This window comes from Acipenser ruthenus, chromosome 11, assembly GCF_902713425.1.
Source record: "Acipenser ruthenus chromosome 11, fAciRut3.2 maternal haplotype, whole genome shotgun sequence".
Lineage (NCBI taxonomy): Eukaryota > Metazoa > Chordata > Actinopteri > Acipenseriformes > Acipenseridae > Acipenser > Acipenser ruthenus.
Window position 1 is genome coordinate 31,744,842 of NC_081199.1, and position 121,896 is coordinate 31,866,737.

Sequence of the window (121,896 nt, forward strand, 5' to 3'; positions counted from 1 at the left end):
AACACCTACGCATAATTAAAAAGTGTAAAATGTGGTCTTCATATTACAAAATCATACAGTAGTACACATAGTACATAACACCATCATTTTTAAAACACATTTTACACTAAATGTTTCATCCACACTGAAATAGGGTTGCCAACTGTCCGGTTATGGACCGGACATCCGTTTTTAAGGGAATTTGTACCTTGTACGGTCAGAACCACTGTCCGGTTCTTGCGAATCTTGCTTACTCACTGTTCATTGCCATTTGTGTATTTCCATTCTCGTTGAGCCTGTCCACTGTGCAAACGTTTTTTTATTATTATTATTATCGGTCTGTTAAGTTTTAGGACCACATTGCAATGTATTCTGCGTTATTTTGCCATTCACTGCTTAGCGGGATCCGATTACTGAGCATCTATTTAAAAAATAATCACACACAGCACCCCCCCCCCCCCCCTACACTGAAACCATCCACACTGAGTATAACAACACTGACCAAGTAAGTTGGTTGAAACTCACATTTGCTATACTTCACAAAAATTGGTAGGTGGCACAATATAAGTTCTATGGAGTTTATTGCACTCCCTGTACAATCAATACTATTCAGTATTTAGCCTTAAATGCATTCCTTTGTCTGGTCCAGTACTGACCTCCTGTATATTACTGAGCACCAGAACACACTTTCAAAGACAATAAGACATCTGGAGTACACATGAAACAATGTGAAATTCTGTAAGATCAGGAACAGCATTATATGAAGCAATAACTCTGCAACAGACTGTAATTCAGCCAAAGACAATATTAGAGGGCACATGATGTACATCCCCCAAAACCCATTACATGTCAGATATATTGTTCTATTGTGCTGTGTATCAACAAAAAGGAAATGCACATGCGGAGGAAAACTATTTTACATTTTCTATTATAGGCCATCAGTCATTTATGTACTTTTACTTCAATGCAGAAATAAAAGCAGAGCATTTGAATGTCTATACTCAGAACACCAGCTTGCAGTTTTACTAAGATACCGAGATCCATTTTAAAAACAGCTGCTGAGCAACATTTACTGCCCCCACATGAGCACTGCTGGGGGGCTTGTCATCTCTGATTGACCAACTGAGTTTTTTCACCAGGGTGTCGAAATGGATTGAAGAATAATCAATTCATTGATTTCTTCTTTTTTTCTAATTTTACTAAATAAACTACAGATGGGTTACAATTGCAACAATCATTGTGCTTACAGCAGGACCCCAAGATCCAGCGCTTTCAGGTTATCGGGGTTATTTATTTTACATAGGACTTGTTTGATTCAATTGTTATGACTTGAATACCACCCCTCCCCAAGAACTGACCACTTCTTAATATAAATGTTTCATCCACACTGAAAAAAAATCTATTATCAAAAAATGTAGTTTAGGAACATCCAATTGAATAGCTAAGCTGCTTTAAAGAACAACGCCCATCTAATACTAACATGATTATTACTTTTTAGCTATATTTTGATAGCTAGACAGATAGATAGCTAGATAGATTTTTTTTTTTAATGGCCTGTGTTAATATCCTGTGTTCCCAGAAGTAATTGCAGGCCCCCCCCCCCTGATCAGCAGCTGCCCCTATTAACATAGAAAGGTTTCTGACTTCGCTAATTGTTTTCTCTTCCCTCATGAGCAGCTGCCACTTAACCTATCCTCCAAGGTCTGCAAGCCTTTTGTCTACAAGTTCATCCAGCACGCAGGGTCATGCTTATGAACCCGGAATGGCTGTGTTCTCGGATGCAACGTCACAACAGATAAGCTTGTGTGTTAAAGTCACCACCACACACCTTTATCTAAAGGTGTGTGTGTGTTGGGGGGGAGGGGAGGGGGTGCTCTAACAAAGTCTCTGAATAAAAATAACACTGAATGACCTCATTAAGAAGGATTTACTTTCCTTGGTATTCATCCTAGTAGAGCATACAAACAGGCAATGCAGCTCTGAATTCAGGCTAAACAGAACAGGTTTGAAAGCCTGATCCGTACAAAGCATGGAGACACATCATGCTCTACTATATAGTCATGAACTGTCTGACCCAAAAGGATTGATAGTCTATGAATCCTAGTCAACAATCTCCCTCCCGACCTGTGAGGGTACGGTATAACAGGAACAGTGTGCCCTGGACTGGATGGTTTGGCAGTTCATTCCAGGGACAGTTGGAAGTCGGCCATTTAGAAAGGGGGCGGAGTCACAATACCAGAAGTCATCGCCTTAATGCAGTAGGCGATGTGCCAGTCATGGATTGGAGGATACGTGATTGCACACGCTACCGAAGGAGGCGTGACTGAGGGTATATCAGGGGATGTGGCGAAACAATCTTTTCCTTTGTTATGGTTGAGAAAAGACTTGTAAAAGGACAGACCGAGTAAAAGTAACCGTGAGTGTTTTGTATTGTATCTGTCTATTAATTGTCACACTTTGTAATTCATAGAATACGTAATCTGGGACCTGTCACTATTCAGCCAGCATCAACCCCGGACTGCACTGCACTGCTGTTTCACTGTTACTGTATAATTCACCACCTGCACAAGGAGCACTCACTGTTGGGATTTGTGACTGTGTCTGTGTATAGTGTGTGTTATTATTATTTCGGGACTGAACCCTGTGGTTTAGACTGGGCTTTACACATTGCTGTGTATAGCCAGTCTTATTATTTAGGCATTATTATTTAACCATTGAACTGTTGTTGGGTTTTGTTATTGCTGAGCACTGCATCACCTCTACACCTGCGCACTGCAAACCACTTTGCCATAAGGATCCATCACTGCAGTACATTAATCTACAAAAGCAGTCTTCATGTAAAGACAACACCTGTAAAACTCAACTCTTCCCTTTTGGACAATATATCACTCTGCCTTTAATGCACTTTAACTTGCACTTATCTGCTCCCTATTTTACTGTATTTAATCCTGCACTTAACCCAATCTGTAGTATTTTGTATTTCACTTGCACTCGTATCTAACCCTGATGTAACTATCAACACTGTTATCTGCTCTTGAACTGCCCCGATATCAAATCGTACTGTGTTTTGTATTTGCTCTTACTAGGACTGAATTCATTGTATTTTGTATCTTGCTCTTAATTGTACTGTAATTCTTGATATGTATTTTTTTGTATACAACTGTAAGTTTCCCTGGGTAAGGGTGTCTGCTAAGAAATAAATAAATAAATAAATAAATAAATAAATACCATTTTGTACCATCTTACGGTGTACAGCTTTTACTATATATATATGAAATGTTTCTTGCTTGTTACTGTCATGTGACACGCTTGCTGTATATATCAGTGACCCTTAATTTACAACTTCTTAAAGGGGGAATGTTTCCTTAAGAAAACATTTCCTTAAGAAGACAAATAGCACTAATAGATCGAGATCCATATAAGGCATTCGTTTTTATGCAGCGTTTAATTGCATGATGGGTTAGAGGGCATTTTTCCCTGTAGCTGTCCACTGAACTTCTGGTAATTGGTCATTTTAAATCTGTGTTTACTTGTACAAAAAGCAATCTCTTGCAATACAATGTGATCATTTATTAAGTGGTAGTTTCGGATTGAAAGATCTGTATTCATTTTGAACTGACTTATGCTTGTAAATCCTTACTGAGTTTTCTTTAAAGCCAACATTTTGCTGATCGTCTTCATACATTTAAACAATTGTGTTGTTTACAAAAATTCATCATGTACAGTTGAGTGTAAAGTGAACCCATTGTACAATGCAAACCAAAATGGACCAAATTAAAATCTAAAAACAGCTCACCTGTAATAGACATGTGCTCTTTCTGGTTTAACAAACTTGTGTAATGCATTTAACTAATGCAACAGGTAAACAATGAATCTGCTTAAAACCCATTGCATTATCTGTAATGTTCAATTTTACATAGTGGTTACCTTTGGGTAAAAAGCATTACTAAAGCTTATTTTGAACTATTTGTTGACATTTTAATTCCATGTTGGAATGTTCAGTTACAGGTCACAAAATAAATTATTATTATTATTTATTTCTTAGCAGACGCCCTTATCCAGGGCGACTTACAATTGTTACAAGATATCACATTATACATTATTTCACAATATTTATTTATTTTTTTTACATACAACTACCCATTTATACAATTGGGTTTTTACTGGAGCAATCTAGGTAAAGCAAGGTGCTCAAGGGTACAACAGCAGTGTCCCCCACACTGTAAGATGCAGAATCTTACCTTGTGTAATAGGACTGTAACTTCTAGCTTCTTTCAATTGTGGTTTTGCAAGTCAATACAAATATTCTGTAGAGTCATTGAGAAGTGTAGGAATTTATAAACCTGCAATCAGAACTGTTTGCTCTTCTCTGCGTTCGTACTCCATAAGATATGAGGCCAATCACGATCAAAGTTAACCTTTACTAGTGTACCACAGAACTAGCTCTCAGGCAGATTTTATTTTAGTCTCCAGTGAGTGAAACAAACTGGATATCGTGCTAATACAAAAGTTTTTGTTTTGTTTTTTTGGTTTTTTTTTATAAATCCAAGGCGAACTCAAGTTTCCCTAAGGCAACAACAATAGTACAAATCATGAAACAGAAGCAAAAAATAAATAAATAAAACATTTTTTCACCCAAGCTATGTTGAAACACTATTATTGTATATACTTTAAAAAGAAGCCCAGAAAAAAAAAAAATTCTCCTCACCTGGCACCTCGTGAATTGAGTTGGTTGGTCATTCTCTAGCTTGACCCTCAACAGACATTACAAAACTATGACACAATCTGCAGGCTTTCTGAAGTCCTAGAACTTAACATTTGAAGCCCCTGCCATTGTCACTCACCTTTAATGAGCACTCACAAAATAAATGAGCACAAATCCCAATACTATTCAACACAAAAACAAATGGCACCATTATTACTCAAATAAACAACAAAAGCCACAGAGGTGCTCAGGTGGCAATCCACATATTTCATCAGCTGTATTTTACCTTGACTTGTAAATTCAAATTTGATTTACGTTTAAGTTTTTCAGGTACTTTTTCTTCGTTAAAATCGGGTATGCTGTTTTATTTTGCTATTTAAGATTATGCTTTCATGTTCCTTTCCAGAGATTTTGATTTATATAAAACTAAAACAAAACATTTTTAAAACTATTTTCAACTAAATGCCGAACTAAAAGATCCATACTAAATGAAAAGAAATCAAACTGACCTTCGTAATAGGTGCTTTTGTTGTGCCACAAGGTATTGCCATGCGTCTAAATATCCGTAACAGCATTTAAACAGACCACGAAATCCAAAGATGCATCCATCCCCTTCGCCTTTGGGGAAGTGAGTGGAGTGCAAGCCATTCCTTTTTTTAGACACCTTGTAGGAAATTTGTATTGGCAAGCTTTTCAGGAAATTGGAAGAGTGCGTACATGAAGAAAAGGAGCTCTAGACAAAGTGTCACCTCCCAGCATCACTCCCTTCCTGTCGGACATGAGGCGCTCTGGCAGCAGGAAAGGATGTGAGCTGAAGGAGCATTATCTTTAGCACTGCTGCTAATGATGGCTCCTCCTCCACTGGTGCTCTCTTTGGAGAACAGCTTCTCTTTAAAATATACACCACTATATTCCAAGGCATCTCATCTGTATGTAGGTTGCCTTCTGAATCAGAATTCAAATCTTGAACGAGCTACCCTTGCCCAGAATTAACAAAAACCTCATACACTGAATGATGTGAAAAAACAGGTCACAGCATAAAAATAGAAGAGCTCCAAAAGAATATTATTTTTGGACAGGGTTTTTATCAAGTGCAAGCGATTATATTTCATGTACATTACTGTGTAAAAACCTTCTACTCAAAATTGAATCCTGTTGTGTAGATAAAACAGGATGACAGATAAAAACAGTAAACCATCCATACTAATTCAATTCTTACATAGCTTCAAGTGCGTTCAAACACTGGTGCAAAAGCGTATTTTTTTATAACAAGAGGAGGACTGGGTGTAATTAAGCAAGCTAATCTGATATAATGTTATTACAGATAAATTATGTTTAACCCTGTTTTTAAAAAGTCACTAAGTTTATTTGTTGAATTATTGCAGCATGCATTTAATTAAGACACTTGAACTGATGTGTTTTAGTTTTGTTTGTAACATCAAGAGTTTCTTGAAATTTCCTCTTTGACAAAAACCCTGATGTTCCTATCACTCATTAGTTATCAAAAGATCACTAAAGGGGTAAACATCAAGGGATTTGTATGTTAAAACCAAAAAATTTAATATTTAAAATAAGTCTTTGTACATTTTGAGAATTCAATAGGAATAAATTGTTGCATTTATATTTACAAAATAAAAAATGCAGACAGTTCCATTAACTCCTAATGTCAGGAACATGCTATGTAGGAAAGGTTTGTTTGGACATAGGCATGCAGTAGACAACCTGTCAATATTAGACTACCCATAAACGCAACCCAAAACCTTGCTAATTCACTTATCTTTTGTTAACTATATAATGCCTGTTTATGTATGGAGAAAATAACAAATGTATTACATATGAAAACACTGGCTTCTGAGGCTGGATTTTAAACACAATATGCTACTGAGGGTGGAAAAGCATTGCATTAGATATTATTATTATTTACTTATTTATTTCTTAGCAGATGCCCTTATCCAGGGCGACTTACAATTGTTACAAGATATCATATTATTTTTACATACAGTTACCCATTTATACAGTTAGGTTTTTACTGAAGCAATCTAGGTAAAGTACAGCAGCAGTGTCCCCCACCTTGGATTGAACCCACAACCCTCTGGTCAAGAGTCCAGAGCCCTAACCACTACTCCACACTGCTGCCCAGGGGCATTACAGGGTAATGAATAGGTTGCTCTTTTCCAAATGGTTTTATTTATTTATTTATTTAGTCATTGTTATACAAAATTATTTTCAAATGCTGTATTTATCATGTATTAACCATACTTAGATCAAAAAAGCACTGTTCACTTTAAGTGAACGAGTGAATGTTTACTTTATGGAACAAACACTGCCCTCTAGTGGATGCACAAGGCACATGCAGTTAAAATATGAAGTTAGACCACCAGTTAAAGAGAAAATAATCAAGATTCAAGGCAAAAATAAGTAAAACCGCCATCTTGTTTGATGGAGCAATAACCAAACACTGAAACTACCCATGAACAGCCACATTTTCCCCAACCATGTCACAAACTATAGAGGCAGTACCTACTATCAAGACATCAAGCTGTTAATCGTCCTGAATAACCTTCTTTCTATCATGACATTACACAGCAGCAAGTTAGACACTCAGGATTTTGTAATTGTGCCTGCAGCCATCCAGTGTCGAGTCTGATCTCAGAAGCTAAGCTAAGCTGGGCCTGGCCTGTACTGAGTGTCCTCCAAGCTAACTCTAGCATTGCTTGACGTGCTGATAGTGACTCAGCAAGGGACACTCTGTAGCTGCCCCATGGCTTTAGGGGGCACTTGTAACCCTTTTGATAATCCCCCCCTCCCCAACACTGGCCAAACCAACCTCACGCATTTCCTATAATTTCAAAACCACTCATAGATGATATGGGAAAAATCTGAAGAAGATAAATCAAGATGACAAATGGTTTCAGCGAGTGACTTCATCAGCCTCACGCTTGCCCAAGATATTATTATTATTATTATTATTATTATTATTTTTTATTTCTTAGCAGACGCCCTTATCCAGGGCGACTTACAATCGTAAGCAAATACATTTCAAGTGTTACAATACAAGTAATACAATAAGAGCAAGAAATACAATAACTTTTGTTCAAGTGTGACAAACCACAATTCAATAATACAGCAGATAGTGATAGTTACATCAGGATATGATTAAATACAAAATACTACAGGTTAAACACTTGGCAGATTACAGTATTCTGAAGTACAGGATTAAATGCTGTAAAATAGGGGACAGATAAGAGCAAAATAAAGCACATTTAAATGAAGGGTGATAGTGTCCCAGGATACAAACATATATATCTATCTACTATTTTACTTACATAAGATATCTTACAAGTCATTTAGGTTTTCAAGTTCTCTACCGTTATCAGAAACCGTTATCAGAAACGTGTCTAATTGTATGAGGTACAGTACTTTGACTGGCTTTGGTTTTTACAGGCAAAGTGGAATTGTGCTTCCATTCCTAGTTTCTGTACTTCTAGAGTCATTATTACAGGTTGGTTGCAGGTGGTCTCAATCAGCAGATCTACTCTGCATGCCAGTGCATTCAAGCAAAGAATAAGCAATGTTTTTTGGGGTTTTTTTGTATGTTGGTTTTTAATAGGGATGCACCGAATCCTGGATTCGGTTTCGGATTCGGCCCAAATACCTACTTTTTGAGCAGGGTTCAGATTCGGCCGAATACTACCCTATATATCCGCCCAGACGCACATCCATTTTAATACATCCCTCCAATGTGTGCAGTTCTTTAAATAAAAGACATGACATTGAATGTAACTGTTGTATTTAAGAACAAGAACACGTTTGCTGAACTCTGTCGCAGCTCTCAACTCCCTATTGCTGGTGGCGCACGCACTAAACACGTCACTCAGATGCTGAATGAAAACATACCCCTGTATGCAACAGCACAGTCACATCACACTTTTCAAGGAGTAAAGTTAGGCAGTAAACATGTAATATATAGCAACGGCAAACTGTTGTAGACTTTTGTGGTTTCTTGTTTGTCTGTCAAACGTGTTCTAGAGATAACACTGAAATAAAAAAATTAAAAAACGGTACACAGAAATATATATTTTTTGTAACCTCACAACTGTCAGATGCGCAAGGCGTTGTTGAACAATATGCTTTAGTAAATGACATTGTACACTATTGTAATGTGCCAATAAAAATTGACCCATTTGGGAACGCTGTGTTTTATTAAAATAATTTTTAAACTATTTCATAGCCTATTTGATACGTGTTACACACTCGGTGGATTTAAATCCACGTGGGTTTTATTTCGCAGGGAGATTCAGGTCACTCATCACGGTAATTTTTTCCTCATAGCTCTGATAGGGTTGTCAACAGGATCCAGAATCTCGGGATTGCTTGAATTTTTTTATACAGTAAACAATATCTATCAAAATAGTGCAACACGATTATTATAGATAACTTTGCACTCACCTGCACTCTTTCATTTAACCTTCTGACAGCAGGTAAAGTTTATATTTGTTTTATATTTCTTGCTTATACAGTCCCACCCAGACAGAGACTCAGAAAGCCAATCAGCTGCTGTATAGGTCTGATTGATGGAAACGTTCCTCACAGGCAGGTGTGTGCTTTTGGTAACAATTAAGTAAAACAATTCAATTAATGTTCGCACAATTCACACTCACTTTACTCAATACATTGCAGTTTAGAGAAGTAAGTTAAAAAACCTGCCTTAAAGTGTCCCGAGATTCTGGAGCCTGTTGGCAACCCTACTCTCAGATCAGGTGACACAGGTTGAAACGTTATTAATGAAAATAGTGGGTTTACGGCAAAGATCCAGCTCTCCTTACTTGTAAAGGAGAAGTAAACAGTTCTGTATTTTGATGTTTCTGTTGTGGGGGGGAAGGGGCTAATGGTAAATTGTATACGTTTCAAACTGAAATCGTATTCAGGGATATATTTCCATTCAGTAATAAAAATGCTATTTACTAAACTCAAAACTATAGATTGTGCGTGTCCCTTGTTAGTAGCTGCCAGTTTCCTTCAGTTTTCTTGACAGTTTTTGTAGATTCGGTAATCGGCCAAATCTTTTGAGATGGATTCGGTATTCGGCCGAATCCCAAAAACTTGGATTTGGGGCGTCCCTAGTTTTTAATCTACATTTGAAATTCTACGGTTCTGAATGGGAAAGCAATATTCTGTCTCATTGGCACCCTCTGCTGGAAAAAAAAGTAATGTGTGGTAAAAAGGTACTTTTTATATAATCGAGATATATATCATTAACATACAGGTACTTGTAATTGCATTGTAGTTAATGAACTAGTCCTGGAGGGTCATTCCACTACAGGTTATTATATATACAGTTGTAGTCTGGGTATGTAAACTTTTGACTACAACTGTATATATAGTATATATAGTATATATATATATATATATATATATATATATATATATATATATATATATATATATATATATATATATATATATGCTTGGTCAGAGGTTTAACTACAATAAGAATATTACGGACATGCACCTGACAAGAATATCTCTATCTGCTATGTCAGCTATTGAACAGAAGGGGGGTGTAATTTACTTATCAAGCAGAATATTTTCATTTAACTTCAAATCATTGTAGCAATTCTACACATTGAAAAACATTGTATTTATCTTATATTTAATAAATACAGTTACAAGCCTACTTTTCAAATGCAAAAAAAACACTGTACATTTACTCACAATTTGAAAACAATCAGAAAAATGAAATTTTTTACAGTATCTAGGTAATGATATTTTAAGTAAGTAGTATTCAATATTACACACTGACAGCATGTATAATGCCAAACAGGACGATTTAAGGGTTCTGTTAGACCAGCTAATCAATCCGCAATGAAACACACATACTGTAGCACCAGCAAGGTAATCAGTACTCTACCAGACACTCATTAGCCTGGAGCTGACGCCAAGGTACTGTATTTGTAATAAATATTAAAACGCTTATTGCAGGGGCTTTGATATATTCAACTGTTTCTGCGGAAGTCAAGATAACAGGTTTATAGAAACAAATGAACCATTTATTTTTGTCATTTCAGGAACCTAAATGAAGGTATGTGACAGCTCAGCTCTATTTAAGAAACAGTACCTCAGTTATATAGACATCCCCTTTAAAAGGAGTGCTGTAAAATAAATGTGGTTATCTCTTATTGGCTTCATTAACATTACTACTGCTCCCTCTTATTGTGCTGAGAATCTTTTGGTCCTTTTTTTTTTTTTTTTTAGTTAATTTAGCGTATTCAATATTTCAATGACAATGCTGTTGATAAATTGCTGACTCCTGGTACATTTGATGTAGGTCACATGGTCTAAAAAACAAGCAAAAACTAAAAATGCGGAGACAATAATAATATTAAGAGGTGAGAAAATAGATTTTAAAACCTTGGATAGCAGCTTCCGAGTGGCGCATCCAGTAAAGGCACTCCGCGTGGAATGCAGCATGCGCGCTAAAGCCTGGAGGTCGTCCGTTCGGGTCCAGGCTATTCCACTGCCTGCCGTGGATGGGAGTTACCTGGGGGCGGCACACAACTGGCAGAGAGCCGCCCGGGGTAGGGAGAACTTAGTTCAGCCAGGGTGTCCTCGGCTCACTGCACAGCAGCGACCCCTGTAGACTGTCCGGACGCCTGCAGGCCTGCCTGCAAGCAGCCCAGAGCTGCGTGGTCTTCCGACGCTGGAGCTCTGAGGTAACTGCATGGCAGGCCTGCACAGTGAAAAGAAGCGGACGACTAACGACACACGTTTCGGTGAGCCGGGCTTAAAATTGGGCCTTTCAAATTTGGGAGAAAATGGGGTAAAAAACAATTGCCGATTCCAAATAAAAAATTAATAAAAATTGGTTAGCAGTCTTTCAAAACTGTATCTGACTAGAGGGACCGACACTGAGTAATGGTGAACACACAGTGCAGCAAGAACCATCTCTGTTATAGATCAGTTGAAACTTACCTCCCATAGTGTTTTGAACTCCTTCTGTTCAATGCGCAGAAGCTCACTGTACTCTCTAGTAACGATGGTGGCGTGACGGGGCGTGTTATCAAGGATTGATTCGCCAAAAGCCGTTCCGATCCCCAACGTACAAATAGTAACAGCATCCTTTAAGAAACATGTACGTCTTTATGCAAACTTCATAGGTACAAGAGCCACCCTTACAATCATAAAAACAAGAACAAATAACAGGCAAGATAATGGCATCAAATGGCTTTTGAAGTCGTTTAAGATTGTTGGAGAAAAAAAACACAACAAACAAGTCTTTAGAAAAAAATTTGTTATTTGCTCTTTGCTCTGCTGCAGGGCCATATTATAGTTTATTTTAAAAAAACTAGAACATTGTGTCGCTTTCTTTCCTTTTCTTAGTATGTCTTTAAGACCTTTGTGAGTGAGAGAGCTGTTATCCAATCATTTAATTGTGAATAATGGTCAATTAGAGTACGTAAAACAAAACTATTATTCAAGTTCTTTGATAAATATTTGTTACTGGAAAAGTAATCTCCAATACATTACTTAAATTAAGTTGCTCTAAATCAGTTGGACGAGTTCGCTGGCAACAACACAGGAAAGTAGTGCGTGTTTTGGTGGGAGGGAGTTCAGCACAAATCAGGAGTTAAAGAGAAAAGTACAGTACAGTAATTAAAAGTGTTCAGCTGCAGACATCGAAGCAAATGGATAGCCAAACAACCAAAATGGTCAATCATAAAAAAAGCTGTTTTTGCACATGACCTTGAGGTATTGATGCATTTGAGTTATAGCAGTGCCCGGTCACCTGGTGTCATTAGATGAACAGAAGTTCAAATCAGTCAACACTGGGCCCACCTAGCTCTGATCCTCAACAATCATTATTATTGGATGCTACAGAGGTGCTTCATAAGAGTTGGGAAGATTTCATTTAGGTCTGTTTGTTGTTCCCTCTGAGTTTTTGGACCATTAATCAAGCAAGTGATTGATTTTATGCTGTACTGAATGTGCACCTCTTGGAGGTTTAAAAAAAAAAAAAATCACATTATTGCTAATCTTTATGATTTAAAGACAGTTTCAATACATCACAAATGTAAGATGACTGCACTGCATATTTTTAAAGTATTGTGTATCCAGCTGCTGGAAATTGTATCCACAGAGGTCATGTCTCTGATTTAGAAAATCAATGTGGCTGTGGAAAGAGTATAGTAGATGATATTTGCACAGCATTTAATTGAGATTTTGCAACAAAGCCTCCTTCCCGGACAGCAGCCAAGTAAAAGGTTTCCATGGTAATTGCACATGCGAAAATAAACTGAACCTGGTTAATGTATTAACCCTTACGATTCCAGCAGTGACTGAAGTCAGTGAGTCACAGGGCAACACTCTGATAATTAGCTTCACACTGTGAACAGTTTTCATTAATTGTTCACACCTACAAACCTCATTACTTCTCACATTCAGCATGTCTGTTAATTCATATTTTCTTCTCAAAAGCTGTAGAAATACAAATGCCATTTAATGTGTATGTGTGTGTGTGTGAGTGTGTGTGTGTGTGCGCGCTTGAGGCTGGATGTAGAATAGTGTTACCACAACAGAATGGACAATCCATGGACTGCTATATTATTTGCTCCATCCCCTGCTAAAATGTCAGTTTTAAGCCTGTAAGAACTGTTTGTAGTAGGTTGTGTTCTTGTATTGTTCTGTTCACATTATTTTTAATAGAGTGTGGCACGCTGCCTAACTTGTTTTTTGAAGTCATTGAAAGACTGTGTAATTGAATTGTAGTTTCTTTTAAATTCAGCACTATTGAGTGTTTACTAGTTATGGATAACTACTGGTAAGGCTATTTTGTTTGTCAACTTCTGTTATATTTCAGGGCGTTTCAACATCAGACTGGTTATAAATGTTAATGTTATGATGAAACAGGTGAAGCTTGTTTTTTGTTATTTATTTGATACAGAGATTTATGAAAAATGTCCTTTTACCTGGTGATTAGCAGTTTCAGACACTTTAACATCAAGGGACCCTGACAGTACAGCATACCAACTGGTTCCAATGTCCCCCTGACGATATACTGCAAAAAAAGACCAGCAAATAACGTTTAGCAAGTTGACTGCATTCTTAAATTGAAAATAAAAACATGCATTACAGCGTGCTTTCGTGAGTTCCAGTTTCTTTAAAGTCAGTCATTCCAATCTACATTCAAATTCTGAAATAAAACTATATTTCAGGATTTTATTGCACAATGTCTTCGATCCATTTAAAAATAGACGGGAAATTCCCCCCCAAAAAAGACCTACATGTGATTCCTTTCTCCAAGTTTTCGTAAAATCCAAACAGACATATTTGTTGCAGTAAATTGGGATGAAACTTTTCAAAAGCCTTTACGTCCTTTAGGCGGGCAAATATGATATCAACATCTTCACCAGAGCGTGCAGATGGCCTGAAAGAAAGAAAGAAAGAAAGAAAGAAAGAAAGAAAGAAAGAAAGGACAGCTGAATTAGTCTGTTCATTGGATTACTTGTAAATGTCCACATTGTTTCATGTGTTGTGGCTATGTATCTATTAAGGTTAACCTTCCCATCAAACTTGTAATAAAGAGCGCTAGCATAGAAAAGTGTCTTTTTAGAAGAAGGACCCCCTGTCTATAATGACCATTACAAAGTTGCATAGATATTTCTTGCATACTGACTGGCTGCTACCATTCATATATGTTCCCATTTCATGCAAATCAGTAAAGTTACAGTTTTAATTTAATAATGAGACATTTTAGAAGCTCAATAACATTATAATTCGCCTTGTGCCTCACAACGCACGTGAGATGTGGGTTGTTTCAGTACAGTGCAAGTAATTTGGCTGCTTTACCATTTTAGAAAGATTAAACAGTACAGCATGTAACACTACATTTAGGTTGCCCTATGACCAGAGCCTAGCACTGCCCATTCCTTGCCAGCACACAGCTGTGGAGTTGCCAGAGGATATTGTCCTTCCCCATGAATATGTTACTGTTACAGAGTTCTATTTGACGGTTACAATTCCGGCTGACCAGAGTCCCATAACTGCATCTATACTCCAGTTGTCCAGCTGTACAGGGTTCACTGTTAACATACACCCTCTCAGCCATTAAGAGCACAGGATTGATCTCCATTATGATTGAATGGAGCATGGCAGTGGGCGGCAGTGTTATAAAACACAATGCGCAAGCAGGTCCTCCGAAACAACCCCAGTGCCTCATCTCAGATCAACACCCAAGCTTGCCCAAACCAGTAATGATTAACCAAGCAGATCACAGGTTCCTAATAACCACAAACAAGTGTGTATGGACCACTCCCTTATTGACTGGTCAGCCTCTGACAAGCTCGACCCTAATTGCAAACTGCATCTCTTGACCCTACAAAATACTGTATTCCATTATAGTGTGTGTTGAAGTCTTTTCCAAGATTCTTTTTTTTTTTTTTTTTAAATCACAGAAAGCTCTCCCCATCTATTTACTTATAAAATTCAATAAGCAACGAAATAAATCAATGAACTCGTAGCCTGACGCAGGAAAATACTTTTTTGATTTTTTTCAGGTCACTGTAGAAAATCAGATGCACTCCCATTTTCTTTTTGTTAGACAAGCGGACTGATAAAAAGCATCTTTATGCTGGGGTTATTCATACATAAAATGTAACATTGAAGAACAAATAAATCAACCTTGAACATTCCACTTCCAAACATAGTGCTTGTTTTTATTCTTGGTCTCCATACACATCTTGTCTAACTCAATAATGATGACATCCTGACCTATACAGTCATAGCTTTCACAATAATTCCTCTATGTTCCCCTCAACATTAAAGAGCAGGTGGTTTGCTTTTTGACATTTCTCTTACAGTGTTATGGTGTTGCAATTGTTCTGCTTGGTTCTGTTTTGCTCCCATATTGAGTTGTTCCCATTTTTCTCTAAGCCTTTACTTGACTTTGAGCTTACCTGGAGAATCCTAAGGGCTTGGACTTAACTGCCTTCCTCATTCCATTCAAACCATGTCACAATGCAACCTTTCAACTCTGCTAGCCCCCCACTCTGGGCGCGTTAAGTGAGCCGCTCAGAGTGAGAACGCTCCGAAAGCACACTGAGCAGATTTAAAAGACTTCACGCTCTGCTCCACGAGAGCGCTGAGCAACTTTTAAAAATGGCAAATAATAAAATGATTTGCTTGTTTGTGTTTCTGAGGTGATGGTAGATAAAATGGCCCGTGTGAAGTTACTGCACCCTGCTGTACCTCGCTGAGTTTGGCGCTCTGTTTGGACTGAACCTCATATCTGGCTGTGTTTAATACCGACAATACCAACTTTAATAATAAAAATTATAAATAATATTAATACTACAAACCTAATAATAATAGAGTCATAACTATAAAACAGCTCTACATTTAAAAAAAAATGAAATTAAATGATACAAATTCGAAAACAACACTTTTTACCATCTTATTTATCCAATTTAATACATAACTTCATAAGTCGAAACCAGTTCATCGTTCTTGACAAACGTATTTGTCAGTCCTGCCTGTGATCTCCATTTGTTTCCTGCAGATGGCCATTCCGTCCGCTCACTCTGATCACTGATGAAAAATGCTCAGGAGCGCTCTGAGCGGCTCAGCGGGAGCGGAACTGAGCGAGTCGTTAAGTTGATTCTTTTACTGAGCCGCTCTGAGCCGCTCACTTACTTAACGCACCCACTGTCTCTGGGTTTGGCAATTTGCTTCATCAGAATAATGAAGAACTGCCCAATCTGAACTGAACATCAACATAATGATTACTTCACATTGATCAACATTTAAACAGTACGTTTAAAAGACAATAGTAAAGAAACGAAAAAGGAAAAAATGTACACTTACATGCTGAATACAGTAATTAACATGTCCTTTGTCTTGGAAAAAAAAAATCCAGCATAGATTGCTTCATATTTTTCATCATTTTCTCAATGCAGTTGCCTGGTTACAGTTTGTGTTTATTGGGAGATTGTGTTCCTCATGCCATAGCAAAATTCAGCACTTAACGTCAGCTAGATAAGCCACAGTGTGTGTGGATATACCCTAACCCACTTTATGCCAGTCCTGTGTATAATAACAATGGATAACATTAAGCAGCAGTGCAATATAATACATTGGGTTTTTTTATGTTTCCTCCATTTGAAGTTTCCCTAAAACTGTTGCAGAGAAACCGTGAGACCAAAGCATTATAAATATTTTAGAGTAATGACTTTTAGCCCCAAGGCGGTTTGGTTCAATACATGATGAAAATACCACTTATTAACTATTAATGCACAATATCTTGATTAGAAAAGCGATGGCGATTAGAACATAAATGCAAGCGCCACGCTTTACTATTAACAACAAATCCCCCCCCAAAAATAAATAAATAAATAAATAAATAAATAAATAAATAAATAAATAAGGATCTGTTTTGCTTAATAAGCATTTTTGTTCATACTCTCCTTATGTAATTGGACTGTTGTTATTTCTGGCAACAAGAAAGACTCTTACCAGTGTAGCTATTACAAATAAGTTTGATAAAATACACACACATTAGCGACAATGGGTGCAATAGTTGAAGCATCTGTTTCCCAAACTGCAACCATATGTCACGAATGACGATCATACAAGACGACTATTACTTTGGTCTGTTTGAAGGCAGAACAGTGCTGAGGTTGTGGCCACTTAGAAACACCAGAATCTCCTTCCTAATAATGCGGTGGCCACACCCTAAAATGTGTAACAGTCCTATTGTGAACACAGGTGTTGTCATAGTAACGGGACTGGGCAGTAGCTTGATGGATGACTTTAAGATGCATACCCTTATTGCATAACTTCCACTGGTGAAGATTTTAATTCCTACTAAAGATATATTATATTATAGCATACTATCTGTAAATTGAAATTCACAATTAGGCCATGTAGACGTTATATTTGTAAATGTATTATACTTTACTTTATGGAATACTGTAAACCGTGAAGAGCCCATTATAATATTGCAGTGTGTAATGATACAGAAACCAGTCAGCTTTTTAGCATTTGTGGAACATTTATCAAATTGCCAGCTAATAACCTGAACAGGTTGCTAAGTGTATAAACACAATGGTAATTCCTAAGCAGCAGTTGTAAATGTGTATACTGTTCAATGATAACTGCAGCAACTCCTATTTCCTGTGAGTGAACAGGCCTCCAACTCGCAGACATGTTTAACTGCCCAGTATATTTTACCTATTTTGTTATTTAGATGCTTATTAACAATGTGTTAATAGTACACTGAGTGATTGCTTCTTTTTAGAGTGATTGCTGATGTTTAATGGGAACATGTCAACAAGTTTATACTCTTCAAGTGCTCTGTTTATTTACGAGAATGTATCTGGTAGTTCAATCATTTGTCAAATAAAACAAGTCCAGTTTAATACATGCATGGTCACCTTCTCCTTTAGAATAATTGGATACAAATAAAAACTGATTGTAAAATCACAGTAAAACCATATGGGAGTCTGTAATGGAGTGAAATGGAGTTTGGGGTTTTTTTGGGCTCATTTCCTTGTTTTTTCAGGACTGAGGCGATTTGTGTTCCAAATGCTCAAGAGAACTCTTATTTATTACATTTTTTTTTTTTTAAATATCAGTGGACTGGATGCTTACACTGTCTGCAGTGCATCTTGGAATATTGTTAAGATGGCAGTGACTGGGTTTTTTGCTGTTTTTTCTCAGCCTGTAATTCAATTATTTACAATCTTGTTTATTGCTATTGATGGGAATAACGCTGAGCACTGACTGAAAGAATAGCAGCTGGAGGGAGAGCATTCTCTTAGTCAAGTTCTGCCAGGATTTCGGTGTCCGACCACATTTCTAAAAGTGTCAAAAATAACCAGAAAAGTTCACTTTCTCCTCATCTAGCTACAAAGATCCATGTGTAACGTTTGTTTCCTGGGTGCAAACAAACTGAGTTCCCCTGTTGTTCACACTGAAGTGTAGCAAGTGAACCGAACTCAGTTAATTTGTAAAAAACAAACAAAACCATGTCTTCAGGTGGACTCAGTTCAGTTTGTTTTCTGTTCACACTACACTCCAAATGAACCAAACCATACTGATTTGCACAGGATTCGTGGCTATGGTACTTCAAATTCACGGTGTGTTTTGTTGCTGGTCTGTGAGCACTGGAGGCTGAAGTGCTCCTTATTTATCCAGATTAAAGACTGAATAGACAGTGGCAATGCAAGTCTCCTCAAATCTCCCGGAGATCATTTCTCAAGATTTTCCTGCAGGGGACCACCAATTCAATTCCTAGTCTTTTTGACTGTATCTTCAAAGATGTCCAATGCCAATGATAGTGAATTACATGTCCATTCTGTGATGTCAACTGCCACCCACCAAATTAATTTCTTGAGAAATCGAGTTCAAATCCATCTTGAAATGAATTTGGTGGTCTCCAGATTAATATCTAGTTCATTCAACCATTGACTTGGAGGTGGGAGTGCTAATTAATAAAGCTTAAACAATATGAGACTGTGTGCGCCTGGCTGGACATCAACTATCCAAGATGAGACTTTAGGGAAAATAATTTTACATCTGCAGCAATGCTTAATGGAGCATCAGTCAAGATCTATGTTGTTTGGATAATATAATGGGATAATTGCTAAGCATATGACATGGTTTATTTAGATTTCCAGAAAGCTTTTGACAAAGTCCTGCATAAAAGATTAATTCTCAACCTGAATGCAGTAGGGATTCAAGGAAACATGTGGTTAACATGTAGAAAACAGAAAGCACTGATTAGAGGAGAAACCTCAAAATGGAGCGAGGTAACCAGTGGAGTACCACAGGGATCAGTATTAGGTCCTCTGCTCTCCCTAATCTACATTAATGACTTAGATTCTGGTATAGTAAGCAAACTTGTTAAATTTGCAGATGACACCATTTAATACAGAAAAGTGTAAGGTACTGCATGCAGGAAATAAAAATGTCCATTATAAATACCAAATGGGAGATACTGAAATTGAAGAAGGAATCTATGAAAATGATCTAGGAGTTTATGTTGACTCAGAAATGTCTTCATCTAGACTATGTGGGGAAGCTATAAAAAAAGGCCAACAAGATGCTCTGATATATTGTGAAAAGTGTTGAATTTAAATCAAGGGAAGTAATGTTAAAACTTTACAATGCATTAGTAAGACCTCGTCTAGAATATTGTGTTCAGTTCTGGTCAGCTCGCTACAAAAGGAATATTGCTGCTCTATTCCGGGTTTAAAAGGCATGTCATAGACTAAAAGAATGTGATCTATTCAGTCATGAACAAAGAAGACTACGCGGCGATCTGATTCAAGCATTCAGAATTCTAAAAGGTATTGACAATGTGGACCCAGGGGATTTTTTCGACCTGAAAAAAGAAACAAGGACCAGGGGTCACAAATGCAGATTAGATAAAGGGGCATTCAGAACAGAAATTAGGAGGCACTTTTTTACACAGAGAATTGTGGGAGTCTGGAACCAACTCCCCAGTAATGTTGTTGAAGCTGACACCCTGGGATCCTTCAAGAAGCTGCTTGATGAGATTCTGGATCAATAAACTACAAACAACCAAATGAGCATGATGGGCTGAATGGCCTCCTCTCGTCTGTAACCTTTCTTATGTTCTTATTTATGACTCAGGCAAAAGATTTAATAAAAATACATCAAAACTGCAGAGGACAAAAATGATACGGACTCAAACTCGGCTGTTAGAATTACCACAGTTTGCCATTTATATCAGAAAAACTATAAAAAGAAAAAGGAGAAATATGGGGTCTAGCTAGGTTGTTATAATTACTTTGTTTTCCCCTTTTATATTAAATACATGGTGCTGCTTTGTCCCTACAGGTGAACAGCCAAACATGAGTAAGACCTAATTTGTACTGTTCAGCCTTGTTTCATAATACACCGAGTGGTTGAAGGATACCAAAATAAAAACACACAAAAGACTGGGTTATATAAGCATACTTTGGATTTCTTATAAATGAAATGAACTCTATGCCTTTACTTCATATAATTGAGCAATTTCTACAAAAGACAGTGCTGTTATTTACTGATGTATCCAAACAAACAAAGCTAATGAAAACCCTTAGAAAGTTAATGACATTTCCTGACAATGTACAAGTATAGTAGGAATAGCATTTAAATTCCCCAAATATTAAAGCTTAAACTTGTTCAGTCAATATTCAATAGTTAAAAAATGAAACACCACGTTCTATACTATGGAACAGATGGGGCAAGAGCAATTGAGGTTTGATCATTGAAAATAATGCCTTATTTAACTCAGTCTGAGGATTAAACAATGTGGATATTTGTGCTTTTATAAAAATTGCTGTCAAATCAGTTCTAATGTCTGACTCTTGGTGATCAACACAATCCACATTTCGCAGTCAACACTGCCAATTTAATTGAAGTTTAATCTTAGTAGTGCATTCTTTTTGAAACCTAATAAAAGGTCAGAACTCCAAGGCCTCGCCGGGACTCAACACAGACACGGGTTTACTCTGTGATCTCCTGTGCACATCCATGCACATCAGCTTGAGCTCTCTGCAGGGCACAGTCTAGAGTTTCATAAGCCATACAAAACCAAACCATGAAATCAATGCTTCAGATATAATACATCTCATTTCTGTTTCTATTGCCTTCATCTGCATCAAGATGACTACAATAACAATAGCAACGCTCTTGAATTAGTATAAAAACCCAAATTGCATGACAAAAAAACAAAATATTGTCTTGTTTTTCGCTGTATAACATCAATACCAGGGTGCACTATATTATATATGAATAATACGGACAGGCATCTTGATATATGCCCACATTCTGATGGTCTAAATAACTTGTGCTAAAGAATGTCCTTACCTAGTTTGATCACAATTTGACAGAGGTTCTCTAGAGAAGTAAAATTTGACAGAGATAGGTATGTATGGCCAGGCTTACTGGTGCCTCCACCCCACTGCTGGGATAATATAGTCTTAACTTTAGGCATTTTGTGGCTAAAAATAAATACTGTATATATTAAAAAAAAAAAAAAAAAAAAAGAAAACTGCAAATCTATGTGGTAATATTTCTGATACAATTTGTGCATTATTTGTTTGAAATGTAAAATATTTCTTCTTTTTTCCATTTTAAGTTTTTGTTAAGGTAATTAAAAGTTTTTACTTTTAAAAAATCAGATGCTTAGACACGATTTCATAAATAGTAGTTATATCAAATAGAATGATTGTAATATGTTTATTTACTTGTTTTTAAAGTAAATGAATACCCAACACTTCTTTTTTAAAGGGACTACAAGTAAGCAGGAGAGTAAAAGCCATTACTAAATGAATGACCTATCTTGGCACATACATAACTATATAGCTGTCAAAAATGGTACCCTCTGCATTCTTAATTCATCATTAGGCCCTTTGAAAACTAGTGAATATCAATTGACCACCAGATGGATATAAATGAAACTACAATAGCCCATATTTAAAGAAACGATTTTCTAAAGCCGGTAACGGGTGTTATATATCCTATTAGGGTTTCACTTTTAGAAGAAATGAATAATAAAAGGTTTATTTTCCTAAATAATACTACTGTATAAAGGCGGGACACAGGCAAGCAATCCGGTTTATACAGCACCTGTGTATGCCGCAAAAACAACAGATCCTTGGCATTTTTAGGCTATGGTAATAATTTGGCATTTTAATTACACGTTTACTTGTTTACGTAGGCTATTTCACGCCTGTTTTCGTTATTAATCTAATAGACAGAATGTAATGTATTAAAATGATATCCTTCATAACTAAAGACAACATCATAAGAACTCACAATAGTAGGCTACATGTCGGTTCGCCGCTTTAGAACGATCAGTCTAAATAAAATAAAAGGACAATATTGTTCAGTTTGAGAAATAACAGCACCGATTCCAATGTTTTATTAATATGGTTTAAAGGTAATAAAGGCTATATAATTTCACATTATTTTCACAGATGTATGTATTATTATTATTATTATTATTATTATTATTATTATTATTATTGCCACAATTATTAGGCTGCACTACAAAGGCATAACGCATTAAAAGGCATTGAAAAAACACAGTGGCACAGAGCTTTTGTAAGCGTGTCCAGATTCTGATTTTTTGCTTTTATTGTACTTGTCGACAAAAGTCAATAAAATACAATCAAAAAAAGGTTTTCGATAGGCAGCTCAACTCACCTCTTATCAAGACAAACAATCCATTCTGCAGATGCAGAAGAATGGGTTGAAGTGTGCGCCGCTACCATCTTTGGCGAGATCATGCACCCGCCGTAGCTGTAAGACGATTCACAACACCCTCACTCATAATGCGCTGTTCCTCCATCCCCTCCTGTATATAAAAACATCGTTCAAACGCAATTAGTCAGCTCATCCCTAGCCTCAGAACCTAGCACCCCGCATCAATGCCGTACACAAAGAGCAGCTCTGCAAATAATATGCTTTTTGACCACTCCAAAAACCGAAAGAGGTCTGTTATAAATTATTTTTGTATTTGTACCCAAATGCAGATTTGAAAACAGGATATTGAATGTTTACTTTGGACAGGTGTCGTGGTGCCTTTAAATCGTCATCCATTTATATGCGGACTTTGCTTTCAGGTAAACTGAAACAGGAAGGCTGCACCGAAGTGATTTCTTCCACAGCTTCTCGTGCGTGTTTGTTTTTTTTTTTTGTTTTTTTTTTTTTTGTTGTTGTTTTTTTTTTTCTCCTTAATTGTTCACAGGGCCTTTCGTCAATCTGACTTCAGTGAAATGGATGCGTTACAACTCGTTTCCTTGGAAACTGCTCATTGTCCCTGGCGTTTAAATGTTAGCACTTAAAAATAAAGTAATGCAAACCCAGGAAGATGTAGGATGAGGCAGTTACCTTAATGAGCTCATTAAGAACACGTTGTTGTTCCAGTCCATTGAATGTATTGATCATTGCAAACATTTTTTCTTCTTTTTAATTATATTTTATTGGAATCTACACTTGTGGTCTATATCCTATACAACTATACATATTTTAATAATAAAACAAAACATACTACAACTAAGACCATGCTACTACTATAGTATATACTTTAGTGTTACATTAATGTTCACAACATTAAAATAGGCAGTTACAGTGATTGTACTAATAGTTGTGTACTACATGTGAAAAGTGCTGTATAAAAGTAAGCTCTTTTGCTTTCTCTAGGTCCGAAGGTCTCATAGCAAGATTGTCAGGTGATCCATCATTGATGGCTCGGTTCTTTTATTGTTTTGTAGGGACAGTGGCGTTTTAATTAAGACTCACTAAACAATGAACATATAGCTGTGTTATTTATTTATTTTTGACTGAGTTTCAGCTAAAAGTCAGTGTTGGTTGGAGGCAAAGAAAACCAATATATACTGTGTCACATTTCCTGATTTTCAACTGACAGACATGGCGCTCAGAAAATGTCGAAAGATATTGATGTGTAAGCAGCCAGTCTGTGAATCACAATTAACTGTGAAAGTGCATATTTTCATAGTAGGGTTTGCAAGAGAAACAATTTTCTGATAGAATATTCCAGAGATGAGGATATAGTGCAGGTGCCCGTATAAATACTTATACTTGTATTGTCAAATACATCTTGAGAACAGCTTAAACAATTTAAAGGATCCAGGAGTCAGGATAAACCCCACAGTATGAGAAATTACAATTACCCCCCTTTCCCAATTATTGAAAAAATATATATATTTGGACCAAGGGCTTGTTGGAAGGGCTGACATGGGGTTGGTAGTGGGTTGCAAACTGACAAGTTTGGGAATGGAATTATATTTATAGGCTACAAGGTGAACTGGAGGAGAGATGCAATGTGTGTTGGGCTGACATACATATTCCTTTTTAACCACTGGGGTGTGCAACTTCTGCCCCTCTGTGGAAAGTCTCTACACAAAGGGGGATGCCATGTGGTAACGTTTTTAAATGTTTGAAAAAAATGACATTATGGGGTAGATGTAAAGCACAGTGCACTTGCTGCCCAGAGGTACAGAGAGCAGTAGGCGCTGTGTGACATTTGTGGAGCACGGAAATACAAACCAAAAGAAAATAGGGGAGCAAAGTCCTCTTGGCGTACGGAAAAGAAAAGAACATTTTTCTGAGGAGCTGAGAGTCCTCACAGCTGAGATCACTCAGCATGAAACGGAGTTGCTTGGAAAAGCCTCAGCCAACATCAGTTATGCTAGTATCCTTAGGAAATGATATGTATTGGCCTGCCCTTTTCAGCATGACATCCAGAAATTTACCTTGCTCTCTGGAAATGGTGGACTGGGCTATCCCTCCAGACATTCCAACTGTGGTCTGAAAGGAACCAGAGGCCAAGTAGTGCAGAGAATACAGCATTTTTCACATGTGTAGGGATAGCAGTCCCTAAATTGACACTGGGGTCTAGCTCATCCTTCAATTCAGCTGTTAGGTCTAGGATGACCTGTGGAGTGAGACGATAATGCTTTAGCACCGCATCCTCCAGCATCCCAAACAAAGTGATCATTGATATGCGCGGTGTTCCTGCCTCTCCTAAACAACAGCAGGAAGTGTCTCACAGCAGCCATCCTGAAGCCAATGACAGGTCTCTGCAGTGTGTGCTTTTATAAAGCTCTTAATTACTGGCTTCTACAATGGTTTGCACCTTGTAAGAAGAGGTGTAAAGTTTTTGGAGGGTCAGCAAGATCCTTACATCACAGTATGATATTTGCGCCCGCCCAATTCCATGCTCTCTCCTTCATTTGAATGCATTTCAACGCCAGGTGAACACCATTCTTTACATACACCACATTATGGGGGTTGTACACTTGCAAATCACTTTGCACGTATCCTTACATCTATCCTTATGTGTTATATCTAGTGAATAGTGATATAAGCAGATACAAATAAAAGTATCCCTTACATTATAAATACCTAGCCCAAATAATGGCCAATTAACACCAGTTGAAATGCTTTATTTTGGTAATGTGAATAGGGTACAAGTAAACCTAATGCACATTAAAGGTTAGAACAATATTTAGTAAAGCACTATAGCCTTATCCTCTACACAATAAAGCAGGCATGTGGGAATAGTAATATGAAGACAACATGGATGATACAATAAGAATCCCACCAAGTTCAATGAGGGCAGCAGCTGGTAGCCAGTTAGACCAGAAGGCTATTGCAAGTATAGTAGGAAGAGAAGGTAACGAGGTAATATAGTCAGCATTCCCTGGGGTAAACGTTGAAGGAGAGAAAAGGATTGTCACTGATGCTGTACATGACGGAATCTGCCAGAGCAATCCTGGTGTTGTTACCTCTCTTGAGAAGAAGTGTGTGAGACCTGGTATTTATTTGTAATTGTTTACAGTGATAACCCCAGCGAAGTTCCGCAGCAGTCTGAGGGCTGAGTCATTGTTGGCAAAAGGAGATGAATCCGTGCGTCCCCCTGAGGCACACAAGATGAGCTCAGTATCTGAGCAGGGATTCAAAAGGAAGAAACAAACCACTACCACTTGCCCCAATTGCGTTTACTTAAAATGCATGAGCACAGACATTATAGGGAGTGAGCCGGTCTGTGAGCTAGGATGTTCCAAGGACAGATGGTGCCTTGAGCAAATCATAAAACTAATTCTAAAACCTACTGCAACCACCATAAATATTTTCACGTGTGTAACATGCTTGTGGAGTTTATTTCGAGTTAAAAAAAAAAACAAAAAAAAAAACACTTGCTGCTGCATTTCAAACAAGCTGACATACATTAAAAGAGGATGTACTGTATATGTATGGTGACCACAGGCTGTCAGGCAGGCACTGATTGGACTTGGTGATTCTGCAGTGTTGAAATAGTTCTGGAGAGATGCTTGACCATCCCTCATGGATGCATCTAAAATAAATCTGCCAACTGAGTGCTTCTCATCAGCTTTTATCAACTAGCAAATTAAATGAGTTATGTGAGAGACTGCCCAGTTACACAAAAGTGTGTGCAACAGATGGCAGGTGTTCAACTCTGTAGATATCCTTATCTAATACTTGTTACTCTGTGTGATTTTATTGTTCAATTAAAAAAATAAAAATGGGAGAAGTGTGGGAGAAGGTCTTGTTTTGAGTGGATTGTAGTGCGAGTTGACCTGAAAAGTAGTTTATGCTTCTGGATTTTAGTTGAATCCCCACATTACACGGACGATGGTCTCACAAAAATAAACAGATGATTCACAATATATATATATTTTTATTCCATTCCAAATGGCAATGCCATAAACATCAAAATAATGGCAGGTGAGTAGAATAAATAAAAGGTTGCTATAAATTCACTCTGCCACTGACATTGGTTTAGTGGCCCTGTGGAAATACTGGTCTTCTGTTGCTTTTTTTTGTTATACAGTACCAAGAAATAACACCCAACTTCAGGTGAAACAAGCAGTCAATGCCATTACTGATAGGTGTTGACTGACTTCCCCTTGTGACCCTTGGGGTACATTGAGAATCTGAAGCCTCCATCTCTTAGGTTTTAATGCACAGAAATAAACTTTTCAAAAGAAGTAGTGTGAAGTAGCCAATGGACTGTAATACATACCCAGTATACTGCATTTAAAGTACTCTCTCGTGTCTTTTTGAGTGGTTCTGGGTACTGTTGCTCCAAAATTGAGTTCTCATATTTCTCTTTATCTGATTTTTGAGCTTACCTGAGAATCCTAACTGCCAACACAGGGAAGTGATCTGTGCTATATCAAAAAAAAAAAAAAAAAGAAATTCTTCGGCAACCATGTGCACATTTTAATGTACATTGTTTTCCGATGTTTATTACTGTTTGTTAAAATTCAAAAAATGTGTTTTCTTTGGGTCTTAATTTATCAGAATTTCAGTGGCTAGTGCAAGCTAACAGAAATGATTGCAACTTAAAAGGATATACAAAGTAAGGGTATAAAACAAAAAGACAGTATAGTACATTAAAAGACTGGCCAGTCTCCACTGAGTATTTTGTCACCTGCACATGGTCACATACATTTGCAGTGCTTTGATGCAAACGTCTGTGGAGTTCTCTACTAGAGTGGTTTCTTAAAGTATGTAAACGTATGCCAGAATATACCCCAAAAACAATGGCAGATATATTCTTTATTCTTCAACATGTGCCAGATGGCTGTAACAGCTGTGCCACACAGTAAGCCTCATTAAAATGTCTGCTCACTGTACCGGAAGAACAGAAAAGTTACCATGTGCAGAAAATTAGAATACGAAACAAGATCGCAGTAGCGGGGAATTTACTGCGGCAGGGTCAGCTATGGTTTGCACAATGGATGAAGTATAAACAGCTTGCAAAATGATTTGTAGTCCGGTGTATTCTTAATGCACAGTACGCTTTAGAAACGAACTCTGGCAGCTTTTGTAACATAAACATTTCTTCTGTAAAGTGATTGACTGAACTAAAAAAACAACTGAAACAGTCAGGATATTCATGTAAATAGACTTATCAATCTTTCTACAGTTATTTTACTCTTTGACTAATGACTACCTAAGGACAGTGTACCAAGGTATTGACTTCTTGGAATACAGCAGCTGACGAGACAAAATGTGCATGTTATTTCAATTACCAACCTGTCTTCAAAACAAAATTACACACATAATTCAGTACTGTTGTGAAAGTTGTTATAATCTCACTTCACCGCTTCCCATGTGGCAGTGGTAATGACTGATTGTGATACAGTAGCTCTTAAATTTAATCAAAGCTACCACTGCACCGTGCCACCCAACGCTCCTCTCATCACCACCCTTAGGAGGAGAGGTACATGCTCAGGATCTAGGATGATGATTCTCATTTTTTAGATTTCAAGCGATTTCACATTTAAATATTTCACTTCAATACATGTCATTTGAGCATTTATAAAACGACTTTGTCAGAAGGAAAGCAGACAGCCCATATAGTTTACACAGACATGTTTATCAAGGAAATACACACATGTATCTCACTATAATACGTTTAAACTGGTTTTAGTGAGAAAGACTTTTGTCATAGAATGTTATTAGTTTATTTTAGTATTACTACAGACCCTGTGTGAATCAATAATTGCTATTAATGCATTCTACTTTTTTTCAGAAGATGGCAGTATTGCCCAGTTATACAGGTAAAATGATTCGGCCACTTTGAAACCTGTATAAAAATACAGTGAAAACTGAATTAAGTGTTCACTTAATGGAATGGACATGGGTAGCTTCTCAAAACACGAGGCAGCTTAGAAAAAGTAAACCAAAAAAAAAAAAAAGAAATCAGTTCTGGGGTTTACTGGCAGGTGACTGCTACATTGTTGATAAACAATGCAAGTTACCTGTCTAATTGATCTGATAATGAAACTGGTAAGACAGTGGGAAACCAGAGACTCATTTGTCATGTGACTTTAAGGAATGGAAAACATCCAAGAACTGATGAATGTGCATGCAGCCAAAAGCAACTGGTGACTAACAACAGTGTCGGTCAATACGCACAATAACTTAAACACTGCATACAGGTGGTGAGCAAGCTGCATCAACCCAAGCAAAGCACAAGGAGTTACACAGGATGGATTTAAGCATAACCTTATTAGGGACATTCCTTTCCTAACTGTGAACACACTGTGTCGTGCTACAGTTTCAGCAAATCCAGGGTACACTTACCCCTCCCCCAAAACAAAGTGTACTTTAGCAAGCATTTGGTCTTTGTGGAGGTTGTGTTCATTGTGTTTAAAGTCCTGATGGTTATTGTCCTCTCTTCCTTTCTTTCATAAGAAGCTGTTTGAGAAGGCACACTGAGCATATCCATTTCTTACACACCAACATTACAGCTGACCTTTTCAACATACAGACCATGATGATGACATGGCATTGTTTTCTAAAGCACATGAAGCCCTAACAGTATGTGAGTACATTTACAACCATGCTGGCAGCACTAGCACCTTTCAGGCTCAGGAAATTTGCTTACTGGAAATACATTTCCAATAATAATAATAATAAAATAATAATAATAATCTTCTGTATTGCACTAAACATTGCCTCAAAAACAATATCCATGGCAACCAACTGTTGTACTTCATTGTCAAAACAACCAGTAAGCATTCAAACTTGTAAAGACATTGTAAAGGCACTTATTTCAGAAAGAAACTAGAATATTTATTTTTACAGTGGAAGGAAAATGAAAAGGACCTGACTGACCTTGGCAACTTAATTACTGCCACACTTCCCACATAACACATCACTTCCTTCTGCCACTCATGGATGGTTTTTATTGAATCTTGAGGTAACCTGCTGGATCTAGCCAGGGATACAGATACCGAGATCAAGATTGTGAGATGGAATCCCGTCAGGGCATGTTGGATGACGTGACTCTACATTCCATTTAGTTTTGTTATTGCTGGTTGATACTTGCACCACTACACAAGTCAACCCTTCTCATTACACTGGTTCATTTTCTAAAAGCCTATTAGTTCATTTCACTAGGCCCGCCCATTTACTAAGTTTTTGTCAATGTAATTTGAAAAAACCTTTATGTACGAATAGATCAAAAAGCAAATAACTTGCCTATTTTCACTATTATACTGCTTCAGTGTTAAATTGTATTACTGTTCATTGCTAGCTTTCAGATAACTTCACACCTGACTTATTTGATTGCCCATTGTCTATCCTTCTTTGTCTTTTGAGGCTGTGACCTTTCAACTTTGTTGTCCCCACCATGTATTACAAGGCCATGTTCAGACTGCAACTGTCATAGAAAAGACCAAAGACTAGAATACGATGTTTTCAGTTGGAAATACATCTTGTGACGCATATCATTTTCAAAACACTGTTAGTTACCGAGTCTTAGATGTGGTCTTCTTGTGGAATCACATGGTTTTGAAACATTTTGCTCACTTTATTCAATTGCCCTAAGCAGTTGGGGTTCCAAATAACATAGTCCTTTAAAGCACTCATTAGTTCCGATGCTGTATGCTTGATTTGCATTGATTTGGTATACACATTTAATTATTTCAGTTTTGGTATTTAGATCCATTGCTGTTTAAATTCATTCAAAAGACCCCCTTATTTATTGTGGGCTTACATTTTACTATTGGTTCTTTAGACCCAACATACTGTAGCCTAGAACATTGTTTAATCTTAAAGTCCATTTAGTCTTCAAAGCTCCAAAGGGCATTTACTGTATATAGTTACAATAACTATAAATAGCCTACAATCAATGCAATTCCATTAAAAAATGCAGGTAATGTTTATTGACTGCATTGTTGTTGATGCAGAGTCAAAGGACATGCTCAAGCAAATAAAAAAGGGAGATATAACTAAGTAATTCTTCTTGATTACTTCCAACTGTATTGAAAACAGATTTCATGATAATACAAAAAACAGTGAAAGGATTGTTTTAAAAAAAAATTAGAGCAATGCCAAAAGCAATAAACCAGAGACACGCCTTTGGCCATAATCTGTGAATGTGCCACATGGCTGAATTCATTTTTCTGATCAAAGACATTTCACAAGCACATGGCAAACTGAGAACAAAAAAAAAGAAAATGGGGCAATGCAATTATTCTGTTCGAAGTGGCAATGGTAGCTGAAAGGCTTTTTTTTATTTCGGATGAACAAACACAACCAGGTAACCCATGGTACCATATCCACATGCTACATCAGGGCTGTGAGTAAGACTCGCATTGCAAAGCAGTTCCATTCCAGGTTTTACAATTAGCTTAATAAGACACACACAGGCCTGTACACCTGGTGAAGGGTACATATATTGGTTAAATCATGTACCCCCCGTTAAATGCAACCAACATCCTTCTTCTATTGTTAAAAGTGCATGAAAGAAAATCTGTTTGATGTCTCCACCATCACCACAAACCCCTGTAACATTGACCCTGCAAATACTTTTGTTTATATAGCAGAGGTCCTACTAGCCACGTTGTTTAAATGCAGGGATGCAAAATACAGTGTTAACCAGATTAAAATACAACCTATTTGTCTTCAAGCCACACAGCTTCCAGAATATAAGAACATAAGAAAGTTTACAAATGAGAGGAGGCCATTCGGCCCATCTTGTTCGTTTGGTTGTTAGTAGCTCACTGATTCCAGAATCTCATCAAGCAGCTTCTTGAAGGATCCCAGGGTGTCCGCTTCAACAACATAAAAGAACAAATCCCTTTTCTTTTTTTATTGTGTAAATGTATTTTTGGAATTAGAAAGGCCCATTTGAATGCACACTCAGACCTTTTCCCAAGCATTTCCATTGTGTATTCTGTTGTGTGCTAGTGCACAGCAACTGAAGCATGATTTTATGTTGTACCTTTGTGCGTGAATCAGCAATGTGAGGTTAAACTTGGGGCTGACCTGCCTGCTAATTTTCAATAGGCTTTTGCTGCAGGCTCTGTCCATTCCCTGTCAAGCGAGAGACTAGCGTGCCAGAATAGCTAACTTTGGCATCCTGGAGATTAATTTTTAACCATGCAGGATTAACACCACCAAGCATGTAGACGAGTAGACAGCTGGCCCCAGAATTCTTACTTTACTCCTGTATCTACTGTCTGTATCAGCCACCAAAATAAACAACCCATTGCATTTTAACTGGCATATATGCCTTTTTGAATTACAACTGACTTTCATTTGCAGTTGTGAGTAAAGGGAACAGAGTACCCTGGACTGGATGGCCCGACAGTTCATTCCCAGGGTTAGGCGGAAGTCGGCCATCTAGAAAGGGGACTGAGCTATGGTACACTAAATCATCGACCCAGAAGGTTAACGGTGTGGCATCCACGGACTGGAGGAGCGGGTGCGCTCGTTAACCAAGGGGTCATGGTTGACGGTATATAAAGGGGACATAGTGATGTGATCTATTCCTTGAGTGTTTTGTTTGTTTTGTCTGTCTTGTCTTTAATAGAACTGTTTGTTTGTTATTAGATTAGACAGCTAACACGATCCGGAGCTGTCGCTTAAGGCCAGCACTAATACCAGACAACACTGCACATTGTATAACGGATAACTTGTACTTCACCACGAGCACTCACTTTGGACTTGTTACCGTGTTTGTGTTGTGTGTGTATGTACTGGATTATTGTTATTATTTACAGGACTGCAACCCATAATTATCCACTGTGCAATACTCATCGCTGTGTATTGCCAGCCCTCCTTTTGTTTACTGTTTGGTCATCAGACCGTTTGGATTTACAAAATAAAACAGAAACCATTTTACCCGTACTTTGTTGTCTGTCTTTCATTGTTGGATTACTGCACCTGCACTGCACCTGCTCTACACCTGCGCACTAATTACACTATGTAACACAATTTTTGTTCCTGGGTAGTAAGTGTTATTTCCTAATTGCTTATGCCTCAAAAGTATAGAAAATGGCTATTATTCCCCACAAACTTTGCTTTTCTGACCAGGAGTGATATTTTGAAATTTACCTATTTCCAATGAGAAAACGGGCGAATTTGTGTCTTTTCATTCACATAAAGTCAGAAAAAAACAACATATGAATCCAAATTAACATGTATTTATACTAAAGTAATACAAAAATGACTACAAAAGATTTAGAAGTGAGTAGTTTTTCGAGATTTACGATTATACTGTAAATCACTTTCACGAATCAGCCCCCAAATGTAGTCTCCCATCATGTTCTCGTTATACTGTCCTTCATTGACAGCTCATCCAGGAGCCTCAAAGCCGTGCTGCTCCATAATGGTAACAAGTACCCGTCTCTTCCCCTGGCTCACTCGGTGCACCTCAAAGAGGATTACAACAGCATCAAGACCTTGCTGGACGCCTTGAAGTATGATGAGTACGGCTGGGACCCCCGGAAGGTGCTGATGCCACCACTGCACATCAAATTGGGCCTTCTGAAACAATTTGTCAGAGCTCTACATAAGGAGTCGGCAGCCTTCAAGTACCTTCAAGACTTCTTCCCTAAGCTGTCTGAGGCAAAGGTCAAAGCCGGTGTCTTCGTCGGACCACAGATAAAGAAGATCCTGGAGTGCAATGAATTCCCCAAGAAGCTCACTAGTAAGGAGAAAGCGGCTTAGAACAGCTTTGTCGCAGTGGTTCAGGGCTTCCTGGGCAATCACAAGGCCGAAAACTATGTGGAGCTGGTTGAGACTCTGGTGAAGAACTACGGCACAATGGGCTGTAGGATGTCCCTCAAAATCCATATCCTTGATGCTCATCTTGATAAATTCAAGGAGAACATGGGAGCGTACTCGGAGGAGCAAGGCAAGCGCTTCCACCAGGATATACTGGACTTTGAACGCCGCTACCAAGGACAGTATAACGAGAACATGATGGGAGACTACATTTGGGGGCTGATTCGTGAAAGTGATTTACAGTATAATCGTAAATCTCAAAAAACTACTCACTTCTAAATCTTTTGTAGTCATTTTTGTATTACTTTAGTATAAATAATAATAATTATTTATCCAAATAATTAATTTGGATTCATATGTTGTTTTTTTCTGACTTTATGTGAACGAAAAGACACAAATTCGCCCGTTTTCTCATTGGAAATAGGTAAATTTCAAAATATCACTGTCCTGGTCACAAAAGCAAAGTTTGTGGGGAATAATAGCCATTTTCTATACTTCTGAGGCATAAGCAATTAGGAAATAACACTTACTACCCAGGAACCAAAAAAAAAAAAAAATTTGTTACACGGTGTTACCACTTTGCCACAGGGTCTCTCCTGGTGTTTGAGTAATGTATATGACAACAGCACAGTGATTTGGTCTCAGCAATTGTCGTAAAACTCTTCTTAAATCAGTTTGATTTACAGAGCTTGGGAAGCGTCTCACAAACGACAGTACTGTGCACCCACTTCCTTTTGAGACAAACAATTGTTAATCTTTTACAGTGAAAAAATGTTATCCTTCATTAAACTATGCGAATACTGATCTTATCTGCATGTTTGTGAAATATTGCATTCCTTGGCTGTAGCCAAACAACTAGGTCTGGTTACTTTGTACTGTGTATGATGTATTTCAATTATCCTTTGTACCAATGAAACTGAAGAGTACAGCAATTCATATAATGAATATATTACTATTTGCGTTTTCTTCCCTGATAAACACCACCTATACAACAAGTTGCACTGGCAAAGAAAGACAATCAGAACAGACAGAGACCCATTTCTTATCTTTCACCCAGCACATGTCCTTCTTAGAACTTGGTGTCACTACCGAATGCTGAGAAGTGCAGGGATACCGAAAGTATTTTCCTAATACTAACTTTATGTTGAGTTTGCTCAGCTGTGTGCAAATAATAATCATAACTGTGTTCAAGCCCCATCGTGCAGTACTGTAACAAGTGTATAGCTTTATTTATTTGATTGTTTTTATGGACTTTGCACTGGCATGCAGAGTGGAAAAGCAATTTGTGTATAGAACAGATGTCAAGAGATACCTTCCAAACCAAAAACAACCAAGCACTACAATCACATCCGTTTCCAGGTTTGCTCTCTATCTTCTAACTGTAGGGGTGGCAGCTTGTTTATGACCAAATAGTCAGATGACGACACAGGGAATTTCAAAACAAATGTTCACACCGAACCAGAAAATCAAGTTGCAGAATCATCGTCTACATCTGATCAGCAAACAGCCAGGTGTCTGCCAGAGTAGTTCCCTTTCAATTTGAAGACGACCACCAAAACATTATGTATGGGATATGCCTGCCTATTGGTAGGTATTCACTGAGCTCTCTATACCAGAGCTGCCGATAGGCCCCTTCCTGGATGACATCCTCGGTCCCGCCTACCAAGGGGTTAAAACTGTCATTCCATGGAAGCCATTCCTCTTTTTGCCTCTCAAGACAGTATGGTAAGACCTGAGTGTTTTGTGAAAAAGAGCTTTTCTGAGTCGACAGCAGTTCCCCTGCATTCGTGCTGAAAGCTGACTTGCCGCTTTCCTGGAATCAGTGGCTCCAAAATTGAAGCCTCTTTTTCTTTCCTACTTCTTTCAGCAGCCTGCTCGTTTGCGTTGCAAGCTGCCTTTCCTTACTGTCTGTCGTGTGTGAGCGACTGCCTGTGCGGTATTTCGCTGTGTTTTTGCTGTGTTTTGCTTTTCAGCTCACCTGCCGCAGCTTCGGTCCTATCTCCCTGGTGTATGCTGCACGCTGACCAGATGTGTGACTACACACGGTTAGGGTAGGCACCACTGCATAGCTGTCCCCTGGTGCTTCGGTACCTCAGTGCACGCTCAGCCCCTGGTACTTCGGTGCCTCAGTGCGTACGGTGCTCATTGCACACGGTGCCCGGTGCTCACAGTGCTCAGTGCACTCGGTGCACATGGTAGCTCGGTGCCTCGGTCGCACAGCGCCTTAGTGCATGTGGTGCTCAGTGCACGTGCATATGGTGCTGCACGGTATTCAGTGCACATAGTCCACACGGTACTCGGCACTCGGTGCACGTGGTGCTAGGTGCACGCGGTACTCGGTACACGTGGTGCAAACAGTGCCTTGGCCCTTGGAATTGAGGTGGTCTGCGACATCTGTGCAGCTTTTCAGCCCTGGTGCACCAGAAGCAGCTAGAAAGAGCCACAGAGACGAGTCCCACATCCTCTATGGCCGAACCGTCAGCGGCCCTTGGAGCCCCCGCATCTTTATGGGTAACTGCATTAAGCTTTCTACAGTCAACGCAAAATCTCCAAGACCCATCCTTCTTTCGTACTAGAACTATAGGTACTACCCAGCTCTCCCGAATCACCCCCGTATCTAACATACCTTGCAACTGGGTCTTCATTTCTTTGTACATGGTGGGTGGAAGGGGGCAATAACGCTCACAAACAGGTGTTGCATTTCCGGTGGGGATTTTGTGCTGGAAAGTCCGTTCGACCAAAGTCTTCCTCGTGGGAAGAAAAAACTCCATGCCACTTCTCTAGCAAGGCCTGAAATTGCTCTTGTTGTTGCAAAGACAATCCCTCACCTTGCAGTGGAATCGGCAGCGAATCCAACCCTTCTACTGGGAGCTATTGTCGAACCTCACGCACGTCCACCTCTACAACACCCGAGTCTACATTAGTCAGGCTCAACTACCTTTATTCCCGCACGTCAACTGGATCAACAGCATACATAGCAGCTATCTTCTGGTAGTGTCCTATTACAAGGGGAAAAGGATTTACATTTTTTATGTGAACAAGCACTCTTCCTTTATCTACAAAGGCCATGGAATCTACCACACCCACAGACTCTGGTTCTTGGAGTGGCTCCATCAATCCACAATATGGCCAACCCTTTATTTCAGCCCGAGTCCTCCCCCACACAACAACCTCACTTCCTGCTGCAATGCGCACAGCCTATCTGCTCGCTGGCCTCACGAAGCCCACAAACCCATCTTCCTTCTCAAATATGGCAACTCTCTGGCACACTGCCAATGCTTCCTTCCAGACTTTACTCGCTGCAGAGCCAGACTGGACTCCAAAAAAGTCAGATTTGTCAGACTGTTGGAACAATTCCTGTCAACAGGCAGAAACAACATTAATTCCCAGAAGTACAGGCCAGGAACCCAGACAATCACCTTTAACAATCATGACACCACACTCCCCACTTCAAAATCCATGACTGCATACCCCACATAAGGAAGGTTAAGTCTATTTGCTGCTCTTAAGATTAACCAAGACATGTCTTCCCCCTGAGCCTTTACCCGCCCCTTAAAGCAACGCTCAAACAAACTCACAGACGTGAACGTAACCCGAAAATCAGTATCTAACAAATAATAGGCAAACCAGCTATTTTTACTTCTATAGTACGGCATGTGTCTACTGTGGCTCTCTCAAGCTGCTCCCCTTGGCCCTTACTACATATATAAATTATTTATTAATTATTATTAATTATTATTTCTGGGGTGTAATTCCCCGGTGGCGTAGTCAGACTATATTTAATCTCCAATTCTATAACTGCTTGTTACAAACACAGTAGACTTTCATCTCACTGTTTTAACGTTTCGGAGGCTGTGTGGTCCAGTGGTTAAAGAAAGGGGCTTGTAACCAGGAGGTCCCCGGTTCAAATCCCACCTCAGCCACTGACTCATTGTGTGACCCTGAGCAAGTCACTTAACCTCCTTGTGCTCCGTCTTTCAGGTGAGACGTAATTGTAAGTGACTCTGCAGCTGAAGCATAGTTCACACACCCTAGTGACTGTAAGTCGCCTTGGATAAAGGCGTCTGCTAAATAAACAAATAATAACCAGTGATCACATGACTGTGCTATAAGAGTATGTAATACACAGCTTTGACATCATCAGCCACTGACTCACTGCTTAGATCAGGGATGGGCAATTCCAGCCCTGGCGGGTCGATGTCCCTCTTGGTGTTTGTTCCAACTGACCAATTAAGCTTCTAATAAGCACTTAATTGGTGCAATTAAGTAATTTAGCATACAGCTGGAACAAAAACCAGGAGGGACACTGGCCCTCCAGGACTGGAACAGGCTTAGATGCATGTAGTTCTTGGTTTTAATTATTTATTATTCCAGAATCTGCTACAGTACCCAGTTACCTTTACCTCTCAAATGCAGGGAAAAACATCATCACATGAAACAACAAAAAAAGGTGAAAAGGGAAATAAATTTCCATATGAAAAACAGGAACCATCTCCCAGTGCATTTTTGCATATACAGTACACCAGAGTTTTCTACTTTCAATATATCAATTGTTATTAATTTAATGTTTAATGGAAAAGCTGGATGGTATGTTTGTTACCCCTCTCATCATCGTCACGGTAACCTTTCAGGCACAGCCCAACCATGTCCCTCTTTGAAGGAGGGGCCTGCAGTACCCTCCTATTTTTTGACTTTGTCTTTCCTAGATGGCAAACTTACATCATTCAACATGCAACATCCAGAACTTTAAAAAGTCCTTACAGTGCCACGTCAATGTGCTTTTGATAAAGCCATTAGCTAAAATGTTTGTCTGCTTGACTCTTCTTCTAAGTTTTATCTCCAACTTTAAAAACAGCAAACCCTCGAAGTGAAGCACCTGCCTTACTGTGTGCGCTCATCCATGTTCTGAAAATTAGAATAAAACATTAAGATTATTAGGATTTATTACTATGGTAAAACAGTAAATGTTCTTAAAGACAAAGCAAAGTAATGCCATTTGTTATTAATGCAGAATTTACATATTACTAATCTGTACAGCTGTCATACAAACCATCTAACAGTCTATACAAACCACATATTTTGCCTTGGGATAGCTGGGCTTAGCGACATATGCTCAATAGTGACTTATGTTAGTGCCGACTCATTAATAGATTGTCTTTTTTATATATAAATGTATAATAACAAAATCAACTGAAAAGTTATTTGGATACACTGCCACCACTAAGCAAACATCAACAATTCAAAGTCAAGGTTAACCTGCTACTTACACTTCAATAAAGGAAACGAATTATACACAAAACCATGGCAGGTCAGCTCAGTGTGGTTTTACTAAATTGACCAACATCTATAAATAGTGTTCACATTCCCTGATGAATAATTCACTGTGTTAATTTACATGCTTTAAATCCAGAATGTTTTTTGAAAAACGACTTTCATTTCCAAATGTGTTTTGGTTAGCAAACTGTTACTGTTGGCCAATTTGTCAACTACAGCGGGATGCTCCTCTTGGGGGGGGGGGGGGGGTCACATGCATCATATACATGGGAGGAGTCATACGCAAAAAGCACTCATTATCATATGATAGACATGTCCCCCCCAACTCAACACGACACGACCACCACGACAGTAAAAATAGACATAACGAAGCGTTCCTACCTTTGCATAAGTTAGTGATCAGCAGATGTGTCAGCCGGACGAAAAGCACAGCGTGTGGATTTCACTAACTCTACTGTGCAGAATACATTAATTTTATTCTATGGTTAAATGTCAGGACTTTCTTCCTATGCATCGGGACGTGGGACATTTGCTAGGAAATCGGGAATGTCCCGACCATATAGGGACTGTTGGCATGTATGTTGTGGCACGTATGTCTCAAAAGGATCTTGTCTTCACACTGACCATTCATGAACCTTGTAACAAACCCAATTGTACACTGCTGTTACCCCTTTAAGAGTGTTATTGCTTTAAAAGGTATCAGAGACCCCAAAGGCTTATGGGAGCTCCAAAGTAATGAAATTGCACCTACGAGCCCTGACTACAAAGTTATCATGATGTTTGCACTTTCAGCTCGTACAAATAAATCAATTAATTTGAAACTGCATGAATACTGTTTTACCAATTGATAAACCTTGTTTGTTAATCAAATTTAATGTAATTTACAAAAAATGTCACATCTAATTCTTGACCAAACTTCTATCTGCCAAATATGATTCCTCTAGTTTTGTGGTGATTACAAGATACAGTCATGAAAAGAAAACTGTTAAGCTGTTACCACGGAAACTTTGAGTGTGACAATGCCAGTATTGAACTCTCCTATTAAAAAAAAAAAAAAAAAAAAAAAAAAAACTGGCCCAAATTACATGGCTGCCTGCAGAGTCCTATTGCTGTTGCTAGGAGATTCTAGGGGACAATGTTAATACACACACACACACACACACACACACACACACTGTGTGCAAGTGAACACCATTACATACACTGACAAGCAGACAGGAAATGGTCAATTACATCTGGAATAAATTTGTCAGCAATGAAGATGAACAAGAATGCTTCAAACAATAGATTCCCTTGAAAACTTGAAAGTGGATGTTTGGGCCTATCAGGTCTCTTTTCTTTTGTTTGAATCTTGGCAGAAGTCCTTAACTAGGTTACAGATAAGGCATGGTAATCTGCAAACACAGACATACAAAACGTACTTGTCTTTGCATTACCACGCTTTGTTATGGTTTTACCGTGGTATACTGATGTTTAAGGTGCTATTTCTAGGGCTTCTATAGGGGGAAAAAAACTAACAAAAACACATTTTCTTCATTGTAATAGGGGTGTGGGTTATCCATTGACAGACTCAGAGAGACACAGAGGTGACATTGAGAGAGACACGGAGGTGATGTTGACACGCCACTCAGGATTTATTCACAAACAAAATAACCATGTGACAATACCAGCGATGGCACAGCTCAGGCAGACATACAGCAAGTGTAACAGAAAACACAAAAAAGACAAAACAAAACACAGTGGGTAAAAACAGCCAAAAAGCATCTCAGCGCTGCTCCCAGTGCAGGAATCTTCTCCCTGACATACACTCAAATACACTGGGCGGGATTTAAAATCCTCTAAACTCATTTTGGTTGTACAGGTTGCACTGACGCCCCCGGTTCCACACACAGTGGTCGTCAGCTTGGCTCACTGCCCTGGTTAGACAGAGCCGATCCATAGACTTAACTCCAGCTTGCTGATAACCAAGGGCTGGTTTTCCAGCTCCTCTTTTATAGCAGATGGACAGGGTTAATTGATAATCAATAAGTCAATTAACACCTGACAACATTACACACCTGCCTTATCACTACAGGATTATAACCCCAGTCCTGCCACATTTAACACAAACTTAAATTCAAACAAACTTTATTTACAAAATTAAACAAACAAAAATACTCTATGTACATGTGCAGGGCCTCAGCCCTGCCATATACACAATAACTAAATACACTGAAATCTAGAGATACCAGACACATTTTCCTGTCAAGGTGAGATATTCCAAAGAGGTAAAGGGAAGTTACTACAAAAGCTTTTCTTGTTTAGATACACTTGATAATATAAGAAGAGAATTACTAAAAATGTTCACTTTTTTTTAATGTTTTCATTGTCCATAGTTCACTCATCGTTCCAAAGGCCTACTATTTATTTACAAGGAAACACATCTTTAAATTATTTCCACATTACTATTAAGCTAGTAACTATCATTTTGTAATCTTTCTTCCATCTTTAAAATCTAACTATCACCACTAGCATGCTTTATAAAGCATAATTAATAGGTTGTTTCCTGTTTTCATTGATAGAAAGAATAAAACATTCCATGCAGGTCTGCTCAGATTCATCAGGTACATACAGTGTAGTGAAGGCCTCTAGTGTGGCTACAAGGCCAATTTGAGGTTAGCAAAGTTTACATTATTGTGTGTTGTAGTGTTGCCTTGGAGTTTCAAAATGAAACCCACAACATTGTAATTTAGATAGCTAAATATTCGATGAACCCAGCAATCAGGAACTTTTCTTTTAGAAATGTAGGAAGGAGAAGGTGCTGCTGCAGCCAACAGGAAATGTTGAACTGCCTGTAAATACATATTTCTTGGGTTACTAACTTTTGAAAGACGTTTTGCACCAAAAGTACGCATTCTCAGTATTTTGCAGTGTAATTTGGGTTTCCAGAAAGCAATATAGGCTGTGATTAAAAAAAATTGAGAGAAAGAGAGAGAATTAAAAAACAGAAACTACATAAACACACCCTGGCCATTCATACACAAAGTGGCATTTTAAAAACTAGTTGTATTTCTGAATAGGCATTCGCAGCGAAGTTAAAATGCCCAGTCAGTTAATAAAAACAAGTATTTTGAGAGGAACAGATTTCCTCAATTGCTAATGCTCCTGTGCTACAAATTAAATACAAGTTTGGTTTTATTACTGGTGCACTGCTAAAACCATACAGAATAATGTACAGCACTTTTTATGGGCTGCTTGTACAGATCCCCAGAACTGCTGTATATTAAAATATATCTCTAGATTTTAGCAAGAATATCTTTAGAAAAATCTTTAAGAAGTCTACAAGCCAGGAAGATTGCAGGTGTGTCACAAACCCAGTTTTGAAGTCTCAACACATCAACATCATCAGCAATCTGGGATGCTGTTTGATCTTTTCTGTCCCAACCCTTTTTAGTGTGCATTCTGAAGACTCATATTTAGGCGGGGAAAAAATCAGCATCCCCCCCCACCCCCCCCCCCCCACCCCCACCCCCACCCCCACCCCCACCCCCAAGAACGGTAGATTATCTGGGGAATAATTCAGAACTAAAGGTGAAATAGCAAGAAACTATCTGGTAAGTGAGACAACATTTTACAATTATTAAAAACGATAAAGGTTTATAATAATAAATAGATAGATAAATAAATAAATACATAAAATATGATAATAATGGGCAATTTTTGTGATGAAATGATACACTAAATGGAAAGTTGTTCAGTTTTCTAGTTACAGACTCAGTGCCCCATACAAATTTAAGGCTGCAGTGCCTCCCAATCATGACCTATTTTACTCTCAAATAGGATTCATCCACCGGGGACAGTGACTGTGCAGCACAGTGTTTCTACAGTTTAGCTCTAGGTGCCCTCTGCTTCACCAGAAACCAGACACTGCTGGCTTACCAGATAGTTTACATCTAAGGTAGCTTTAGCAGTAACATAAGCATCATGCTGACTTGGTCACAGTGAACTAAACAGCCATGTGTTTTCTAGTCCACAGAAAGTGCTCAGTCTTAAAGGATAATTTTAATTGTGCTTGAGAAGTGCTTTCAAGAACGCAGTCTTTCACCATAAGACATATGCATTGTACACATATACACACCCTTTTCAGATTACTGCTATTATTTCACGCACTACACATAACAGAGAACAGAGAACAGAGCACAGGATTATGCAGGTAAAAGAAGAAATGTTTTTAGCTTTATGCTTTACAAACTGATCTTTGTTATCTCTCAAAATATTCAAATAGCAATATTTTTATAAATTCAGATCTTTATGAACACATGGAGAAAATGTAAGATCTGCAGCGGCTCCTTGCAAAATGTTAGCAGTATAACAAAAACAACATGTGGGAGGGGGAGAGCGGAGAGCCACGTTTTTCATTAATTAACATTTGTATTTTGCTTCCTTGAGCTGCAGTAGAGCTTGTAGAGAATACGTACTGCTGCTGCAGGTGTCTGTTTAGTTTGCAGAACACCAGAACAGCTCTGGCAACAAGGTCTTCAAGGAGGAAAGGTTGTGTGCATGTATCTGAAACTACTTTTAGGGAATGTAAACCAACAGGAAACCAGGAATCAAGTTTTTATTAGAAAACAAGTATGGGATATTACAGCTAAGCTCAAAGTTTAATATACAAGGTGTTGTATTCCTCCATCAGCAAAAAACTACTGACGACTGCCAGGAGATCTCCTATTTTTTACCTGACGTGAATGAGTGTATACCACAACCCTTTTTTCTCTGGTCTCATTCAGCTCCATTCTCTTGTAACTCGTTGATTGGGTGGTATTTTTAAAATCTAGGTCCTTAAGCCACCTGGGAAACACCAGAAATCCAGTACAGGGAAATGGTAGCAGATCTCTAGGGCAGTGAACAACTGAGATACTGTTTCACAAGTCTATAATGAGAAATATAAATTACTGTACCACTGGAAATAAAATATGATTCCAGCTGCTTATTACTATTCTTGCTTTCTTAAGATGAAACACTTTAGTTATAAATTCAATCCCTAAGCAAGATACCCTTTGTCTGGTAAGTGCTGGTATTTCATAATCTAATGTACTGGCTAGAAAAAAAAGTTATTTAAATTAGGATCATTTTTAATGCATCATTTCTACCAAATTCCTGTGTAACATTGTTAGTTTAAAGAGTTTTAGAAAAATAGATTACCAAATATTACTGCAGCACGTTTTATTGCATAATGTATATGTGACTGTTTTGCATTAAGAATAATCTGCATTAAACTTGGGATGTTTAAATTTAGCAGAATAAGCAGTATTGCTCTTATTTTAATGGGAGAGGATCTGTTATTTGTTTATTTTTTATATGCAGGCTACAGAATGTCATAAATTTCCTACTGCAGCAATTGAATCCTAACACTTAAAAAGGCTGGGCTTAAATAGCAACCTGTTCAATCATACCGGAGTTACCTGCTCCAACACCAACTTCCCTTCTGCATTCATTGTACTGTTTCATTCTTTTCTGATATTGATTCGCAACACAATATAGTCTTAAAAAGTGGAATCATTAAATTATTTCAATATACAGCTCTTCTCCGGTCTTTAAATCAGACAGATCAGCAGTGAAAAGAGAACAACTTGCTAGAAAGAATAATTGATTCACATTATAGCAAAGCGCATCGATGAATGGCATGTAATGACAGCCACAAAATTGCAGACATGCACTCAATGCATTGCATGGAAAAGCATCTTGCTCCTTCTCAGACTGAACTTGCGCTATCAGTTAAATGTCAAAAGATGTGTTTCAGACATCCTTTTTGAGAATAATACATTATTATTTTCAATAGCTTCTTTTTCAAAACGGTTATTACCTTCATTCACAAGCTATTAGCTGAGCTGACAAAGAGTTCCTATCCAATTCTGATTGTCACTTGAAATAGTTTAATGATCTCCAAACACAAAGTACATCCAAGCCCAGTTGTCAGGTACTGAAGACTACAGTTTCGATTCAGACCACTTTTGGTTGAGCAGTGCAGCAACTTGGCTATATTTACACTGTAGTTGGGAAGGTTGGAGTAGAACAAAGACTTATAAATCAAAAGGAAAATAATAAAGAATCCCTGATCAATTTGGAAAGCGCCGCAGCGGTCATACTTAAGTGTACCAAAAAATAATGATGGCCATAACCAGCATAGCTACATCCCAAAAGTGTGAGAACATTTAAAAACAACTCATTTTTTGATTGCTTGGGTAATTACCTGTGTTTCCACATGCATGACTTGTCCTTACTTATAAAAGAATGCAAGGTACAGTAGAAAGCTACCTAATATAAAACAGTCATGAAAATTCCTAGGTCATATTTTGTCATACCTATTGAGAACTCTAGTCTACAAACCAAGGATTGTTTAATTATACAGAAGAGCTTTCAAGAAGTCATATTTTGCCACAAGACAAATACACTGTACACATATACACACCCTTTTCAGATTACCTTTATCATTTCCCATAGTGCACATAACAGAAGTACTATGCAGGCAAAAGTAGAAAAATAGTTCAGCTTTATGCTTTACAAACTGCAATACAAACTTTGCTATCTCACCTTCAAATAATGGTATCACCTCCTCTTGTGGACCCAGTGCTGTGAATAATAACTTTTCATACATGTTTTACTACACAGCTCTTTGTTTCACAGTTCCTGTTGTTGTGTTTGCGGTTTCCACCTCTATTTTAATGATCTGACGCCCTTTTGATAAATTGTAATTATCACCAGCATGTGATGCATATAGTGGTATATAGCAGAGGCATTCGGATGTATGTCACACTTTTGTATAGATCAAGAGAACAGCTAAGTGCCACGTCACTTGCATTTTTACATTCATCTAGAGAACCACTTACTGTATCTAAATGTGATGAAACTTGATAAGGACTTTCTTTTTCCCCCATGTTCGTATTATTGTCAGAATATAGGGGTAAATGAAGACTGTCTGTCTGTCAAACCAACTGTCCGTACAACTACATTTTTACATGTACTGAATCTAGCAATTGTGCAGTTGTCATGAAACTTGCTGAAGACCTTCTTTAGTGTATGAATATCTGGTGGTGTATGGAGTCTATTCTTTAGCACAGGTTATTGATAGTTTGAGAATATGAGGTAAATGGAGGCTGCCTGTATGTCCATCTCACTGTCTGTTTGTATGTCACAATTACATTTACCTAGTGAACCATTTAGCCAATTGGGTTGGAACTTGCCAAGATCCTGCTTTAGCAAGTTATTGAGGCTCTGTCTGTGTTTCTGTTAGTATGTCACATAAAGTTCTTACATTTAAAGCCCTTATTCAATAGTGATAAATGTGGTCTGGACATAATTAAACACAAGCTGTTAAGAATAGTTTGTACTTTCTATGTGCTGTTAGTGGCCAAAGGTGTCATGTATGTTTTAGTTTAGTTTCACTTACAAAATGTCCAAACAATAAGATGGAAAGCAACCTACCCTGTTCACAAAAATCTACTTTTCAGAATCTCAATGAAACATAAATGCAGATATAGGGAAGGCTGGAAGCTGTGTGAAACCTCCACTGTGTTCTTTATTGTCACCTTGGTACTGTAGTTACCACCCAAGTCACGAAAGAGTAGGAACTGTGCAGCCGTGACATTCATGCAGAACTGGTCGCCAGCTTTGGCCTTTACAAATGCTCGAGATGTTCCATTTTCAAAAGTACATTTTTTTAATCTGAGCCCAAGACATTTTTGGTCTGGAAATACACATAGGAATCACTGAAAAAATATTTAACCATAATTATTATTATTATTATTATTTATTTCTTAGCAGACGCCCTTATCCAGGGCGACTTACAATTGTTACAAGATATCACATTATACATTATTTCACATTATACAGATATCACATTATTTTTACATACAATTACCCATTTATACAGTTGTTTTTTTTTTACTGGAGCAATCTAGGTAAAGTACCTTGCTCAAGGGTACAACAGCAGTGTCCCCCACTGGGGATTGAACCCACAACCCTCCGGTCAAAAATCCAGAGCCCTAACCACTACTCCACACTGCTGCCCCTTAATGATTTGCTAATGTAGCAGTACATAAAAAACAGATCTAATCTGCAGATAAAAGGAGTTTCAGGCCTGTGTCAATTACAGCAGGGCTTGCATACATTGAACACGCTCTAAAAATACTGAGGTAATTCCAAGCCTCTGTGGTACACATACTTACCAAGTAGAACTGTTTACAATACCAAAGTAAACTTAAAACTTCAAGAAATTGGCCAAGTGATGATGAAGCTACAAGACTATGTAATCAAAAATACAATACTGAAAAAAAAAGTTCTAAACATAACTCTACACACGTGCTTATTATGGCATGTGCAATGTGAAAGCTGAGTTGTTGAGAGATTGTCCAATCTATCACCCCCTCACAGCATCCAAACATCGATCCTGGGGGATGATAGCAGCCCATACTTTCAATTACTCCGTGCTTGGAATCCCCCCCACTTCCATTTATATAAAAGCAGATCTTACTGAAGCAGACAATTGAAGTTGTAAAATAAGTATGGTTAATGGGTTAAAACAGAATCTTTGGTTTTGCATATTGATTGCCACGGCAATATTTTCCAGACATCTAAAAAGTTGGATTTTGACAGACATCTGTAATGCAGATGACCTAATCTAATTCAAAACAAATACCATTAATTAAACCAGTGACCTTGTTTTCCAATAACTATCATCTCTCCCGATTGTCCAGCTGTGCTTCAGAAGCAACCTGACACTACAGCGACAGAAGGAGACGAGTCTGCATATTAATCAGTCTTTTGCAGAATGGGAACCCTAGGAAACTGGTTGTAAGAGTAACTAAAGATATTCTTCTTTGAACAACTCACTGTCTGAATCAGTGCCACAATACCTGGTAAAATAAAAGTGCACTCCAGAATTAAAATATTTGTTCAAATATTTTTTTTCTTTCCTATCACACTTTTAAAACTTAAAAAATTGTTTATACAACGGTGCACGGTTCTGTACTTTCCATTTTCTTCCCAGCATGTCCATCAAACACAGCGTTTAAGTCCATTCAGATATTGTCAATTGCTAAAAAGCCAGACACATTACACAAAATGTAGCATTAATGACCTCAAACCTTCAGCAATTTGGTATTGTGATCACAGAAACAGAACTTCCTTTTACACTGTAAAAAACAAAGAAACGTATTATTACAATTAAAAGTGAATGTACAATATGGCCTAGGCACTGAAAATGCATGCTGGGTCATCATTGAACATCTGGGTACAGGTTGCAACAGACTTTAACACGATCTAGTTTAATGTACAGTAGTGATTATATAGGTCTCCATTTTCTTTTGAGCATATCAAAGTCCTCACCTCCCCCTTAATAACACTGTACAATAAAAAGATACAACGTGTTACACACCCTGCTACTTTATTAAGCATATTTGTGGTTTCCGCCACAATTCAACAGATATAAGTTTGTTTGCAGCTGTTTCACACTAAGCTGCTGTGTAGAAAGAATGGAGAAAGGCCTTGGATGTATTCATTCTGAGCCTGGTGGAACCACTAGCCATAACAAGCCAAGGTGGCTGCTCAGATGATAGATTAGTGAACAACATTTAACAGAGATTACTGTTATTGGGGCAAAATGCACATTATCTAAAGTTTACCCCAATGAAAATCACCCAGCATACCAGAAGTCAAACAAGTAAACCAAACACTACCCAGCATAACTGCATACCATCTATTGCCTGAAAATGTAATGTTATCTGGCATATTTATTCCAGTATACAGTACTAATTTTTGTGTCTCTAAACTACAGGCACTATAGTAAAATAAGAACCGGTGTAGTGTTATAAAGTGGTACATCGTCACAATGTGGTACGCATACCAAAACTTGTCCTGTGTAATGTTAGACAGTGGTATGCTGTGAGATTTTTGTACAGGTGCAATCAATTGCGATGTGATGTGTTTTCCTATTGTCAAACAAAGGTACATTTACCATTAATTAGACATTATTTTTTTGCAAACCATTAATTATAGTTGTTTTTTTTTTTTTTTGCAAACTTAAACTGGAAACAGACAATCGATTTCTCTAAAAAGAAAAAAAAAACAATTCACGACGAACAAGACAAAATGATCAGTCTACCGCAAAATTGCTGCAGTAAAAAAATATTCGCATACTGTTTTCTTAATGGTGGAAAATTATGATAACTTAAATTTAAAAAAAAAAATAGAAAAGCACGAAAACAGCTTAACTACCAGATTTGAACGGGCACGTCTGTGTTTGGAAAGCGGAAGTTGTTTAAGCATACGCGAGCAAGTGTTGTGCACTGGCACTGCGTACCACTTTTTATCCGCGTACCTGTGAAAGTAACACTACACAGGTTTGTTTTTGGGTGGTGCTGGGTGTGGCTTCAAACGTCAAAAATAATTTAGCCTAAAAGATTTATATTTAGTAATTTTTTAAACAGCAATATGGAAAACAAAACAAAAAAAAAACTATGGTCCTTAACGGTTTACTGCGTGGCACAGAATTTGTCATAATATAAAGTTTAACCCTTTAACACATGGCGACTCATATAGGGACGGATAAAAAAAACCTCTCTGAATTCTAGTATTTAGATGGACATATGGACGACGCAAATTAATGATTGCTTCATATGGGGATGCCATTTCCCCCCATATAAAGCAATAGAAACATAATTGGAAAAAATATATTACGTGTCCAAAACTGCTTTTTTCAGATATTTTTAAAAAAAATAATTAATGCGTGAAAGGGTTAAGTTACAAAAGATTACAGAACAAAATCTTTGCTATCCTCCTTTACTAACTTCTTGTCGCACCGTGCTGCGGTGGGAAGTCTGTGCGTTCCCACGCCGTTCCCATGCTTTCTCATTCGCTTGTGCATCCATTCAGTCGAGGGGGGAAGGAAGGCGGTTGCAGCTACAGGAATGTGTGCCCGTGCGCGTTCACGATCGAGTCTATCAGCGTGGCGCGCCGGGGAGCGCTGTGCACGCGCGGCGGGGCGACAGGTCTGTGTGTGTTTGGGGAGGGAGAAGGGAAACGCAGCAGAGGGAATGATGGCGGTGGAGGAATGATAAGAGTTTGAAATCCTGGACATGAAAATTACAAAGACCTAACCTAGTTTCACCAAGACGCAAAAACTAAAATTGGAGGTAAAGCTCTTTAAAACTTTCTATGGCTACCACGCTTTGTTTTGAGGATTTGGTGATTATGGGAAACTTGCGCAGGAGCTGATCCCAGTGTCTCTAGACTAGTTTCGAGGGGACTGCATCATTTTCAGTACATAAACTGTTTCTAAAGTCAGATTGCATTGCGGTGTCTGTGTTTAGCTACTTTCTTACTGGTAATCGTTATTATATATTAGTTTAACTACTTTATGTCGGTGGTTTAATCGTTTTTTTTTTTTTTTTTTTTTTAAGAAATACTACTAGTATTACTAGGTGTGGAATTTCTTTATATAAGAGAAAGCGGAGTGGGGGCTGCTACCGAAGTATAGTCCATTCTCACAGATTATCTGTGTCTGCTTTTGATTACAAAGAACGAGTAACTGGGATCTTGAGCTTCGATTGGATTCTAGTTTTGTACTAGCCTTTTTTCAAATGTGACTATTACTAAACTTTCGGTTTAGCAGTTGGTTTAACTTGATACAGGTAGCGCGGGCAGTGCCAAACAGTACAACAATTGATTTGTTTTGGCGAGATAGCAGACTTGAAGACAGAAACCCAATGGGCAGAGATTAGTATTAGCTTCAGTGGCTCTTTGATGTTCATTTATACGTTTTTCTTTGTAGATGACCACGATCTGGCCTTTCTGAAGAAAAGACGTCAAGACAGGATTGCTACACTGCGTTCCAGAAAATTCATGGCTATTTGTTAATGTAAACATGTTCCTATCCAATTGAAACAGTAACGAACAGGCAGCAGCGAACTTTACCCACTCATTTTCCTGTACGTGGGTGTTTTATACCTTATCCAATCATCTTTTTTTAATTGATTCCTTCAAAATGATAAAAACCGAGAGCAAAGGCGACCGGACGCTAAGGAGTGCTTCTCCCCACAGAAATGCATACAAATCGGATTTCCACGCGATTAAATGCTCCTTTGATGGGGCTAAACCCAGTGATAGTGCTTTGCAAAAGTCTTACACTAATGGATCAAGTGATGACAGAGAAGACACAAGGGGAAGGCCTTTTGGTACTCGTATAAATAAAATCAAGAACATATTCCTTCAGATGGATGGTCAGCAAAATGAAAATACAGAGGTTAAAATAATGGGAAGGAATGAAATACCTGCAGTGTCTCCGCCAAAGGCACCATTAACCTCCAGTGTGCCAAAAACTAGTTTTCATGGTAGTACCAGCCCAGAATCACCAACTTCTGACAAGGCACCCAAGAGTGAAGATGGAGATTTCGATAAAATAGCGCTTTCTGGAAAGTTTTCGGAAACCAGAAAACTCTTTGAAAGAGGCATCAAGGATCAAACTCCAATTGAAAAACACTCTCCTACTAAAACCAAAGCCAGGGTCTCACTGGGAAGCGTGTCTGATGATGGCAAAAGTCCCAGGCATTCATCAGGGTCATCAGAGAATACTGTGAGCAGCTTAAAGTCTGATCTAAGCCCAACCTCTTTGACTAAAGGATGGCAAAGTGAGAGGAGTGACAGCGAGGGAGGCAAACATCATGTATCCAGGTTGTCATCACTGAATGCTGGCCCCATTTCAAGAAGGCTGGAAAACTTCATGGTGGATAGTGACAATGAAGAACCTAACAGACTCTCCTGCAAAGGGCAACCTGAAACAGAAAGCCAGCAAACTGTACACAGACCCTCAGCTCTTGCTAAGCCAACCTCTCCTATTGGGCACGCCATTATTAAACCTAACATTGGTAGCACTTCTGTATCCAGCCCTTCCTTTAGAGATCAAAAGCAAACACCATCCTCATTGGTCAGCAACAGCTTTAACTTTCAAAGGGAAGAATCATCTGAAGCAGGTAAGGCTGATGGGGATGTGCTCATCAATACAGGCTCTGCCAAGCTGCCTGAAAAGGATGCAACCTTGGATCACACAGCAGTGGGCATGGTCAGGGCGGAGCTGGTCGTAGTACAAAACGAGTCTTCGGAAAGTGATGAAAACGAATACGAAAACGATGTTTTTGAGGAGCTGAAAGCTGAATCGCCGAAACCGGATCAGAGGGAACATCCTATGAACCCCTTTTTAGAGGAGGAGAAACAGGATTTCCCAGTGGATGGAAAAGAAGTTGAGAATACAGTAGAAAAAGTAGTAAGTGGTCACGGTATTGTGCAGGAAGTACAGAAATCAGACAGCAAGGTTGCTGAAGATTACCCAGAGGAAGGCGATGGGGAGGAGGAAGAAGAAGAAGAGAGTGAAATTGAGGAACAGGTTGAGAACAACAGTGTCAAGTTATCCCCAAACATATATGGCATAGAGAATGCAGCTTTTGTAGATGATAAGGATACAGAATCGGAGCACCAGGAAACGGAACCAAAGGCTGAGGAGGAGGCCTATGAAGAGGAATACCAGTCTGGTGCAGACTTGAATGAGATTCCTGGTCTTTCTGATGAAGACGACCCATTACCACGAAGGAAGATTAAGTTTTCGACATCACCAATACAGGTATTTTAAATTTAAGTGGTTAAGTTGGGGAAACCTGGGAGTTTTCTTGTTGTAATACAAAACAACTTAGGAATTGATGCTTTCAAGAGGTTATTTGAAACAATATTTCGGCATTTTTAAAATTATTATTATTATTATTTATTTCTTAGCAGACCCTTATCCAGGGCGACTTACAATCGTAAGCAATTTTAGTTTCATAGGTGTAATGTAAGTTTTATATATTTGTCCTGGCCTTAAATAACATCATTAGCCTTTTTCTCTGCCCCCGTAGTATTGCTTCATTAAACTTTTAATTGTACAGTATGTCTCTTACTAGAGAACATACAGTATGTGTCCATTGTCAGTCCTGCAGCTTTCACAAAGCAGGATAGCACAGGTGGATTTCTAACTAGAAAGGACAGGGGGGCCTCTCAATAGTGTTAATTTATGTGCACAGACTATGGTGTAATTATATCATTTAAGTTCCAACAGATAGAGGGCATATGACCTACAATAATACCAAGTCAACTTTCTGCTGGCTGTGGATTTAGACATTCTTTAGTGAAATGTAACAACATGTATGGCTGGAAACCCAGGGCTCTTATTTTATCTTGGCAGTGTTAGTCCATCATTAACTTGTTAGTGTTTATGGCTCTAGGAATTAGGAAATCCATGAAAAGCCTGGAAATGATTACCTGGATCTTGAACTACATACAGTATGTCAGCATTGAAGCAGTATGTGTGGGGTGTTGTCCATCAGATAAGTTTAATAGGGGGCTCCTGCATGCATCCAGCTGGCCATACCTAAAGAGCAAGGATATTGACCCCGCAGACTGTAAACTGGCCATGGTATGGGCAAGTGATCTTTAGAAAAGAGCACACATGCACAAAAGACTGCAGTTCACCACAGTACGTAAGCACAATTTTTTAAAACCTAGGGGAAGACTTTTAAAAATGTTTTGCTTCGGTACTCTGAATAATTTGTATTTTGTACAGTTTATTTGATGGCCTTTATTTCCATGCAGTACATTAGGCCTACAAATGAGGTCAAAACATTTGATTCTGTTCACATTGGCTTTTTTAACAGCTGAATAAACAAACATTCTGATTTTAATAGAAGTGTAAACTCAGGAGGATGTGTCAGGTAACACTGTCTGGTAAATTGAAACCCTGAGGCAGAAGATTTCAATTACCCTGTGACAGGGTAGCATCACAGCCAAGCTGTTACCAGGAGGTAGAGAGACACAGAAAGCTGCAGTTTCGCGCTCATGCACACGTTTATTACACATTAACAAAATAAACAGGCACAAGGGCTTTCACCCTGTCACATACCCAAAAAAAACATAATGTCCCCAGGTGATTTAAAATAAATAAATAACATAATGCTTAGTTTAGTAGTTATTGCAGCAGTTGGTTTAATGGCGTACAGCTAAAGAACCAACCAGATATAAAGGTATAGAGATTGTGTGGTTTTGAGGTAGAGAGGAAAGATGCACACAGGACAGTCTCCCAGCTCTATAATGTCATTTATGAACTTTTTTGTTACAATATTCAGTGTGTGCCGTGCATTACTGTATCGGCATGCAGAAATGTTGAACAGACAGAAGTGTCTGAAGGATAATTTATCTTCCTTTCAGAAGAATAGGTCAGTTACTGTAAATAGAAACCGCAGTACCAATTTTTTCTACAGTAACTGCAGTGGAGTCATTTTTAGATTTTGTGGCAGGCAGCACATGGAACTGAAGGACTTTGAAAGTGTTGTATTTTAGGAAAATATTAGTGACTTTGCTGTTCTTCTAAAGTATGCTTTACACTGAGGAAGGATTAGCTGAAACGTTTCGCTACTTTTGGCTATAGTAACATAAAATAAGTTTGGTGTGCTTAATTTACAAAAACAAATTCTGCCATGCTGCTGGTCTAGCATACGTTTGTGGTTAAAGTTTAGGGCAAGCATCTATGGATACTGGATTCCTGTGCTGTGCATGCTGTGTGGACCTAAATTAGCAACACAGCTGCAACCTTTATATGTGGACTAGTAAAGTTGGTGTCTGGAGCTACAGTATGTACTGTACGCAGTGAGTGTTGATATGTCTGCACTGTACAGTAGTGGGACAGCAAATAAAAAAAAAAAAAAGAATACAGTGTTGTGCCAAAATAAATATAAATGTCTGAAGTTCAATGGCTGAATAGAAGAAGATGCGCAGTTGGTCTTTATGCCACACTTGCATTATTACTTGTAATTAAAGAACCGCTTTCCTAATTGTTATAAAACTTGGTTTACATTCTTTATTGCATTTCAGAATTCAAAGATAAGTTTCTTGATAAATGGGAGACCCTATCTGTCTGCACATATATTTACATAGATGGATGATGAACAGCAGGTCATTGCAGTCTATTTTTAATGATATTAATGGCTCTAATTGTGTATATCTTGAACCTGCTCAAAGTAACATGTACTGGATTGGTCTACAGACTTACTGCTTATCTTCAGGACTGATCATCTGAATTTGATTACGCTTTTCATACTACTTACTTGCAGCACTTACTAAGCACCATGCACAGGGAACAGTGTGCATCTACTGTATCGGCTAATTCAGCACACTGAAAACGTCTCCAAATACTGCTTTGTAAGGAAGGCTTTTTACAATTGGTCATGTGGATTACTGCTCCAGGTTTATATGAAACTTGAGCTTTGTGTATAATTGGCATTCCCTAAGAAAGCTTTTGTTTGTATGTGCTTTGGGAGTCTTGGCTTGAACCTGCTTGTTGCTGACTTTATAACTAGCAATGAAACAGTTGTAATGCAAAGTGTTAATTTATCATTTTGATTGAAGACACTGGTGTCTGACCATTTATGGGCAATGTCCATAGATGTAAATAACACTTAATGCATTGTTTATATATATAGATAGATAGATAGATAGATATATAAATGTCAGGGTTCGTAATGGAACATGAAACAAGCAGTGTGATTGGTCGAGCAATTTTACTTACACTTGCTTACAGACGCACAGCTGTAACTATGAAACTGAGTGACCAGTTACCTGTAAAAAATCCCACAGTATTAAGTAGACATGCCAGTTTGGATGAAGAGGAATTAAATGAACTGGAAGACAGAAGAACAAAAAAAAGAAACAAACGTCAAGACATCGTTGAATTTATTTTTATTCCTCACGTCTGTTCTGCTCAGTGTGTCTGCACTGACAGGAAGAAAAACACTATGCCTTCTCAACTCCGCCCCCTGGTGTATTTTTTCAATGGCAATGTGCACACAATAATAAAAAAAACACATATGCGTATACGTACTGGATTGTGCTAAGTCAGTGCCCCGGTTTGAACGATCCACGTCCCTATCTTTTAGCTGGAAGTAAAATTTTCACCATTCATTTCCGGTTCTTAATAACCATGCAGTGATGTTGATAACCTGAGGGGAAATATCACAGCTCATGTGAATAGAAAAAAACTGCCTAGAAGTAGTTACTCTGTGCATTAATGATTCAGACAATTACTTGCATCATCAATGATAAAGATTCAAATAACGAAGACGTGGAGTTTGTCGGTTTCGAATCAGATGATACAGACTCCGCAGTCTGATTGATTGCGTTTTCCTGTTGTTACGCTACAATACATATTTTGGATCATTTTATATTTTTTTGACACTGCAAGAGCTTGGAACAGGCATTTTTTTTAATATTGAACATTTTAATGCTATAGTGCTGCTTTGGATGATACAGTAAGTTATTAGTTCATGTTGTGTTTTCACACAGGACACTTCAGTTTCTTACTTCGAGATAATGGAAAGCCATTTATTTTAGTGGAGTGAAGATTTCCTGTGTTTATATATTTTTTAAATGTAGCTACTTTTATTTTATGAAAATATTTGAAATGACAAAACAGTGGACGTACTGCAGCAACTTTGAATTATTTCACCAGTCAATATATTAACTGTACTAATTGATTCTATAGCGTGACTGTGTGCTGTGCTCTACCTTTTGAATTAAGCTAATTGTAAATGTAATCTAATGTTGTTAATGCCTGTAATTTTACCCCTGCCTGAGTCAATGCCCCTCCCCCCCCCATGTATTTCACAGACAGTAGTTAATTTAAGTTCGTTTTAACAAGTAGTCTTAATACACTGCTGCAGTGTACTTTCGTCTTGCAGTTCTGCATGATGTTTTGTATCATATTTTAGTACTGTGGTGACATTTCTTTGTGTTAGGTAGCACAGTCATGCATATTAGCAGTCATTGGAAAGTGCTGCAGTGTCGTTGGAAGCAGTTACGATAAGTACTGTGCTAAACCAATGGTTTCTCTGGAGCTGAAATTCGAATCGGTACTGCATTAAACCCCTTCCCAGATACCAGATTTTGAAAATAATAATAATAATAGCACTGCCTTAGAGAATGAAACCTGAAACGCTAGACTGAGAAACCGATCATAGAATAGAATGGGAAACTTGACGTACGCAGGTACGGCATGGTACTGTAAGTGGGTTTTCATTTGACGTACGTGCGTATGTCATGGTGTTGAAGAGGTTAAGAAAGCATGTGTATGCTGGTCTCTATGTACAGTACTTTAATGCTTTAAAACAAACTGCTTAAAGAGAGAGACACTGACAGTGCCCTAAAAAGAGTTTGGATGAGAGCAGAAAGGTGGGCAGGAATTCAATAATTCATTATTACTTACAAGCACATTTACAAGTATATCAAAAGTCAAATCATGGCACATGTAGCCTACATAAGTTTGTAAAATCTGCTAGATTTCAATATATATATTTTTGTCACTGTACTGGGTTTTAGCAAAACCTGTTTAGCTTGTTATCTGTCCTCACTAAAACAGGAAGCCAGGTAACAATATGTGACCCTTACAGTGGAGGTTACATCTGTGACAATTACTAATCAAGCTTTAACTAAAGCTTTTAATAGAAAGTTAAAACAATTCTACAAGTCTTCCCTGTCATTAAGCCAACAGCACATTGCTGGAGAAGTCTGTCCCGACCTGCATTCCATTTCCATAACTCTAAGTATCTTGACAGACACTTTTCTTGAATGCCACATGTAGAATCCCTTCCAGAAGGCATTACTAATGTTACCTCTGAAAGACTAACCCAGTTTAGTTAGTGTAAATGAGAACATGGGCCCTATATGTTGGATGTGGATTTTTATTATTCTAGAGGGTAAATATAATATTACTAAACGTCATAAATAATCAAGACTACAAGCAAGAAGAGCAGCACCTTTCATGAGGCCATTTTGATGTTGTGGGCTGTTTTAATAAAGAGGTAAGTTTTAAATGTGTTGGCTCTTTTGTAAGACAAGTTGTTAGAGCTATTGAGTTTCAATGAAGAAAAGAACATTGTTCAGAATTAGTGAGGTATTCCTTAGCAACCAAAACTGTTCTGCTTTAGAAAAGAAGTCTCAGGAGAGTCCAAGTGCTAGTGAAAATATTGTGAGACTTTACATGTGCACAGCTATAGAATTTCCAGAATCTGGGTTCTAATTTTAATAACATGGGCTAGCAGCTGTCTTCTTTCTGCCTGTTTCACAAACAAACATTTGAAGAAAGAAAGAACTTCTGTATGTTTTCATGTTTGAAAAAAGTATTGTTTACAGTATCTTAGAACTTTTGAGGTATGACCTGTAGAAGTAAAATTACAATGACGAACGCAAATGTTTTTATAAATTGAGTCTTGCAGACAGTGCCATGCTATCATTTTCAGGAAATGCCAGTAATTCCAATGGGATTTATTTTGTAGAAAGTGCATTGTTTGTAAACTTTGTAAATATTCATGGTAAGATTGTCGTCTACTGTACATTTTACCACACTGTAAGACCCAGATTCTTCAATTGAAAGACTTTCAAAGCCACAGCAGCATCCAACTAAAATGAACTTGCAATAAACAGGCCAGAATCTGCATCAGGAGAGCTGGCACTTGCTGCATGCTTTTATTTGGGAGGTGATGAGTAAAACGTGTCTCTTTTGAGCAGTGATCTTTCCCACAAACCTGCTTAAATATTCTACACAACTGTGACCTAGTTTTAATTCAGGTTATTCTAGTGGAACTCCGTCTCAGATAACTTTGAACATGCACATTAAACACAAGCTTAGCAACAGAACATTCTCAGAAGTATAATAAAGTCTAAAAAAAACAAAAAAAAACGATGTGGGCTGTGGTCGTGACCATACATGGCAGTGAGGCCTTACCAAAAGCCAGCTTGATCTGTCAGCTGTGAGGGTTTGTACTGTAAATAAATCAAAATCTCCTTTGCCTGACACACCTATTTGTTTGCAGGTCTAGGCATGAAGCCGTTTGTTTCTCATTGTATTTAACAGCCGATGACACCCTTGTATTGTATCTTCAGCTGGATTTATCACGGCTTGAGTTACTTCGCTTGCTTTTTTGGGACCCCTTGAGAGCTGTATTCTGAACTAAAAATGTCTGTCTTGTTTCGTTTTTATTTTCACATGTGCACGTCTTACTCTTATTTTTTTGTACATCATTGAAACGTTGGTAGTATTCAGTGAGACAACTCCTTTTCTCTGAGGTGTGGGGCAAGTGGCGACCAGTTACATTACAAAAGTATCCCTCATATCATAAGTTAGTACTGCAGCTGCGTACTGTTTTTATACAGTTTCTTGTATGGGTGTTGGTAACTGGTAACTTCTCAAATGTTGGTAAACGATCAGACGTTTTGCAAAGGGAAATGGTGTTTGTGTATCAAATACTGAAACCTGACCACTTAAAAAAAAGCAGTTTCAGAGAAATTGATTTTTATTTTGTTTTTTGTGTTCTAGGTTTTCAGCACATACTCCAACGAGGACTATGATAGGCGCAATGATGACGTTGACCCTGTTTCTGCATCTGCAGAGTACGAACTGGAGAAGAGGGTGGAAAAAATGGATGTGTTCCCTGTTGAAATTGAAAAGGGTAAATACTTGCTCATCAACATCCTATAGAGACAACATAACCTAATAGATGTGCAAAGAATCCATAAGATCTGTTAAATGCATGACTTCTGCATTTCTGAATAACTGTCTCTTCCATTGAAATGTAGGAGACAACGGTCTGGGAATCAGCATTATAGGAATGGGTGTGGGTGCAGACCAGGGTCTAGAAAAGCTTGGTATATTTGTGAAGACTATCACTGAGGGTGGAGCTGCTGAAAGAGATGGCCGGTAAGTCATTTTTAATCGTACATAATCTGTAATTTTAATACTTTTTGATGTGTGGTTGTTTCTATGAAAGCGTGTGTGACTGTTTTGCTGGATTTAAATTTTTGTACGGATCCTTAACAGTGGAGGAACGGAATCAGAACCATTCCAGATTTTTCAAACAAACAATCCCTCCAAAACGCCCCAAAACACCCGCTGGCTATAAATAAATCTATGAGCATGAGATAAGAACATTCTTCTAACTGGATTAGATAACATAGTTCAGTACAATACAGAGTACACTCTCCTCCCATAACTATGTTGTATTCATTTTGAAAATAATTTACTATAGTGACTAAGAAACCAGCCATTGTTTCGTGAAGTGGCAGGTAAGTTTAAGGGAGTTTCTATGTTAGTTTTTAACATGCTGTCGATTGCTTGCTGTGAGCCCCATAGTATTTCATGATATGTACCTGTTCTTCATTCAGGATCTGCATTAATGATCAGATTGTGGAAGTGGATGGCACCAGCTTAGTGGGAGTTACCCAGTTCTTTGCAGCAACAGTTCTGAAGAACACCAAAGGGACAGTCAGGTACGTTTTGCACTCTATTTATTTATTTGTTGTTTGTTTGTTTAAATATTTTATTTTTTTGTTTTGTTTAATATATTTTTTATTTAGGTAGCTATTGCAAAAAGTAAATGGCAATAAGTCTATCAAAAACATTGCTTGTTTTTGTTAATCAAGGAGCTCCATAGTTTATACTATTTCTACAGTAACGGAAGGATCGCACTTACCCTGCTGTCCTATAATTAATTTCATAGAAATTGTATTCAACGCATAATGACAAATGTTATAAACTTGGCTAAGGACACATGCTGAATGCATTTAATTAGATTAAATTAATTTCCAAGGCCTTTGGGAACATGCTTGATTATCTACTGAAACAGTGAACATTTAGTTTAATACCAGACATCCTACAGTATGCGTACACATAGCAGTAAACATTAATCTTTAAACTGAGCAGAGAATTGAGTATTAATATTTTAAATCAGTCCAAAAGTACCAGCTTTAACTGAGTACTGTACAAGTTAGTTCATGTGCAAAGCTTCTGCCTTTTTTTTTTCCCCCTTATCCATTGGATCTTGGTTGGAAAAAAAAAATTGTACTTGTGACACGTGTAGCATGAGTCAACCTCGACTATTTACTTTTTTGACTCACTTCCTGTCAAATGTAGATTGGTGATGACTTCATATCTGTGGTAATTGCAGTTCACACACCATTGATGTCTTTTGGAAGGTTAGGCTGCTGTAATGTACATGTGTAAGATGGAAAGCGCTGCTGTTTTATCATTTAGCTTCCTCATTGGTCGAGAGAAGCCTGGAACACACAGTGAGGTGGCTCGTCTCATCAGTGAGACATTGGAACAAGAAAAGTGCCAGCAGGAGGAATTGGAAGAGCACTATGATCAGTCAACGGACGAGGCAAGTTTTACATAACAAAAAAATGCAGTCCTTAACTTCTATATAAATAATTTGCTCTTATTAGAAGTTTCTATTGAGATCCAGACCACTATGCTTATAGCACCTCCCACATGTTCCAGGTCATTTTCCAGCAACAGGGATCTAATAGAGACACATTTTTACTTGAGAACCATGGATAACTTCAAAAACACTCCAGTCATAGATTGTAAAATAAAACTTAGAAAAGTCAAGTTGGCAATCTTTTTGGCTTGTGCCTTCATCAATGTACTGATGTACTTGAGTTTCTGATCAATTTTACATTTACAGTATATCTAGCAAACCACTTGGGAAAAACCTTATCTAGCTGGGAGAATTCTTGGTTAAGACATGCTTTATCATAAACTACTGGGAGGTAATATCAGAATCTGGATATATATGATGAAAGATATCCGTTACTAGCAGTACCGGATAATTTTAAACAATAGGCAACTCAGTTAAGTGTCTCTGACTTCTAATTTAGTTGCCAGCATTATAGCTATCAAGTATTCATACTCCTGCGTTTCTGATCGCTGGTTCATGTTGTTCTATTGATCTTTAGTATCATGTGTTTTGTATGTGACTTTTAGGATGAGCATGATGAAGATGAGGATGAGGATGAGGTATTGGGATCAAGCTTTCGTGAAAAGTCTGAGATTTTTGAACTACCTGAAAATGAAGATATGTTTTTACCATCGAATATGGACTTTGCACAGCTGGCTTTCAAATTTAAAGAGGTATTTTGAAATCTTGGTTAAATATAGCACAAACTACCACACACCAGTTCCCATTTGTTGAGTGAACCTGTTTTTAATTATTTTTACAGCTACAACTACAGCATGCTGTGACAACAGCTGAAATCACCCAGTTGAAAGAAAAGGTAAGTGGAATTTTAATCTGCATTCTACAGAAATTGGATTTCTAAATGGATAACTATATTGAGCAGAACTACAAACCCTTAAAAAAAATTGGGGGAAAAGTACTTTTATTAGCTATGGTCTGCTGCAGGATATAGTGGAGATACCCGTGGTAATGTTTGTCATGCTGGGTAAAATCATGGGAACTGCTCATCCAATTGGAATGAAACTTGGTCTAGGATTTTTCAGTGCTAGCTAGAAAGCCTTGGTAACCTACTTTTGGAAATCTCTTCAGAACTACTCACCTGGATTTGATGAAATATGCTAAGGCATCTATTGTGAGATGATACTCTAAATCCTGTGGCTGTAGGGCAGGGTGACTGTTTCACATACTCTATTTATCTCTGTAACAATTGGTCTAAATTTGTTGAACCTGTGCATAGATGTTTGTAATGACATTCCATATGCTGCAGTTGTAGGTCATTGCCACCCTACAATGTTTTTAAATGTGTTTGGTTGGAGATGTGTGTGATACTCTAAATACCTTGCTAACGAGTTTGAACTCTTCTAATTTCAGTTAACGGCTAAAGAAACAGAGAAAGCAGAGTGGGAAACTATGCAGACTCAGCTACAGAAAGACACTGAAGAAAATAAGGAAAAAATGAAAAAGCTAGAGACTTACTGGCTAGAAGCACAAACCCTGTGCAAAACAGCGAACGAGCATCTTAAGGAAACACAGTCTCAGTATGATGCACTGGACAAGAGATACAACAAGGCCAAGAAACTTCTCAAGGACTACCAACAGAAGTGCGTGAGCCCTGGGTTTGCCTTTTAATGTGTATTGCTTGTCAATATCAATGTACTTTTTCCGAAGTGAAATTGCAGTGTGATCTGGTTTTGTTTGTTTGTTTTTTTTCCTGGTAATGGCATGCTTTTGATTTGCTGTAGAGTTTGACATGTGTGGGAATCAATGTTGTTATTTTGTGTTGCTGTCCCCCCCCCCCCAGGGAAATAGATTTTGTTAAAAAGGAAGAGGATCAAAAAAGAGCTCTTGATGAGAAAGACAGAGTGCATCAGGAGCAGCTCAAGAAATTGCAGTACAGGGTAAACAAGTACTTACTGTTTGTTATGCATGAAAACATCAGATACATGTTTCACAACCATTATAGAAATTGACAAGAGCCTTGAATAAAGTTACATGATTGAGCGTGTTCTGTTCCTATAGATAGCAGAGCTGGAAGCCCAGGCATTCTCCGGGGGACAGAAAGCACTTGTACGCAGTAAAGCTGATCTGGCGGAGGAGAACCCCAGGCTGGGGAGTACTGAACAGCTGGAAGGTGTATGGGGTGTGGAGGAAGAGGCTAAAGGGACAGTCAAGAAAGCACAGTCTGTTGACACTTTACTTTCTGGTAAGTTTTTTCATTGAGGTTGCAGAACTACTAAAATATACTATGGTAGGTTCTTGGACAAAAGTTTTAACTAGAAGGCTTTGTCTCTTCCTTTCAAATCTGTGGAATTTTACTACATGTAGATTAATCATCCAAGCAGTTCAGCTGCTATATCTAATAGTTGATCAACTTCACGTAAAGGAAACCGTTGATAGACAAATCCATACATTAGTCTTGTTTGCATTTTATTTGTATAAGTTATTATTTTATTTTGTCTTTATGATTGTCATTCTTTATTGTGCAGCCACATATATCCTGATTTTTGGGGTTTCTTTTTTCGACCCAGCTTTTTTCCTTAAATTAGAATTGTAGTGATTCAAAGTGGGTTATTTTTGTTAAAGTTCTGTTGCCACCTTTGAATGTAAATCTCTCTTTCCTACTTTCACATGAGAAGAGACTGTTGCGATCTTGAAAGCTTGTGATTAATTATTGTTTAGTTAGTCCAATAAACAGGTATCATATCTCCTCTTTGTCTGTCGTTTCTGGACTGATACGGCTACTATTTCATCTATTAATGGTTAAATAAAAATACAAGGACAAATGGTTGTTCTTGGTAGATGATACAGTCAAAATGCAACAAAACTAACATGTAAAGCACAAAAATGTATGCATTTTAAAACAAATGTTTTGTATACAAAATAAACATGATGTAATTAAGAAGAATTTTATACATAAAAATTTAGCTGTGCTTTAATGTATTTTTCCTGTTAATCTTTTTGACAATAATTGCAGATTTGGATGACCTGGTCCCAGAAACGGTCAGGTTAGATACCAGTGCTAACAAGGCAAAGGCACAGCTTTCTCTAAAAGCAAAAAGGCAACCGCCATCTCGAAACAAACTAAGAGAAACTCTTGGCACTGGGGATCAAAACGGAAAGGTTTGTTTGAGATAACTCTGTGATAATGTTTGACTTGGAGACTATAATTGTACTAGTTTTATTACTGCATGATTTAATAAATCTGGTTCTTCTTAGCATTATATAATGCACGACATATTTTTATTGTAGTAGTGCATTCATATTTAACCTTCTGTTATTAAGCAACATACATGTGTACTATTTTAAGACATTGGGTATAACACAGCTTTTTCTGAAGTTCTGATTATTTTCTTATTCTACTCCCATATTTTCCCATAACCATGACTGAAACCTCTTTCTGAGATTAGTTGTGTAGGCCTAGTAGTTGTTTTTATATAACTTATAGCTAGGTTTAAGTGACTTGTACTACTGTATTTGTAATTTTTAGGTTGTCAGTGATGGTCTGTGGCCAAAGGTTAAATAGGGGAAAGGTTTATGTGCAATGCATTTCTTAAATGTTTTAAAATCATCTCAGTCTTACCCCTGTGTTTTAGACTGAAAAATGATTCCCCTAGAGGTAAAGATAAAAAAAAAAACAATTCTACTTATCGGTGCTCTCAAATTACTTCTCTTCTCGACTAAATTGAAACTTCTTGCTGTCTGCAGCTTAGTAAGCAATTATGTACCAATTTTTGAGGTTTTTTTTGGTGGGAATCTCATACTAACATCTTTTTCTTTTTTATGTTTTTTGCTTTACAGGAGAATAACGAGAGTGCAGTTACACAGTCTGAAGCTCTGTGTGTACAAAATGAAATGGCTTCCACAAAGGCCATTCAAGAAACACTTTCACTGTCTTTAACCAGATCATATTCTGGAGACAGACAAAAGACTGAAAAACCTGAAGTTGCAGAAAACACTCCAAGTAGACCAGAGCCAAGCTGTACTGTTCCCCCCCGGGCTTCTCCGCTCCACAGAACTAACAATGAAGACAGTGTGAGCCCAGGCCAGTCCACTTCCAAAGAGACTTCCAGTCCCAACTCTCCCACAGGATTCCTCCGGAACGTCAAGAAGAGAGAGTCCAAAGGCAAAGGCAAAGAGGCCAAAGGTAAGACAAACCAAGCCAATTTTATATGCAAAAAATTGAGGGTGTCCTTTACTTTGTGGATGTAAAAGTATCGGTGTAAAAGTTCTTTATGTTGAGGAGTCTATTTGTAAAGAGTTTGAATAAAGGAGAACACCACCTATTAATTAACTAAGTAATATTTCAAGTTGTTATGCTTATTTTGTAATTTTTTTTTTTTGTTCATCCTTTCAAAAAACAGGAGTAAATTAGTTAAACACATTTTAAATATGCCACCAATCTTTGTTTTTATTTATTTTTATAGATGAGAAGGTATCGGAAGCAAATTACAGCCCATCTTTAGGAAAACCGAAAAGAAGATTTCCTGATTTTGGGTAAATGCTTAACTGTTTCTCTTTTGACATACAATGATTTATTCTAAACATGTTACAAAGAGATTGTGCAGGTTAATTTTGTTGCTTGATCTCTTCATTGTATTCTGTCAGCATTAAGCTAAAAATAACAGAAACTGTTAAAATCTTTAAGCTTGACCATCAAGCATCTATAGAGGGTATATTTTATTAATTCTTGTCTAAATCCTTTAACCGGTGATAGAAACCAATTGCATCTTTACCTTTTATGTTAGCTTTAGAAGTAACATCTTGATCTCTTCTTCAAAACAGCGGCCTTCGGAAATCGGGTGGCAAAGGGAAGAAAGACAAAGAGAGTCTGAGAAGCTCAATGGGCAGCAGGTAAGATTATTTATCATTTTACACATCCACAGATAGACAGACTTTTTTTCAACATAATGAAGATGTTTGGTTCATCCTGCAAAACTGTCTGTTAAAACTGTATGTTCTGTCCATGGTTTCAGATAAGTAAATACATTTTTAATCAGCAACACTGTCACCCTTGTGTATGTGAATGCTGTCTGCTAAGGCTCTGTTATAAAGCAGCTTGGTATAGCATGGATACAGTAAATGATAGATGTCATTGAACTCTGATTGCTCAGGGGCTCTGGGGATCTACTAGAAGATTCTGGTGGTAACCTATCTCCAGCTGAATCCATGTCATCCATCCCTACCTGCATGCCTTTCTCCTGGTTTGGGGACAGTCACAAGGAGCCTGCTTCATCAAGTACAAGCCTCCATTACACTTCAACTGAGACCGCACTAGAGCACGGCCAGGAGAAAAGCAAAAATAAGGTGGGTGGAGCAAAGTGGAAAAAGCTTAACTACGAATCCCGTTGGTGTTCCAAGTTTGTCAAACCTTTCCCAAATGTGGCAAGTTTTTTTTTTTTTTTTTTTTAAATACATGTTACATAGGGAGGGCATTAAAATATATCCCCACACATTCGTTGTGTTCAAGCAGCCATTTTAGGTTTAACACCTACTAGATTTTGGATAGAGCAGTTTTACAATAATATTTGTAATAGACACCTGCTTTACAATATGCTCTACAGAATATTTTGCTGTCTGTTTCTAGTAAAATATGGCAAGATACAAAAAAAATGAGGTCTAGCTACTATAACCATTTGCTGAGGACTTCACATCTTTTACAGGATTTGTGTTTGTCGTAGACTCTTGTTAAATGTTTGTTTAGCAGGGTAAGTTGGTGTTAGACCCTCAAATCTTCACTTCCTGAAGAAAAAGTAAACAAAATATGCTGCGCTCCAACTTTATGCTGTTTTTTTTTATGTTTTTGTTTCTGGAACATTGTGATGCGTTTTCTGGTAAACCGAGTTAATTCATGCTCTGTGCACGTTTCACATGTGAAAAAGGCAAGTGTCTTATAAATCGACTGCAGGACTCAAATTTCAGTCAGCAGTGTTTGTCTGCATGAGATTTTCCCAGGCTACTCGGAGTACGTTTTCAGGGATGACATTTGGCAAATGAAGAGAACATGACTCTTGTCATCTATGTGAAATTTAAAGACAGCAAACACATGAAGACGTCTTTAATTAGGATAACTGGGCCAAGCACATTTCCTGTAATATGACTCCCGTTCTTCTCAAACCTTGTCTCATTGGGCAAGTAGGAGAATGATACCTGAAAAAGTGTGTCTTTGTGACCCTCTTGGTAACTGTCACATAAGAACACCTGAGCACGATGAGAAAATGTAATAAAGTAAGTTAAAGAAATAATATGAATTGTCCAAAGAAGGATTTCAAATGTCAACTACATGATTCATTTTATACAGGCCCTTCATGAAAATGTCACTACAAATCAATGAACAACTAAATAAAGTCCCATCATTAATGGTGGCCTGGTAAGAGTACCACCACACACGGGGGCCTACAGATAGCAAACCAAAATCGCCAATGCCAGTTCCACAGTAAAGAAGATGTATTCTTTCTAAAGCCCTGACATGTACCGTTCTCAGGAGTGTGCAAAATAACGTCATCTCTTGGGTGTGAAGTTAGGGGTATCAATAACTATGAGGCCTTTATTTAGATCAATGCATTTCAAAAATATCTGTTTTCACATTACACTGTTTGAGTTGGCTGTGCAAGCCTATACTTATTTCGCCTCTTTTTTTATTATTTTTTTATTGGGCTGAATAAAATTAGTAAATATATTTGCACAGATGTTTTATCTAATTTTGTTTGTATGTTTTACTAAACACTCGTAATATTTATTTAGAGAAAGTAACTTTCTCTTATTTAGAGAAAGTCGCTCTGTTCTTAGTATTAAGTCTTTCAAGTTGTCATTTTAAGGACAGAGTACATCAGTAAGAAGATAGTACTTATTAAAGTCAATGAGTGCAGAACAGCAGAGATCCATATGGTCTGTAGTGAAGCAGGAAGCATGGGTTACTACTTTCCATATTACTTGCATCTGGCCAAAAACATTGGGTATTTTAATTGACACGGTATAACATCCTAGTATTGAAATCGTAATACTGGGCCTGTGGTATTTGACATTCTTTATCAGTATCTTAAATGGACAATGTGCAAGTGTGTGTCTAGTATCCAGAAAAACTGGAGAGGTGCATATTTGAAATGCATGAATAGATTTTTACACAATATGAATCGTTTTTTTAAACAGACAAACCTTTCCTGGTCTTCCTTATTCAGTCGTTCATTAGATTTGGTACAGTATAACCTTCTTTTTTTTTTAGTTTTTTCTTATCCCTAAGAAATTAAAGGGATACTAGTTTTTAGAAAACTAACTAAATATACTAAAGTAGTTGGTCTAATTTCTAATAACTAACATTGCGCTGTGCCTGATTAATTAATGGAGAATTAGCATTATTGATAAATCATAGTGTAGATGATTGATTATGTATTACTTGCAGGTTTTTTTTTTTTTTTTAATTTGTACAGGACAAAGCTTCACCTACCTAACAGTATTTAATTACACAATTCTAACCCTAAAATAAAATCTAGAACTTTGCGTCCGTGAGTGCGTCTGTCCAGTTAATGCATTCCTTGTTTCCACTTGTTCCAGAACGTATCTGTCATAGATGATTCAAACCGTGGCAGTCCGTGTTCTGATTTGACAGGGTTAGTGGCAGAGCCTAATCTGTCAGGGCGTTCGCATACTTTAACCTTCTCTTCAAATGAGGTGAGTCACAAAGTGTTTCTTGTGTGTGTTTTTTTTCTGTGCTCACTAACCGACTCACTGAACTTTTTTTTTTTTGTGGAGGGAATTAAATTAGAAATAAACCTAAAACTAAACAATAATTCACTGTGACTCACTAGAAGATATATAATGCCACATTTCTACTAATTTATTTTATTAAATAGGTGGAGGTATGCATATTAATATTTTCTGGCTGTGGATGCTGTCTGTTTTATTTTATCTTCAGAATATTGCCTCTGGAGCTTCTTATCTGACTGCATATGTGTGTTCTGTATTGGCAAAACTAGCCCAAATCCACTTTGGTGCTCTGGTGTTTGCCTAATTTATCTGTTTTGTTTTAAATTACTTCTGAAAACTGTTGTATAAAAGAAAATGCTTGACAAACGTCATTCATATTTCATTAATTATTTATTTCCCAAGAAATGTGTCCTAAGGGGGGCCTGATACAAACAAAGTCTGATCATATCAGCAGATTAGAAACTACTGTAGTCAAGCACAGAGTTTAGAAGCATTTGATTAGAAATCTCTTGAGAGAAAAATATGAAGAAATGGCACCACCAGTAAGATTTTATTATTGTTATTATTTATTTCTTAGCAGATGCCCTTATCCAGAGCAACTTACAGCTGTTACAAAACATCACATTACAGATAAGAGCAGTTATAAAATACAATAAAATCATTAGTAAGAGCAAATTCAAATGAGAGAAAATAAAAAATACAGTAAATAATTACTAAGAGAACTTAAACATAAAAATGTTTGGTTATAAGAGTAAATTCCATTTTACAAGTAAAGTTGTGGTGCTTGCTTTATTGGGAAAGTGGTCAAAGTAGTTGATTTGTGTCAAAAGTCCACATTGTTTACTAATTGTCTCATGCTTAGAATGTGCTAGAATTTGAAATTTCTATGACAGTTAATTCAACAGTGGGAAGTAGCCTACTGAAAGAAGTTGATGCGGTTACTAAAACAGCTGTACCTCTTGATTGGTAGACGCCATTCCTGTTTTGATTTCATATTTGAATAGCTGAGAAGTAGAAGATTTCATTTACTCTAAGTATTTTTCTAATTTGTTGGGAAAGTGGTCAAAATGGCAGTTATTTCTAAAAGTTCACAGAAAATGTAGTTGGTGCAGTTACTAAAACAGGTGCACCTCTTGATTGGTAAAAGTTATTTCTGTTTTGATTTCATATTTGAATAGCAGAGAAGTAGATGAAGATGTCATACCCTCTAACTGTTTGTCTAGCTTGTTGGGAAAGTGGTCAAAATTTCAGTTGTTTATAAAAAGTTTAAGACAATGTAGTTGATGCGGTTGCTAAAACAGCTGTACCTCTTGATTTGGTAAAAGTTATTTCTGTTTTGATTTCAGATTTGAATAGCAGAGAAGTAGAGGAAGATTCTGTATGCTTTTTGTCTTACTTGTTGGGAAAGTGGTCAAAGTAGCTGATTTGTGTCAAAAGTTACATCGTTTACAGTAAATAGAATGCTGGAAGTCTGGGAGTTTTTAAACAATGGGGAGCTTTAGAATGTTGAAAAAAGTCCCATTAAAGTGAATGAAGATGGACAAAAAAAGACAAAAAGCTTAATAGTTTAAAAACTATAAAATATATCAAAAAGCTGTATACAAGCACACTATTCCAGACCGGTCTACACGTTTTAAAGTTTGAACGGTGTTTCTAGCTTAAACGGTGTAAGAGGAGTAGCGTGCCAAAGAATAAGAAGAAGATTTAAAGCGGGGACTCTTGCTTCGCAAGCCCCACTAAAAACATGAATATGGTTACCTTTGAGTAAAATACAGATACAGAAAATATAATTGATTGAGAGCAGTAGTAGATACAGCAAAATGTGGCGCAGTTAAGGGCAAGTAAAAGATGATGCGAGTACTGATACAAATATGCAGAAGATTCTGGATATTTGAGGGGGAGTGATTCAAAGGAAAGTTTCAAGTTTGCAGGAAACTGTTTCAATTCCAAGATAGTTATGGGTAAATATCATTGTACCAGGCTGTACGAGAACTTGTGATACTGAGTTTTATTAAAAGGGAGCTCAGAATGATGGAACAACATCCTTCATAGCTTTGAACACAAAGCAATACCAGTTAAGTCTTTGATGTACTAAAAGAAACCAAGAGCGCACATCAGATAGCCATGATTCAGAGGAGGGAAGATGAACACACCAATCTGTCACAGTACATCTAGCATGTATAGGGATTGTTTGGCTGTAAAGCAGTAGAAACCGAACCAAAAATTATCTTTTTAATAGAACCGATAACATTTTTCCAAAACAAAAGGTTTTGCATTTCTGGGTAAATCAAAGTTCTAAAACTGTGCCATCCTCTTGTCGATGCAATAACTTGTAAAAATAAAATCAACCCACCCTTATATTTTTGCTATAACCAATGCATTATTAATTCAAACTATTGTGAGTAGAAGGATCTCCAAACAGTGTTTTTTTTTAAATGAAGATATAGTAGTTTTGTGTATTCACCAAATGTATAGGGGTTTTTTTTTTATGGACTTGACGCATAGAACTGTTAGCTCATGCACAGAGTTAATTTAATGTAAACAACAAACCCATTCCCATAGTCTTGTTATGACCTATTCTCATTCATTTGGAAACCATGCTTGCTAATGCATGCCCTGAGTAACCATAGGGAAATGCATTATTTATACAAGCTGAAGTTCAATATTACCAGGCTGCAACCTTTTAAAAAAGTCTATTGCTCAAAGAGATGGTTATTCAGTACAGTAAGAGCTTAATCATCCATAGCTTTATAAGCATCACAATACCTCATGTAATTCACACAATACTGGTACTAAGTAAAAGTAGACAGACAAGTTTTGACAAGGTGTTTTTGTATCATATTGTTGTGGAGCTTAAAGACAAAGTATTTAAGCATAAATAATACTTTGCAGTTTATCAACAGTTGTAGGGAAAGAGTGGCGGTGCCCAAACGTTTTTCACACATTTATATATCTAATAGTAGATATGTTGACGGTATTCATGAATTTGCAAGATAGGCTTGTGTGCAGTTAGTCTTGTGCATGTGTGGTGCAAATGTACATGTAGCACATTAAAATGCAGTTGGGTCCCTCAGTTTTCTATGATCTGTAATGTAACACAGTTGTGTGAGGTTTCAGAAAAATGTTGCATTCTACATGTGCAATTGAGCCTTTTTACATTCTCACTATCTCTGCACCAAAAAAAACATATTGAGGTGTATTTACTTATTTATTTTGGGCGGAGGGGCACTGACTTGAATACAATAGTCACCACGTATAGGAACACCTCCTCAGAGAACACTTTGCCGAAGGGAACACCTTTGTGGTGAAACAGATTTTTCCCATTGTAAATGTTCCAGCTAAAGGAACAGGAACTTCACTTAAAAGAACACCTTGGCACTGATAGTGATTCGTTCACAATGGCATCGCGTGTGTGTCTTGAGGGACACTGATTGGTTTATTAAATCTTTTTAAGCGCTGTCTTATCATTGAATTGTTTTGTATTCTGATTTCCACGAGTGCATCTCACCTCTACATAATGGCATGTAAACAAACACAAGTCGCCAAGCATTTTGGTGTTTCCCGTTGGTGAGTTGCTTCACCGTTCTGTTAAATAATGTGTTTGTTACATCATTTTGTAACGTGTGTAGGGGTGCTGTGTTAATTTAGTTTGACAGTTTATTAACATTTCGTTAACCCTAACGCCTATTATTTTTGCCCCTGCCATTGTGATAGCCCGAAACACACCCGCCAGCTAATTTCATAGTACGTGCGATGTAAGCTTTTTGACCGTGTTGTTTTGCTTTAGTTTTATTAATGTTAGCTAATAAAACTTTATTACTTTATTATTATAGTTTAACAACATACATTTGCCTATTGTTTTGCTTTTACTTACTCAGTTAATTTCATATGTTGATGCACGTGCGTCAAGTAATACATGTGTTTATTTATTTATTAATTCATATTGTGTCTGGTGGCTAACTTCGTCTTTGAGAACACTGGCTATAAGAACACTTTGCTTGCTTCCTGAGGGTGTTCTCTTAGCCGGAGAATACTGTACCTTTTAAATAAGACAATTATGTGGGACTTCCTTATCCTACATACATCAGTCATGGATTTCTGTTTTTGTATGAAGGATGTTGGCAATAGGGGGTGTAATGCAGGTTTTTGCAAAGCAAAATTAATTTTGTTTTTCTTTGTAATGCCTGGCAGACATTGGATGACTCCCCTGCAACAGGAAAACAAAACCAATGGCATAACAGACCTGTTTCTGAGTGGACAACTCAACAAGTCTGTCACTGGCTGATGGGGATGAACATGGATCAGTACACTACTGAATTCACAGCCAAATATATTGATGGACAACAGCTGATGCAGCTGGACAGTGACAAACTGAAGGTAACATGTTTTTTTAAACGTTACCAGACAGCTTTAAGTTCCATTGTTATAACTGCCTAGACAACTTACATTTCTTTTTATTTTTCGCTTTTTGCTGTCAAGAATCGAAATGATTCAACTACACAAAAGTAGTTTAATGGCATTACTGCAGATGCTTTTTTTTTCTTTTTTTTTTTTTCTTGCTCAGCCATTCCAATAGTGTAGGTTCTGGAGTAGCGTTTGGCTGCCACCTACTGGATTTCTAATAGAAGTGTTCAAGTACTAAATTAATTTCTGTTGTTTCTGAATTACCATAGATTTAAAAAGCATTGTCAAAAATGTAATTGGTCGAAACTAAACAAACAAGTTTAGAGTTGTTGACCTGTAGCAAACTCATAATAAAAAAACAAACTATATAGGAACCTTTATTTATTTATCTATCTATCTATATCTATCTACTTCAGATTATATCAACATAATCCTGGGAGGTGAACTACAAGTTATTGTTGTAACTTGCTAAATAATTCTTTCTGTGTGTAGGCTCTTGGTGTATCCAGTCAAACTGACAGAGCAACAATTAAAAAGAAGCTCAAGGATATGAAAAAAAACCAGGAGAAACTGGAAAAGCAGAGAGAGAAGGAAGCACGACGAAGTGGGAAACCCCTACAAGTAGACTCAAACTGCTAAAAACAGGATTGTTTTATTGTATGTCATAACTTTTTTATTTTTCAAGAACAATACTTTTTATGTGTGTGTGTGTATATATATGTACAGATAATCAAAGTGTGGTACAGGTGAAACGGCTAAAGCAAGTTTTGGTGATTTTTTAAAAATTTTTTAATTTGTTTTTCTTAGCGTATATAGTAATCCATCTTAGTTCTGATAATAAGGTACTTTAAATGTTATTTTCTTTGCCATCCCATCAAGGAGATCCTTCTTCACTCCTACCTGTAAGTTTCTGTTGCTGGTTTGGAATTCTGTTCAAGCAAAGCAACCGTCTGAGATTCTGAGTGGGAAATGGAGTTGGAGTTGGAGTCTGAGGGCTTTTAAACACGTTCTTTTGAGCAAGTATACCAAACAGTGTACTTGTATAAATATGAACTTGCATTGTATCAAGAAATCAACACAAAAAACAAAACAAAAAAAAAAAAATAGCACATTCTAATCAGAACTGTCAGATAAAAGTTTCAAAGCATAGGGCATGTGCTTTTTAGCAAATATTTTAGAATTAGGTGTTTTGTAATGTGTGTTTTACAAGTATAACATAGTTGTGTACAGATTTTTTCTTACAGGAGCTTGTACAGTTTAGGAGATAAAAGCACCATGTTGTCTTTTAAGCTACAATGGGGCGACACGGTTTTAAATGTATAAATAAGATTTCTAAAGATTTTATACATATTTGCCTGTTACACTACATAATTTTTAAAAAAAAGAATCAGATACATATTTAGCTATTACCCTATGTAATTTTTTTTAAAAAGAATCGTTTCATACCATTGAAATACAATTCAACACTAAATGTGTACATTTTCTACCGAGTAGAATAGCAAATAGTATGGGACCACTTTTATATACAAAACAATCTTCTAGTTTACAACACATGCTGCTGCTTTTCCCTGCTGTGTGCTTGCTACACAAAGTAGGGATTACTGGGGGCGGTTACTTAATTGTGGTGTCTACCAGTGTATTGTTAAACTTGCATTAGTGACTTTTTTTATGCCATTTAGTACATTCCCTATGGAAAAGACAACAAAAAACTGTTAAGACATTGAAGAATGCTGTCTACTCTGAGCATGAAATCATGGAGAATTGAAAAGCAAATAACTAGTATATATTCCCACTGTCTTCTTCACTGAAGGCATACTAGTAGTATTAAATAATTTGCCTTTAGCAAAAGTATAGGAGGTTCCAACGATGTTGGAAGGACCACAGCCAGCTTTTTGATAGGATTATATATATATATATATATATATATAAGTAATGTATAATCGTATGGGGAAACCTAGGAAAAACAAGTGCCACTTTTAGGTTTAAAAAGATTTTAAATTCTTCCAACTAATTTGACTTCTATTGAGTTTTAGTGTCTTCCACTAAATGGGTTGGTTTACCTTCTAAACCATTCTCAAATTGGTAAATATTGTATTAACATTATTAATAAACTTTTCTGATAAATCCATTGTCGTGTTTTGATGTGGGAATTGTAATGGCAAAAATTGTTTCTGCTCTTTACATTTAAGCCAGACTCAAAATACTTGTAGCATTCAGATCTGTGTGCTCCGAAATATCAAACTTTTATTTTACTTTTGTTTCACGCGAGGTATTTTGCTGCCATTGCTTTCATATGGTGTTGGACAGATCAGCGCCAAGTGCCAATCACAGCCGAGTGCTGACAATATGTGCTTGCCAGGAAAAATCATGAATGAAACTGTTGTCTACCGATGAGTCCAAGCACCCTGAAGTGTTTGATCCCTCCCAAATTTCATAAAAGGATAGGCAAGTCAGTATTTCATACTTTGCCCCTGATAAGCATCTTTCCTGCCTTTTTATTATTTCTGAAGTTCACTACTATTTTTATTAAATAACTGTCTAACACTTTAGTAGGTGGCTACTTGCTGTCAGCAACATATTGTATGTTTCTTTGCTAAGCTCAGATCGCTCATTTCATACACCTTCATATAGATGACGGAAACAACGTTGAAGAACAAACCAGTGTATTTATTTAGTAGATTATATGGGGGACATTACAGCTATGGCCAAAAGTTTTGCATCACGCCTGATAGAATTAATAATGTTACATTGACATACTGAAATTACATACAGCTTTGTAGTTTTCCAAAAATTGAAAAATGTGACATTTCGGAATCTAACATAAAATACAGTACTACTATTGTAGTTTTTCCGGTAAACTTGGGATACCATTTTGTAGTTTTTTAGATTGCATGATGTGAAATAAAATATCGAAATAATGTTCATATTGTTTTTTTGTTTTTTTAAATTATGTCTGCATCCTAATATTCCACTGTGTGATGCAAACCTTTTGGCCATATATGTAAATTCTATTTGAGTACATAGCCTATGGTGTGGTACTGGTGCCTGTGCGTCCGGGTGCAGACTTCTTCCCCAAATCTGCCCAATGAATGACATTAGACCGTCTATATACAGAAGTAGCAAAAGCAGCTTCAACGTGCAACCTAAACACAGGAACAACATTTATCCATTCACAGTAAAGAGAAATTGCAGCTTCATGATTGTTTTTTTTTAAGCATATCATTTCTTATACCACAGCAAATATACATTTCCTTTACGCCACCACCAATTTACAATAATCAAAAAAAAAAAAAAAATACAGCACAGTTCAAAGAGGCAGATCATTATATAATGTATCCACTCTGGAATATACTTACTAAAAAAATAATTCAAAATACAAAATGTTCCTGCTTAGCAGGACTACCACAAAAACCTATTGCTGACCACAATGAAAAAGTATTTCACAGCACACTAAATCTACCTTTCTTCAAAAGACCTACAAAAATATTGTTAACAAAGCACTGCTTACTATAACAAGAATGTAAATCAGTGAAATATGAGGATCAGCAAAAGTAATGCACCGGATATATGGTAAAGCATGATCATATTATCAAAATGTATGAATTGCATTCAATTTCCTGAAGACACCTTGCCACACAGGTCAAGCATGTCTGAATAAGGGTGTTAATATATGTGGCCACTCATGAGGCCATCGAAATAGTCACAAATTGTGTTTAAATACTGTGGGTATGTTTGATCTGAATGAACTGTGTTAAAAGACAAGGTCTATTTTGTATCTGGACAACAGGATTTGTGATTGATTGATGAATGCTGAGATGCTTCACCTCATCACTGGGGTGTTCAGTTCTCATCAACGGGCTATTCTGACCTGCATCCTTACCCCTCTTTACCATGTTTAACCCCAATCTTAAATTGTCTGAGACATTATACTTTTTGGAGTGGTTTTATAGTATGTGATTATTAAAACTGTTTTATTTACCCTGGTGCAGCATGGATAACATTACCTTGTGTAGTATGTCTGTGGGCCAGTTTACTTATTTTATTCATGAAATAATGCAATCACTTGTAATAAATTGTTCCAGGTTCATGAACAATTATTACTTCAGTAATCTGTGTTTGTATACAGTGTTCAATTGGTGTACAAGGCAGGTGAGGTATATCTAGGGCTTCTGATTTTTGATTTTAACCGATACAAACAAAATGAAATCAGAACACCGGAAATACACTGGAAACGGTTACTGAATTCATGTTGACTTGACCCCTTTCCCTGTGAAAATAAATTAACTAAAAAAAAATGCCCAGTGCAGTTGGACAATGTCCCTCCGCATTGATTTGTTCTGAATACTTTAAACTAGGGGTGGGCAACGATATGAAAATGGTCTGTCGATAATATCAGTCTTCCAAAACACAGACGTATAATAACACAATTGCAATATGAAACATATACATATATGGACATTACCAGATATTTACATATGGAAAGCAATAACCTACTTTATCTTAGTGGTGCTTCGCTTCGCAATAGCCATGGAGAAAAACAAGGTCTTGTTATATTGTTTACTATTCCATCATCAGCCACCTCAAAACCGAAATATTTCTGTACTTCACTACACACACACACTTTCTAGCCAATCCGGAAGTAATCGAATTCCTCAAAGTATTAAGTACGGTGTCATGCCGAATTTTGCATTATTTTGAGATCTGTTTTAAAAGTACATCTCATTTATAAAACCGAAGGTTAACATTTAAAAAAAAAAAAAAAAATTAATAACAGCATAACTAATCACGGACAAAATGCAATGAACCCGACGTGCGTGCATATCTCAAAATAATGCCAATAGTGCTTAATGCAGCATGCAAAAAGCGTTTGGTACCTAAACGCCAATCAATGGAATAAAATGGTTAAATAATTCTTTAGCGTGTGGTGTTTGCCTACAGGACTGACAATGATTGGTATGTATAGGGTTTGTTGTATCTTAATATAAAATAAACTTGATTATACTGCGTTTGTATTTTTAGCAGTATTAGCAATAAACAGCATCTCTGCAAGCGTACGTGAATTATTTTTTTGATATCACGATATGGAAATTATCGATATTGATATCATATCAAAAATATCGACATTGGTGCCCATCCCTACTTTAAACCCACCACCTACTGAGTGGCAGCAAATTCCTGCATTTCTTTTGGAGAATTGTTCTTGCTCGATTTACAGCTAGATTACAGTTCGATAGGGAGTATTTACACAATCGTGGAATTTAAAACAGAATTGCAAATTGTGGCGAATTGCAAAAAAAATGCCTAAACACACAAAAAAAACCCCAGAAAAATATGCCTGTGACCAAAAGGATTTCATTGTGGAAGACAGCAAAGGTGCAAGTACTGTCGAGTTACTATACGTATTGTGACAGAAAAAAATGCTCAAGAATTTTGTAAAGTAACCGAAAACCAATAATTTCATATAGTATATAAAAGCGAACGCCCTGAAAAAAAACGATTTACATAAAACTCGAAAAACAGCTAAAAATAACCACTGAAAAATTAAATGAATAAAAACCGAAAAACAGAAGCCCTGGGTATATCAGAAGATATGAGGCCCGATTTTCTAAGTGTTTTTAATAAAACAACAATGGCTCCCACAGCACATTCACCAAAGTTGTTCCCAAACCATTTAATAAGATACATTTTCTAGAAAAAAAAAATGTATCAAATACTGTGCATGAATACTGCAGTGTTTTGTATTAGAATTTATTTGATTTTATCTATTTTTTATTTGAAATATATTGCACTATTCATGGGGAAAGTCCTATTTAAAACTGTATTTTTGGAGTCTTCAGAAAGATTTAAAAGTAATGAAAAGCAGCAATATTTTGTGTTCTACAGTGCCATAAAAATGTTTTATGCCTACTTCAAAGGAAGCCTGTCAGCTTTTTACAGCGAAATCCTGGACCCGTTTATCTCCTGACTTTCATAACTAAAAACTACGGAAAGTGGTCATGTCCTTTGGCTCTTTACTTGGCACACACCAGTCGTCTGCTTCATGACTGGTCTTGTAATGTCTCCAAGCCGACTTGTTATAGACAGGAAGCCTTTCTATTGACTCAGTGGATAAAGCCTGCAAAACAGAAATCGGGTGAATATTTGTGTAGATGTTTGGCCGGTTCCAATACAAAATGTTAAACACGTGTTGGAAATTCATTAAAGCTAGAAATGCAAAACAGCGATCCTGAATATCAAAAGACAGAAAACATATACTGGTGAAAATCTTAAACAGTATGCTTTTAACCATATACCTTTATATACATGACAGCATCTGTGCCATAACCCTCCAAGGAATACAGCTGAAGATCACCTTGGAAATACCTTGCATATAAACGGGAGATGGGCAAGCCATACCCAAACCCAGCCTAGAAAACAAAGATGAGAGTTACACAACTTTCCCAAAATAACATCGGCTGGGCTGGTTGCTACTGTGCATGTGAACCAGCCACTATCCTGCGTGAAATGTAATAATGTAGAATTGCAGTTATTTAGTTTTGACAACTTATTTTTTAAATAGTTCATTCAGATCTCTTTCCACTGTATTTTATTGCATTCAGGGATGTTAATAAACAGGACAGTAAATCACCCCTGGGAGGTAAACACTAGTAGGCTTTATTTAGAATTGAAGGGTGTCAGTATTGAGATCCACTGCTGTTTAGATCATTAAAATATACCTTAATGGTCTTTTCATAAAATGCAGACAAATCAAGATCTCTTAAATACATTCCTTATCAAGTCCGGCACAAAATCCAAGAAGACATTAGAGCACTGATGTTTACATACAGTAAAACCAAATAAAGTTTTGGTAACCATTAACCGAGGAGCAAGAAAGAGCCTTTGTTTTATGTTGCCGTCCCAATACACCGGATTATGAGAATCTGCTTTACACGCGGAAAAGCTGGTTATTGAGCAATCCCAATTTCTGTCCCGGTCTCAAACCACAGGGACAGGATTTCTGTCGTATTCTTTAAACCTCACCAGTGGTGTTGCACGAGAGGTCTCCATGCAAGGTCGAGGTGCAGTTGAGTACGTGTATGTGAACAGTCTGTCAATTTTTCTCAAAGGAACCCCGCCACCACGATCGGAAATCTGCATAATGAGAATCACTAAATAAAATACATTCTGAAAACAATACCTTTTTTTAACACGTCAACAATGAACCTAGCAGTTTTACCTTCACCGTCAAATCTTCATTTCCCAAAGCAACAGACACTTTGACGGCTGGATGTGTTAATGCATCTCCATTGAATTCCATAGTGGCTCGCATTGCATTCTGGAGAAACGCAAAAAGAACAATAATCAATAAACATAATATACAGCCTTAAAAGTGACGTTTGTGGATGAGAGGCAAAACTAACGAAGAAAGGAAAGCTGTATAATGTAAAGCATGACACGTACCTTAAAAAGTTCAAACACCATGTGGTAGAGGTGTGATGGGACGTACACCACTGTTGTTGGTTTTTCTCTTTCTTTAGCTGCAGAAACAATGGGCATCCCAATAATGACATCATCTATATATCTGCTATGGATAGAAAGATCTAAAACAATGGCAGGTCTAAGTATTGTCACTCTAAGCTAATGCAAGCACTTTGTATGCATTGCTGTAAAAAATGCAACTTTCTTATTAAAGAGTAGCTGTCATTATTTAAAAAAAAAAAATCATTTGAATGCAAAATAAAAACTGGTTATAAAAAAAACTGTTGATACATTACCATTGAATTCTTCTATCTTCAGTTCTGGAGAACACATATAATATAGATCACAAAGTCTGCTTGCATTTTCATATGCATCTGAAAGGAGGGATTTATAAAACATTACTCAACTTTTATTAATGGATTACATTTTCAGTGTATTAATAGTAAATTATATTTTTTTGATACAAGGTACCTACATCTTTTTTTTTGTTTATGTTGTTTGTAATACAAATAAAACCTTTATTTGATATGATATGATTGTTATGATAGCCTACATAACTTACACCAGATGCCTCTTCAATTGATCTAAACCGCGGCAGACCAAAGCCCAATGTTGGCAACAGCATTAAAAATAGGACACTTCCTGATTTACATATTTTTAGGAGATGATTTGTCTGATTTTAATATTTTATGAACACCAAAAAGATATCCTTTCTTACCCTTTATAACCTCGACAACATTGCAGTTTGGATCAATGCTGCCGATCTGTTTGGGGTGGGCTGGGTTTACTTTAACTTTTCCACCAAACAGCAAAGCTGCAAAAGAAACACTGAATTACATCAACTGTACTTCCTAAATGCTTTTAGGATCAATTGTTATTTTAAATTGTTCTTTTTAACCAGCAAACATGTCTTCCACAGCACCCTGGGTAGAAAATATTGAATAGACCTTTGCAGCTCTATTTTAAATTGGTCTTGAAAAAGCTCAGCTGAAAAAATACTACCAACGTAAATAAAAATTACATAAATTTAAATAGTATTCATTAATTATTACATATTACCATGGGTCCAAATGTAAAATGCTAGCCATTCTGGGTCTGGTTGCTAGAAACCCCCTTCCCTTTTCCATTTTACAGCTTTACTGGTTTATAATCCACAGCAAAAACATTAAAGACAGATGCAGTTTGGTCTGTACATTTTGAATTCTCTGTTGCTTGGTAAGCCTACTCAATCTTGCAAAAAGAAATCTGCTGATGGCTCTTTGCAGGGCATCTAAATCTTCCTAGAACTCTTTCACTACTGTCAAAGTACTCACTGTGTTGGTTCAGAAGCATCCTGATTGATATGCGACTCATGTAAAACCGGTCTAGAAAATACTGCACATTTTGACTCGAGACCGGATCCGTGCCGTAGCATTCCTTGTACTCCACCACACCCTGGGCCATGGTGGGTATGACGTCATTGTGTCGGTTCCGGATTTTTATTAAAGCATCTGTGAAACTGAAATGATTGCGGTAAATGAATGTAGTGGTAATTACACTTCAAGCAGAAGATTACACTTCAAGCAGAAGATTACACTTCAAGCATACAGCGCTGGTTCGCGTCCTGGCTGTGCTCTGCAGGCGTCCAGTGAGCTCAAAGGCAGACACATGCAGTGCTGGCCTTTATCCTCCTGAGGTCGGTAGTTTGAGTTCCTGCGTGAAAAAAAAGGAAGCTGGCTTGATCGTGGGATCATAGGACACCCACTGAACAATCGGGTCTTCTGAGCCGTGTGGGGAGTTGCTGGGGTGAGGGGAAAAGCGATTAGACATTCCATCAAAATAAATAAATAATGCAGATCTGTGTCGATTACATTTCTAAATTGCATACTTACTCGTAAATTACTTTTTCGTTTTCTGCACTTTGATCCTTGAAATCGAGGATTTCCTTTAGACTCTGCAGGTACCTAAAGAAGCAGGGCTGGATTTATTATTTTTGTTTTTTGTTTTCAACAAATAAAAACAAACACTTAATTGCACTAAAAGTGGAAAAGGATATCTGTAATTACTGTATGGTTTAAATTATTAAAGAATGCGCCCAACCCTTGATAAAATATTTGCCAAATGGTCCCTAAAGATCACTGATGCCAGTCTCAATGGCCTAGTGTCTTTCTGTGGTAAATAACAATCCTAAATCACAGTTAAGGATTCCACTCAGCCTATATAAATGCAACTTATAAAACCTATTGGGGGCACTTTATGTACTCAAGTCAATCAGATTTACATGAAGAAACACACACCTATAACTGGTGCAACAAGCAACTCCTAAAAGGGATTACAGGTTCAGTGCATTACAGAAAAAACAGTCACTCTAAAGGAAGGCATCCAGGTTACTGCATATGCTAAACATTTTAACCTTAAGTTTTGTTTATTTTAATGAAGAGCTGTGTTACTACTCATGACTTACCAGCTCTGGACCAGCTGAACAGATGGTGTTTTCAGCAGATTATCTGGAAGTAAATTGATCTCCTTCATGATGTTGGCCAACCTAACTGGTAGTTCTTGCCTCAAAAACACAAAGGAGGTCCTCTCACATGCATTTTCTGATCCTACAATATATAGATAGATAGATAGATAGATAGATAGATAGATAGATAGATAGATAGAAACACCATTACATGATTAAACATGACACTAGATGCCAATTTCATGCTTAGATACAATAATTTGTGAAGAGAAGTACAGGGGATGTGCTGATATCTTCTATGCAAAATTGTTGTACAGTACAGCAATATTATTTTTATTTCGTCACAAAACCTAAATGAAGGCATGTTTATAACGACCTGTCAGTTATGCTACGAGATGTTATAACTTCAGCAAAAGCAGAATGCATGCAAAGTCACGGTATCCCAGTGAATCACTGTTTTCATTCGTGTCTGTCTACCAGACATCTCACACAGCATTATATTAATTTGAAATGATAATAATTACATGTGAATACTTACCAAAATCCAAAAACTGTTTCATAGAGAGTGGAGATGGAGAGAACCTGGAGTAAAAATCCACTTGCTTTCCCAGAAAGCTGTTTTTCATCAAAAAGCTAATTAGTCTCATTTTTGTGAAATGTTATTATAACTGTTTGTTAAACCTGTCGTTATTTCTGCTGTGGCATTGCGGTTTTATATTACACTTACGACCGGGCCTGTTTTTTTAAAGAACGACCCTATGGGTCCTCTTAATACATCAGCATCTCTCACAAAAAATTGGGATCCCAGTGTCAAGATAACACAAAATATCACTCAGGGAAGCAACTCACTTTTGGTTCCCTAAATCAGATTTTAAAAATGCAAGCTTAATTTCTGTTTCGATACGATTGGAAATATAGAATCCATACCCATTAAATGTCAAAATGTGTTTTTTTTTTTAATGTACGTAATAAACTGTGAAGAATTATAATTGAAAAGATACGGCATAAAATATCAACGCGAATTAACATCACAATAAATACCTGAAATATTAAGGGTTAGTTGTTTTGCATTCTTTAAATGTAAGGTTTAAAAAAAAAACTCTCAACCGAACTGTACCTAGTACATTTCCTGTTTGTTTCAATGGTCGTGTTTGGCGCAGTGCTGCGCAGATCTGCACAGTTCTGCACAGATGCCCGTTCTTCGAGGGCTGCTGCGTGACGCCAGTAAGCTCCACCCGCCGAAATCTGTGCAGAACATGCACAGCCTATCTCAGCTCTGAAAAGTTGCTACGGGAGGCTGGCTGCGGCTGTGAACCAAAGAGACGATGCAGAAATCATGAGTGACCTGCCAATCATAATTCAAATAGCTACTAAAACTACTGCTGCCCTCTTTTTAGTGGAGGGGAATGACATGTTATCTTTATGCAAAGAAGGGTGAACAGGCTTGTCAACGCTATATTAAATAAATTATAACACTTTAAAATAAGTGCCTGTGAATTGCACACACGGAATTAAATTATTAGAATTAGAAGTGTATTCATCATGAATTCCTATTTTATCATGCTGATAAATTAGTTAATACGTAATTCATCATGAATTACAGACACATTTTAAAGTGTTACCCACATAAATAAATGAATTATTCAGTATAAAATAGTAATTAATAGTACTATTTCTTCCCAGCAGTGTCGGGTGCCTTGTGTCATCCATGGAAAGAGAGGTTGTAGGTCAGGGTCTCGCTCCTGCTGTGTGCGCCAGTCGGGAGGAGGAACAGTGGAGATCTCTTTTGCAGACTGGCTGTTGTTCTCTCCTTAGACAGCAGTGGCAGTCGTCAGGGCGACGAGACAGAGCGTCCGCATTGGTGTGTTGTTTCCCTGCTCTGTGTGTATAGTGTAGTCATACTCCTGCAGCCGTTCCAGCCAGCGCGCCATTTGTCCCTCTGGTTCTTTAAAGTTGGTCAGCCATTGGAGAGAAGCGTGATCCGTGCGCAATGTGAAGTGCCTGCCGATGAGATATACGCACAAAACTGTTTCAGTGCAACGATGAAAGCTAACAGCTCCCCCCTGGTTACGCAGTACCTGCATTCCGGTTTACTGAAGGCCCGGCTGTAGTGGGCAATAACCCTCTCCCCTCCCGGTAGCATCTGGGATAGGACAGCACCTAGTCCTTTGTCGCTGGCGTCGGTATCGAGGATGAAAGGGGCATTGAGGACAGGGGGCACCAGGACAGGGGTGCCTTCCTCTTTGAGTGCAAGGAAGGCGGTGTCACACTCAGGATTCCAGATGAAGGTTTGATGCTTGTGCAGCAGTTGATGAAGCGGGGCAGCGATGGTGGCAAACAGGGGGATGAAGTGCCGTTAATACGAATCCAGTCCCTGGAACCCCCACAGTTGTCTTACGTTTCCCGGGGTTGGCCAGCGCTTCACAGCCTCTACCTTCTGCGCGTCGGTCCTGATCCCGTCCTTCCCCATGTAGTGACCCAGGAAGACGACCTTTGCGTTGCAACAGATGACACTTGTCTGGATGCAGCTTGAGCCCAGCATCTTGCAGGCGTCGTAAGACAGTGCATAGGCTGGTCAAAGCTTCTTCGAAGGTAGCACCGTGCACCAGCAGATCATCCAGGTACACCAGGCATTGTTGGGGTGGAAGATAGTGGGTGCGTTGCAGGGTCTGAAAGGTAGTACCTTAAACTGCCAGAGGCCGCGTCCATTGGAGAAGGCTGTCTTGGGCCGAGGGTCGAGCTCCACTCGCCAGTACCTGCTTCTCAGGTCCAAAGAGCTGAACCAGGTGGAGCCGGAAACCAGGTCGAGGGACTTGTCTATGCGGGGCAGCGGGTAAGAGTCCTTTCTGGTGGCGTCATTGAGACGGCTGTAGTCAACGCAGAATCTCCATTCTATGTCTTTCTTAGGCACCAGAATGGCAGGGGATGCCCAGGGGCTATTTGATGGCTCTATAATACCGGTGGTCTGCATCTCCTTCAGCATCCAGCTGGCTACTCCTTGTCGGACTAGGGGCAGGTGGCGTGGAGGTTGGCGAATAGGGCGAGTGTCCTCTGTATCGATGGAATGTTGCACTAAGTAAGTGCGCCCCATCTCACCCGGCTGAACGGTGAAGATGTCAGGGAACTCGGACAGTAGTTGTTGTAGCCGGTCACGTTGGGCAGGTTCCAGTCCTTGGCAGGTCTGTTCTAGGACGCTATAGGCATACCGTCCAATGTGTCCTTGGTTCAGATCCAAGAGCGAGCCTGCACACTGTAGGAAGTCTAGGCCAAGAATGCATGGGTCTTGGACGGAGGCGATCCAGACTTCATGGCAGTATTGGTGACCTCCATGCTCGATCTTCAACCAGCCTCGCGCTTTTATGGGGGCTAGTTCGCCAGTCACGGATCCAAAGCTGTACTTGGGTGTCAGCCACCCTAGCTCTCCAGTCAGTGTGGGCTTGGTGGATGTTGTTGGGACGGACGATCGTGATTGAAGAGCCCGTATCGATAAGAGCTGTGCACGGTACACCTTCAATCTTGGGGGTGTATAAAAAAAACTCCCTCTCCTGTGCGCCCTACAGCAGCAGGCAGGATCATTAGACGGGGTCCGCATCTCCCCCTTTATGTGAACCCCATCTAGATCACACAAACACACAAAGTCCCAGTCTTTGATTGCGTTTGACCCAACGCTACAGTATATTAAACATAATGTACTAATCCATGATAAGTAAGGTATACTGTTACAATAAAGTTAATGTTCAACAATTACATCAAACTGACTCTGTATAGTCTGATAATCCAGAAACTAACAATAGGACATATGCAATCCCCACATGTAATACATTGTGATAAATGAAATAATTAAATGTAATTACGTTTCAATATATACATCAAACAAATAGAATAAATCATTAATTATGCAACTAGAGTATAAATAGGTGATGTTGCTGGTAAGTTTCCCAAAGGTTTGGATAAGGCGTTACGAGTAGCAACGTCAAACAGAGAGCAGCCAGGAGCAGCAAGCGCAGCCAGCTCTGGGATACAAGAACACGACCAATAATTTTTGCTACTGTCGCAGTATTAGGATTCAATAGGGTCATGAAGCAGGATGCAAAAAGATTGACAGATCAGTGGGCCAATGGCAGAATACTGCAAAAAGAGTGGTTAAAAGAGAAGGTCTGGTCGCAAGATTTACAAAACTTGCATTATGATAAAGCTGAGTGCACAAAACCTGTGCATATGTTTCTGCTCTTTTGTTTTTTAAACGGAGCACATTATCAGAATCCTTCCTTTAAATAGAAGACATCTGAGATCATTGTGTATAATATAGGAAGATCCACCTTCATCAACCAGGAAGTTAAAATTGATACTTTTTATATAAGCGTGCATTATTTCATCATATTGTATTTGATTGTACAAAATTCTTGATATTTTATATGCCGCTATACCGCGCCACTCAAAATCAATTGACGGCCGATTTAGAGAAACACTGATTTATAAAGAAGTTATTTATAAAACAACTAGCGTCAAAAGATAATGATGTTATATCCCTTTGAGTATTTGTACACATGCCTCTTGTGTCCTAGTGCAAATGCGAAAATATCAAGATAATTAAAACTTTGGATTACTTTTCAACAACTTATATCCATAATAATGGCTGTGCCTTCCACCTACATTCAGAAATGCTTTCTTAGGACACTTTGTCATTTAAAATGTTTTACCAACACATACGGACTGAAAATTGTCATTCTTTTTCCTAAATCAATTCCTCCAGAAGCATCTACACAAAACCCATATTCCAAACCTTAAATCACAATTTTACCCCAAACTTTTAATTAATCCTTCCTTAAAGTAACAATCAGTGGGTAGGAAATGTACCTTTTATCTCCACTCACCCTTCACTTACTCAATATCTTGGTATCCCCAGGGTCTCTTTAAAAATATGCATAGGATTTGAATGATCAAGCCAGTGCGGTGGAACCCCAAAACATGATTTATTTTTAGGAATACAGAATGGCTGGGGGTGGAGCTTCTATCATTAACTCTTCCAACCCTTTAGTAAGGGTCGGAGTCGGATAAAAGGGACAATAAATGCCATCCCCAGGCATTCTGTTTCAAGGCTGGTGACACGGTAAGTTTCCGCATGTATGTATAAAAACAAAATTAATAATAAAAAAAGTACACAAAAGTAGGTATTTTTTGTTTGTTTGCTTTTATTATAATTTATAAAAATCCACAGGTAAAAACTTTCAAATACTAGGCATTAGAGTAAGAATCTATGAACAAGCCAGTGATGAGCCTTGATAGTAAAACATTAAAAATACTCCTTTTACACAACAAATGTGAATGGTCTTTTTTTTTTTATGTGAAACGTATTAACAGAGGCAATTTTGAACCTCTATGTACTGTATATTTCAGTGTATCGGACAGGGATACAACCCTGGAGCTGGATAAAAGTTCAGTAGAGGTGGCCACTTCACTAGATTTTCCAGGATACTCTCCCTTTGTATTTGCTCTTACTTACTGAAAATGAAGCCAGGATGGAGCCTGAACAGTACATAACCAATTTGATATGGAACAAAAGTATTCTGTGTTTGCCAGTCACACTGGGATTCTCAACTACGTCTCCACGATGATCTTAAAAGCACTCTCCTTGTTAGATTTCATTAAGTTGCATGTTTCTGTGTATGCCTAACACAAATATTTCTGATTTTGCTTCATGCAGTACTATGTTAAAGCTGATGGTGAAAAATGATCCTATACAATATAAAATCACAGTGTAAAGCACACTAATTAATTTAATTGTAAACACAGTAAAACTCCCTAAGTCTGTCTTAAAGGACATACTTTTAGAAGCTGAAGTAAATGATTTGCATAAAAAGTAACTAAAATGAAGAAATCATGTAGCAAGATTCCATTACTACCTCACCACCAGGCTCATTACAGTGGACCTCAGCAAATCAATCCTGAGCACTCTGCTTAAACCAGTTTAAACCACCATGACACTGAGGACTAAGGTGGACAGTCTAGCAGGATTATCAATGTAGTGTGAACTGACTCTGGGTTTCCAAGGACAGTTTCAAGTTCTGTGTGTAAAATTAACCATGCAAGGACCAAAAATAAATAAATCATTGCACAGTTCACTGGAAAAATCCTGTTGAGTTTCATAAGTCATCAAATAAAAGCTGATCCAGAAACATGTTAGTTCAAACTACTGTACATTATATAAATGTATAATTTAAGACGAGTCTTCCTTGCTATGTTACAGTTCCCAGCCCAGTGTGTGTCTGATTAGCTTCCCTCCCACAAAGACCGTTCAGTTCAGAGATTAATGCAAGAGCAGGATTCTTTGTTTTTCTGAAGAACAGTTTTGACAAAATAAATACCAGTGTAATAACATTTTTAAATTTATACAAAAACATACAACATTATTTTCGTCTATATACAGTGCTCTCTCGCTATAAGGCTCTCCATTATAACACGCCTCGGATAGACCGCTCCTACTGCATGTCCCCCAATTCCCTGTACTAGTGATTCATGCAATATTTCTACAGTAAATACAGTACCGGTGTTCAAACTGTAAACAACTTCTCAGTCCCATTTCTGTCTCCCATTTGATACAGTATCTGAACTGAAGAAAAGCTGCGCTGGCACTTTATAACACAGACATCTTATTCAGCATTCGCTTCATTACTAAATAAATATTAGGCCTATTACGTGGTTATCTTTCCTAATGTATTTCCTTTTTTGCTGTGAGAGGAGCTACAGCTTACTCCGGGAGACGAGACGATTCAGCTTTGCTTCAGCCCCTCTCCGGCAGGCGAACCTGGGGCGAGCCCATTCCCTCTTCCCCTCGCCCAGCCCGCTCTTCTTCTTGCACTTGGTTTGCTTGTCTGTCACTTCGAACTGAATTCCCGACTGCCGTTTAGCCAGGCTATTTGTAGTTTCAAAACTGCTAATTAAAATGATCCACGAGTGGGAATGTTACCTTTTTTTCTTTCTTTTATAAAAAACATAGCGCTGATAACATCGTGCTTTATGCATGGTTAGTTAACAGAAAGTTATATTTTTGCTTCACTATACGTGTATTATTGGAGTTATTTTATTTTGTATTTTAGTCAGATGTGTGTTATGTGTCCCGCGGCGCCCCCCACCCCCTCCATTTCTAACGCTCTTCGGTTATAACGCTCATATTGTGTGTCCCCCGAGACCCGCGTTATAGCGAGGGAGCACTGTATATGCATATAGATATAAACACAACTGTGAAGCATCAATAGAAACAGAGACGTTTAAAAGCTTTACAGTTAATACACAGACAAAAAAAATAATGAAGCAAAGTTCGTCTGGCGCTACAGCTGATAATATCCACACACAGAAGGGAGACTAATCTGGGGCACTGCATGACATGATCAGCTATTGCACAGTTTAAAAGGACCATGTCTTGGATTGAAATGTACATAAAAGTAGGTTACAAAAGGTGTAACACAAAATATCCCATAACCATGCACCGAGATGGGGACGGTATTATGAGTGGTTTCTTTAGAAAGAAGGTTTAAGTCTGTAAAATATCTAAACAAGCTGCAAAGTAAGAGCAATTTAAAAGTTCTGAAATAAAGCTTCAATAGTTTTATACATACTCATAATATACAAAATCACATGTTCATTCTGTGCAAAGGAAAGAACCTTGGTTCTAGGGAATGCAGTTCTCACTGTTGTGAAAGTAGCGAGGCGACCCAATTAAATATTACATTTCCCACAGCACTATTAAAACCAACAATAGGACGTTGCTTCAAGAGTAGCTTTCGTTTTCATTCCACGTTGTCTTCCATTGCTTTTTCTCATATTTATCTTTTGATTTTCCATCTTTAAATTGGCGCTCCTCTTTTCGAATTCGCACAGCATTGTAACTTGGAACACTGTCGGCATATTTGGACCGTTTGAAAAATCCACACTGAAAAAAAAAAAAAAACACAGCAATGTCACTAAATATTTCTGCCATTTCAATATGGGTATCTTAAGTTTTTAAGTCACAAACCACTTACAGTAGTTATGAAGAAAACATATATGAAACTTCATGGTTCAATGTATTCTGCTTATATAGGCGAGCACAATTACAGCAAAAGAGAAATATACTTAGCCCCTTGACATTTGTATAAGTAGTGTATTAAAGCATGCAATTTTAAGTATTAAATACAAATGTATCATATTCCTTCAAATTTAAGAAATGGCCTGCATCTTAAATTCGAGTACAGTGATTATCCCAAGTACACAAACAGCAACGTGACTGGCTGCTGGGAAAAGACGAACAAAAACGTCACTCGATCGCGAATCATCCAGGACATACAGGCAACCATTTTCAAAGAAGCGTCATTAGCTTCCTCAGGTATTTGAAAAGAAGCTTTTACAAGGTCAGCGTTTCGTTATTAGGCTCCATTCTAACAAACGGTACCAGCTTAGACAGATCGGAAATGCTGATCAAACCCCCATTATTTTTTGACATTTCAAGCAATACCACAGTTCACAAAAAGGAAGAAAAAAAAATCACGACTGGAAATGAGAAGCAGCGCATAACTAATGCTCTGTGTGACAACAGATGACCACAAACTGCCTCCATACATCGTTTTCTTATATGCGTAACTGAGGTTGTATCTTTATAAATGCAGCTTTATTTGAGGTTTTATTTTTTTTCTCAAATTGAGGGTGGGAAATTTGGGCTGCGTCTTAAATTCGAGGGCGTATTAAATTTGAAGGAATACAGTAATTAACCGCAGTAAAAACAGAAAGCAGAAATGCAAATTCCAGTAGTCAGGATGGCAAGCAGTAACCTCGAAAAGAAAGAATCATAAAAAAGCAAGCTAACAGAAAAAAAATCCCAAGTGCTTGAAGACCACCATGGAGTCACTTGTGCAAGAAAGAGGTTAATATGAAGCTCACAGGAAACAAAGTACAGGAGCCAAGTATTGAGCAGCAAACCTTGAAATCTCAGATTTTCAACACAGGCTACATATTACATATTTTAAAAGGAACCTTCTGAAAGGCTACAGTTCTGTAAACCCCCTTTTAGTTGCATGCCATTCATTTTAGAAAACTTAAAATATGAGGCAACATAAAAAGAGGTTTACAGAATATCTATATTTACGGTTTGTAAATATGAACTGAAAATGGATATGTAGGCAGTGTATAACAAATATATATGTATTGGTAAGTTTCTTAAATATGCTAGGAGGTTAAAACCAATATTATATTTGGATTGCCAGAGGGGTACCCATGACATATGAAGTCTGTATCTCAAAGCGGTTTATTTAGGTTATGATGTGCAAAATTTACAACACAGCGGCTGATTTAAATACTGCCACATTAAAACATGTAAACATGTTGCTCCGGCTGCAAGCTGAATCAATAATCTGAGCGCTTGTCTGATTTATGCATGTGTACATTTATAGACTGCCGGAAAATCTTTGGTGAGAAAGTTGTTTCCTTAAAAGCAAACGTGAGTTAGTCCAGGTTAAGCTTCACACACACACCATGCCCAATTCCTAACAGTCAGAGATTCAGGGATCTTTTTACCAAATAAGTGTATATAGAAGATGAGCACTATGCATCAGTAGTAAGTCTTTCTTTGTCAGATGGCTGGACATGGATCTCAGCCTTGTGGTAAGCAGCATCATAATGGTCTTTTTTAGCTCTCTTGAAGAAACCACACTAAAAAGGAAGCAAGGTGTTATTTTGATTACCTATTAAAGAATCAGACACAGTAAGTGAAACATTTTATAGTAAACATACACTTACTAAACGTTATAAACGATGTCAAAAGGTGTCTAGACAGCACCCTTTGTGCATTTTAACCCAGTTACGAAATTTTAAAAAAGCTCGAGGGTTTTTTTCAAATGCATTTATGCAATCTATTTAATCATTGCTGAATTTCTTTTTATCATCAGCAACAGTCAACCACTGGTCAGTTTGTATGGCTTTCCTGTTAAATATGAAATTAAATTTCTTACCTTCCACAATAAAAACACCAGCAGTGCCAACATCAGGATCCCAGCAAGAATCGCAACAAGTATGATCCACCAGGGAACTCCAGTGTACTGTGCCACAGTTTTCTCTGGAAATACTGTCACTCGAACCTGAACCAAGACAACATTATATAAAGTGAGGACTTACACTTCCCCCGAACAGGGTGCTGTCACAAACTGATGTGCCTTTACCAACGACATGCAGACTGAAAAATAACTAAAATTACAGTAACACAATAATCAATACAAAGGCTAGCCAGAGAATACTGCAGAATTGAAGACATGTGTTTAATCTGTTTTCCTTCTCCTATAGTATTGCAGGTTACCGGTGTAGTGCTACATACTTTAAGAGTAGCTTATGTTGAAAACTCTAAAGAGCTCCCTGTACAATAGTAAAAGGCTATAATTTATTTTAGTTTAAAACTGAAATTGTGGGACACTGTAGCTTCACGTGTGGGTTACTAGGACATGTCAAAGTACTAAAATAAGAGATTAGTTGAGTTTATTGAATGTGGTAGCCCAACTGGCAACCAAAACTGGTTTTATCCTTCATCTTGTAAAATGAACTTTAAAACAATAGAAATCTGACAGTATTAAGCACATACCTGAGTGTTAGCATTTCTAAGGACCACATTAGTGGCAATAATGTTGATACTTGCTTTAACAATAATATCAAGGTAGTTCAGTTTTGAATATTCCTGTTTAGAAAGAAAAGAAAAAGGTTTCAAATACATCAAATACACCACAGAACAAAACAATGTTATAAAACATCCCTCCTCAGGTCATTCTAATACTTTTTACAGAATCAATACGGCTGTACCTCCAGGAATGTGCTGTTCCACAGTCTTGATCGCAAGACCACTTCTGCATTGCTGTCTAATCCCTTTAGGGGGCACCTGATGTTCACACAGTTAACATTCTTCCCACAATCCTAGAACCACAAACAGAAGAGCAACTTTAACGGTAGAGCACAACACGAAATAATTCTGCAATTTCAACCTTACCATTTTGTCATTTTAGATGGCACATTGAGGTCACTCTTATTTAACATGAAAATCAAACATTTCAACTGAAAGATGCCATGCACCTACAAGCACAGCAGAAACCATTGCATTCTCTAGAATAAAAACAAATATAAAGTCGCATACCAGGGTGAGGTATTTTCTTTTGTCTGATAAGAGGGACAGTTTTTCTTCTGTCTGCTGTCCTCCAGTGTCACGCTTTTTCCTTGAGGAACTGAGAGAATCCTAAGGATCGGAAGACCTTAAAAGTTACTTTTTAAAAAAAAATAAAAAATCTATGGTACAATAAATCACAAAGGGTAACACATTGACAATATTAACTGGTTTACAAGTCAGATCTGAAAAAAAGTACATATCTTAAGTTCCATTTCTAGCTCAATGGATTTGAATTTGTTAAACCAATAAACAATAATTTCAGCTATAACTTGCATGATAATACAGTACTTTGCAAAAGTTTTAGGCAGGTGTGAAAAAAATGCTGTAAAGTAAGAATGCTTTCAAAAATAGACATGTTAATAGATTATATTTATCAATTAACTAAATGCAAAGTGAGTGAACAGAAGAAAAATCTAAATCAAATCCATATTTGGTGTGACCACCCTTTGCCTTCAAAACAGCATCAATTCTTCTAGGTACACTTGCACAAAGTCAGGGATTTTGTAGGCATATAGTCAGGTGTATGATTAAACAATTATACCAAACAGGTGCTAATGATCATCAATTCAATATGTAGGTTGAAACACAATCATTAACTGAAACAGAAACAGCTGTGTAGGAGGAATAAAACTGGGTGAGGAACAGCCAAACTCAGCTAACAAGGTGAGGTTGCTGAAGACAGTTTACTGTCAAAAGTCATACACCATGGCAAGACTGAGCACAGCAACAAGACACAAGGTAGTTATACTGCATCAGCAAGGTCTCTCCCAGGCAGAAATTTCAAGGCAGACAGGGGTTTCCAGATGTGCTGTCCAAGCTCTTTTGAAGAAGCACAAAGAAACGGGCAACGTTGAGGACCGTAGACGCAGTGGTCGGCCAAGGAAACTTACTGCAGCAGATGAAAGACACATCATGCTTACTTCCCTTCGCAATCGGAAGATGTCCAGCAGTGCCATCAGCTCAGAATTGGCAGAAAACAGTGGGACCCTGGTACACCCATCTATTGTCTGGAGAAGTCTGGTCAGAAGTGGCCTTCATGGAAGACTTGCGGCCAAAAAGCCATACCTCCGACGTGGAAACAAGGCCAAGCGACTCAACTATGCACGAAAACACAGGAACTGGGGTGCAGAAAAATGGCAGCAGGTGCTCTGGACTGATGAGTCAAAATTTGAAATATTTGGCTGTTCGCCGAAGGGCTGGAGAGCGGTACACAAATGAGTGTCTGCAGGCAACAGTGAAGCATGGTGGAGGTTCCTTGAAAGTTTGGGGCTGCATTTCTGCAAATGGAGTTGGGGATTTGGTCAGAATTAATGGTCTCCTCAATGCTGAGAAGTACAGGCAGATACTTATCCATCATGCAATACCATCAGGGAGGCATCTGATTGGCCCCAAATTTATTCTGCAGCATGACAACGACCCCAAACATACAGCAAAAGTCATTAAGAACTATCTTCAGCGTAAAGAAGAACAAGGAGTCTTGGAAGTGATGGTATAGCCCCCACAGAGTCCTGATCTCAACATCATCGGGGCTGTCTGGGATTACATGAAGAGAGAGAAGCAACTGAGGCTGCCTAAATCCACAGAAGAACTGTGGTTAGTTCTCCAAGATGTTTGGGCCAACCTACCTGCCGAGTTCCTTCAAAAACTGTGTGCAAGTGTACCTAGAAGAATTGATGCTGTTTTGAAGGCAAAGGGTGGTCACACCAAATATTGATTTGATGTAGATTTTTCTTCTGTTCACTCACTTTGCATTTTGTTAATTGATAAATATAAACTATTAACATGTCTATTTTTGAAAGCATTCTTACTTTACAGCATTTTTTCACACCTGCCTAAAACTTTTGCACAGTACTGTATATTTAAAGCTCATGGCTTACCAGCAGTCTTCTTGGGTTTATTTCCTTTGTAGGGGTGCAGGTTACAATATCCAGATGCTTGGTCTCGATCTTCATCAAATACAGTAACCATTTGCCATTGCTGATTTCCTTTGGCCACTGAATGTCTAGATAGGCACCATCCAACGATTTCAGTGGTTTTCCCAAGTTAATAATCTACCCCCAGGAAGAAGGGAGACCATTAGTACAAAGGAAAAAATAGTATCAACAGGTACTGTGTCTGAAGTACAGTAGGATCATTTTATCTGATTTTTCAATTCAGATTTCAATTCAATTCACTAAAATGAGCATCAAACCAGCAGAATAGTGCCAATAAAATTATTCTAACATTTTACCCTTAACTCTGGCATAATACTATCAAGTTACAATCAATCTTTACATTATTATTAATTAATTTCTTAGCAGATGCCCTTATCCAGGGTGACTTACAATTGTTACAAGATATCACATTATTTTTGCATACAAATACACAATTTTTTACACCTTATTTTTACATACAATTACCCATTTATACAGTTGGGTTTTTACTGGAGCAATCTTGATAAAGTACCTCGCTCAAGGGTACAGCAGCAGTGTCCCCCACCTGGGATTGAATCCTCAACCCTCCGGTCAAGAGCCCTAACCACTACTCCACACTGCCTTTCATTATTATTATTATTATTACTCATTTCTTAGCAGACGCCCTTATCCAGGGCAACTTACAATCATTACAAGATATCACTTTATACATTATTTCACATTATACAGATCACCGGGGTTTGAACCCATGACCCTCCGGTCAAGAGTCCAGAGCCCTAACCACTACACCACACTGCTGCCCGTTTCATAGTAGACCACCAGCACAAAGCGCTTTACAAGATGCAGTAACATCAAGAAAAAAATACATATATATATATATATATATATATATATATATATATATATATATATATATATACACACACACACACACACACACACACACACTTTACATGTCTTATTATTTTTAGACAAACTTACTCTGAATTCATATTCAACTAAACTTCCAACTTCATCTTCCATCTTCATGGCAGCCTCTCCTTTCACAGAACCTCCAAAGTAGACCTGGGAAGGCTTAGCCACACTGTGAGAAGTGAGATTAAATAGGGTTACATTACCATTCTCTCAATACAACTGGATGTGTATCGTGACCAAGCAGAATTTGCTTTTTTTTAAATTATAAAATCACAAGTTAAAAAACCAACAATAAAAACCACCCCACAAAGCTCCTTACCCCGACACAGAGAGAAGAAGTTCAATAACGACCCGAGCCTTTGCTGTGACTGGAGCCAAATCCTTCTGTTCACTTGTCCTGCATTTTAAATTAGCATTGTTACTGCAACTGTATATAACTTAAGAAGTTTTGCCTCTGTATAGAGTAAACAATATTTTGCCCCCTAAAAGTCTTCAGATTACTGGTTATATTCCTATATTCAGATGTATTCTTCGTATACTACCACCCTGATCGTACAAATATTTGATCAACGAAACGGAAGAATTTATGTTTAAAAGAGAATTTTAGAATGAAACATAAAACCTAACAGAACTAACTTCATGGTTAAGAACCAACAGTGCAAAGTTTGTGGTGCGTCAGAATCACTTACGTGTCAAGCTTCAGGTTGATTTCAATATCTGTAGTATCAAGATTAACATGAGTTGTACTTAAGATCACGTAGAAAGTAACCTGAAAAAAAAATAATGATATACTCTTAGCTAAACAAAACCTTAATACATTTAACAATACTGCACCTAAAATATAATTTTAAACGTAATACAAGCAATGGCAATTAACGCACCTTATCGGGACTAACATAAAAACGCACTTACTTTAGAATCTCTCTTGAAGGGGTTTCCCAGTTCGCAGTCAGCCTGAGACCCATTCTGATTGGCACTACATATGAGCTGCTTGTCCTAGTAAAAGATCAATCAATGATTCAAATGAAGAAACTGAAAGAATCCAGAGGCATGGATAATGCAAGTCAATGACCTCCACTTACTGAACTATGGCGGAAAGCAGAGTAGGATAGGGTGTCGGGGAACGTCGCTATGAGTTTGGCTTCGTGTGCATCATCCCCAGCCACATTGGTCACAGTTATTTCAAGGGCAATGTCTTTCTGTTGACTCAGAGCTATCACTGGCAAACCATCCTCCCTACAATGAGCAACACAAGTTGCATGAAGGCATGGAATCATGGCATATTAGATGTGCCAAAGAATTACAAATACATATTGAACTAAAACACTTAAGAAGGTGGTGGTAAAAGTAAAATAAACCTATGACAAAGGTACAAAAAAAGTATTTGAGGATCTCTCCTTCACTTACGTTGTTTTTTTAATTAAGTGCCATCATTATAGTATACGCTACCATGTGTTAAAAGGAATGCAGTTTACTGAAAATGTAAAAGACAGTGTAAACAAAAATTTGCGTGAAAGTTTCGAAACATGTAGTCTGTTTAAGTAAAAGGAAACCACAAAGAAGAGGACTTGGACTTTTGTGCTCAAATAAAATCTACTTTTTTTATTTGAACACCTACATTAGATGTATTCTAAAAAGTTTGGAAACAACATATTTAAAGTGGATTCCATAATACTTACACATTTAGTGGTGTAAAGTTGTCATTGTCATCTCTGGAACAGAACTTGTATTCTAGCTTCAATTTGCTCTGACAGATATTATCTGAGCCACAACCTTCTTTCAGAAAGTTTACCTGCAAATAACATATCATTGTAACAGGGCTCCAGATGGAAGCCAACAGAATAAAGATGGTATGCTGTACTAGCTAATACCCTTAAATACCTAATACACTTAATATAACAGTGGTCCCAGCTTTGACACAATGGGAGGGACAGAGTAGTAGCAAAACTGACCATAATATACTAGCTCTCTGTGGAGTTACTGGCAACAAAATGCCTTGCTCAGCACTGCGGTACCTCACCAGCGCCAGATTGTCATTAAGAACTCCAAGCATTGAAATGTAAATTTAAGGGCCACAGAGATCATCATCTAAACTAGATGGTGTTGAACATCTTTCTAATAAAATGTTTACCTCTGATCGTGCAGTGCTGGGATCATTAGAGTTTAGGACTGGGACAAGAGGTAAGAGTTTGCCAGCTTGTCTTTTCTTGCGTCTTGCCTGTTTGATTTCAACAGCAACTGTTATGGGAATAGCACGCAGTTTGTCTTTGATGTTATCCTGTATCAATACAAAAAAGACACAAAGATTAATTCAAGTTGCATAAGGTATTGCAGTATATCACATTTTATTTGTTTATTTAGCAGACACCTTTATCCAAGGCGACTTACAGAGACTAGGGTGTGTGAACTATGCATCAGCAGCAGAGTCACTTACAATTACGTCTCACTCGAAAGACGGAGCACAAGGAGGTTAAGTGACTTGCTTAGGGTCACACAATGAGTTAGTGGCTGAGGTGGGATTTGAACCGGGGACCTCCTAGTTACAAGGCTGTTTCTTTAACCACTGGACCACACTGCGTCCCACATTGCAAACATTAGGAATCACTGGGTTGCTAATTTAGAAGAAAATTGTATTCTCAGTTAATTACTGTATGTTACAAGGTTTCATACCCATATTAAAACAGTAATACCATATACAGTTAAATGACAGGTGTTCAGTTATTGTTCTATATTTTGCGGCACCATCCTTACCTGCAGCTTAAGTTCAGCTTTGACACATTTTTCCTTATTTTGTCCCCTCAGCTCCAGAGATCCTGTATGCTGATAGTCTGGGTCTCCTGGCATGTTATTTAAAAACGTTACTCTTGATGGCAGGTTAATTTTTTTCCTCTCAGATTCAGCTTCAAATGTGTATGCAATAGCTAAAAAAAAGAAAACAAAATAGGATTGATTTCCAATTCAGCTTACTAAATGGCTGTTTTATGCAGTATTCAAATTGTATTTTAACTCTTGTACACTTACTTAGTCGAGGGTTGTAGTCACTGGGGTTGGCAGTGTACTTAAAGCATGCTTCAGCAGACATACTGCAAATCAAAATATATATATATTCTGTTTCAATGGCAGCAAGGAACAATACTACTGCAATATTTATTTTATTTTATACAGCAAAAATAAGCCCCTTTCAATGTTTATTTATTACTTTTTTGATGTTTTAATGTAGACCCCTCCCCTCTATATAAAAAAAAACTACTTTAAAAAGGCAAGTGAGGGGCTCCCGAGTGGCGCATCCAGTAAAAGCACTTGCGTGGAGTGCAGGATGCGCTCTATAGTCTGGACGTCGCGAGTTCGAGTCCAGGCTATTCCTTTGCCGACCGAGGACGGGAGCTCCCAGGGGGCGGCGCACAATTGGTCGAGCGCCGCCCGGGGTGAGGGAGGGTTAGGTCGGCCAGGGTGTTCTCGGCTCACCGCGCACCAGCGACCCCTGTAGTCTGGCCGGGCGCCTGCGGGCTTGCCTGTAAGCTGCCCAGAGCTGCGTTGTACTCTGACGCTGTAGCTCTGGGTTTTTGCATAGTGAGTCTGCAGTATGTAAAAAACGGTCGGCTGACGGCACACGCTTCGGTGGACAGTCTTCGCCGCTCCCGAGTCAGTGCGGGGCTGGTAGCGGTGAGCTGAGCTAAACAAAAATAATTGGACACTATTGGACACAAAAAAACTAATTGGTGACTACTAAATAAAAAAAAAAGGCAAGTGAATCATTAGTGTTTTGTACACTCCTCAAAAACAAACATCAGAATTAAAAGAGCTTGAAACTAATTATGATGTCACTAAAGTTCTTACCAAATACTTTTGCCATTCAGGCAGTTTTTTGTTTCAAGGTCGATTCTGGCAGGAGATGTTTCAATTGTTTTCTTGATGCTTATAACTGGCTTTGCCCTAAGAGACAGAACATTTTATTTTATTTTATTTATTTCTTTCACCCCCCACGAGGACAACATTTCGATTTCTTTTTTTCCAATTTTTCACAAAGACAATTAAACCTTGACCATTTACCTGAAAACAAACAGGGCATCCGAGAGTGATCCAACAGCAATATCAGGATATAAATTCCCATCAAGATCCATATTCCCAGCCAACGAGTATCCAAAAAACTTAATACCAAAGTCCTGGCCATCAAGAATCTAAAATTATAAATTGATCATTATTTCTAACAGCCCCAGATCAAACATCAACAACATGTACCAGTTTTCAGGTACTGTTCAATGCAAGTAAAGACTGATTTCCAAATGAATATTGGATTTTTACTTCATTCTTACCTGTGCGGCTTTGGTGTTAACTCCACTTTTGGATCCGTGGTAAATGAACACCTTTCCTGAACCACCATCATAAGGTGCGCCAACTGCAATATCTGTAAAAAATATTGAAACAACAGCATGTAAAGAATAATGTATTGCCTCACAATTTTTTTTTTTTTTTTTTTACACAAGTCCATTAATTACTAATAAACTAAAGAAATGTTGACACCATATGTATATCCAGCTTTTGCCAAGTTATAATATAAAACAAATGTTTACAAAGCAGGGGGAGCACACGTGCAAGGTGGTTAGGAGCGACAGTCACCGAAACACAAAAATGTGTTCCAAAACCATAGAAACAATAACGCCAAACTGTCCTGGAACCAGCCAATAACCTTACCATCTCAGTCTTACCTTCAAATCCATCCTGATTAATGTCCCCAATGTTTTCAACAGCTAGTCCAAACATTGAGTCTCTGGTACCATTCAGACGGGTCGGTTTGACATCATCCCATTTCCCAGCGTTATTGATGTAGACATAAACTGCTCCACCGATCTCTCCATCGCGGACAAAAAACTGAGGCGCTCCGACAACAATATCTTTCCATCTGGGAACAACAAATATCCATAATAAATAAGGGAGGACAAATGTGATAACTAAATACTGTAAAGCCATTTTCAATACAAATCTGAACAAATTTATGACTCAGAATGATGGATAAAGTGGTAACAGGCACATCAGTATATTATACCCATTGCCTCACCAGATTCCCAGTGCCCTTTACAAGTCCAAAAGGAACAGTATTTTTACAAGGCTGTGGCTAAACCCTTTGAAGTTTTAAAACAATTCTCATACCCATCACTGTTGAGGTCAACTACAGCCACATCATATCCAAAAGAAGAAGCAAGTCCCTCTCCTTCAAGAATGTACTCTGGACTAAGACTTCTGGAGAACTGCCCGTCTTTCTTCAGAAACACCACTGCGCCACTGTGATTGGCTCTTGGTGCGCCAGACACAAACGTTATATTTTCTTTATTAGTGATGCCTGTCCCAGAGTCCAATGAAAATCCTGCAAAATCACCATCAAGATGTAAGCCTTCAAGACAAACTGCAGCAAGCTCAAACAAACATATGAAGTACTGTATACATATAAATCAACTGAAAAAGTCACAACCATACAAAAAAACATCCAGGTGCAAGCATATCAATTGTAGGGAAAATACTTGTTTCTTAAATACCAATTATGTATCCAGAAATGAATATGTATATATCAGGGATGGGGAAACAAGACTCCTATTGCACAGGAGTTTCACCCATTCCAGGTTTTACTATGAGCTTGATTAGCCACGGTGTATAGGTAACAAGCTCAAGTGTGTCTTATTTCCATCGCTGATATATTACCCCACAACTTTGGAGAAGGTTTTAATATAAAAAGAAAAAGAAAACATACAAATTTACTTCTGCACATAATTCAATTACAGTACTTGGTTTTTTTGCATCAAGCAAAAAAAAAAACACACACACACACACACAACATCACAGACAATTAAATGGAACATTCCAACATTTTAAACATGCATGTATGGCAAAGTGAAATATGTGGCACAAAAAAAAAACATGTTTGGTATGCATGAACAATGCGGGTAAAACTCAAAATCTTTATGAACAGCATTTCTCAAACTGTTGGTCCCAACCCAAAAGGGTGTCGCATGGCTACTGTAAGGGGGTCGCGTGATCACAAAATACTGTCATACCTTAAAATTCTTACCATTTCATTACAGCGGATATACACTTAACAGTAAAAAGATGTATTATGAAGCCAGCCCTCCCGTCATCTTTTACTGGTCAGCTAATTCACTTTTTTGTTTTGCTTTACTCGAAGAGAGCTATACCATAAGCACACAGCTCAACAGCATTGCCTCTCCCCGCCCACCACACACTGCAAGTTTGAGTGACAGGTTTCTAAACGAATGTGTTTGGTTATAAAAGTAATTTGTTTACTATAAACCTTGTCAGGAACTTAACTTGTTTGTTTAAAATCACAAATGCCTTATACTATTTAGGCAAAAAAGCTTTAAAAATAATAGTTAAATAGAAAACGTATCTTGAGCTGTAAGCTTTTAATTTTTTTTTTTTTTTTGCAAGTTACTAAACCGCGCGCATTGTGACACAGGCTAGTATAGTTACAAATAAAATGTAGAAAAAAGTTTGATTAAATGAAGACATTTCTTTACTCGGTTTTTCCAAACTAACATGTCAAAGTGTGGCTGTTTTGCTTAGTATGCTCTTTTCTGATCCACTGGGCTGGCGGATTATTTGCATTTTGTTTCGTTGAGTAAACGGGTCCGAGATAAGTGCATTACTCACAACACCGTCTTCTAAATTTAATGTTAATTTAGGTAAGGGACTGGGAGTCTATTGGTAAATCGGGTTTGTGAAACCAGGAGAGCTTTTTTTGTACTACCCTCCCCTGTGTTGAAGTACTATAAATGGAAGTGGCTATTGTACAACGTATACAATATATACATAAAGTCTTTTTTATTTACCACCAGTTTAATTCAAGTAGAATATGATATGATGCATATAGAAATGTATTTGGGGTCCGTTCTGTTCTTGATCACAATATATTACATTTGTGGTTTATGAAGAAAGAAAATATCATTTTAAATCATTAATTATGTGTTGATAGAGTTATTTCTTGTACTTCTCTCATCACAGTCAGCTTCTAAATCAGATCCACTCTCACCCAGCATTTAATGTGAGCATTAAAGTATTTTTAATGTTATTTATATATTTATTTTACTCTATACTTTATTGCTATTGTTTTTTTAATGTGTCCAGGTTAATACTAAAGTTAGGGGGGTTCAAGGCACTCCAGAATTGAAGGAAGGTACACAATTGTGCGTGTGGTTTTTTTTTCCCCTCACTTCATTTAATGAAGTTTTGCTTCAGATTATGCCATTGCCGATTTCTTAATTTTACACAGTTGTTTTTGTGGGGCATTTTATTAGATTTTACATTTTATTAGTAAAAACACTGTGGAACCTCTAAAGTGACCTTCTATAATTAAATTGGGGCCCCCTTGGTGCCCCCCTGAGTGCTATACTCTAGAATTGACACTGTCTGAGATGTAGGTGCTATATTTAATTTTACACACATAAATGTTTCCTTAGGCTGAGGGAGAGCAATTCTGTCTTCTATATTGTGCTTGCCACAAATACATGTTTCTTCAGGCTGATAGGTAGAGCAAAGTATGATATCGCACCGCGGGGTGGGGTGTCGTCACAGCCTGAAACATTTCCAAAGGGGGTCCCAACAAAAAAGTTTGAGAACCCCTGTTTATGAACATAACGAACCCAAAGATGGGGTTCAAATTAAATATAAAATACTGACAGATTTTCAGAACATATGCTCAGAAAACTGTTTCAGTTTTCATAATGATATATATACATGATATGACACAGTGTAAACACGAAAATGTATTCTCATTAATTTTGTATTCATGAAAAAGGGTTATTTTAATGGAAATGATGTAAGTGGTGGACTTCAAGCCATGTGTCAAAAGGTAATGGGTTGGATGGCACACCTAAGTCACCTGAGAGGTCACAAACCTAAGTAGCTATTGGTCATCACATCAGAGTATTTCTCCACGTTTACCCGTGGAGGTTGTGATTTATACACAAACTGATCAGGATCAGTATTAGACATACTTGTCAAAAACAGCAGACCTGTACACAAGGAAAATCTAGAATTTAGTGCTCGCAAGAAATAGAAAAAGAAAATGAGAAGCCGATGACTGCAGAATCTGATCCCTTAGAAACACACCAAGCAAACACTTACTGTAGCTCACTTTCAGAGAAAGTACAGTATATGAACTCTACAGAATCTCAAGGCAGTAATTTGATGTTTGTATGCTGCCATGTAAAAATATTGCCAATTGAGTTGCTGCTGTCTAAGCATGGTTATCTGCAGTCACCTTCCCCTGTGTTACTGCCCCCTACCTAGGTAACTGTTAGCTGGCACAGGCACTAGGTTTTCATCAAAACGGGTCTCATCCCCAACTTCATAGGGACCATCTTCCAAGATTCCTAAATCCACAAGAGTATTGTTCCTTTGCTCTACTCGCACAACCCCTGGAGTGATGGAGATGGAAAGTATAGGAATCACAGATGAACACACACACACACACACAAAAAATGTAAATGTTTTACAAATGCATGGCATAAAATTATCTTTTTTTTTTTTTTTTTTTTCTTTAGAAAACACACAACTCAAAATAAAAAGGGGTAGATGACTTTTCTGGATTAGTTTTGAAATGACAAAACAGGATGTCTTATGCAATAGTCTCCAATCCTGGTCCCGGAGGGCCGCTGTCCCTGCTGGTTTTTGTTAAATTACTTAATTGGACCAATTAAGTGCTTATTAGAAGCTTAATTGGTCCAATTAAGTAATTTAGGGTACATTTGGAACAAAAACCAGCAGGGACTCTGGCCCTCCAGGCCCCGGATTGGAGACCCCTGTCTTATGGTCATGGAGGGATCATATGGGTGTACTGTAGAGCCCGTGTAGGCCTATTTAATATTCTTCAGAGCTCAGTATTGCAATACTTCTTATGTCCTACAGGGGTCAACAACAGACAAGTTTTACAGGTTTTCCCAAACAAGACTAATGCCATTTCATAAACTTTGATAAAATAAATTTGCACAGCTTAGAAGTAGGTATACCTTTCCAGTTGTAGGTGCCTGGTGCTCCAAAAATAATATAATGATAGTCCTTTGTGAAAGTTGCTGATAGACCCTGCTGACAAGAGCCAAACCTCTCATGCCCCCGCAATCGACCGTCACAGAACTTCCAGCCACCCCCGTCCATCTCATCCTGAATGGTCAGGTCTTCACTCAGAACATAGCAGCGGCCAATGATGTCTCTGGATTCCTGTGGTGTATTTACAAACTGTCGCTTCTCGTACCGATGTGCACAGGTCTGTGGTAAGAGAAGCATTTCAAATGTGTGTAGAAAGGTGTTTTTGTCAATTAAAATAGATCAATCAAAGGTTTCATATTTCGAGGTTTCAGAAATGAGCAGGATAGAAACTAAACAAAAACAACGCATCCCCGGGTTTGTAAATATGAAGTAAAATGGATGCGAGAAAAAGATCTGGATCATTCACATGTACAAAGGTTAAAATAATACGGCAGCGAAACCGGTCATTTTAACCAGACTCCACCTGTAATGTAACTTTACTGAGTGAATCACGGCATACAGCTATGTACCAAATATAAACAACACTTACCACAATCTTTCCACCTGGTCCCTGACTTTGTACTGTCACACCCATCCACTGGTTTTCCTTGTTCTCTTCTGACGGGTTAACTGGAATTGTAGATACACAGCATTTAACACAAGAAAGGACACAAGAGAAGGTATGTGCAATGCAAGAAAAAGAGCATAAGCTTATGATACCAAAATTGAACTGCATGTGTACGTTTATAAACTGGACTTACTGTCATTGTCAAACATGACGCGCTTACAATCATCTTGTTGTATGTTAAGTTGACAGCTGTACAAACCACCAGTTATGTTGGCCTTTTGATTGGATAAAGACTTTGCTTTAGGTGCTCCAACAAGCAATCTGTAAAATAAAACAGGATTATCAGTATGTACAGTCTTTTCATAACTTGTACCGATGACATTCAGAACAATTCTGCATATCAATGCATTCTGCAGAGGCAAAACACCCATTCAACTCCAATTAAAATAATGAATCACAATGATTTGACATAGAGCACAAATATTTATCTGCCAGTATGACCGTTCACATTAACGTTGGTACAATACGACTCTTTTCGGATGTCCTTTGATACTGTACCAGCATTACAGAATGTGAATTGCAGGTTTCATTTAAAATGGAACTCTTAATCCAGGTCTTCCTACTGTAATTAACGCTACTATATATTCTCAACTATTTAAAACCCGACACAAAATGGGTAGCATAAAGATTGTACTGTACTGAGAACTGGACCTTTCTGACAGCTGTAGAGTACTCTACAATACACCACCACCTGATGGATTGATTTCTTACACTCCCACAGCTGACCAAAACAGCTGCTATGAAACAAAAGCATTTCATACTAAAAAATGAAACTTCCACAACCATGCATTGCGAAACATGCTGAAGTGAACCCACTGTGATCACACGCCTACACACAAGCAAGGTGAATACATACTGTACTGATGAAAAGACCAATTCACTTAATGCAACACTGATGTTGGGGAAAGCAAATCTATTTTTCCATGACAGGAAACATTTTGGGGAAAATCCTCTTTAGGCTAATCATAACATGAAAACTAAGCCAATTTATCTAACGTAGATCATTCTGCAGATTATAAAAATAAAACTGCAACGATGAATAATAAGCATATATTGCAACTCTCCTGATTTTAAATCATATAATGTCATTTTAACAGAAAACATATATACTGTTTGCAGCTTTCATTTCCAGCAGCCTGCATTGAATAATTTATAAGTTTTTGTCTACCTTCTTTGGAAATGATCTCCAAGTACCATACACTGACAAATACCCGGACCCCACTTTGTGGTGCTATTGGTAAAAGCTCAAAGGGGTCATTAAGTTCATGCAGAAGCATTCTAAAAACAACCTTTCAGAATATTGAGTAGAAATGTATATGCAGATGGTGTATATGAGGAGGTTGTGGGTTAAACCGTAGCTGCAGGGTCCAGTGTTTTAACCCATTAAGTGCCATTGTCCTAATTTGAGGAAAGGCTACTTTGTAATTTGTTGGAGCATTTTAACTGGCATCTACCGCTTATTTCAATTTCCTCTAACTATACTGTTAGAGGAATGTAATTAATTCTGCATATATAGCCCTTCTGATGCCTCAATATAAAATAGAAACTGAAGCCTAAAAATGATACATTTCTTGGTGTTGTCCTTCCCACAGTGATGCTAAAGCTCCATTTTCTATGTGTTGATCTTCATAGCCGGCATGACATTTCACAGGTCTGATTACAGGCACGTCTAACTTGACTGGCCTCAATAGGACAGAGCAGTTTGTAGTCAAAAGAAAGGATTACATTTTTTTCTGTGAAGAAATATTGATTTAGAATGTAGCAAATTACATAAATACAAAATGCATTTGGTACTTAATGGGTCAGGCTTAATTTCTTGTTATCAACATGCTAGAAAATAAATTGTACACCCCAGCTTACCAAAGACAATGACTGTCTGAGGTGAGGGATTACTTACTGCTGTAGGCATGCAGAGGCTTCAGATTGTAGTTCTTTTTTTTTTTTTTTTTTTTAAATGAATTCCAAATATATAAAGAAAAAGTTCAATTAAAAAAAAAACCTTGTAAACAAGAGAAGCACATTTTCTATAAAAAAAACTATTTGCAGATACTATTTATAATAAAACTGAACAGTATGTTTCATTAAATTATCTTTATACACTTCAGAATGAATGGATTGGATTTCATTGCAGGCACTTTGACTCTGTGTGAGGTATATCCAACTCAGTTTATTACTTTGAAACATGTTACATATTTGGTAGGTATTTATTAAAGAGCAAATAGACAATACTAGTACAGATCACAGCTTTTGCAAATGGAATATAAAATGGTCAATCCTGATCTGCATCATTCTTCTTGTTTTCTGCACGTCAATTCCTTAAAAAATGATCACACTAGTATGTATAACAAAGCTTTTGCTGAATCTTGAAGTCAAAGTTAAACAGATTTACAAATAAATAAATAAATAAATAAATGTGTCATGGTTGTGGATCATTTCCAAAAAAGTTGCCAAAGACGACAAACAAGCATCTCTTTGTTAAGGACGTTCAGTAAAAATTTTTGCTGGCCCCAGATTCTGACATTTGTGACATGAGTGACATACAGTAGACTGTGAGTCCAACGGACAAACAGGGTCATATTATTTCTAAAAAGTTACTTGGAATACATAATACCTTAAATCTTGCAGATTTCTTAAAATGTGTGTCATCACGGCATCTAATTAAGTATCACTAGTCCCACCAAACATCCCTTTGTTAGAGATGTATCCATGGAGACTGGACAATAATGTTGTCGGAGGGTTGTCACTGATTTGCGTCATTAACCAAAATGCCAAAACTGGCTGCTGGCAGTTTTCCAGTCTAGCCAGTCTAGAATTTTTTTTTTTTTTTTAATTATAGCTTTTATAGGAAAGGTAAATATTTAATTAAGCACATACTGTCGCACTAGATAAAACTCAAGCTATTGGGGTGTTCGAGATAGATATGTTTATATATATATATATATATATATATATATATATATATATATATATATATATATATAATCCAAATACAACATGCTTTGAAACAAAAGATAATTGGTAGATTTAATAGATAAAAAAGCAAAACAAAACCGTGTTGCCTTAATTTTTAAATAAATAAAATAAAATGTGAATACTTGGCCTACTTCTGATTTGTCTTATCCAATGCGTAATGTAGGCTTGAAGTGTATACACTAGCGACGAGGAAATCTATCGTACTAGCATTAGAAGCAGCGCACTTACACTCAAGGTTTTAATGCAAACTGGCAACAGGCATCTGGGTACTAATTCAATGGATCGATTCACCAAAATGTAAATCGAAGCTCGGTAAAATGTAAGGACAGATTATCAATAACCGATGCATCGATTAATTGTTGTACCCCTAGTAATTACGTGTCCTTTCTCTTGAAAAACATCCAGGGTAGATTGCTTCATATCTTTCGTGCTTTTCTCAATGCACGCTGTTTCAGTCTTGTTACCTCCTCACGCCTGTTGCCATGGTTGCAGTTTCTGTGAAGATGGCAACGGTTGCATACGTCACACATGATTCGCACTGCAATAGGTTATCTATGAAATCAGCCTCATCTTCGAATTAGCCTACCAAGGTATTTTTTCACTGAGAGAATAACACTTTCACACTGGAGAAAGTTCAGTGTCAGGTACGACTGAAATCGTTTTATCCGGGTAGATTTTGTAAAAGTGATCGTTCTAATAGGTCTAATTTCCATTGAAAAAAACGGTTCTTGCTGCTTGGATCGTTAAAAACGAGTGTTCGTTATAAGCCGGGTTTGTTATAGTGAAGTTAGACTGTATTTTTTTTTTTATAAAGAGTGCAAAAGGCTGTAAACATTTCATAAGAAATAACACTAAACTTCCTTATTTTGTAATATATAATTTGCCTTTTTCTCCTTTAAAACCTTGCACTGGGGCAAAAGCTTGATAAATCTAGCTCCCCAAATGCACCGTATTGTATTTTATATGTTTTCATCTCTTAGGGCAAATGCGATTGCAAGCGTGAACCGATTCTGTGCTGCATAAACGGAGCGAAGACGTAAAAATAAATACTGCACTGAAATGGTATTATGAAGACATGTCTTACCCCGTTAGAGAGCGCCTGCCCCATCATTAACACATTCGCCGAAGCGATTCTGATGACAGTGCAATGGGGTCCCAAAAAGACAACTGAGCACTGTGTTAAGACCCGCTGAAACCAGTATTTAGTGGTGCAATCAGGAACAGGAAAGTAGTCCTAAGTAACAACTGCATGTGTTTGGACTGACACAGAAAGAGGAAATCAAAGAAAGAAAAGTAAAAGAAAAGAATGACTGGGATGAGTGACGGGTATTTTTCTCTGGTGTACTCCATCGCTAAATTCTTGTAGTTCACATATTGTGGTTCACATTTAGAGGATGCCACAATGATAAATAATTTGCTTTATTTATGTATTCATTTAAGATTGAGTAATTTAGTTTGGTATGTAGCTATTCACAAACCACCATTTCCAACTTCCTGAAATTTACAGTTTGGAGGTTCTGTAGAGCTACAAGTATGGTAATACAAAAAAAAAAAAAGATTAATAATAAAAATCTGATTCAAATCAAATAAATCCGTTTTTTTTTATTTTTGTTTAACAAAAAAACAAACAAAAAAAAAAATGTCAACCCTGGTTCCTTGGATTGTTCAAAACTGGAGATAATATAGGTTAGATATGAGGAATCTTCAAAGAAAAATTCAATCATTTTATCAGAAGCCCCTTAAATGTAGAAATCCCTGCACTCAGCTGTACATCCGCCATTGATCCCCAGGCATGTGTCATGCAGACCTTTCATTTATCAAATAAGGGCTCCCCAGAGGGAGTAAAACACAAATACCAAAGCAATCTCCTCCCAATACGCAGCCAGATGCAAATCAGAACAAAGTCAATATGTAGTCTTGCCTTCACAGCTGCATCTGAAGAATACCAAATTAGGCTTTAGGGTTTTGACGTTTATGGATTTCTAACATTTACATGAGTAATCTGTTGATCTCCTCCTTAAGGCACATTCATTTAAACCCTACTACAATTTCCTTTAAATACCAAAAGCACAAGTGTTAGGATTGCACGCTGCAGTCTAGTGGGTTGGCTCTCTGTCAGGTTAAAGCAGACAGATAGCAGGCATGCCAATACTCCCTTCCACAGAGCACACACTTAACCTAACGTGCAACATATTGTGAATGAAAAATACAAAACATTTATGTGTAAAATGCAACAGCAATAACTAAACACATATTGGAAACATTTATTGGCAAAAGTGCTTCCTCCACCCCTCCTGAACTATGCAGCACCTTCAGGGAAATGCTCAGACTGAATCCCTATATAGGATGATCACACTCCAACTAGAAATGTGTATGTGGAGACAAACGAATCCCATTGCAAATACCAACACATGGAACTAAATATGATTTCTGTACTTGAACACAAAACCATGTCAAGTAAAACATGCACCAAATTAAATACAAATCTCATCTTTGTGGTTTGCACCTGCATCCAACAGGAACTGACAGCGTGAAGTCTTTTCTAAAAGAATGACAACACATTCCTTCATACTGGAGGATGTTTTGAAATGCAATCCACAACTGACTCTCGGTCCCCAGCAGAACATTTCAAACGAAAGCTGTGGAATTTAACAAGTTACTGACGGTCAACATTGGCATTCAAGCGCTACACTTACGCTTCAGGCCCAGTCAGCCTACAGGACACATGGAAACAAGGTTTCTATTATTACAAAGCAAAATGCTCCATCTCATTTGACAACTATGTGCTGCTTTAACTCCATTTAAGCTATTTCAATATTTTTAGATTGTCCTTCTAACCACAGGGTTAGATTTTCAGTAGACTACCAGTACTGTAAAGGGTGGCCCTTGTTTTCAGTTGGGGAGAGTTGTTTCCAATGAACACATTCCTTACGTTGCTCTACACTCTACATTTTATGCCAGATTAGACTCGGCATGTCTAATCGTTAGACGCTTTTATAGAAAAGGGTCTCTGGTTTTGGTCTCTTGCTTCTGAAAAAAAGCAAATAAAGGTTCTTTCATTTTGATGGACAAGAATAAGAGTGTATCACTATACTGTCCTCGCCTCTCTCCTCTGAACATAGTCTAGGCTGTTTTTCCTCCCAAGATGAACCATTGGAAATAAACCAGGAGATAGCTTGCAGCAGCAGCTACACATTTAGGTTAGCATCAGTAGGATTCAGAAATGTGTCGAAGATATTTTTAAGCCAATGACCACTCAACACGGTAATTTTCTACAGTTCGTTTTTTTTTTTTTTTTTTTTTACAACTAAGCAACCAACTGCACCAATAAGCCAAAAGTAAAGCGTTTAAATCAATAATGATAAAGAAAGAAATTATGAAAAAAAGAATTAAGATGAAAATATAGAGTGGAGTGGAAGAAAGACTTAATCTGGCTTCCTGATGACAGTGAAACAAATGTCAGTTACCCAGACTTGCAGATAAAACAGCTTTTTTGTTGGGAATTCAACATTTAGTTGCCCTCATATCCAGTCTCACAGTAATAGTTCACAAGACAGCAGGTGTTTGTCTGCTGCTGTGACTGCAGGGGGGAAAAACAGCACCGATGGATACCCAGATACGCCACGTGGAAGCTGGACAATGGGATCGAATTGTCTACCGTTTTGATTTGGGTTACAATGTGTTCGAAATGCCATTCACAATCTTTACAGGACTTGTTCGTATCAGCAGTAAGATTGGTGCTGACTTGGGAGAGGCTACAAGCGACAATGATCTGAGAACGATTATTTTTATTATGATTATTGTTTGAATAGTGTTTATTATTAGGATTAGTATAAATCCGTTCACCTTTTAGCGTTGCTTTTACCATACGGGCGGGTTTGCGGGCTTGCTTGTAAAAAATGAGTATCATTTGTACACATACATTTTCAAATCTTGAATACAGTATTTTCATTTTCTGACAGTATATTGAAAGGCTTCGCTTAGCCACTTTTTTATTTCAGACGTGGGCTCTCTTTGGTTACCGTACACATTACTAAACATACGGAAATTAAAAACCATCATGAAAGAATATGCATGCGAGCTAAACTTTTTTTTTTCTTCCCCTGTTCGTTTTTTTTCAGAACCGACTCTGTTTGTGTTCACAATGCAATTTGTAAGTGCACTCGGCTCATTTATATGGTGTGTGAACCGGATGTTTACAGTATCCTACAAGGCATATTGAAAGATGGCAGCTATTGATGTATTGCTCTGGTTTTTAATATAGCATGTTTTAGATTCTTACATATTGTTGTGGAAGAAAGCACTGGGGAGCACTTTGCTAATTTATACATTTCTTGAATGCCTACAGTAGGAGAATGCAGTTTACCCAATTCTGCATGGTTCTCCTACGGCATTAAACAAAGTGTTTTGAGAAAAGATTGAATATGTTTTACTGTTTTGTAAGTTTTGTCTAGTTCAGCAAGATTTTGGTGTCTGACCAAAATCTCTACGAGAACTTCAGTTTCTCACACTGTCCATGTAGACCAGATTTCCACAGTGAAAATAAACAGAGATTTTTTTTTTTCTTTAATTTATTGACCCCGTGGCAACTCTGAAGCCAAAAATAACAGTATATAAAATAACACAATAATGGTTTAAAAATTAAACATTGGGTGAATTTATTGCAGATGATAACTAATTATTTTATTTTTAAATTGTCATCTAGTCAAAGCATGTTAAATGTACAAAAAGCCAGATTTAAAAAAATAGATCAGCTATTACCATTTAAACACACGGTATACACATAATCAGAATGGTTAAACAAATAATTCCATAAGATTGTTTATTTTATTTTTGAATGGCGCTAACACACAACCTAATACATTACTCTGCAATTAACTTGCCGAGCACGGTGATATAGTGGCCTCGTTGTTTTATTCACCGGTGAGCCTATGTGCGCACCGAACTGTTGTTAAAGTCAGCCACCAGACTCACCGAGTCGCCAATTGTTTTTATCATTTTTTCTCGCAATTTGGAATAGCCAATATTATTTGGCTCAGCCCACCACTACCCCCCCCCCCCCCCTGCGCTGACTCGGGAGCGGTGAAGACGAACACACGCTGTCCTCCGAAGCATGTGCCGTCAGCTTCTTTTCACACTGCAGGCCCACCATGCAGCCTCCTCTGAGCTACAGTGTCAGAGGACAACGCAGCTCTGGGCAGCTTACAGGCAAGTCCGCAGGCACCCAGCCAGACTACAGGTGCGCTGTGAGCCAAGGACACCCTGGCCGACCTGTCCCCCACCCCCGTCCCCTGGACTCCTGTCCACGGTCGGCAGTGGAATAGCTGGGACTCGAACTGGCGACGTGGAGCGCCTTTACTGGATGCACCACGTGGGAGCCGTGAATTCCGAGATTCGTTTATTTTTTCAACAGATACAGGTACTGTAGTGTAAGAAATGTATTATTATATAGTGCTTTTCATGTAAAACATCTCAGAGCCCTTCACATAACTAAATATTGGACAAAAATATGTAAAAAAATAACTATAAAATAACGTTTGAACAATTCTAGTACTAGTTGCCATTGCCCAGTTTTGTACTTATTACTGGGCCAGTTAAAATTGTATCCAAGCCAGTAAAAACACTACCTCAGTGGCCCAAGGGGCCAGTAGTAAAAAATCTAAATGTAGAGCCCTGCAACTGATCATTTTACATCGGTTTTACCTTTAGCAGTACAAGTCACACATATGGTTGTGGCTGGTAAACCATTATTGTCTCACTAAAACTCGTTAAAACGTTGCTGCAACATTCACCCTGAGTTTCCCTTGTCAGAGAATATGTACATTTAACAGCCACAAACTACATAGATTATATGGTTCCCTTTGCACCTGTTTTAACATGTGCAAACGCTTCAAATGCATAGATTAACTACATAGTTAGCATTTTTATTAAAATACAGACACTGTCCAGGGGGGCTCCCGAGTTGCACATCCAGTAAAGACACTCCGGGTGGATTGCAGGATGCGCCCTATAGTCTGGACGTCGCCAGTTCGAGTCTGGGCTATTCCTTTGCCGACCGAGGACGGGAGCTTCCAGGGGGCAGCGCTCAATTGGCCGAGCGCCGCCCGGGGGGAGGGAGGGCTAGGTCGGCTAGGGTGTCCTCAGCTCACTGCACACCAGCGACCCCTATAGTCTGGCCGGGCGCCTGCGGGCTTGCCTGTAAGCTGCCCAGGGCTGTGTTGTCCTCCGACGTTGTAGCTCTGGGTGGCTGCATGGTGAGTCTGCAGTGTGTAAAAAAGCGGTCGGCTGACAGCACACACTTCAGAGGACAGCGTGTGTTCGTCTTCGCCCTCCCGAGTCAGTGCAGGGGTGGTAGCGGTGAGCTGAGCCTAAAAATAATTGCCCGTTTCAAATTGGGGAGAAAATAATAAAAAATAATTGGCAACGACTAAATCATTAAATAAAAAATAAATAAATAAATAAAAATACAGACACTGTCCCTCTAGCACCTGCAGTAAAATTAAATCGCAATGCTATACACAACTTTAAAAGATGTGCTTGATTAGCTGATCAGTCAAATTGCTTGGATATGTAGCAAGGCCGGATCTACACAAACTGAACAAAACCAACCAAACCCAGTAGCCAAGCCTATTAACCATCAGCAATCAATGAATCTGTCTGAACACAGGATGACCTCATTCTTCTGAATAGTAAAATGATGAGCAATATGATTTGCAGTGCCTTCGACAGACTCGTTTCTCACTAGTCAGAGTTAAAGCTTGAATACACACCACACACTAGGGAGTCCTCATTGAAGAGTGGAGACCTTGGATTGAAACCGCATGGAGACGAGTCAGTCTGCACTCCTCTGTATCGGTTCGTCATCTTTATTACAGTGTACAGGTACAGGGGATCTCATCTGGACAGCACCTGGGAGCTCAAAGGCAGCTAAGCAGCTTAACTTTCCAACACTCAGTCATTTCATCATGTGCTTTTTTTTTTTCATCTCATGAACTTTACAGATCAAGCACCTTTATAGATTGGGGTTCTCAGAATTTCCCAGTTTAAAAACAAAATTCTCTTTTGGAATACTGCCTAACTATTATTATTATTATTATTATTATTATTATTATTATTATTATTATTATTATTATTATTATTATTATTATTATTTATTTCTTAGCAATAATAATAATAATTATTAGAAATAGAAACTGGATTACAAGCTTACAAGCTGGATTGGGCACAGATGGACAAGTCGATTTCCATACCCACGTACATTACCAGCCCGTGACTATCAAATCAATCAGCCAACGTGAAATACTTGACTTTATTGCACATTTATTTACTAGATTGCAATGTAAATGCAGGGGGGGGGGGGTTGTCTGCCACTAGCATCAAAATGTGTCCTTCTCCTCCTCTCCTCCCATTCGTGTCAAAGAACTGAAATAAAAAGCTTCAATGTGTGGCCACATCAGAGCCAAAGCTTTTAATGCTCCAACCCTATTAAACATCTTCAGTTCTGTCTGGTCCTCATTTCTTTGCTGTGATAAATTATTGTTCTATGGACTTCAATAGATTTCCCTCTCTATTTCTATTCCAACAAAATAAGCTTGCCAACACCCCATGCACAAGCACCAATGGATTGCTACAAGAAATCCCCAAAATAGGATATTCAAATTCTAATGTGTAAATAAATTAGTAGTTATCTTTCATTTTGCTTTAGTAAAACCTACTTTATGTAAAAAATAAAGAGCATGACATTGTAGCAAGCTTTTTTTAAATTGGAGTGCATAAGTTTATTGAAAAGTATGCCAAGTATGACAGAGCAGAGGTTCTGCACACTGAGAAATCTTGGATCAGGCGAGAGGAACAGCCTGGGCCAAAATGGCTGCCTTTGCACAGTCACACCATGTAAATTGGTTTGGAAATGTTTAACTGTTTAAATGTTAAATTAGTTTATTGAAAAGTGAGGAATTGTGACCAGGTGGTGACTGAATTATTGATTACCAATTAACCCCTGGCCACACCCTATAAAAGGAAACTAAGAAATGTTTGCTGAAGAGATAATTCAGTGAAGGTGTATGCTCAGCCTGAAGAGTGGGAGAAGCAACAGCGATTAACAGAGATCGTCCTTGCACCAGGTAAGCTGAAGCTTGGGTAGTGTTTGATCTGTATATTGTTTGTAGAGTTTAGTTTTGTTTTCACAGGTTAGTAGAGCAATGATCCAAACTCTGAACATTTTGGTTTTGGAGCCAAATGAGATTTTATTAAGTGAAGTTACTGCTTTCTCAGAGGAGGCTTCTTTTTAATGCCGGCTGGTAGCATTTAGGAGTGTGATTAAAAATGACTGTGTAAAACACTTTCAAACACCTCTCCATATTTGAAGCCCAAGTAACAATTCAAGTACAATGCACTAAACAACAGTTGGCAGTTAAAAAAACCTATTACAAAACAATTGTTAATAGGTTGACAAAGCTGCATTGTACCTTCAGCAGCACTGACAGCTTCTGATGTTGAATACACTTTCTGGTTCTGCCTTTTCAAGCAGGATTTGGCATGCTGTAACCAATCTTCCTCCCTTGCCCAAGGCTACCTTAAAGTACAAACCTGCGACTTACAGTTTAAGAGACCTGGATTGTCATTCCTGCAAAAAGTGTCTGGCTGTGTAGCTATGATTCATTCAAGGTTAACTGAGGCAAAACCCAATGTACACACCCAAGATTCAAAATTTATGGCAGTTGTGCTGGCAACTTCATAAAGTAAAACACACGGCGCACACTTACCTCAGTTTGTCACACATACAGAGCTTCATTTATGGCCTTGGTCAACAGCATGCTTATTGACTTTTTCAAAACTACATATAGGTAGAACAGGGTGGCAATACAGAGTGTGGCTGTAAATTAAACTAATAATGCTGGTAAATAATGCCACCGGACCTGTGCTTCTCTTCTGAGTCAAATGCATAATTTAAAACCTAGATAAATGTCAAGGTTTTCTTTAAAACAGCAGATGAATGCTAATACTGTCTGGAGAGAAATTTAGTCACTTGGGACATCTCAATATGTAACTGTTTACTGCATGTTTTCCAGAATCCACACAACTAGACCAGCAGCTTCCTCTATTTTGAATGCCTACTCTGTGTCAGTATCTGCTTCAGCCAGAATATAATGCAGTGTAAACCTTACCCGCCCTCTTGTGGGTATTCGACCTGACTGCCAGGCACACCATCATGCCGATCCCACCAACGTAACTTAAGGCAAATCTGAAGCTAATAAAATAAAAAATGTGCTAATGTAATGGAAATCTAGAAAACTCCAGCAAAGAGCTGAAATGTATTGGACCGTCTTATCTGCATTCCGCACGTGTTCTATAATGTCAGTGTCTCTTCCTTAGAAAACCTGGCAGGTAGTTTACTGTAGCACCCCCCTCCCCCCTTCATTAAATAATTTCCTTTGAAGCAAGACCATTGGAATACAGACAGAAAAGATTAACTCCAAATAGCTTTAAGCTCCAGTTAATGTTTTCATCCTACAGCACTCCTGATATTCATTTCAGTATCATTGACACGCATCAGTTATACACACTGTAAAACACAGCACGAGTAACAGAAGGCTTTTTAGCAAAGGTACTACAGATACAGTAAACTAAACTGATGTAAAACTAAACATTCCTGTACTAAAAAAGTGAATTGGTTCATTCCCATCTTGTATTTCTAGCAGTCGCCACAACTGAGATGCTGGTGTACACTTGTTCCAGCAGAAATAGAAATTACAGGAAATGAGGGTAATAATCCACAGACTGGGGTCACAAACATAACAAGCTCAAGTCACCACAGTAGTGAAGGTTACAGGTCCATGCTTCCCCACTGTCCATAACTATAATAAAAGGCTAAAATTAACTATGCCTAATTATTTGAGCTCAACCTAAATGCGAGGAGAAGTACTGCAATGCTAACTCTGTCCTGTTCAGAGAATACATTGCATATCTAGAATAGGTATGCTTTTCATAACTGACATTTTACTTTTCAACCATACAAGGTGCAGTAGTAATGTCCCAAGAACATGCATCACAATTAGGTGTCTCCTGAGACTGAATCTTTGCAGGACCAAGACACACATGATCACCTCAAGTGACTGTTGCTGTTTAAATTTATATTCAGGATTGCAATAAACATGTTTTAACAATGCAAATTGCACAGAAGTGATCATACTCTTAAAACTGGGAAATCCCAACCACGCTTGCTGTAATAACAAACTAGTAATAACATTTAACTAACTAAAAAGGGAGCATTGCAGAACATTAAGAAGCTGGCTGCTGACTGAGGCACAGTTCATATGACTACAGCTTTTCAACTGATGTTAAGGAAAACAATTTTAACGCTTAATGCCAGAAGCAAAAGGGGTTTTCAATTTACTGTAATCTCACATTTGCATATAACGAAGAACCCCACAGAGCACTGACACCGTGCGTGAAATAAAACCCAATTTAAAATAATTTCTTCCGTTCCTTTGTCAACGTGTTACAGAGCCCTCAAAGGCCAGGAGGTAAATGCTGTGTCCCTGCGCACTGCCCGCTGTGCTCTGAATACCAATGCAAAGCATCACCATCATTGTTTTTTTTTTTGTTTTTTTTTAATCCCTAGCTGAATTCAATTGTTCTTAAACTAGTTTTAGCTGTGAAAACTGTAAAGTTTTCAAACATCCGTCCAAAAACACAAGTCACTACCTGTCCTGAGTTTAAAATACTTAACGGTAGTGTGACAATTGCTTTCCTGAGAAACACAAACCAATTCAAGAGAGGACAAGTGAGCTAGCATGGTTCTCTGCAGAATGAACAGCAACGACTACTTTTTTGCAACAGGCACGCAACTGACTAGCAATTTGGACTAACAACAATGTTAACTTAAGTTTAAAAATAAATAAAACTAAATAATAAATACATACAACTAAAACACAATAAACTTGTTTTAATGTACAAATTAATTTGTTCATGAAACCGAAGCTGTACTGTGCGCTCACCAGCTGAATCCATCTTAATCAGATTTTTCTGTTCTTATCCCCCCTTCCCCTACCCCCCCAAGAACCTGTTAACTTATACCTCGTCATAACGGCAACCTGCAATGCTCCAAAGAAAACTAAAACATGCAATGTAGCCTACATTTGCATTACACTAGCAACAGTCTCAATGCAGAATCGTCACATTTTATAATTTCTTTAAACTTACATTCTTTGATCGGTGGGATTTAGTTGCCTGTGCATGGCGAGTGAAAAGCCGAACAAGCTGCCGGGCTCTCCGTTTTTCCTGAAAACATTTTCCGTGTCAAGGTTAAAAGCTGAAATAACTGTCCACTTGAAGAAACAGATTAGTGGTAAATAAAGCAAAAGCCACTTTGCAGAAAAAGCCATTGCGCGATTCAGTTCTGTATCAATGTCCACGCTTCCCCTTAGACCTGAATTATGTAACTGAATGGCGCTGTTGTTCTCCTGGGACTGTAGGTTTTAACTGACGACACTCTCCACACTCGCGCTCTCTTTTTCTCTTGACTGAAGTAACCTCGCCCCTGTACGTCACTAAACTACAATGGTATTAGCAGTTGTACATTCTCCCCTCACCTGTTAACCACGTATGAATTAATGCACACCTGTCACTTGGATATAGCACGTGAGGAAAAATGTGTATGGAGAAATGCTCTTGCAATCGATGTTTGGAGAAATCGGTACAAACTGCAAATACATTCAAATAAATTGATTTAACTTTAAATGTCAGAATTTGGTGCCCACTCCTATGAACAGAGCAGCAGTTTATTAAAAGCCCTTAAGGAGTCTGCCTCAATAGTACTAGTGTGTTTGTGTGAGCATGAGTGATTTGCCACAATGCTGCCAAAATACAG

At 37.8% G+C, this 121,896-nt stretch overlaps 4 protein-coding genes across 11 annotated transcripts in view; 1 reads left to right on the forward strand and 3 right to left on the reverse strand.

Moving 5' to 3' along the window:
- LOC117426178 (rap guanine nucleotide exchange factor 4-like) overlaps nucleotides 1-23,379 on the reverse strand; it is a 51,450-nt gene extending 28,071 nt beyond the window's left edge. The window contains exons 1-5 of one of the 4 annotated variants that reach the window (XM_059033673.1): nucleotides 23,255-23,379; nucleotides 22,898-23,048; nucleotides 13,966-14,108; nucleotides 13,651-13,739; nucleotides 11,657-11,803 (exon numbers count right to left, since the gene is read on the reverse strand). In XM_059033673.1, the coding sequence (XP_058889656.1) occupies nucleotides 11,657-11,803; nucleotides 13,651-13,739; nucleotides 13,966-14,108; nucleotides 22,898-22,980 (462 nt within the window). In that variant the 5' untranslated portion in view covers nucleotides 22,981-23,048; nucleotides 23,255-23,379. Of the gene's footprint in view, nucleotides 1-5,193; nucleotides 5,451-11,656; nucleotides 11,804-13,650; nucleotides 13,740-13,965; nucleotides 14,109-22,897 lie in introns of those variants that run through there. The other 3 variants (XM_059033674.1, XM_059033675.1, XM_059033676.1) reach the window with 3 other exon arrangements.
- Nucleotides 23,380-49,796: 26,417 nt separating this feature from the next.
- LOC117426757 (neurabin-1) lies at nucleotides 49,797-78,259 on the forward strand. Of its 2 annotated transcripts, XM_034044699.3 has the most exons (20): nucleotides 49,797-50,211; nucleotides 50,850-52,691; nucleotides 59,466-59,598; nucleotides 59,726-59,846; nucleotides 60,311-60,415; nucleotides 61,179-61,305; nucleotides 61,911-62,057; nucleotides 62,147-62,200; nucleotides 62,755-62,984; nucleotides 63,185-63,281; nucleotides 63,403-63,586; nucleotides 64,358-64,503; nucleotides 65,182-65,527; nucleotides 65,808-65,877; nucleotides 66,166-66,234; nucleotides 66,495-66,687; nucleotides 68,530-68,574; nucleotides 68,932-69,048; nucleotides 73,276-73,461; nucleotides 73,981-78,259. In XM_034044699.3, exons 2-20 carry the CDS (start codon nucleotides 51,063-51,065, stop codon nucleotides 74,125-74,127), a joined length of 4,146 nt encoding a protein of 1,381 aa, XP_033900590.3. In that variant the 5' UTR covers nucleotides 49,797-50,211; nucleotides 50,850-51,062; the 3' UTR covers nucleotides 74,128-78,259. The 2 variants fall into 2 exon arrangements, with proteins under 2 accessions (XP_033900590.3, XP_033900591.3); XM_034044700.3 differs by lacking the exon at nucleotides 68,530-68,574 and having other exon boundaries at nucleotides 49,800-50,211.
- Nucleotides 76,135-84,570, reverse strand: LOC117426313 (pyruvate dehydrogenase (acetyl-transferring) kinase isozyme 1, mitochondrial). Of its 2 annotated transcripts, XM_059033677.1 has the most exons (12): nucleotides 83,928-84,570; nucleotides 83,390-83,531; nucleotides 82,818-82,889; nucleotides 82,534-82,638; nucleotides 82,260-82,444; nucleotides 81,665-81,760; nucleotides 81,243-81,320; nucleotides 80,929-81,005; nucleotides 80,705-80,803; nucleotides 80,509-80,619; nucleotides 79,782-79,895; nucleotides 76,135-79,603 (listed from the first exon to the last, which is right to left on the reverse strand). In XM_059033677.1, exons 1-12 carry the CDS (start codon nucleotides 84,034-84,036, stop codon nucleotides 79,463-79,465), a joined length of 1,329 nt encoding a protein of 442 aa, XP_058889660.1. In that variant the 5' UTR covers nucleotides 84,037-84,570; the 3' UTR covers nucleotides 76,135-79,462. The 2 variants fall into 2 exon arrangements, with proteins under 2 accessions (XP_058889660.1, XP_033899656.1); XM_034043765.3 differs by lacking the exon at nucleotides 82,534-82,638 and having other exon boundaries at nucleotides 83,928-84,568.
- Nucleotides 84,571-91,116: 6,546 nt separating this feature from the next.
- LOC117426148 (integrin alpha-6-like) lies at nucleotides 91,117-121,543 on the reverse strand. Of its 3 annotated transcripts, none has more exons than XM_059033678.1 (26): nucleotides 121,230-121,543; nucleotides 107,185-107,312; nucleotides 106,974-107,053; nucleotides 106,408-106,663; nucleotides 105,685-105,816; nucleotides 105,295-105,411; nucleotides 102,539-102,752; nucleotides 102,097-102,290; nucleotides 101,704-101,795; nucleotides 101,441-101,568; nucleotides 101,228-101,323; nucleotides 100,412-100,473; nucleotides 100,142-100,311; nucleotides 99,522-99,668; nucleotides 99,070-99,182; nucleotides 98,473-98,626; nucleotides 98,303-98,386; nucleotides 98,080-98,159; nucleotides 97,710-97,787; nucleotides 97,457-97,559; nucleotides 96,440-96,613; nucleotides 94,533-94,631; nucleotides 94,205-94,315; nucleotides 93,990-94,082; nucleotides 93,370-93,495; nucleotides 91,117-91,319 (listed from the first exon to the last, which is right to left on the reverse strand). In XM_059033678.1, exons 1-26 carry the CDS (start codon nucleotides 121,409-121,411, stop codon nucleotides 91,158-91,160), a joined length of 3,375 nt encoding a protein of 1,124 aa, XP_058889661.1. In that variant the 5' UTR covers nucleotides 121,412-121,543; the 3' UTR covers nucleotides 91,117-91,157. The 3 variants fall into 3 exon arrangements, with proteins under 3 accessions (XP_058889661.1, XP_033899375.1, XP_033899374.1); XM_034043484.3 differs by lacking the exon at nucleotides 105,295-105,411 and adding an exon at nucleotides 92,936-93,070 and having other exon boundaries at nucleotides 121,230-121,540; XM_034043483.3 differs by lacking the exon at nucleotides 105,295-105,411 and having other exon boundaries at nucleotides 121,230-121,541.
- Between the last annotated feature and the right edge of the window lie 353 nt (nucleotides 121,544-121,896).

Bases quoted from the DNA above. Each gene is read 5' to 3' on its own strand.
- LOC117426757 (XM_034044699.3), top strand. From the start codon at position 51,063: ATGATAAAAACCGAGAGCAAAGGCGACCGGACGCTAAGGAGTGCTTCT. The intron at 61,306-61,910 runs GCAAGTTTTACA...TGTGACTTTTAG, and splicing joins ATGATCAGTCAACGGACGAG to GATGAGCATGATGAAGATGA. The intron at 62,201-62,754 runs GTAAGTGGAATT...TTCTAATTTCAG, and splicing joins TCACCCAGTTGAAAGAAAAG to TTAACGGCTAAAGAAACAGA.
- LOC117426313 (XM_059033677.1), bottom strand. From the start codon at position 84,036: ATGAGACTAATTAGCTTTTTGATGAAAAACAGCTTTCTGGGAAAGCAA. The intron at 81,006-81,242 runs GTAATGTATCAA...TTGTTTCTGCAG, and splicing joins GAAGATAGAAGAATTCAATG to CTAAAGAAAGAGAAAAACCA. The intron at 80,804-80,928 runs GTACGTGTCATG...GCGTTTCTCCAG, and splicing joins TGGTGTTTGAACTTTTTAAG to AATGCAATGCGAGCCACTAT.
- LOC117426148 (XM_059033678.1), bottom strand. From the start codon at position 121,411: ATGGCTTTTTCTGCAAAGTGGCTTTTGCTTTATTTACCACTAATCTGT. The intron at 97,788-98,079 runs GTAAGTGATTCT...TTTAAAATGCAG, and splicing joins ATCAACCTGAAGCTTGACAC to GACAAGTGAACAGAAGGATT. The intron at 97,560-97,709 runs GTAAGGAGCTTT...CACTTCTCACAG, and splicing joins CTTCTTCTCTCTGTGTCGGG to TGTGGCTAAGCCTTCCCAGG.